Raw genomic sequence first — 144179 nt, 5'->3', positions numbered from 1 at the left:
TATGAGTTCAGAATTTTCTACCACAAGTTGGACACAAATATCCCTATGAACATTTAGCGTGACTTCTCTAACTGCACTTCTTGCATTTCTTCTGAGCTATTTCTTTGTTCATAGAGCACAGTACTTTCTCTAATAAGAGTACACCATGCTGGGCGGTCCTATGCTAGTATCTCCCAGGTCACATAATCAGTTCTAAAATTTTAAGAGAAATTTGCTAGGTCTCTTTTGCTTTACTCCATACCATATACTCCAAGTGCCACTGGCTTCCTATTTGTTCTTTACACAAGATACTCCATCACTAGATTGCTGGTATTTTCAATGACTCTCTTCCATGCCTAGAAGACTCTTCTTCCTCATCTCTGTTTCCTTCAAATCACAGCAAATCCCTACCTTTTACAAGAAGCCTTCCTCTTACATATTAATGATTTCCCTCTGTTGAAGATCTTTTAACTTTTCCAACATATGTTTTCTTAATGCATATTTATTTACAAGTTGTTTCTCCCATAAGTTTGTAGCCTCCTAAAGGATAAAAATTGAATTTAACCTTTTTTAACATCCTCAAAAATTAAAGCATATAAAAATCCTTAATAAATGCTTATGGATATACTTACTGATTGATCATAATACAAACTCATTCTCTTTTTCTGGTCCTTTATTTCCCGAATTAAATATGTATTCATATCATTTCTCTTACACAAAAATATCTATTACATATCAGGCAATGTTTTAAGAGCTTTTGATACAAAGAAAGACCAAAAGGGTCCCTTCCCAAAAGAAGATAACAAACAAATACTGAGCAAGCAACTATGTATGAGCAAGATATATGCAGGGAAAATTAAAAAGACTCTCATAAGTAAGGGCATTAATGGGCACTGAGAATTCTTTCTACACTTTTTCACTTTAAAAATTGTTCATTATTTAAATTTATGGAATGAAGCAAGCATTTCCATAACACAGTATATTATTAGTGACTTTAAAAAATGGTTGCACATGAAAATGAAAATCTATTCTGCACAACTTACTATTTTAAAAAAAATCCAATATAGTTTTCATGTAAGTTTCTTTTCTTTTTCTTTTGTTTTCTCCCATCCCCTTCCCACCCTAGAAATAACTACCATAGTTCTGTTGGTTCATTTTTATATTCCACTTTTTCATTTGTGTACAGGCATGTCTTGTTCCTTGAAGGTAGAAACAATGACTCAGTCTCCTTTTTACCTTCCATGGTGTCATTTTTAGGGGCCTTTAAAATTGTATCTTTAATTTATGAAATAAAAGAACATTTCTATAACATAGTAGAATAAAAATGAGATTGTATGTGAAGCTGCAAATCTACTTTTACAACTTGCTATTGAGAAAGCTTGAAAGATAAAAAGCGATCACATAAAGAATGTCTTGAAAAACAAAATAGAGAGCTTGAAATATGAAGTTTCGTATATATATACAAATATATGTACATATATACACACTATATATATAATTATGTATATATATTATATATATATGTATTCTTTACTTATGAGGACTTGAGCTATATTATACTATACTACACTATACTATACTATACTATGCTATACTCTGCTATATAGAATTTCATTAGTATATGGATTTCTATGTAAGGAAACTTTCTTTACCTATTCACATGGTCGCATTATCTGTAATTTACATTTTTAAAAATGTTGCTTGGGTCACTGAGAAGCTAAGTGGCTTGTACAGTGTCAAATATTCAATGTATTTTAGTAACAGAAGTGCAACCAAGCCTTAATAGGTCTTATCCCAGACCTCTTCTACACTGCTTCAACCATCAAACCATTTTAAAATGAGAAAATGTCAGTGAAAACTCTCATTTCTATTGGAGGTATTAAAAAACTAGTTTTCTGTTTCGTGTCAAAATAATGTGTGCGTGTATTGTTCAGTCATTTTAGTCATCTCCAATTCTCTGAAATACCAATTGGGATTTCTTGGCAAAGATTACCTAGCAGTTTTCTGTTTCCTTCTCCAGCTCATTTTATAGATAAGAGGGTTAAGTGACTTGTCCAAGGTCACATAGGAAGTGTCTGAGGTCAGATTTGAACTTAGGAAAATGAGTCTTTCTGACTTCAGGTCTGGCACTCTCTATATAGTGCTATAACCCCCTGTATATGATCAAACACCCAAAATTAGCTAGTTGTATTTAGAGCAAAATGATAGAATTTCAAATAATTCAGTTGGAAAGGATAATAGAAGAAAACTAAAAAATAATGCTGTTCTATGCAATACCTGCCTAATGCTCACTCTAGCTTCTCCTGAAGACCTCAAATGAGAAATAACCTACCATGACCCGAGGCAAATCGTTGAAGTAGTTCTAATTCAACAATTCTTCAATTTTTTTTTGATATCATGGAGGCCTTGGTCAATCTTGTGTAATCAATGGATCTTTTCTCAAGATAATATTTTTAAATGCCTAAAATAAAATTCATAGTTTTAATGAGGAAAATAAATTATAATGAAGTAAAGTTTTTTTTTCTATCAATGTCATGAACTCCTGAAATCTAATAATGTCCCTCTTTTGAGGTTAGTCAGTCAATAAACATTTATTAAGCATCCATTATGTGCCACAAACTGTACTAAAGGTCAGAGATACAAAGAACAAATAAAAAACAAAAAAAGAAAGAAAGAAAGAAAGAAAGAAAGGAAGAAAAAAGAAAATCTCTGCTCTAAAGTACTTACAAAATATAATTAAATGGACAATATATAAACCAACTTTATAAAGGATAACTGAAAACAATCAATAGACAGATTTATTAATGCCTACTCTGTGTTAAGCAAAGGGGAGTCAAAGACAAGAATAAAATACCAATTGTACATGACCTTGGTAAACATAAGCAATGCAGCTCCTTTCTCTCTTTCCTTCCTTCCCTTCCCTTTCTTCCCTCCCTCCTTCCTTCCCTCTTTTCCTTCCTTCCTTCCTTCTTTCCTTCCTTCCTTCCTTTTTTCCTTCCTTCCTTCCTTCCTTTCTTCCTTCCTTCCTTCCTGCTTTCCTTCCTTCCTGCCTTCCTTCCTTCCTTCCTTCCTTCCTTCCTTCCTTCCTTCCTTCCTTCTTGCCTTTCTTCAATCTCATTTCTAACCTGAGTTACAGAATGTATATTACTTCAATTAAACTGTTAAGGGAAATTATTTTTTAAAAGGCCAGGGTCCTCCATTGTATTCAGACCATCTCCATTCATCCTGATCTACATTTTGCCACTGGATCCAGATGACTCTATAGCAGAACATCATGTCATCAATTCCTTTATGTCATGATCCTCTTTGAGAACAAAGGATAAACACTATATATATATATATATATATATATATATATATATGCACATGCTTGCATATATACATATATCATTTAATACCTGATGTTATATTATATATATATATATATATATATTATACTTTTACATGCATTTCTATATTACTTGTATCATACACACATATATGTATATGAAGATATAATAATGATTATTATACCTGAACTGAATATTTTTACATAATTACCTCTTTCCTTCCTACTCCACTCCCTGTCATTAATACCTTTCATGGTAATATACAAAAATAATTATGTCAAATGGTTTTAGCTCTTAGTGCATAGTGCGGTATTGCTTTACCAAAATATTATTATTTTCACCTTTACCAAATATCGCCAGCAACTTTAATGGTTATCATAATGTCATAACCCTTGGGCTTTTTAAATTATTTCAGCTAATTTTTAAAGAGAAAAAACTTTCATCTATTTTTTTTTATTTTCCCGTGATAAGGAATCATATATATATACATAAACACATGTACATAAACACACATATATGTGTGTATGCACATAATATTGTCCATTATTGGACTCTTTATCAAGAAATGTGCTTTTTTATTTTTATAAACAGGGATTCTATACATGATATTGACTTTGTGTACAAAACATTCAATGTATTCAAAAAAACAAAGTATCCAGGTAATGAAATGTGCATTGTAATCATTGTGATATTTAGCTGTACTCATTACATAAAACAAAATCATTTTTTAAAATGGTGATGACACTCTTTTGAAAGTAAAGAGCAATGAGCTCATTAAAAAGTTGATCAAACATTTCTGTAGTTTCCAGATTTTGATGAGTGAGGAGGCATAAAAAAAGCACTGGACTGAATAGTGCCAGATCTGAGATTATCAGCGGCCATATATTTGGTCAGCTACCTAAGGTCAACTCAATTATTTTATATGAATTTCAGGTTTCTAATGGCAGTTTGATCAAAAGGGCATTGGACCATGTATTAAGATACCTGGATCTGATGCTAAAGTCACCACTAAATAGGTGGGTACTTTATCTTCCCTCTCAGTACATCCATTTCCTCTTTGTACCCATAATGTAACAAGAGGACAGACTTAATGATTTTGAACACTTCTAGTTAGTGATCTCTTTTTGTTTTTAAATTTGAAATAATACATGCCTATCTCCACTCCAGTATCACCTCTCTTATTCCCAACTTCTTCTTCTACTATTCTTCAACAACAGTGTTACAATCCAAGTGTTTCACTCAGAGTATCTTTCACAGTCTTCATTCTCACATTTTCACAGTCACTGCTATTTTGTCTTTGAATTCAGAGTATGACAATCTCCTTTATAAATTCATTCTAATCTTCATTATCCACCTCAGATCTTACACTTTTTTACAAAGTTTTTCTTTATCGCAACAATTTAAGATGAGCCATCTTGTCTCTGAATGAATATTATTTTAAAAATTCATATGGATTATATACTCTATTGTGGGGAAATTGCAGTATGTAAAATCACTCCATTGGTACAGATTGGCAACTCACTCATTATTGAAAACCTGTGAGAATTTCTTTAACCATAGATAGGCTAAATGACTTTTCCAGAGTTCTACAGCTAATATATACTAGAAATATGATTTTAACTTGATTCTTCTTGAAAATGAGGCCTGGATTTGGTCCACTAAACCATATCGTTTCTCATGTATCTTACACTGCAGTGCATTTTTAAAATCTAGATGTTCATATCTAGTCTCCCCAATCAAGAGATAAAATTATTGAAGGAAAAACCTCATCATTTTTTGTTGATTCCTAGAAGCATTTAATGTAGGGACTTTATGTTCAAAAATTATTTTATTGATTGAAATAATGGCTGAGAAATAAGGCAGAAATCCAAGCATTAGTTATTCAAAATACTCTTAAAGATATAACTTTAACCAGAATTGCTCTTTTCATATGCTCTGAAGCAAACTTATCCTCAGTTTTCTCTTCTGTAGAATGTGAATAATCACTCCTATAATATTTTCATCACAGGTTTACTGTGAAAATCATATTGTATGAAGTGGATATATTTAGCCTGGGGAAGAAAAGGCTTTGGAAAGAAGAGAGAGGCTGGTGCATGAGAGGTGTATTCAAATATTAGAAAGCCTGTCATGCTGAAGAGAAATTCAGCATTTGCATGGTTCTTAGGGACAAAACTAGGCACAAGACGTGAGAGTTGGAAACAGCAATTTGGCCTTTGTGATTCCAGGCTTTCCATGAAAGCGAAAAAGCCTACTTTGAAAAGAAATATTTAAACTGAGGTTGCTGTATGACAGTGAGACATGCAATAAACTAGCTTCAAGGAACTCAAAATGAAACAAAGGGCAACAGAGAAGCTGTGATGAGCACGAAAGGGCTGTAACATATAGTCAATAAATAACTCCCCCAAATTGAATGAAAAACAGCATCAAAGAACTGGATATTAGGGAACAAAGGATTCATTTCATGACAAGAAGAAAGGGTCACAGATAGACAGGCAGAGGTTTCCCCTGCTACCTTCACAATAGAAGAAAAAGAAGATGGCCCTTAGTACAGGGTGGAGGGAAGGGGGATTTTCCATGACAAACATGTGGGAATAGAGGAACAAATGTGAAAAAAGTTAGATTGTCTTTGATGTGCTATGATCTGCACCATTAAAATAGATACTCATATATGTACATGTGTGATCTTGCAAATGTGTATATATAGAAATATACATATAGAAATATAATCATTTGCATATAAATGAATCTGTATATCCTTATCTATTGTATCTATCTCTGTATATGTTTAGATGCATGCGTGAATATAGTATTGATTAAGGGAAATTAGGAGGGACTTTATGAAAATCTGATTTTTCTAAAAATGGAATAGGCTAATCTCAAAAGGTAGAAATTTCCCCTTATTAGATTTCTTTAAAAAGATGATTGATGATTATTTTGGGAATCTGATGCAATACTGAATCTTTGGAGAGTATGGGTCAGACTAGATAACCATCATAACCTTCATATTCTGCTGGTGTGTTGTTGTTGATTCGTTTCAGTCATGTTGTTTGGAGTTTTGTTGGCATGATATTGGATTGGTTTCCCATTTTCTTCTCCAGATCATTGCAGATAAAGAAACTGAAGCAAATACATTTAAGTGACTTTTGCAAGGTCATACGGCTGATATCTGAGTCCACTACTGATTCCAAGCCTGGTGCTCTATCTACTGTACCACTTAGTTGACCTGTATTTTATGATAGTCTATAATTCTGTGATTATACAGGCATTAAAATGGGAAATATTTTAGCATCATTATTAAAATAATATTAGATGAATATCTAATAATTTTGTGTGTTTTGAGATATAAAATTATTGATTTTTAAAGTAGGAAGAACAGGTTCAGAGAATCAAATAATTTTAACTTTTCTGAAAATGTTAGTTGATATATTCAAACACAGATGGGAGACAAATCATGATGATTTTGGAGGGGCCCCTTCTAGATAAAAAAGTGTTCTTGTTGAGGTTTATCTTGAAAAAGGAATTATTGGAAAACAGCTTGCATTGAGCTGTTTCCAGCTTTGGCTACAGTTCTGAGTATCCTTCTTTTTCCAATTATTTTTGTTAGTACAGGGAAATGATTCTCAGCTTTTATAGTGAAATCACATGTTGATTAATTGAAGATTGTCCAAATTTACATAAAATTCATTAGGAAAACTTCCAAAAGCAGGCATTCACCCCACAAGAAGAAAAGGATAACAGAAAATAACAATCTGAGATGTAATAAGGCATTTTGAAGCAATGATCTTTCCATATGGAATACCTAAAATTATTAATTTCCAATGAGTCACATTAGAATCCTTAATTGATGCAATGGCAGATCTGATTAAAAGACAGGAATGATTTTTATTATACAACATGGAATTCTCAGAGGAGAGTCAAAACAGTAAAGGGGAAAAAGAATCCATGATCAACCCCCCTTTCCACTTTTGGAAGTGGGGTGGTATATTTTACAGTTGCAGAATGTATGCTACTGTAAAAAAAAAAAGGGAGAGAGAGGGGAGAAAAAGAGAGAGAGAGAGAGAGAGAGAGAGAGAGAGAGAGAGAGAGGAGGGGGGGGGAGAGAGAGAGAGAGAGAGGGAGAGAGAGGGAGGGAAGGGGAGGGGGAGGGAGGGGGGGGAAGGAGAAGGAAAATAGAAGGGAAAGGAGGAAGGGAGGGAGAGAAGGAGCAAATGAAGGAGAGAGGGAGAGAGGAAGGAGGAAGGGAGGGAAGAAGAGAGGGATATAAGAAATCAAGAAGAGAAGAAAGGATTAAGGGAGGAAGGGAAGATGGAGAAAGGAAGAGAAGAATAAAGGGATGAAGAGGAGGAAGGAAGGGAGAAGAAAAGAAAGAAAGGACAGAAGGATGGAGGAAGGAAGGAAAGAAAGAAAGAAGGAACAAAGGAAGGGAGAGAGGGAGAAAGGAAGAAAGGGAGGAAAGGAATGAGGGAGGAGAGAGGAAGGATAATGTAAGTTTTAACTCTAGGGTAATATGGAGAATAGGATATGGAATAGTCTTGTTTTGGCCATTTTGGGGTATTAGGCATATATCATTAAAGTATACCTTGTATCCCAAGCAATCTTTAACGTTTAGTTCTTGTATTTATCTTAACAAGAAGTTTAGATGTCATTAAATCATAGGTGTAGTTGGAGCTGTGGCAAAGTCACATTTACACTTACATCTAGAGGGTTGAGTGGTGTGACTACTCTGATGGCCTGACTACTCCTAAAGTAATATAAATATAACTGATTTTAGCACCTAACAAAAATAAATAAATATATATATATAAAATGGGATTTACTCTCAGGCAACTTTCTTTCCCCCTTCTCACCCTATAGGAGGCCAGGATTTTTCCCTGCTTGTCTTCCACTACTACTGATAGCTTTGGACCTTTGGGATCTTTGTCATCTCAGGTCCTGCAATGGAGGCACAAACATTGCCTCAAAATTAAAATGGAGCTAAAAACATGGGATGGAGAAAGTTGATGTTGAAAGTTTAGATTTCTTCATTTGAAAACTCTTTATATTCACTGACTATAATTGAATGTTTATTGGTCTTATAAATTTAAATCAGAATCTTATCTTCAAACATGGATCAATCCCTGCCTCCTGATATAACCCTCTCAACTCCCCCTCAGAAGCATTTTCATGCCGGCAGTTGACAATATCATTGACCCCTAAGACTTGCTCTCTGATTGGTAACTTTATCTCCCAATCTCTCTATAAGGAGCACCTATACCACTGAATCTCCCTTGAAGCAAAAGTCAGCCTACAACTGTCCAGGTCACTTCTTTACCTTGTCCTTTCCCAACTTTATAGTTCCATTTTATGTATCTTCCCCAAATTAGAATATAAATTAATTGAGAGCATTAACTGGATTTTTTCCCCTTTATTTATATTCTCAGAATTTGCCATGCTGCCTGAACATAGTAAGTTTTATCTATCCATTCAGGATTATGTTGGGTATAGTTTTACTGGCTCTTGAAAGCCCATTATTAAAGTTTCAATATAAACATTTACACATAGGACACTGGCAAATGTTACAAATTGAGAATTATAAATTATTTTGTTGACTGTATAAATTTAAGAAACTGATAGGGAAAGTTTTATTGATGCTGTTTAAACTTAAAAATCAACAGTGATTTTTTTTTTGAACTGGTTATTAAACATTTGTCGTCAGACCACTGATTTATCCATTTTTATCAGATAAACTGATTAAAAAGTTGTTGGTTTTTTGCCCTAAATAAATTATTTTCCTTCTAAAAATCTCACTTGTATTTTTGTGCAAAACATTTTATTGTAATATAATCAAAATTATCATTTTTTTTATTTCCATGATTACTTCTGTCACTTGTTTGATCATGGATTGTCCTCCATTCCCTATATGGGGAAGATAATTTATTCCTTGCTCCTCTAATTTGTTAATCATTTCACTTTTTTCTGTCTAAATTATGTTCCCATTTGGAGTTTATCTTGGGATATTTCCCTACCTCTTCATTTCAATAGAATCTATCCTTTTTGAAATCAGGGAACATTTAATTTTGCATTTTATCCCCCAAATCTAAATACTATAATCCTTGATATCCAGTTTACAATCTAGTGAGACAAAAGGCGTGCACGTAGATTGAAACTACAAGTTTTAAGGTGTTCTAGGAAAATATGAAGAGGCCGTCACCATTTTGAACTGACCATGTATTTCTCTTGTCATTTTATAAAAATCACTTTTGGGGGATGAATTGCTCATATACAAAAGTGGTAATAGAATGGAACAAAAAAAAAAATCCATTTATTTTTGCCTTCCTACTGATCAATGAATATGCATCTATCAGATCTAATTGGAAGTTGTTGAGCTGCTTCCCCTTGAAAGGTTCTGAAGCCAATACCTTTATAATGTTTTTTGACAGGTATTCAATTGAGATAAACAATGTTTCATGTTGGTGCTAATTATAGAAAATAATCATCAGATTGACTATCCTAAGAATTTTTCTATCCTACAAAGGCAGTGGTTCTTTTATTTTTGTGAAGACAATCTGTACTTTGGGAAGCCAAGCAAGTGATGGATGTCTGAATGAATGTCAGAAGAGAATCACCTGAGGAAGAATATTCTTAAGGATTCTAACAGTAGTACATTTCAAAGTGGATTTTTCTGACAATCAGTGCTGTGTTTTGGGCAATATAAGTGAATAAAAACCAGTGGTATGAGTTCAACTAAGAAATACTTTGCTCTCATACCTGGTAACTCATTGTATGTTTCTATGAAAGGAGCATTTCATGGAATATAGGTTTTAGGAAACCCACTCCAGTGAGCAAATGTATATAAAGTGAGTCATCTCCTTACTTAAATGGATTCCTATAATCTTAATTTGGCAGCTACTTTAAGTCACCGATACAATGATTGGTAGAGATAAATTCACTCATTCATTCACCACAAACTTTCACAAATCATATGCAGAATTTTGTCAAATTAATCTTCCTAATATACATATGGCAAATATTCCCTAAACTCAGTGACTCCCTATTACCTACAAAATAAAATATGAACTAATCTAGAATTCCAATCTCTTGATAGCCTCATCTCTTCTTTCTTTCCAGTCTTATACCTTGTTCCAACCCTTCTCTGTATTGTGTGACATGGATCTCCTTATTGTCTTTCACATAATGCACTCCATCTCCAGACTTCAATCATTTTCTATGGTTATCCCCCATTTCTGGAATCCTTTCCATGTTGATCATGGCAACCTGGATTTTTTGGCTTTCTTCAAAACTCAGCTAAAGAATCACTTTTTTGAGGAAACTTTTCTAGTCCTCTTTTTTCTTGAATATCTCAAATTTATCCTTCATGAAATTTGTTTGCAAATATATTTTATATTATCTCCCCTAATGAAGTGAGGATTCTTTGAAAGTATGGACTTTAAATTAATGTGTTTATGTATGTACATGCTCAGTGGTTAGTACATTTCCTTCCTGGTACATAGTAGATACTTAAAATGTTTCTTGAATGATTTGATTTCATCCATCTAGTGCTTTATCTTTAATGTAAATATTCTCCTAGTGATGTTCCAAAGCCTTAGACCTTGAAGTATTAGGAACTCCAAAGAATACATGTTTTCAGTAGGGAATATTTCAAAAGATGCAAAAATATGTCAATATATTTCAGGAAGGAAGAAAGATATTGCCTGAGTAAGTAAAGTCATGATTAATAGGAGTCTTGAATTTTTACTCAGACCATGTTTTACACTGCCACATTATTTCTTTTGTAGCTTTTATGGGAATAAAAGAACTTGAGAATTAAGAAAAGACCTTAAGAGCCTTCCGACCCAATCTCCAAGTCCATTCTGAAATCAATCATATCTTTGGCAGCAGGAATTGACATAAACAATTCCAGTGATATTGATCTTGCTAACTCTTCATGCAGAATAGTCTACTTTTGAATTGATGTAATTATTTATATTTCTATATACTATGAATACAGGATACTGCTAAAATATGTCTGACCATTCCACTAACCTAATTTTCTTTTGGTCTCTAGGATAAAATAAAATAAAGCAATAAAATATAACATTTGTTCATTTATTCACTCATTCGGTCTTTTGTTTGCTCATTATTTTTGGTTATTCATTTAAGAACGTAGGTCTCTCTATCTCACCCTTGTTGGAAGTAAAGTTCCAATTCACCTCTATTGCTGCTGATCAGCATAAATGCTTTCATCCACTTGCTTTCCAATTTGGGCCATGTCAGTCTTTCTTAAGCGCCCTCGTAGCTTCATCCAATTCCCAGAATCTCAACATGTTAATTCTGAACTTGATATGTATACCAAATAATCTCTAGCCCAGTTGTGGTTCAAAATTCCCAGAATCTAGTGATTCAGCAATGTTATTCTCAACTGGTACCTCAGACTAGAGGCATACACAACCACATGCAACTCTGTTGATTTTTAAAACCCTTTACAACTTATCCCACATTGATTTTATGTACATAAAAGGAAGAAAAGGAGGAACAAAGGAAGGATAAAAGGCAAGAGAGAATAGGGAGGGAGAGAAGTAGAAAGGAAAAGTTAAGCATTGATTATGTGCCAGGAATTATCTTATGTACTTTACAAATATGGTCTCATTTGATCCTTACAAGAACCTTTAGATATTGGTGCTCTTTATTAAGGTCTTTATGTATCCCACTTCATAGTTGAGTTGAATAAACTAAGACAGATAGAGATTAAGTGATTAGCTCAAGATCTCAAACTCTTAAGTGACTAAATGTGGACTTGACTCATCTTCCTGATTCTAGGCCTAGTGCTCTATCCACTTTGTCATCTAGTTGCTTTTATAGAATACTTAAATATTATTCTTCTCATTGATCCTCAAACAAATATTCCATGAACTATTTTAGTTCCTTGGAAATTGTGTCTGCATCTTACATTCCATTTATCATTTTTAAAATTATCTAATATGTGCCAGACAGTAGTAGATATATCAGTCCTTGCATTCATAGAAGGATATGCTGTCTAGAATAAATTTCTCCTTCCCCATTCCAATAAAAGCTGATAAACATAAATTTTCAAATTTTACCTTTGCTTCTGTTTCTTTCAGACCATGAAGAATAAGAAAATCTTCATCTTAAAGTACAATTATTCAGGAAATCTAGTCATTTTTTCCCAGTTTAACCACCTTAAATTCCTTCAAGAGTCCCGAGCTCTCCTTATAGCCAGAGCAACCATTTCACATTCTCCTCTAGCTGTCCTTGTCTGCCTTTAAAAAGAGCATGTGGGACTGACTCCCAATGCTTAATTAAGACAGAGTTATCCCCATGATTGTTTGGTATATTTAAAATATATATGTAAACCTTTGGCTTCATTGGTGTAAGGAACTCCTAAGGATATCTCCCTGCCAATATAGATGGGCATAAACTTAGCTCATTTGAGTTTTAGAGAGTTACCTGGAATACTGAGAAACAGAGACAAAGGGTAGAATTTGAAGATCTCAGCTTATGAAGATAAATTTCCTACAAATTAGAGCTATCTCAAACTGAAAAAGTATGCATTGGGATATGGAATTTCCTTTCAATTGATTTTGACTGATACATACCAAATGACCAATTGTCAATTATGGTTAAAAATTCCCCAATACAGCTAAAAGAGTTAGTAATTTGATAAATGAGTCATAAAGTAATGAGGGAGATATACAATTATGAAACATTTCCTGAGTGTTATATATATAAATGTAATCACACATTAAATGTTTTATATCAGTATTCAGTTTTTGTGGTTTTCTTAATAAATGCAAACATTCATAATAGTGTGTACATGTGTATATATGTGTGTATTAATTATTTGATGTTTAACCATGATTCACCCCACAAAAATATATATATATTTTTAAAGCATGTCCTGGAAACATGAATGAACAATGTGAAGGTTTTCTGGAGGTAGCCTTAGTTTCAGTTGAAATAAATAATTACTTCAAAACGCAGCCAGCTGGTAAAAATGCAAACGTTTATTTCTCCTTCCAAATTAGCCCGGTTAGTTGAGACCTATCTCTCTGCCTGAGCTCTTACAGCTTTGTCCTTGGCTTCTGCCTCTGCTTTCTTCAGCCTCCAGCCAGCACCAAGGTAGAAGATACAATGAATCTCTCTTGCCTCAAATATAGGGCTTGTGGGTTCCAAGAGCTCTCTCCGACTCCAAGTAAAACTCTCTCGAGCTCCCAGAGTTTCTAGTAACTCCTTAAGTAACTAACTCAAGTATCTAACTCAAGTAAGTCCCTCAAGTCCCAAGAGCTCCCTCTATATATGTGATCTCCCAAAGGTTAACTCCGCCTTCTGGAGGAAGAGGGATTCTGGGTTATCTCCCAGAGTGCAAAACCCTAATCCTGAACTCTCCCAAAAGTGTGAACTCCATTGAGTACTTAGATACTTATGACCTCTCTAGAAGTGTGAACACAAGCATTGTTCTATCAATTTCACATAGTACCTTGTTTCAAGTTCTGGCCCAAAATATCTCTTTCTAAGATCAAATCAATCACACTGAACCATGCCAAACCAGGTAACTATTGTCTCTATCAACTCCAATGTCTTAACACTTTGTAAAGATTCCAACAGAACAACATGGTGATGATGATGATGGTGATGGTGATGATGGGTGATGATAATGCAAAGGCAAAGGAAAAGAAAGAGAAAATGAAATGTAAAGAAAAAAGAGAAAGAGAAAGAGAATAAGAAAATGGAGGAGCTAAAAAAAAAGGAGGAAGAAGAGAAGAAGATTCCGGGAAAGAGTAATGAACTGTGACCCTTATTATGGTCCAAACATCTGAATTTCCTTGTCCTACTCCTACAATGTCATGCAAATGCACTTTTGCTAAAAACATGAGATTTTGAGGAATTGAGATTTGTAGTCTCTTTTCATTGTTTTCATATATATTTTTGGATTGTTCATTCTCACACTAGTATACTTTAACTCAAATAATTTGATTTAAAGCATAAAGAGATCCATACTTTTGGAATTCAAATAGACTTTAGAAGCCATTTAGTCCAATTTTATTATTTTAGAGATGAGGAAACTGAAACCCAAATAAGTTAACTGATTTGCCAAGGTCACTTACAATTTGTAAGTAGCTGAGCTGTAAGCATTCATTTAAAATCTGTCCCCTATATTTGGTCCCATCCATGGAATACAAACAGCTTTATTTATTATATAGGAGTCTGAGAGTCTATCTAGGGCAAAGGTGAAACTCCAAAGAGAGGGAGAAAAATTGTATAGATTTTAAATGGGATATACTGAGAGAACTTTGTTTTCTACATGTGTTGCCAGTGCTTGTTTGATGAAATAAAGTTTGTCCTATGTTGAAATATACTTTGTTCCTCTGCATGCCTATAAGAGACCTTGAGATTATTTTACCTACATCTAGAGAGACATATATTAAGATTGTTTTCTGATATATCCCAAAAGTATCTAAACATAGGATCAATATAAACCAGCTCTAATTCTCTGAGGTCATCCCTGGAATTAAACCCAGTTTTTTAAAAGCAAAGAACTTGAGACGTTAGTCTATATATTCTGAAAGTATAAGATTGTTTCCCTTTCCTTTGTGTCTGTTTCACTTTAAGGAGTGAGTTAATATTGTGAGAAAATATTAACTTGTCCAGTCCCAGAAAAAGTTATGTTCTCTGGTGTGATTTAAAGTAATAAAATTGTTTGAGACACAAGATATGAAAGCAAATTGCCATCTTTTACAGTACTTTTGGTTTTGTTTCTGATATTTTGAGGTTATACCCCCCAAAATAGTCAGATATATGATTTTTGGCTTCATTTCAATAGCTGAGTTCTTTATATGGAATTACTCATATAAAAAGGAGACTTGGGGCAAGTTACTCCCTGATGTACTATTAAATCAAAAACAAGTCATTTTCAACATCCTTTTGTTCTGGCACTTTGTTTTCTTCTATTAACCTTAAAGCCTTAAGGCTTTTGAACTGAAATGTCCATCATTTCTGTCCCCTATGGAATATAACTGCTATATCCCCAGGCTACTCTCCTCAGGAATGGTCTATTAGTTTGGGAACAGGTCATCATGCAGCATTTGGGGTCTACTTAAAAGAACTTAGTGTAAAGCAAAAAAGAATTCCCTATTATAAAATCTGAGCTCTACTTTGAAAGTTCTGGAAGCAGTACTGATAACTTCTTTGGGTCCATGCTGAATTATTTTTATAGTGATTCATAGGATAACCCAATCAAGACACATATTTAAACCTATAACTAACGAGTATCTTCTTCAGGTTTGAGGTGAAAACTTTCTCTCATAGAATTGAGGGTCTAAGATTTAGAGTGACAGATAACACTGTCAAATGTTACTTTTCTGTGCATATTTTTTCAAAGTTTTGAGTTCCAAATTTTAACCTCTTTTGATAAATCAAAGGGAATGCATAGTTTTGTAGCTCTTTGGACATAGTAACAAATTTCTCTCCAAAATGGTTGGATTATTTCACAATTCCACAAAGGATGAATTAGTATTCCAGTTTCCCCAAATGCTCTCCAACATTAATCATCATCTTTTCCTATGATTTTAGTCAATCTGAGATATGTGAGGTACTACTTCAGAGTTGTTTTAATTTGTATTTTTCTAATCAGTAGTGATTAAAAGCATTTTTTCATATAAGTATGGACACTTTAATTTCATCATCTGAACATTGTCTTTTCCTATTCTTTGACAATCTATCAACTGGGAAATGACTTGTATTCTTTTAAATTTGACACAGTTCTTTATATATTTTAGATATGAGACCTTTATCAGAAATACCTTCTGGAAAGATTTTTCCCCAACATTTCCTTACCTTTTAATCTTGTTTCTGTTGGTTTGGTTTGTGCAAAACCTTTTTAATTTAATGTAATCAAAGTTGTCCATTTTGCCTTTTACAATGTTCTCTACTTCTTCTTTGGTCATATATTCCTCCCTTCTCCAAAGATCTGAGAGATAAGTTATTCCTTGCTCTCCTAAATTATTTGTGGTATCATCCTTTATGTGCAAATCACATATCCATTTTGAACTGATTTTGGAATGGGGCGTGAAATACAGGTCTATGCAAAGTTTCTGACATTTTCCAGTTCTCCCAGTAATTTTTATCTAATGGTGTATTCTTATTCCAGAATCTGGAGTTTAGGTCTTTATGAAATACTAGATTATTATAGGTCTTGATTATTGTGTCATGTGTATCTATCTAATCTATTCCACTAATAAACCATGCTATTTCTCAGCCAATACTAAATAGTTTTGATTACTGCTGCTTTATAATACAGTTTTAGGTTTGGTACTTCTAAGCCATACTTTTAAATTTTTGTTTCATTAATTCCCCTGACATTCTTGACCTTATGTTCTTCCAGATTAATTGTTATTATTTTTTTCTAGTTCTATAAAACAATGCTTTGGCAATTTAATTGGTACAATGAATAAGTAAATCAATTTAAGGAGAATTGTCATTTTTATTATATTAGTTCAGCCTATCTATGAACAACTGATATTTTTCCAATTGTTTATATCTAACTTTATTTGTGTGAAAAATGTTTTGTGATTGTATCCATATAGTTCTTGGGTTTATCTCAGCAGTTAGACTACCAAATATTTTATTTTGTTTACAATAACTTTAAATGGAATTTCTCTTTCTTTCTCTATCTGCTGATATGTGTTGGTTTATTTTATATCCTGCAACTTTGCTAAAGCTATTAATGGTTTCAAGTAGGTTTCTGGATGATTTTTCTAGAATTCTCTACATATACCATCATATTATCTGCAAAGAGTGATATTTTTATCTCCTCATTGCTTATTTTAATTCCTTTCATTTATTTTTCTTCTCTTATTGTTAAAGCCAACATTTCTAGTACGACATTTAATAATAGTGGTGACAATGGGCATCCTTGTTTACCCCTGATTTTATTGGGAATGTGTCCAGATTCTCTCCAATACAAATAATGCTTGCTGTAGATGCTAGATGGATACACTTTATTATTTTTTTAGGAAAGTTCCCTTTGTCTCCATGCTCTCTAGTGTTTTAATAGAAATGGGTGCTGTATTTTGTCAAAATAGTTTTCTGCATCAATCGAGATTATCACATTATTTCTGTTGGTATTGTTATAGATATGATTGATTATGATAATACTTCTGCATTGCTGATATAAATCCCACTTGGTCATAGTGTGGTATCCTATTGATAACTTGCTGTAATCTCTTTGCCAAGATTTTATTTAAAATGTTTACATCAATATTCATTAGGGACATTGGTCTGTAATTTTCTTTCTCTGTTTTGCCTCCAGTGTCATAGCTGTATCATACATGTGTCATAGAAGGAATTTGGCAGTATTTCTTCTTTACCTATTTCCCCAAATAATTTATTTATTGCAATTCATTTTTCTTTAAATGTTTGGTAGAATCCACTTGTGAATCCAACTGGCCCTGGAAAATTTGTTTTCAGGAAGTTCATTAATAGTTTCTATAATTTTTTTTTCTAAAATGGGACTATTTAAGTGAGTTATATCCTTTTCTGTTAATCTCAGTAATTCATATTTTTGTAAATACTCATGCCTTTCCATAGATTGTCAACACTTGCTGCCATACAGTTGGGCCAAATAGCTCCAAATTATTGCTTTAATGTCTTTGTCATTGGTGGTAAGTTCGCTCTATTCATTTTTGATACTGGTGATTTGTATTTTTTCTTTCTTTTTTTCTACTCAAATTAACCAAAATCTTATCCATTTTCTTGTTTGTTTTTTTTCATAAAATCAACTCTTAGTTTTATTTATTAGTTCAATAGGTTTTCTTAGTTTCAATTTTATTAATCTCTTCTTTGAGTTTCATAATTTCTAATTTGGTATGTAATTGGGGTCTTTTATTTGTTCCTTTTCTACCTTTTTTAGTTGCATTCCCAATTCATTTTTTCCTCTTAACTATTTTATTCATGTAGCTATTTAGAGGGAGAGATTTCCCTTTAGAACTGCTTTGCTGCATCCCATAGATATTGGAATGTTGTCTCATTATTTTTATTTTCTTGGATAAAATTATGGATTGTTTCTGTGAGTTCTTGTTTGATCCATTCTTTTTTTAGAATTAATTATTTAATTTCCAATTGGTTTTTACTCTATCTTTCCCTGGCCCTTTAATGAATATAATTTTTACTGCATTGTGGTCCGAAAAGGAAGCATTTACAATTTCTGCCTTTCTGTAACTGTGAAATTTTTATGCCCTAATACATGGTCAGTTTTTGTGAAGGTGCCATGTACTGCCAAGAAAAGGTGTATTCTTTTCTTTCCCTATTCAATTTTCTCCAGAGGTCTTTCATATCTAGGTTTTCTAAGATTCTATTAACTTCCCTAGTTTCTTTCTTTTTATTTTGTGGTTAGATTTGAATGATTCTGAGAAGTGAAGGTTGAGGTCTCCTACTAGAATAGTTTTACTGTCTATTTTTCCTGTAATAGCTTAAAATATTAAGTATGAATTTGTGTGCTCATACACAATTAGGATGGCTATTATTTCATTGTTTACAATAACTTTTATCAAGATGTACTTTACTTCCTTATCTCTTTTAATAATATATATTTTACATTGGCTTTGTTTGAGATCAGAATTGCTACCCCTGATTTTTTTTTTTTTACTTCAGCTGAAGCATAATAAATTTTGTTCCAGCCTTTTAACCTTTTACTCTATATGTGTCTCTCTGTGTCAAATGTGTTTCTTGTAAACAACACATTGTAGGATTTTCTTCTTCAACCCACTCTGCTATTTACTTCCATTTTATGGGAGAGTTCATCCCATTCATATTTAATTATGATTACCAGATCTGCATTTCCCTCCATCCTATTTCTCCCCTGTATATACTTTGAGTTCTCTATTTCCTTAGACTTAGTTCACTCTCCTTAGACTTTTTTTTATCTACCCTACCCACTTTCTTATCTTCTATCACCCTTTCCCTTTCTATTAGTAGTATTTTTTTTTCCTCCACCCCATCCACTAACCCTTTCACCTCTTTCCTGGATTGTTTTGGCCATCCCTTATATCTTCTACCTTCTTTTTTTTTTCTCCTCCTACTTCTTTATAGGGTTAGATAAAAATCTATGTCCAACTGAATGATTACGTGATTCCCTCTTAGAATCCAAACTGATGAGATCAAACATCAGATAATTCTCAACCCCCCATCCTTTCCCTAGATTGTAATTTTTGCATCTCTTCATGTGAAATAATTGTCTAATTGTACCTCTCCTTTTCTCTTTTTCCAGTACAGACCTTTTTTTTCCTCCTTAAGGTTTTTTTTTTTTATGTAATTTATCAGAATCTATTCCCAACCACACCTCTGTTCATGTGATGCCCCACTCTGTCTGCCCCAGTGACGGATACAGTTTTCAAGAATTACACATATATTTTTCCCATGTAGGATGAAAACAGTTTAACCTTTAAATCAGATATATTTTTCCCATTTAATTTTCTCTATGCTTCTCTTGTATCCTGTGTTTACAGATTAAATTGTCTCTTTGGCTCTGTTTTTTTTTTTTTATTAGAAATAATTGAAAGTGTTTTACTTCCTTGAAGCTTCATCACTTTCTCTAAAAACTGATGCTGAGCCTCACTAGGTATTTAATTCTTCTTTGCAACCCTAGATCCTTTGCCTTCTTGGAATAGGGTATTCCAGATGTTTCAGTTCTTTATTATAGAAGCTGTTAGATCCTGAGAAATCTTAACTGTTGCTCCTTGATATTTGAATTATCTTTCTTTGACAGCTTGAATATTTTTTTCCTTTAAGATTGTAGTTCTGGACTTTCATATCATATTGGTTCCTTGAGGTTTTCCTTGTGAAATCTCTTTCCAAACGTAATCAAGGAATTCTTTCAATAAGTATTTGCTCCTGTGATTCCAGACTATCAGGAGAGTTTTCCTTAATGATCTCTTGAAGAGATGCTATTAAGGTTCTTTTTTTTTGGTCATTCTGGTAAACCAATGCTTTTTAAATTGTCTCTTCTAGATTTATTGTCCAGGTTGGCTGTTTTTCCAATGAGGTATTTCACATTTTCTTCCATTTTTTTTCATTGCTTTTAATTTGTTTGACAGATTCTTGCTGTCTCATTCAGTTCCACTTGCTCTCTTCTAATTTTTAATGTGTAATTTTCCTCAATTAACTTTTATAACTCTTTTTTTTCCCTTTTGGTTAATTCAACTTTTTAAAGGAATTGTTTTCTTCATTTTTTTCCTTTCCTTTTCCAAGATATTGACTCTCTGACACATACCTCTCATTTCCTTTCTCATTTTTCCTTTTATCTCTCTTATTTGCCTTTTAATGTCTTTTAAGAGCACTTCCAAGAAGCTTCTTTGGGCTTCAGAGCAATCATATCACTCTTTGAGATTTCTAGATTTCTTCTGTGTACCTCTCTGCTGATCCAAGACTGAAGGTCTAGTTGCTGATCTGTTGTGATTAAGACCCTCTCACCAGCTTTCCCACAATCTATCTGAGTTGGGCTAAACACCTTTTCCCCCCAGTGAGACTGACCTTTTTTGACATTTTTCCAATTTATCTTGAGTTGGAGAGTGGTTTCATTCTGAGACTCCTTTCAGAGGCTTGGTTTCATGGGGTTTTAGAGGAAAACTGGGAGAGCTTGGGCAGCTTCCTGACCTTACTTCGTCATCTTAGCTCCACCCTCAGAAGCCTCCAAATAGTTTATATAATTGTAAGCTTTGTTTCAATTTATATTCAAACAATTCCAGTCTTTCTCTGGAGACAGATAGTTTGTTTCATTCTTAGTCTTTGGGCATTTTCTTGGATCATTGTATTGCAGAGAGTAGCTGAGTCATTTTCATTATATAATATTGTTGCTACTGTGTAAGTATTATTGTTTTTCTGCTCACTTGACTATCAGTTCATGTAAGTATTTCCAGGTTTTGCTATCTATAATCACTCTGCTTGTCATTTCTTATGGCCCAATAATAATCCATCATAATCATAAACCACCACTTGTTTAATCATTCTTTAATTGATGAACATACATTTATTTTCTAATTGTTAACCACCACAAGAAAAAAAAAAAACAGTTATAAATATTTTTGTGTAAATAGGTCATTTCCCTTTTTGTGGTGCCTTGGGGTATATACTTTGTATACACACACCACGCACATATCTATCTATCCATATGTAGATAGATAGATATAGATATAGACATAGATATATAAATATATATATACACACACACAAGCACACATATATATATATATATATATATATACACACAAGTATAGAGATATACATATACACACATATTCTGCATCAACCCAATCAATATAATTTGGCCAACATTTTATGCAGGAATTTCTTTCCTCCAAAATAAAAAATCCATAAGTCTTTTTTCTGTCTTTTGATCATTAATAAACAATACAGTACATGACATTTTAGGCACCCAATACATGCTTGTTTAAATCTGAAATGATTTTTAAATGAAAATAAGCAATGCTTTCAAGTAGCCTATATTCTTCTGACTCATAGAATTTTATTTTGAAATATACTCTAATATCATATGATGTAATGGTTTTTTGCCATATTTGACTTTATGTCCATTATTATGCATATATTCTCCCCTTTTCTACAAATTTTATTAAATAATCCTAGATATCCTTCCTGGAAAAGTCCATCATTATACATAAATATCCTCTTTCCAAGGTTCATCACTGGTTCTCTTGTTCCTTCCTTATTTTTCCAATGTGTTCATTTTTCCTGCCATGGTACTATGGGTTAGGAAGCTGGAGAGCAGCCAGAACAAAAATTGGAGACAATAAGCTTGGGTTTGTAATTTTTAATCGGTGTCACATTTCATGCGACAACCAGGTAGTCTGCAGCTGGGGAGGCAATTACATTACAGAGATGTTCAATAGATTCTGGCTTGGTAGTTTTACACAAATTGTGCCCTTGGTGATCACTTCTCCTGAGGGCACAAATACATAAATAAAAAACATTCATTAAAACAAAGAAATAAAAGCAGTAATTAAAATATCATATTTTGAATAGCAGCCATTTAAAATGTTATCCCATCAGAAAGAGCAATTAAGTAATATCCTTTTGGATAATCACTAACATTTAATGGCTCATAACATCTTTAACCTCTTCATTCCCAGCATACAAATAATGCTGGGATTTAAAAAAAAATCTTATACTTGAAGAAGGGTAGCTCTGAAATCTAAAAACCATCCATTTTAGAGCTTTAAGAGACTGTCATAAGATCTGCTTCCCAGTCTTTCCATTATAATATAGGTAAGGGTTTAATATCTCATTTTACAGATAAGACAAATGAGCCCCACAGAGTTGCATTATATAAGTATATATACAAACCTAGGAAGGAACAGAGTAGGGAACCATGCAAGGAATTACAGATGGATGGGACATTATGGATTAAAGATTTAGAACTGAAAGCAACCTTAGATGCTTTCTTGTTTAATCCACTCATTTTCCAGAAGTGAGATGTAGAGAGCTTAAGTTATACACCCTAGAGAACACAGGTAGCAAGGGTGTAATATTCTCTCTAAAATGTAATCTTCTCTTGTTGGGGTTTTCTTGGGGTCTCTGGAATCAGCCTTCATTTCAGTCCAGTAATCACCACTAGTGCAGCTAGGGATTAAATTCCAAATCCTTTATTGCCTCTTTCTAAGTCTTGTTTCCTTTCCTGCAGCCTGGTTCGCTTTCTTATAGTCTAGATCCTTTATCATCTCCTTCCTGGGGCTGGGCAGCTTTCTGGAGAGTCTTTCAGTCTGGCCTTGGTTCTGAGAGCTTGAGCTCCCACCTGCCTTCTCTGGCTTCTGAATCTCCCCAAATGAATCCTGGCTGAGGCTCCTACCTTATATATGCTCTCTTATCAAAGGTGTGAATCTTGTAGGACTATAGAAAGTATTAAGTACATATACTGAACTAGAGAACTGTTAAGCACCATGTTAAATTAGATAACTATTGTCTCATCAGTCCACTGACTTAGCACCTTGTTTCAAGTTCTGGCCCATAACACAAGGGAGCAGAAATAGGATTTAAACCCAAACCCCCATTCCAAAATCCATTGTACATATTGCCTATTGAGACAATGTGAATAGAGCTCAATCCTGTGCTTCTTCTTCCAATGACAATTCTCCTAGATGGTGCTTTCCCATTCTCTACAAATTAAATAATAAATTGAGAAGATGTCACATTCAAAGCTCTGACTTCCATTTCCAGAAATGTTCCCCTTCACATACTCTACTTTCCAACCAAATGGATCACTCCCCATCTACATACACGTTCTTTACTCTGTAGTCTTCATTTCATTGAGGATGTCATCTGCCAAACTTGAAATGGAGGAATCCTTCTTTTACTTGCACTCAGCATTTTAATCTGGTCATAATTATTTCTTCCTTCAGGACCCAATTCAAATATGGCTTGGCTATACAACTTGCACAACTATTCCATATGATAGTAATCTTCTCTTTTCAAATGTCTCATCTTCAATCTTTTTGTTGATCCTTATACTATTTTACAATTTCCAAAAGTCCAGTTATATGTGTGTGTATATATATATGTGTGTGTGAGTGTGTGTGTGTGTGTATACATATATATGTATATATATATATATATATATATATATATATATATATATATTATGTGTGTATATGTAGGCACATATACATGCACATATATAATTGTTTCCAATTTACCATACATATGTATCATGCATATATACATCTATCTATCTAATTACCTCTCTATCTAAAATACAACTCACACACATACAACAAATTGAAGATATCAAGCATTTAAGAAGGACTGGGTAAATCTTCTTAGTGAAGGTGGAATTTTAATTAGGACCTGAAAAAAGGGGGCAGAGATGAAAAGAGAGAGCATTCCAGACATAAGGAACAACAAGGAAAATGCTCAGACTTGGGAGGAGAATATTAAGGAAGTTGTTGTCAGTAGATCACCAACTATGTGTGGGAATGGGAGGAGGGAAGTAAGGTATTTTCTCAATAAATGAAGACACATATTAATAACTTATTTTAGACTTGTCAGTGACCATATCCAACTACCCCTTCCCAAGGTGGGCATACTGAATTGTTTAGAGCACTTACTGGTCCCAAAACATCATGGTTCATGCAGGGTCTTATTTCTGAACTTATTATCTAGTTAAAATCACTCCCCTCATCAAAATCAACTTGTTGTTTCCCAACAACACAAACATAAATTACATTGTGAGGTGACTGTCTGATTTTACCCTTCTCCTATCTCTTATACAACATGAGGACAGGATAGTGCTGATTCAAGCAGAACACTTGGTTCTCTGGGTTTAGTTTTGAAATAGTATCTCCAGTATGGAAAAGTAGGGCTCTTGTGTCTTATTTCATCTACACTGTAATGCATCTTAATATATAACAAAAAAGAAGGTGATTTTCCAAGTTTTTGAAATAGATATATTTTCAAAATGTTATAGTCTTTAAAATGGGGGACAGAAGGTCCCCTATCTACATTGTACTTCTCTGTGGACAAACTATGCCCCAAGTCATAGCATCATAGGTTGAGAAGTAAAAATGGCAATTAGAGATTGCTGGGTGAAACCAACTCATTTTATAGACAGGGAAACTGAGGCACAGAAAGTTCAAGTGACTTGTTTAAGGGATATATTAAGTCTTCCTAACTATTCAGGTTCAGTGCCTTATCAAGTAGCTTATATGATATTGCTTCTTCTGCTTTTCAAATCTAAAGGACAAAACCTATGAAAAGCCAAATCAAAATTGAGTCAACTTGTAATTTAGCCCCAACTAACATTAAATATCTCTGTAGGCATTGGGCAAATCACTTCTTTCTGGGTCTTTGTTTACTCCTCTATAAAATGAAGGATTGGATTCCCTAATCACAAGTCCTCTATAGGTCAAAACCTATAATCAATAAGAAAACATGAAAATTGTTATTTTAGCACCTTCTGTGTGCAAAAATTATTGTGGCTATGATTATGTGTTAGGCATATGATCAAAGGAAATTACATTTGAGGGCATTTTCCCCTGAGATTGTATTGTTATAAACCTCTATTTATATTGACTATTCAGAAGTAATATATATTATGAGTGAGTTGGTCAATACATTTTATGTGTAAATGAAATGCCAAGAATTACATGTGAACTCATTTTCTTTTTTTTTTCTTTAACTCCAAGGCTGCCACCTTTCAATCAACCAATCAATAAAATTCATTTATTAAGATTCTAACTATGTGCCAAGATCCATGTTATGTACTGGAAATATGAAAGAATAAAAGATGAGAGAAGATAGAGTAGAAGAAGAAAAGGCAAAAAAGAGAGGAGAGGGAAGAATTGTTTTCCCTCAAAGAGCTTATAATCTGTCATGGGTGAAAAAACAATGCATATAAAATTATATGCAAAATATATACAAAAGAAATCTAATAAAATGCAATATAATGGTCGTCTGTTATGTGAAAACAACACTTTCTCCTTACCCAGTAGAATGCTCAATTGATTCTTCTCCCTTGCAAAACAGAATTTTCCTCTTTAAAACAGGCACATAATGAAACAAGCTTATTCTTGGATAATAGGCTCCAAGGACTTGGCAATTCACTCCCTGAAAGTCCTGGAAATGGTTTTGTATTAAAGATAAATAATGGCAGGCTAAAGTTATGTATGTAAATATAGTACAGCAGAAAAAGGAGAGGAAGGCAATTGTTATTTTAACCTGAGTCCTGAGAAAACCCCACTGTGCTTTCCCCTTTTGCTCATGAGTACTCACTTGTTTGGACAGCTCCATTTGAACTTTGCATCCCTGTTTCCTATTGCTGAATCCATCAATACTAATTAGCTTCAGTTCACTATCTTTAGGCTTGGACTAGAACTCATGATGACAAACTGTATTATCAAAAACAATGGAGACGATGGACAATTGAGCCTGATGGGGGAGGGATGGGTTACTCTGTCACAGAAAGCTAGACTGAGGAGTTGGACAGAGGGGCAATTAAGAAGCTATGGCCTTGCCATGATCCATGATAAGGGGTAGAGAGGGAAAAATAGTTATCCAAGTTTTTGAAAAAAAAGTAACTCTTCAAAGTATAATTCATCATCAGAAACCTTTAAGTAGAAATTACCCTTTGCTGCCTTCACGAAAGGTCTCCCTTGATCTCTCTTTCCTACCACTTGGAGAAAATTCAAAACCTTTCATAAATATTATCACTAACAGGAGCATAAATTCTATTAAAGTACTCCCTGCAGAGGCAGAAAAAAGAAAGACAGGGGAAAATAGTGTAGAGGATAAAGGATAGCTTGAATATACATGAATAGCCCTCCCTCTCCAAAACAAACAAATCTACCCCATTTTTCTGACCCTCCATGAGCGCAGGGAGAGGGAGGACATCCATCTATCTATCTATCTATCTATCTAACCAGAAAGTATGTGTGCTTTAGAGCAAAAAAGAGGGATTGATTAGAAAGTTTTTTCATGTAACTGAAATCTATAAAAGAGAAGGGACTTTTTCTGAATCATATTGCTAAGTCACAAAAGTAAGGTTTGTACATAGGTTTTCTGCTTCCAAATGACTGTTGTTTTTCACTATTTCACAGCACAAGTAAATCATCTTTTTTCAATTTTTCTTGGTGATAGATTGGAAAGAACTCTAGCTTCAAAACTAAAAGGCTTGGATTCCAATCCTACTTTTAAATTTTGCTACCTCAGTGACTTTGGGCACCACTATCAACACTCTGGGCCTCAGTTTCAACATTTGTTGAACTAAAACTTTGAAACAGAAGATTGAAGTTTCTGCCTTTTTTTTTAATTAAAGCTTTTTATTTACAAGCTTTACATATGCATGGGTAATTTTTCAATATTGACCTTGCAAAGTCTTCTGTTCCAAATTATCCCCTCCTTTCCCCCATCCCCTTCCCTAGATGGTAGGTAGTTCAATACATGTTAAATGTGTTAAAATATATGTTAAATCCAATATATGCATATATACATATATACAGTTATCTTGCTGCATAAGAAAAATCAAATCAATAAAGAAAAAATGGGGAAGAAAACAAAATGCTAGCAAACAACAACAGAAAGAGTGAGAATGCTATGTTATGGTCCACACTCAGCTCGCATGCTCCTCTCTTAGGGTGTAGATGGCTCTCTTCATCACTGAACAACTGGAATTGGTTTGAAACATCTCACTAGTGAAGAGAGCCATGTCCATTAGAATTGATCATTATATTATCTTCTTGTTGCCGTGTAAAATGATCTCTTGGTTTTGCTTGTTTCACTTACCATCAGTTCATGTAGGTGTCTCCAAGCTTCTCTGAAATCGTCCTGCTGGTCACTTTTTACAGAACAATAATATTCCATGACATTCATATATCATCACTTATTCAGCCAGAGTCTCTAACTGATGGGGATCCACTCAGTTTCCAATTTTTTGCCACTACAAAGGGGGCTGCCACAAACATTTTTGCACATGTGGGTCCCTTTCCCTCCTTTAATATCTCTTTGGGATACAGGTCCAGTGGAAACACTGTGGGTCAAAAGGTATACACAGTCTGATAACTTTTTGAGCATAGTTACAGATTGCTCTCCAGAATGGTTGAATCTGTTCACAATTCCACCAACAATGTATCAGTGTCCCAGTTTTCCCTCATCCTGTGCATCATTGATCATTATCTTTTCCTGTCATCTTAGCCAATCTGAGAGGTGTATAGTGGCATCTCACAGTTGCATTAATTTGTATTTCTCTGATCCATAGTGATTTTTAACACTAGAAATAGTTTCAATTTCTTCATCTGAAAATCGTCTATTCATATCCTTTGACCATTTATCAATTGGAGAATGGCTTGAATTCTTTCTTATAAAGTTGAATCAGTTCTCTACATATTTTAGAAATGAGCCTGCCTGTATATTTATTTATTTATTTTTTTTACTGAACCCTTGATGGAGCGACTTATTCACCACAGAATTCAGGATTTTGAGAGGTTCAAGAAACCTCAGAAATGTAGGTCAATCTATAAATGAAAGAAATCCCAACTATGCCCTACCAAGTGAATGGTCACTCAGCCTCTGCCTAAAGACCTTCTAAGAACAAGATGTTCTTAAAATGATTGCAATAGATAGAGCACTGGACCTGGATTTGAGAACTTCTGAATTTGAATTTACTATCTTTGTGGTCTTGAGTAAGGCGATTACTTTCTGTCTCTTTCAGTTTTGTCAGTTATAAAATGAGACATTTTAAGGCTCTTTGAAAACCTTAAAATGCTATAAAATGCGTCTGGTATTATTACTAGATTCAGAGAAAATGTTTCATATTGAAAATTAATATGATAAAAACACTCAAGGATTGACTTTGAACTTCATTCTAATGTTTATAAAGCCTTTCTGGGATAATCATCATCAGGTTCCTTCCCTACAATCATCATCCTTTTCCCAAACAGAAAAAAGTTGTCCTTAAGTTTTGATTGATCCATGATGGTAAAGAATAAAGCTTACTGTTAAAAATAACATTAGACGGTATTTATTTGGCTTCCTGTTCATTCAAAGGTATTAAAAAGCCTGATCAAATGGATTCAGGAACTTGAAAGGAAGCTGTTCTTTCTTTCTAGGAGAGTTACCACACTCTGAATGCTGACCACAAATTTTTTTGTAATCAAGTTCTATATCATTGTTTTGCTTTCTTTCTGTGTTATGACTGAGTCAATTTCTTTTAGTTAATTGTCATATGGTCTATGTTTCATGCTTTATTTAATCCCAAAGGAAAGAGATAAAGCATGGACCTGTTATTTCCTTGGTATACTGAAATTTCACACCAAAAAAAATGCTAATTACTAATACAGATCAGCACTGGTGGTATTTTTTATTATAATGCTTGATCTTTGAACATTTCCGAGAACAAAGGGAATGCTCAGGATCAAACAGATAGTATTTGTCAGAGATACAATTTAAGCCTAGGTTTTTCTGGTTTTAAAGGCTATCTCTCTATTCACTATGCCATAGTACCTCCCAATTTCCACTCTTATATTAACCTTAAACTATCACAGGACTGGCCTGAGTTACTTGGGGACCATAATACTTTCTAGAAAAAAATTTAGAACTATTTATTGTCACCTACTATTACCATCAATGCTGAAAATCACTGTGACAGTCCAGCAACAAGAGACACAAAGAGAAATTCTATCTAAAATAACTGTCTACAGTATAAAATATTTGGGAGTCTATATGCCAAGGGAAAGTCAGGAACTATATGAGCAAAACTACAAAATACTTTTCATACAAATAAAGTCAGATCTAACCAATTAAAACATATCAAGTGCTCTTGGGTAGGCTGAGTCAATATAAAAATGGCAATACTACTTAAATTAATCTACTTATTCAGTGAAACACCAATCAAACAACCAAGAAATTATTTTACAGAACTAGAAAAAATAATAACAAAGTTTATCTGGAAAAACAAAAGGTCTAGAATTAGACAAAGAATCAATGGAAAAGAAAATACCAATGAAGACACCTTCATAGATGTGCCAGACCTAAAACTATATTATAAAGCAGTGGTCATCAAAACCATTTGGTAGTGGCTATGAAATAGAATATTTGATCAGTGGAATAGTCTAGGTTCACAGGACAAAGTAGTCAATAACTATAGCAATGTAGTGTTTGACAAACCAAAGACCCTGGCTTTTGGAATAAGAACTCACTATCTGTCAAAAACTGGTGGGAAAATTGGAAACTAACATGGCAGAATCTAGGTATCGACTCACAACTAACATCTATATCAAGATAAGATTCAAAATGGGTTCATGAATTAAACATAAAGAGTGATATTATAAGCAAATTAGAAGAACATAGCATAGTTAACCTCTCAGATCTGTGGAGAAGAAAAGAATTTGTGACCAAAGAAGAACTGGAGATCATTATTGAACACAAAATAAATAATGTTGATTATATTGAGTTTAAAAGTCTTTGTACAAACAAAACTAATGCAGACAAGATTAGAAGGGAAGCAATAAACTGGGAAAACATTTTTACATTTAAAGATTCTCATAAAGGCCTCATTTCTAAAATATATGGAAAACTGACTCAAATTTATAATAGTTCAAGCCATTCTCCACTTGATAAATGGTCAAAGAAAATGAACAGACAATTTTCAGATGAAGAAATTGAAACTATTTGTAGTCATATGAAAAGGGGCTCCAAATCGCTATTGATCAAAGAAATGCAAATTAAGACAACTCTGAGATACCTCTACACAGATGTCTGATTGACTAAGATGACAAGAAAAGATAATGACTAATGTTGATGGGGATGTGGGAAAACTGGGACATTGATGCATTGTTGGTGGAACTGTGAACGGAGCCAACCATTCTGGAAAACAATCTGGAACTATGCTCAAAATGTGATCAAACTGTGCATACCCTTTAACCCAGCAGTATTTATACTGGACTTATATCCCAAAGAAATCTTAAAGAAGGGAAAGGTATCCACATGTGCAAAAATGTTTGTGGCAACTCTTTTTGTAGTGCCAAGAAACTGGAAACTGAGTTGATGCTCATCAGTAGAGAATGGCTAAATAAGTTATGATATATTAATGGTATCGGATATTATTATTCTGTAAGGATGATTTCAGAGAGGCCTGCAGAGACTTACATGAACTGATGCTGAATGAAATAAGCAGAACCAGGAGATCATTATACATGGCAACAACAAGACTATACAATGATCTTTTCTGATGACATGGCTCTCTTTAAAAATGAGATTATTCAAACCAGTGCCACTTGTTCAGTGATGAAGAGAGCCATCTATAACCAGAAAGAGGACTGTGGAAACTGTTGTGGGGACCACAACATAGGATTCTCAAACTCTCTGTTGTTCTTTGCTTACATTTTCTTTTCTTTCTCAGATTTTTCTTCCTTCTTTATCTGATTTTTCTTGTGCAGTAAGATAACTGTATAAATTTATACATATATTGGATTTAATATATTTTTCACATATATAACATGCATTGGACTACCTGCCATCTAGGGGACAGGTTGGGGGAAGGAGAACAAAATATGGAATGAAGGGTTTTGGAAGAGTCAAGGTTGAAACATTACCCATAAATATGCTTTGTAAATAAAAAAGCTTTAATTAAAAAAAGAGTTCTGATAAAAGTCCTCATTTCTAAAATATATAGAGAATTGAATCAAATTTATAAGAATTCAAGCAATTCTCCAATTGATAAATGGTCAAAGTATTTGAACAGATAATTTTCAGATGAAGAAATTGAAACCATTTCTAGTCACAGTAAAAGATGCTCTAAATTATTATTTACCAGAGAAATGCAAATTAAGACAACTCTGAGATACCACTACATACCTCTCAGATTGGCTGAGATGATGAATGTTGAGGGGATGTGAGAAAACTAGGACACTTATACATTGTTGGTGGACTTGTGAACAAATCCAACCATTCTGTAGAGCAATTTGTAATTATGTTCAAAAGATTATCAAACTCTGCATACTTTTTGATGCAGCAGTGTTTCTACTGAGCTTATAGCTCAAAGAGATCTTAAAGAAGGGAAAGGGACCCCCATGTGCAAAAACATTTGTGGCAGTCCTTTTCATAGTGGCTCGAAACTGGAAATTGAGTGGATGCCTGAATTGGTGTTTGAAGAATGGCTCAATAAGTTATGAAATATGAATGTTATGGAATGCTATCGTTCCATTAGAAATGACCAGCAGGATGATTTTAGAGAGGCCTGGAGAGACTGACATGAACTGATGCTGAGTGAAATGAGCAGAACCAGGATCTGATTATACACAGCAACAATAAGATTATACGAAGATCAATTATGAAAGATGTCACTCTTTTCAACAATGAGATGATTCAGGGCAGCTTCAACAATCTTGTGATGATGAGAACCATTTACATCCAGAAAGAAGACTGTGGGAACTGAATGTGAATCACAACATAAAATTCTCACTTTTGTTGTTGTTTGATTAAATTTTATTTTCTCTTTTTTTTTCCTTTTTGATCTGATTCTTCTTGTACAGCAAGATTAATGTATAAATATTATGTTTATATTGGATTTACATTTTTAACCATATATAACATATAATGAATTACTTGCCATCTAGAAAAGGAATGGGGGGATTGAAGCACAAGGTTTTTCAAGGGTCAATGGTGGAAAATTATTCTTGCATATGTTTTGAAAATAAAAAAGCTTCAATGAAAAAAAAGAAAATCACTCTCATATTGATATTGATTCCTTGACAGCATGTAGAACGAACTTCCTTGATAATGTTAAGTCCTGTTTGAGAACCTCAAATGTCTTGCTTCTTTCCCTCACCCTGGATTTCTCTGTAGATGAGATATTGAGGACATTTTTTAGATTCCCATACCTATGCTTTAGCTGTAGACTTTAGACTTTTAGCCTTTAAAAGAGAGGTAAAAATACACAGTGCAGAGAACAGAAAATCTTTCTGAAGAAAACATATATTGATAAAATATGCTTAGGTTTGATCCCTAGAATGAAGCCTAAATGCCCAGAGAGTCTAGTTAAAGTAATATACATGACCTTGCTGCTACTATAGAGATTAGGTCAGTGGAGAGATAAAGGTCTGTTGGTTTGGGATAAAGATATTCCCATATTTCATTCTAGTTTGCCCCACCCCTGACTCTATACTAATCTGGAAATTGGGGGGGGGAAGAGAAATGGCATGACTGAAATGTCTCAGAGAATCAGCTTTCCAATCTAAAGGACTATGGGAAAGTGAATCCTTCAATCTCCATATGCCAAGAGAGAAGGAGAGCACCAGAAGTAATAGAGTATTATGAAAAGGTCAAAGGCAAAAATTTCCCCCAATAAGTACAGACCTGAAGACTAGGAGAGCAGATAATCAAAAAGAATCCCTGTCATTGATGAGATCCTTAGAACTAGACTGGGATTAGAGCTACATTATCTATATTACACCAACAACAACAGGTTTAATACAAAAGTGTTCCATCATTCTTTCCATCTCCTGACATCATACAGCCCATTTCATCCCAAGACTTCAGAGCCATAAAGTGGTGATTTTCCCCAATTGTTTTAAAATCTTTCCTTCCCATCTTACTCTCCTGAGGGGAGATGTGTCTATTAAAAAAAAAAAAAAAAACTTATCTGTGTTTTTTTTTTTCTTTCTGCTTACCTTGTTCTATAAGTATGACAACATAGTTAATGATGATCCATAAATATCCTTGATCAAAAGCCGCTGAGTAGGTCCATAACGTAGCACAAGGGAAAAGAGAAAGAGAGAGAGAGAGAGATTTACAGCTGGGTTATTTTGCCAGAGTGATTTTATGACTTGGAACTTGAAGTTGAACAAAAGAAAATTATTGATGCAATTTTTATAACTTGCCAAAAATGATATTGAACACATAGCCAGGGCTCAGTAGGTAATGAGTCTGGCTGTGAGCCTGTGACAAGCAGGAATCATATTAGAAACGAGCAGATCCTTCAGCATTTTGTTTCCCATCATTTCCTTAAGCCCAGCTTGAAAGTAAAAGTATTCTTCCACAGGGGAGAAGCAAAGGGAATAACTGGAGAGAAAATTATTCCTATGGGTTGGGGCTGAGGAAGTGGATTAGAAGAGTAAATCAGCCCACAGTAGGATGGGTTGAAACATATTATATTCCTGAAAAGAAGGCTTAGCAAAAAAGTGACCTTTACCATGAATGCACTAGGAAATCATAAATACTGAGGAATCACATCCATGGATTAAAGTTTGCATTAGATGAAGGGGACATGGATGAATGTTTAGGACCAAAGCATATGATCTTGATGGCCTTTCTGTGTTTGATGATCTTGGTAACCAAAGGATTTTCTTTTATTTCCCTTTATCATGCTTTCTTTTTTCTGGTTATACATGTACTTTTATTTAATATGCATTTCTTTGAGTCATATTGAGAGAAAAAATCAGAACAAAAGGGAAAAACCATGTGAGAAAAAAACAGAAAAAGACAAAAGGGAACATAGCATGTGCTGATTTACATTCAGTCTTCATAGATCTCTTTCTGGCAAAAATAGCATTTTCTATCCAAAGTTTATTAGAGTTGCCTTTGATCAGTGAACCACTTAGAAGAACCAAGTCATTCACATTTGATTATCTCACATTCATGCTGTTATTGTGTACACTTTATTTCTGCTTCTACTTCTTTCATTCAGCATCAGTTCATGTATATCTTTCCAGACCTTTCTTAAATTAGCTTCTTCAATATTTTTGGAAGAAAAATAATATTCTATTACTTCCATATACCATAACTTATTCAGCCATTCCCAAACTGATGGGCATCTATTCACTTTCCAAAAATAACTGCTATTTGTGTGTGTGTATGTGTGTGCAGTGAGTCCTTTCTGCTCCTTTATGATTTCTTTGGAATATAGATGCAGTAGTAGTACTGCCACATCAAAGGTATGCTTGTTTAATAGCCCATTGGGAATAATTCCAAATGGCTCTCCAGAATGGTGGAATCATTTCACAACACCACCAACAATGCATTAGTGTCCCAGTTTTCCCAAATCCCATCCAACAGCTGGGCTATTTTTTCCTGTCATTTTAGCCAATCTGAGAGGTATAAGGTGGTACCTCAGAATTGTTTAATTTTTGTTTCTTTAATCAAAAGTGATTTAGAGAATTTTTTTCATGTGACTCTAGATGGCTTAAATTTCATCATCAGAAAGTTGTCTGTTCATAACTTTTGACCATTTATCAATTGGTAAATGACTTATATTCTTCTAAATTTGACACACTTCTTTATATACTTTAGAAATGAGGCCTTTATCAGAAACATTAGTTGTAAAATTTCCCCCCAGCTTTGTACTTTCCCTTTATGTTGGTTTTGTTCTTGCAAAATCTTTTTTAATTTAATGTAATCAGAGTTGTCATTTTGCATTCAATCATATTATCTAGTTCTTTTTTTGGTAATAAATTGCTCCTTTCTCCAAAAACTGAGAAATGAACTATCCCTCATTCTCCTAATTTGTTTATGGTGTCATGATTTATACCCTATTCATGTACCAGTTTTGACCTTATTTGGATATGGGGTGTGAAATTTAGGTCTAGGCCAAGTTTCTGACATTATTTTCTAGTAATTTTTTGTCAAATAGTGAGTTCTTATTCCAGAAGATAGAGTATGGGGACTTATCAAATACTAGATTTCTATAATCATTCATTATTTTCATGAGTATCTAATCTATTCCATTAATCCACTACTCTCTTTCATAGCCAGTATCAAATGGTTTTGTTGACTGCTGTTTTATAGTATAGTTTTAGGTCTGGTATTGCTAGACCACTATCCTTTATTATTATTTTTTTCTATTAATCACCTTGTTATTCTTGCTCTTTTGTTTTTCTGGGTAGACTTTATTATTATCTTTTCTAGCTCTATAAAATAATTTTTGTCAGTGTGATTGGTATGGCACTGAACAAGTACACCACTTTAGGTAGAATTGTCATTCTTATTATATTAATTCAGCCTATCCATGAGGAATTGATATTTTCCAATTGTTTAGATTAGTCTAAAGCTTTGCACTGTGGGCATTCTGTCCTTGTCTGCATTGTTTTTTTTGGTCTTTCCTGTCATCATGGTAGCTTCAAGGTTAAGGTTAAGGTTCTTTTTGTGTGTCTTGCTTGTTTTCTTTCCTTCTCATTGGTATTTTCTCTTTTGTCACTTTTATAACGAAATTCTGCTCCTGGAATAAAGACATCTCTGCCCCAAGCTTCCTGTGCAGATCTGAGCCTTGGCTTTGAGTATGGAGTCCCTTGTGTGTTTGATGTCTTGCTCATAGCAGAGAGTCTTCCCACCTGCTCTCTTTAGAAAACCACCTTGTTTCCCTACTTGGCAATTTTCCTTCTGAGCTGGGAGTGAAGGTTGCCCTGGTGGTTTGCACTGGTAATGGGTCAGGTTTGAGGGTCTCATTTGCTGCTCTGTTGTGATTAAGGAGCTCTCATTGGCTTTCCCAGATTCTGACAGGGCTGGACTGAACTCCCCTTTTACCCCAGTCACATTGTCCTTTCTTGAAATCCTTCTAATCTCCCTGGAACTGCAGAATGGTTTTATTTTCATGTGATTTTCAAGAAAACTGGGAGAGCTTGAGCAGCTTCCTGGTTTTACTCTATCTTCTTGGGTCTAAACATACAAAAAGTTTTTTTCTATATAAACAAGAGCTGAATCTGGAAAGCATCAAGGGGAAAAAATATGATTTTTATGGAATTGTCCTTTACTGAAACAGTGAGTTGATAACAATTTGTCAATTGATCTTGTGTTTCCTCTTTGTGAATATAGGTCAACCTCTCCAAAGTGATTTGAAATGATTAACTTCAAGGTAAAATATGAAGCTCTCTAGAGGATAGAGTTCTTTTATTTACTAAAAGAAATTAAATCATTTTGAGGTACAGAGACGACTTTAACCAGTACTACAAATCTAGAGGTCTATTCTCCAAATTTAGAGAACACTATGGGACCCAGGGAGTTGAAGGATCACCAGAAATCATCAGAAAGCAACCAAAGATGACTTGATAATTAGTGACTTAGGTAAGAGTAATCTGTTTTGTTTTGTTTACTTGTTTGGTTTTTTCCCTAGAGTAGATTAAATGTTTTTTGTTTGTTTTTGTTTTTGTTTTTGCTGTTTGTTAATCTGAATATTCACAGGGGAGCTAAAAACCATTTTCTTTCTGTATACATACACACCTAGAAAGTCAATTCAATTCAAAAGCCTGATAATAACAAAAAATGGAGCAGGTTATTTCCCATTTTGTGTGAATTAAATAAATACTGTCATATGGTTTGACTCCATTTATAATTGCTCCTGCCCTTTCTAACCTCACTGAACAAATTGCAGAGGGAGCATGAACTTTGAATGTTGAATTTAGACCTAAAAGCTCTGCCTCTTCTATTGCATGTTTAAGGTGTGAGACAGGGAACATTGGTTATCTGAGCCCCAGTGTTCCCATATAAAAATTTTAAAATATCTTCACTAACTACCTCATAATTTTATTGTAAGTATCTGATGTAATAGTTTTCATAAACATTCTGAATCTTAAAGGGTTATATATAAACACCAGGTCTCATTTTCCTTCTTCTCTTCCTCCTCCTCTTCTTTTTCCTCCTCTTCTTAATCCTCCTCCTCTTCTTTCTCTTCCTCCTTTTCTACCTCCTCCTCCTTCTCCTCCTTTTCCTCCTCCTCCTCAATTTTTTGAAAGAAAAACATAAATGTGAATTAGGAGAGTGCAAATGAAATTATCTCTGTCAGAACACAAATATTTCTGTTAAGACTATCCCAATTCTCTGGTGGTTCCTGGCTTTTATAGTTAATAAAGATTTCTGATTATACTTTTCTGACATTAATGATTACAGGGTAACTACTAATACCTTCAGGTTATGTTTTAGGATTATTCCCTCTAAATTCAGGAAATGAACCTCTCAGGTTCTAGACAGTATCATATGATATATTAAGTATATTCTAGATACTATTTTTGTAAGAAGCAGAATTTCTTATTTGCAAACAATTTTAAAGAATGTTTTATAGAGCATTAGATTATCACATTCAATTAAACTGAAGGAAAATCAAATTTGATTAAGCATGTCATGGAAATGCATCTTATGCAGGCACAACTATGAAAACAAACACCATCAGCCAGAGAAGCCCAGCTCAGGTGATTTCCTCAAGCATAGATGCGATCATAGAATTTCAGACTTGAAAGGAAACATCAGAGTCATTAAGTCCTCGTCATACTTGAAATATTCATTCTACCCAAAGATCTCAGCTTTTGGGATAAGAACTTACTGTTTGATAAAAATTGCTGGGAAAATTGGAAACTAATATGGCAGAAACTAGGCATTGATCCATACTTAACGCCGTACACCAAGATAAGGTCAAAATGGGTTCATGACCTAGGTATAAAGAATGAAATTATTAATAAATTAGAGGAACATAGGATAGTTTACCTCTCAGACCTGTGGAAGGGGAAGGTTTTTATGACCAAAGCAGAACTAGAGATCATTACTGATCACAAAATAGAAAATTTCGATTATACCAAACTGAAAAGTTTTTGTACAAACAAAACTAATGCAGACAAGATTAGAAGGGAAGCAATAAACTGGGAAAATATTTTTACAGTCAAAGGTTCTGATAAAGGCCTCATTTCCAAAATATATAGAGAATTAACTCTAATTTATAAAAAATCAAGCCATTCTCCAATTGAAAAATGGTCAAAGGATATGAACAGACAATTCTCAGATGAAGAAATTGAAACTATTTCTAGTCATATGAAAAGATGCTCCAAGTCATTATTAATCAGAGAAATGCAAATTAAGACAACTCTAAGATACCACTACACACCTGTCAGATTGGCTAAGATGACAGGAAAAAATAATGATGATTGTTGGAGGGGATGTGGGAAAACTGGGACATTGATTCATTGTTGGTGGAGTTGTGAACGAATCCAACCATTTTGAGAGAGTTTGAACTATGCTCAAAAAGTTATCAAACTGTATACCCTTTGATCCAGCAGTGTTACTACTGGGATTATATCCCAAAGAGATTATAAAGAAGGGAAAGGGACCTGTATGTCACGAATGTTTGTGGCAGCCCTTTTGTAGTGGTTAGAAACTGAAACTGAATGGATGTCCATCAGTTGGAGAATGGCTGAATAAATTGTGGTATATGAATATTATGGAATATTACTGTTCTGTAAGAAATGACCAACAGGATGATTTCCAGAAAGGCCTGAGAGACTTACACGAACTGATGCTGAGTGAAATGAGCAGGACCAGGAGATCATTATATACTTCAACAATAATACTAGATGATGACCAGTTCTGATGGATCAGGCCATCCCTTAGCAACGAGATCAACCAAATCATTTCTAATGGAGCAGTAATGAACTGAACTAGCTATACCCTAGAAAAGAACTCTGGGAGATGACTAAAACCATTACATTGAATTTCCAATCCCTATATTTATGCACACCTGCATCTTTGATTTCCTTTCACAAGCTAATTGTACAATAATTCAGAGTCTGATTCTTTTGTACAGCAAAATAATGTTTTGGTCATGTATACTTATTGTGTATCTAAGTTATATTTTAATATATTTAACATCTACTGGTCATCCTGCCATTTAGGGGAGGGGGTGGGGGGGTAAGAGGTGAAAAATTGGAACAAGAGGTTTGGCAATTGTTAATGCTGTAAAGTTACCCATGTATATATCCTGTAAATAAAAGGCTATTAAATAAAAAAAAAAGAAAGAAAATCAGAATCAAGCAAATGGAATTGCATGACTCGAGGAGACAAGAAGAATCAGTCAAGCAAAACCAAAAAAACCAAACAATGGAGAAAAATGTGAAATACCTTCTGGGGAAAACAACAGACCTGGAAAACAGGTCTAGGAGAGACAATCTGAGAATCATTGGACTCCCAGAAAAATACGATGAAAAAAAGAGCCTGGACACTATTTTCCAGGAAATTATCAAAGAGAACTGCCCAGAAGTCATAGAAACAGAGGGTAAAATAGACATTGAAAGGATTCATCGATCACCCACTGAAAGGGATCCTAAAATCAAAACACCAAGAAATATAGTGGCCAAATGCCAGAACCCTCAAATGAAGGAAAAAATACTCCAAGTGGCTAGAAAAACCCAATTCAAATATAGAGGAGCCACAATAAGGATCACCCAAGATCTAGCAGCATCCACATTAAAAGATAGAAGGGCCTGCAATATGATATTCTGAAAGGCTAAGGAACTCAGTATGCAACCAAAAATAACTTACCCAGCCAGAATGAGCATCTTTTTTTTCCAGGGAAGAAGATGGTCATTCAACGAAATAAGTGAATTTCACCTATTTTTGATGAAAAAACCAGAACTTAATAAGAAGTTTGATCTACAAATATAGAACTCAAGAAAAACCTAAACAGGTAAAAAGAAATCTTGGGAACTATAATTTTGCTGTAAAGATGTATAAAAATTACATGTATACTTTGTTCTAGAAATTAGAGGTGGAAAGGACATTGTACCAGAAAAAGGGTAAAGGGGGGTACTATATCTCACAAAGAAGCAAAGGAAACCTATTATATCTGAGAGAAAGAATGGAGGGGGATGAACATAGTGGGTATTTTACTGCCATCAGAATTGGCTTTAAGAGAAAAAATTTTAGACATATTCAATGTATGTTGAAACTTCTCCCATCTCATTGAAAAGTGAGAAGGGAAACGTGAAAAGGGATGCAATAAACTAAGCAGAAGGGAATATGGAAACTGTGAGGGAAAGGAGTAAGATAGAGGGAGGAACTCTAAGGTGGGGAGGAGGGATACTAAAAAGGGAGGGCTGTGAGAAGCAAGTGGTGCTCACAATTTTAATACTGGGAAGGGGGGTAAGGGGAAAAGAAGAGAGAAAAGCATAAACAGGGGTTAACAAGATGGCAAGTAATACATAATTGGTCATTTTAACCATAAATATGAACGGGGTAAACTCCCCCATAAAGAGGAAGCGATTAGCAGAATGGATTAAAAGCTAGAATCCTACAATAAGTTGTTTACAGGAAACACACCTGAAGCAGGGAGATACATGCAGAATAAAGGTAAAAGAATGGAGCAAAATCTACTATGCTTCAGATGAAGTCAAAAAAGCAGGGGTAGCCATCCTGATCTCAGATCAAGCAAAAACAAAAATTGATCTAATTAAAAGAGATAAGGAAGGGCACTATATCTTGCTAAAGGGTAGCATAGATAATGAAACAATATCAATATTAAACATATATGCACCAAGTAGTATAGCATCTAAATTCTTAAAAGAGAAATTAAGAGAGCTGCAAGAAGAAATAGATAGCAAAACTATAATAGTGGGAGATCTCAACCTTGCACTCTCAGAATTAGATAAATCAAACCTTGAACTCTCAGAATTAGATAAATCAAACCTTGCACTCTCAGAATTAGATAAATCAAACCACAAAATAAATAAGAAAGAAGTCAAAGAGGTAAATAGAATACTAGAAAAGTTAGATATGATAGATCTCTGGAGAAAACAAAATGGAGACAGAAAGGAGTACACTTTCTTTTCAGCAGTTAATGGAACCTATACAAAAATAGACCATATATTAGGACGTAAAAACCTCAAACTCAAATGCAGTAAGGCAGAAATAGTAAATGCATCCTTTTTGGACCATGATGGAATAAAAATTACACTCAACAAAAAGCTAGGGGAAAGTAGACCAAAAAATAATTGGAAACTAAATAATCTCATACTACAGAATGATTGGATGAAACAGCAAATCATAGACATAATCAATAAACTTCACCCAAGAAAATGACAATAATGAGACATCATACCAAAATGTGTGGGATGCAGCCAAAGCGGTAATAAGGGGAAATTTCATATCTCTAGAGGCCTACTTGCATAAAATAGAGAAAGAGAAGGTCAACGAATTGGACTTGCAACTAAAAATGCTAGAGAAGGAACAAATTAAAAACCCCCAGTCAAACACTAAACTTGAAATTCTAAACATAAAAGGAGAGATCAATAAAATTGAAAGTAAAAAAAAATCTATTGAATTAATTAATAAAACTAAGAGTTGGTTCTATGAAAAAACCAACAAAATAGACAAAACCCTTAGTAAATCTGATTTAAAAAAGGAAAGAGCAAAATCAAATTTTTAGTCTTAAAAATGAAAAGGGAGAACTCCCCACTAATGAAGAGGAAATTAGAGCAATAATTAGGAATTACTTTGCCCAACTTTATGACAATAAATTCGACAATTTAAATGAAATGGAAGAATACCTTAAAAAATATAGCTTGCCCAGATTAACAGAGGAAGAAGTAAATATCCTAAACAGTTCCATCTTAGAAAAAGAAATAGAACACGCTATTAACCAACTCCCTAAGGAAAAATCCCCAGGACCAGATGGATTTACATGTGAATTCTACCAAACATTTAAAGAACAGTGAACCCCAATGCTATATAAACTATTTGAAAAAATAGGAATTGAAGGAGTCCTACCAAACTCCTTTTACAACACAGACATGGTACTGATACCTAAACCAGGTAGGCTGAAAACAGAGAAAGAAAATTATAGACCAATCTCCCTAATGAATATCGATGCTAAAATCTTAAATAAAATATTAGCAAAAAGATTACAGAAAATCATTCCCAGGATAATACACTATGACCAAGTCGGATTTATACCAGGAATGCAGGGCTGGTTCAATATTAGGAAAACTATTAGCATAATTGACTATATCAATAAGCAAACTAACAAAAAACATATGATCATCTCAACAGATGCAGAAAAAGCATTTGATAAAATCCAACATCCATTCCTAATAAAAACACTTGAGAGTATAGGAATAAATGGACTTTTCCTTAAAATAGTCAGGAGCATATATTTAAAACCATCAGTAAGCATCATATGCAATGGGGAAAAACTGGAACCTTTCCCAGTAAGATCTGGAGTGAAGCAAGGTTGCCCACTGTCACCATTATTATTCAATATCGTATTAGAAACACCAGCCTCGGCAATAAGAGTCGAGAAAGAGATTAAAGGAATCAGAATAGGCAATGAGGAAACCAAACTATCACTCTTTGCAAATGATATGGTGGTATACTTAGAGAACACCAGAGATTCTACTAAAAAGCTATTAGAAATAATCCATAACTTTAGCAAATTTGCAGGTTATAAAATAAATCCCCATAAATCCTCAGCATTTTTATACATCACCAACAAAATCCAACAGCAAGAGATACAAAGAGAAATTCCATTCAGAATAACAGTCAACAGCATAAAATATTTGGGAATCTATCTACCAAAGGAAAGTCAGGAATTATATGAGCTAAATTACAAAAAACTTTCCACACAAATAAAGTCAGACTTAAACAATTGGAAAAATAGTAAGTGCTCCTGGATAGGTCGAGCGAATATAATAAAGATGACAATACTCCCTAAACTAATCTATTTATTTAGTGCTATACCAATCAGACTTCCAAGAAAATATTTTAATGACCTAGAAAAATAACAACAAAATTCATATGGAATATTTAAAGGTCAGGAATCTCAAAAGAATTAATGAAAAAAAAATCAAATGAAGGTGGCCTAGCTGTACCTGATCTAAAACTATATTATAAATCAGCAGTCACCAAAGCCATTTGGTATTGGCTAAGAAATACATTAGTTGATCAGTGGAACAGGTTAGGTCCACAAGACAGAATAGTCAACTATAGCAATCTAGTGTTTGACAAACCCAAACATCCTCACTCTTGTGATAAGAATTCATTATTTGACAAAAACTGCTGGGATAACTGGAAATTAGTATGGCAGAAATTAGTCATGGACCCATACTTAACACCATATACAAAGATAAGATCAAAATGGGTCCATGATTTAGATATAAAGAACGAGATCATAAATAAATCGGAGGAACATAGGATAGTTTATCTCTCAGACTTGTGGAGGAGGAAGAAATTTGTGACTAAAGATGAACTAGAGACCATTATTGATCACAAAATAGAAAATTTTGATTACATCAAATTAAAAAGCTTCTGTACAAACAAAACTAATGCAAACAAGATTAGAAGGGAAGCAACAAACTGGGAAAACACCTTCACAGTTAAAGGTGCTGAATAAAGCCTCATTTCCAAAATATATAGAGAACTGACTCTAATTTATAAGAAATCAAGCCATTCTCCAATTGACAAATGGTCAAAGGATATGAACAGACAATTTTCAGATGATGAAATTGAAATTATTACCACTCATATGAGTGTTCCAAATCATTATTAATCAGAGAAATGCAAATTAAGAAAACTCTGAGATACTACTATATACCTGTCAGATTGGCTAAGATGACAGGAAAAAATAATGATGATTGTTGGAGGGGATGCGGGAAAACTGGGACACTGATACATTGTTGGTGGAGTTGTGAACGAATCCAACCATTCTGCAGAGCAATCTGGAATTATGCCCAAAAGTTATCAAACTGTGCATACCCTTGATCCAGCAGTGTTTCTACTGGGCTTATACCCCAAGGAGATACTAAAGAAGGGAAAGGGACCAGTATGTACCAAAATGTTTGTGGCAGCCCTGTTTGTAGTGGCTAGAAGCTGGAAAATGAATGGATGCCCATCAATTGGAGAATGGTTGGGTAAATTGTGGTATATGAATGTAATGGAATATTATTGTTCTGTAAGAAATGACCAGCAGGATGAATACAGAGAGGCTTGGAGAGAATTACATGAATTGATGCTAAGTGAAATGAGCAGAACCAAGAAATCATTATATATGTCAACAACGATACTGTATGAAGATGTAATCTGATGGAAGTGGATTTCTTTGACAAAGAGACCTAATTCAGTTTCAATTGATCAATGATGGCCAGAAGCAGCTACACCCAAAATAAAAATACTGGGAAATGAATGTAAACTGTTTGCATTTTTGTTTTTCTTCCTGGGTTATTTTTACCTTCTGAATCCAATTCTCCCTGTGCAACAAGAAAACTGTTTGGATCTGCATACATACATTGTATCTAGGATATACTATGACAAATTCAAAATATATAGGACTGCTTGACATCTAGGGCAGGAGGTGGAGGGTGGGAGGGAAAAATCGGAACAGAAGTGAGTGCAAGGGACAATGTTGTAAAAAAATTACCCTTGCAGGGGTTCTGTCAACAAAAAGTTACAATAATAATAATAATAATAATAATAATAATAATAAAGTATACTTTAATCAATACTCAGAGTTCATCAGTTTTCTTTCTGAATAACATTTTTTCTTCATGAGTCCTTTGGTTGTCTTATTTTTTGACTCAATCAGAGTAGCAAAGTCTTTCAAAGTTGATCATTTTTACAACATTGCTCTATTGTGGAAAATATTCTGATCCTACTCACTTAACTTTGAATAAGTTCATACAAGTCCTTCCAGATGTTTTTTCTGAGAACATATTGCTTGTCATTTCTTACATGACAACAGAAGTCCATCAAAATTACATGCCACAATTTAATTTTTGTGTATCCCTTCAATTTTCAAAACTTTGCCAGCATAAAAACGTAACATTACACATAAATGTCTTTTCTCCTTTTTGTTGATCTCTTTGAGATACAAACTTAATCAATGCTGATTTAAAGCATTTTTTTCATGGGGCTATTGATAACTTTAATTTCTTATTTCTAAAAATGTCTGATCATTTGTTTTGACAGTTTGTCAATTGAAAATGGGCTTTTTAATAATTTGATTTAATGTCTTATTTATTTAAGAAAAGAAACTCTTTGCAGAGAAGTTGGCTTTAAGTCATCTTTCTCTCCAATTTAAAACTTTCCTTTTAATTTTGGCTATGTTGGTTTTGTTTGTGTCAAACAATATAATTTCATGTAAATGAAATTGTTCAGTATGGGAAGTCCAGAAGAAAAGCACTGTCCTAAGCTGCAGTCTTTTTTTCATTGCTCTTTTAAAAACTTTTTCTGAGTATTTGGATATTTTTGGTGCATCCAAGATCATGTGACCTGAGAGCTGTGATTATACTTCTCCTTGCATGTCTTCTGCTCTTGACTCAGGAATTTCCTCTGATTCCTTGAAATCACAAATATTATTGTTTTGTAAGGCCCCTCCTGCCTTGGGACTGAAAGAACTCTGACTATTTGAAACTATGACCTGACAATGGTAATGGAGTTGGAAAATGGTTACTTATTTTGTACCCAGTGGTAGCACAAGGCTTTCTTGTAATCTTTTTTTAACCAGTTGCCAGATCTACTTACCATCTCTGGACTGATAGATCTTGAATTATTGTTTTCTACTTTGCCAGTTACCAAGACTGATATTACCACTGCATAAATTTCACATGAGCCTTCAATCCAATGTCACAGACCTTTCCTTCTAACCTTCTAAGATATTTTGAGGTGGAAAAAATCTCAATCTGACATTTTGTTGGTTCTATTATTCCTAATGTAATTGAAAATATTTTAAAAATTGTTCAGAGTGGGATTTTGGAGAACCTGTTTTGTACTTCTTTTATTCTGCCAATACGACTCCACTGTTTCTCCATACACACATCTCCCCCAGAAATGAGAATGTGGAATGTTAATTGAGCTAAAGAACAAAACAAAACAAAAACAGACGAACAAAAAACCAAAAACAACCCAGGAGGTAAAGAAATGGAGGGAGAGGATTTCAGGCTTTGGAGAAAGCCAGTAAAAATTCCTGGAGTACAGATATAGAGTATCAAATCCAAAAAATATTAAAGTAGTGAGTATTATTGAATCACAGAACGCATGAAGGGAAGTATAAGAAAGTGTATAGTATAAGAAAACTGGACATGGAAACAGGTGAAAGGATATGGATGGCTTTAAAAGCCAAACAAAATATTTTATATTCAACCCTAATGGCAATAGGGATCCAGTGGAAATGATTAAACAGAGAAATAATATGATCAGACTTGTGCCTTTAAAACCATTCTTCCTTTCCTTTCTGATTATAGTGTCTTTATTCAGTATCTTTTTATCAAGGGCTATGTTATGCAATTGTGTTTCTTAACTATGTTATTTTCCTTCAGAGTATCTCATCTTTTAATTCATTCTGAACACAGAATAATCTTACTCATGCAAAATTACTTGGATCATGCACCCAGACCCAAGTAGTTTACTCCTTTTTCCTTTCAGAAGACTAGAAAGGGCAGAATAAAATAATCCTTTGTTTCCAGAAAAAAAAACAAACTAGTAAGGCATTGGTGAAAATAACCCTGTCTTTTTCTCTTAAAAGAAAAAAGCAAAACATGGCAATCAAACGCATCTAATTCCTTTATTCCTTTCATGTGCAGTATTCTAACAATAATGAAAAGTTCACCAGGGTCGCAGCAATGTCAGTGCAGAACCTCTTTCTCGCATCCTTCATATGCCAGCCAACAGTGTATTACAGAGTCTGAGGAAGAAGGTTAGCCATTTTGCTGATGGTGCTGGTTTTTGTAATAAGTAGAATTATTTTCATGTCAATCAAACCTGATGTCTTGGGTACGGAGGAATCATTGAGTTTGCTCTGGGATTTTTCCTGACTCTCAGGCCAATTTCACAGCAGAAAAAGCAGTTTGTGAGAAAAAGGTATTGAGAAAGGCTGCAAGGACCATTACCTTCTCTAACAGTGGAGCAAAAAGACTAATCATCATTATATTCTGAGTCACTAGCTGTGATCAAAGATAGAACGTGGGGATATTCCTCAATTTTGTTGACTGAAAACCTTTGGTAGATTTAAGTCATGATTTTAAGAACCATTTATTAAGCATTCCCTATTTGTAAGATACTCTTCTGGAAACAGGGAATAAAAAAGGTAAACATAAAATGGTCCCTGCCCAAAGAAGCTCTCATTCTACAGAAATGAAACAATTTAAGCCCCAAAGATTTAAACAGTGACAAAAATGTTTTTAAATATAGTCTGAACATCACCTATCTCTAAACTCTGAATGGCTAGAGCCAAACAAAGCAGGCCAAAGGCGGATGAGTCAGGCATCAAATTGTGCTTTAATTAATTTCAGAGTGAGAAAATTAAAGTCCTCCTAAAAGAAGGGGAGCTTGCAACTTGTGGCAGGAATTGGGTATTTATACAAGAAAACCATGAAAATCTTTCTTAGGTTTTGCATAAACAATTTCCACAGTTGGCAGTTCTTGGGACAATATAGGTGTTCTAAAGTCCTCTGGGAATCATTGGGCCTTTTAATTGTCTCAGAATTTAGGGTTATTGAGCCCTATAATCATTCGGGGGTGGGGGAGGCAGAAGGGAAGCATTATGTGTCTAAGGGAGAATCTCTGCTTAGTAGGCAGAATTAGGAAATACCATTTTGTCTTGAATAGAGGTAAGGATTCCAAAAGTAAGAAATAAGGTAGGGGTGCAAAAGTTTTCTGGAAAGATGGAGATTCGGTATAAAGGTTATGGGAAAGAAGAGGTATCCAAGTTCATCAGCAAACATAAGGGAATAGTTTAAGTATAGAAATGTTGAGCTGGATAACTATGTAAAAAATCTAGAGCTTTTTGTGGGCTCAAAATTCAAAATAAGTAAAGTGTGTGACATGTTAAAAAAGGAAGTCAGCTTATGCTGAATGAATAAAGTGACCTTTCCAAAGTCTTTTGCCCTGGAGAAACCACACGTGGAAGACCAGATCAAGGTTTAATGTCACAGTTTACAAAGGAACCAGACAACCTGAAGTGTGTCTCATAGAGTCTGACCAGTATGAAGAAAGTATGGAGGAAAGAGATCAAAGCTCTTCTTGTCATCTGAGCAATTTTCAAAAACCCTGGAAATGTTTTGCCTGCAGAAGAAAAGGCAGCAGAGAAGGGATAACTGTTTATCAGGGCCTAAGGAGTTTACATATGAGGGAAAAAATAATCTATTTGGATTTTGCATCAAATGACTGATTTGGTAAAAAAAAATGACAAACTTGAAGTTAGAAGATTCCTGGGTTTGAAGTCTACTTATCACACTATTTTGTTGCTGTTTTTGTTTATTGTTCATTTTTAGTCACGTCCAATACTTTGTGTCCCCATTTGACAAAGATAATAAAATAGTTTTCCATTTTGTTCTTTAGGTCCATTTTTACAGATGAAAAAATGGAGGGGAACAGGGGTAAGTAACTTGGCCATGGTTACACAGCTAGTAAGTGCTGAGATTAGATGTATCCTGAGTCTTCCTGATTCCAGATCCAGAACTCTGTCTACTGTTCCATATAACTGCAATATGGACACTTATGACAATAGGCTGGAGCAAATGTTTTACTTAATACATTTAATATCATCCCCTCACCAGAGTGGGCTGCTGTTGTGCTATACCATGAATGCCCCTCAATTATTGGCCTAGTTGGGCAAGGGAGATAGGAAGGAAGGAAGGAAGGAAGGAAGGAAGGAAGGAAGGAAGGAAGGAAGGAAGGAAAGAAGGAAAGGAGGAAGGAAGGAAGGAAGGAAGGAGGGAAGGGAGGAAGGAGAGAAGGAAGGAAGGAAAGGAGAGAGGAAAGAAAGAAGGAGGAAAGGAGGGAAATGGAAGAGGAGAAGGGAGGGAGGAGGGAAGGAAGGGAGAGAGGGAGGAGAGAAGGAAGAAAAGAAGGGAGGGAGAAGGGAAGGAAGGAAGGAAGGGAGGAAGGAGGGAAGGAAGGAAGGGAGAAGAGAAGGGGGGAGGGAAGAGGTAGGAAGGATTCAAGAGCTGACTATATAAGAATTATAGGTGATTTCATAGAACACATTGAAGTTTGCAAAGTGGCATTTAATTCTTATAGTAAACCTATGGGAAAAAATACATTATCCTTTCCATTTTACAGATTAAGATACTGAGGTTCAGAAGCTCTAAACCATTCAAAGACACTAAACTTTTCCTTGCTCATCTTCATCCTAAGTAAGCTCCTTTGATTCATACTTCACCTCTTACAGAACAAGCAATTGAATCCCTGGAAGCCTCTGCTTTTTATCTACAAAACTTTATCAATTGTAACCTGACTCACACTATCTATTTGAAAACAAGATGATTTTTTTTGAAGAAAGGGATTTTCTTTTTCTTTTTTTTCTATTTGCACCCACATAACTTACTTTAATGCCTTGCAAATAGCAAGTACTTAATAGATACTTTTTTCTTCCATGGATTTTTCCCCAGAGAATTTATGTGATTTATTTCAAAGTCACAAAAGTAATGAGCATCTGAGGCAGGATTGGAACATTTTTTCTGAACCAGACAATCGTTCCATCCACTATGCAGCACTGTCTCAGTTGTATGTGCGGAATCTAACAAATCATTATTCTCAGTGCAAACCATAAAGTGTTTTCTTAGTGGCTCCCTAAGATATCCCAGGTGTGCTCATCAGTTATTTACTTAATTGAATATCTTGAAAATAGTCGTTTATAAATTGACTATAAAAAGATATATATACAAATATTATACCCATGTGAGCTATAGTAAACAAATTATATGTATATATAAATGTCCATGAAGGAATATGTTTTAGCTGAATTGATATTATGTCTAATGTTTTCTCATAATTTCTTCTACTACGTGTTGAGAAAATGTAAAAGTTTTCAGCTGAAATGGGCTTCAAGTACTGAGAATTTATAGACATTTTACTTAAATGTTACTTATTCTAAAATTGAGACTCTTCATCCAGTGAAAAGAAGCCTGGATTTGGAAAAATTGAGGGCTTCTGAGATCCTCATCCCTTGCCTCATCTCCCAATAACTGGTACCTTTCTCTATCACGTAACCTTCCATCTGCTCTGAAGTTTCTTTATATATACTAAAATATCTATGTGTAGATGTATATGTATGTGTATACACATTTATGCATATATATTGTTCTATATACATTTCCCTGTACACACATTCATGGATACATGCATATTATCTATGTTTTATTTATTTTCTAAATATTTCTAATTATATCTTAATCTGGTTACTTGGCAGTGTCCACAGGTCAAATGCTTGACACCTCTGGACTAGATGAGTTCTAAGGCTTCTTCTAGCTCTCTATTTTCTTTCTCTATGTCATTATTTCAAAACTTAATGGCTCTGATATTTCTAATGTAAACACTTGATTCAATATTATATTTCTTAATTCATTATTGCCTTTTAAATTCAAATTAAACTAAAGCCAGTTCAACAAACATTTATGAAGTTCTTACCAGTACCAGATATGGTACTGGTTATAGAGAAAATAATGGAATAGTTTTTGTCTTCCAGAGTCTCATGTTTTTCCTGGTGAGGATTGGGAACAAAATGCATGCAAGTACATCAAAATAATTGATATACATTAGTTATGAGAAAGAAAAAGACCAATAGTTGCTGAAAGAAAGAGGATCTTTATGACTTTTATCATTTTCCCCTGAAATTCTCCAAAGGGAGTCAAATTTATGTGCTGAGTATTATTCTGATGGTTTCATACCATTGTGTGCATATCAGTGTAGTATGAGCTTGCCATCTATTATCCTTCACTTTTAGAGTGTGACCAAATTACTGCCCTTTCAAATCCTACATTTTCCAGTGGCTCATTTTATCTAATTTTGAAAACAGGATTAAACCCTGGGTAATATTTTTCAGGCTACTTACATACATCATATAGATTTTTTCAGATCTTTTAAAGGATATCAGTTTGAATTCTTGGAAACTATGGCATTTTGTAATTAATAACCATGGTACATCAGTGGAAGAATATGGGTATTAACATGGCCATTTACTTGCTGAAACTGTTTATATGAAATACTGAAAAGCTTTCTAATTGGTTTCTCTTCTTCCAATCTTCACCCTCACTAGACATTCTCTTCATAGCTGGCAACATAATAACCCTAAAACATAAATCTAATGGTGTAATCTTTGTCCTGCAGACACATAAATGTCTGCTCATTCATGTAAGCAAACTTCTTAGCTTGCAATTTAAAGCATTTGGAAAGTCTATACATCTTTTTGGATGTTACAGAATACCCACCTTTTTATATTTTATATTAAAGCCAAATTTTTCTACTTGTTTTCAGAATATGACATTCAGCATCTCAGCTCTATTGCTTGCATAGACTTTCCCCTTAGACAATGAACTTATTTCTATTTCCTTTAACTTCCTTCCAAGCTTGGTTTAGCTTTTTAGCCTCTTTCTAGCCTTTTTCAGAACCAGTGTCCAATAGGGAATTTCTAATGATCTTAACTGGGAGCGATCTGTTTTATCTATCTGAATGCACAGGCATACTCACATGTGTGTGTCCATCTGTGCATAAACACAGAGAGGTTTCTCATGTATATCTGAAATTTACTTACCTGTTGATATACTATGTCCCCTATAGAATGTAAGTTCCATGAGATTAGGGAGTTTTTAATTTTAATTTTTTTAATTTCTTTCTTTTAAATTTAGGTTGCTATGGCTAAATAATTAGCTAGCAGACAGAAATCAGGTGGTAAGCATTTCTTTGTTTAGTTATATTGCTACAATATTTAGGAAATTAAATATCAATCAGTTAATCCATACATCAACCTTATATAATATGGTAGAACCACTTCCCAAGTGCTCCCAAGGTCAGCTAACTTCTTCCAGTAATAATGAGAATTTAAGTGCACCTTAGATGATGTACTCATACAAAATAAAACATTTATATTTAGTGTTTGGTGCCATAATGTAAAAACATCAGTAATCTGGAGATGTATGGGAGAGGACAGGCAAATTGGTCAAAGACCTGACGTCTATGCCATAGGAAGATTCTCTTAGGACCTGTAGAAGAAAGTTAGAAAAAGAGCCATGCTAGCTGTCTTCAAGTATTTGAAGGGCTAGCATGTAGAATGTGCAAGATGGGAGGGAGTTCACTTTGGCTAGATGTCAGGACTCTCACCTAATACTCCTAAATATTTGACAATCTCTTTTCAGCCTCCTTTTCTACAGGAGATTATTCTCACTAACTGATTATGTCACTAACTCTCCCCCAGACCTTCTTCTCTTCCCTTTTTATATTATGTCATTTCATTATCTCATCTGCTCCAAGAAATGTAATTATTATATCTATGCTGATAATTTTTTTTATTTTTTTAGTAAAGCTTTTTATTTATAAAACATTTGATGGGTAATTTTTTCAACATTAACCCTTGCAAAACCATCTGTTCCATATCCCCCCCCTCCTTCTTCCCCTCTCCCCTATGGCAGATAGTTCAATATATGTTAAATATATTAAAATACAAGTTAAATTCAATATATGCATACATACTTATCCAGTTATCTTGCTGCACAAAAAAAAATCAGATTAAGAAGGAAGAAAACAAAAAGTGAGAAAGAAAACAAAATGCAAATATGCTGATAATTCTTTTTTTTTTTTTTTTTTTATTTAATAGCCTTTAATTTACAGGATATATACATGGGTAACTTTACAGCATTAACAATTGCCAAACCTCTTGTTCCAATTTTTCCCTTTCCCCCCACCCTCCCCTAAAGGCGGATGCCAGTAGATGTTAAAAATATTAAAAATAACAGATACACAATAAGTATACATGACCAAACATTTTTGCGAAAAAGAATCAGCTTGAATTATTGTACAATTGCTTTGGAAAAATAAAGATCAGGTGTGCATAAATATAGGACTGGGAATTCAATGGAATGGTTTTTGTCATTCCCAGGTTTTTTTCTGGGTTAGCTAGTTCAAATATTTGCTCCATTAGAAATGATTTCTGGGATCTCGTTGTGAGGATGGCCGATCCATCAGGACTGGTCATCATCTAGTATTGTTGTTAAGATATAATGATCTCCTGGTCCTGCTCATTTCATTAGCATCATTCGTTAAGTCTCTCCAGGCCTTTCTAAATCATCCTGTTGGTCATTTCTTCCGAACAGTAATATTCCATAATTTCATATACCCAATTTATTACCATTCTCCAACTGATGGACATCCATTCAGTTTCCAGTTTCTACCACTACAAAGGGCGCCCAAACATTGTCCTGGGTCCCTTTCCCTTCTTTATAATCTCTTTGGGATATAATCCCATAGCCTGTGGATCAAAGGGATGCAAGTTTGTCTTTTGAGCATAGTTAAACTACTTCAAAATGGTTGGATTCTTCACAACCCACCAACAATGAATCAATGTCCCAGTTTTCCCATCCCTCCAACAATCATCAATTTTTTCCTGTCATCTTAGCCAATCGCAGGTGTGTAGTGGTATCTTAGAGTTGTCTTAATTTGCATTTCTCTGATTAATAATGACTTGGAGCATCTTTTCATTACTAGAAATAGTTTCAATTTCTTCATCAAATTTCCTATCCTTTGACCATTTTTCAATTGGAGAATGGCTTGATTTTTATAAATTGGGTTAATTTCATATTTTTTAAATGAGGCCTTTATCAGAACCTTTGACTGTAAAAATATTTTCCCAGTTTATTGCTTCCCCTTCTAATCTTGTTCATTAGTTTTGTTTGTCAAAAAACTTTCATTTGGAAATCTTTTCTATTTTGTGATCAGTAATGATCTCTAGTTCCTTTTGGTCATAAAAACCTTCCCCTTCCCAGGTCTGAGGTTATCCTATGTTCCTCTAATTTATTAATAATTTCTTCTTTATACCTGGTCATGAACCATTTTGACCTTATCTTGGTGGCAGCGAAGTATGGATCTCCTGTTTCGCCATATTAGTTTCCAATTTTCCCCACAAATCAAACGTAAAGTTCTTTCCCAAAAGTGGGATCTTTGGGTTTGTCAAAGACTAAAGGTTTATTTGTTGACTGTTTTATCCCTTGAACCTAATCTATTCCACTGATCAACTAATTTCCTTAAATCCAAATAGTTTTGGTAACTGCTGCTCTATAGTATAGTTTTTAGATCTGGGACAGTAAGCCACCATCATTTGATTTTTTTTTTATTAATTCCCTTAAATTCTTGACCTTTTTTTTCCATATAACTTTGTTTTATTTTTCCAGGTCATTAAAATAGTTTTTGGGAGTCATTGGTATAGCGCAAATAAATGATTATTTAAAATTGTCATCTTTATTATTTTGCTCGCACATCCAAGAGCATTTAATATTTTCCAATTGGTTGATCAGACTTAATTTTGTGAAAAGGGTCTGTAATTTTGCTCAAAAGTTTCGTTTTCCCTGGAATAGATTCTAAATTTTATATTATCAGTAGTTACTTTTGGAATTTCTCTTTGTAACCTGACTGTTGGATTTTTTATGATATATAAAATGTGATGACTTATGTGGGTTTATTTTATAACCACAATTTCTAAAGTTGTGGATTATTTCTAATAACTTTTAAGAATCTTGGGGTTCCTGATACCTATGTCATCGGCAAAGAGTGATTTTGGCCCTCTTCCTTTCTTATTCCTTTAATTCTTTCTCAGCTCTTATTGCTATAGCTAGGTTTCTAATACAATATTAAATAGTAACGGTGATAAAAGGCAACCTTGTTTCCTAGACTTATTGGGAATGGTTGCAGTTTGTCTCCATTACATATGATGCTTACTGATGGTTTTAAATAGATTGTGATTATTTTAAGGAAAAAAGTCCATTTATTCCTATACCTCAAGTGTTTTTAATAGGAATGGATGTTGGATTTATCAAAATCTTTTTCGATCCATTGGATATATATGGTTTTTGTTAATTTGGTTATTGACATGGCCAATTATATTGATAGTTTTCCTAATAGAACCAGCCCTGCATTCCTGGTATAAATCCTACTTGATCATAGTGTATTATCTTGGAGATGATTTTCTGTGTCTTTTTGCTAATATCTTTTTAAATTTAGCATCAAATTTCATTAGGGAGATTGGTTTAATTTTCTTTTCTGTTTTAGCCTCCTGGTTTGGTATCGTACCATGTCTTGTCATAGAAGGAATTTGGTGGGACTCCTTCATTCCCTATTTTTATCAAATAATTTATATAGCATTGGGGCCAATTTTCTTTAAATGTTTGGTAAAATTCCATGTAAACCATCTGGTCCTGGGGATTTTTTCTTAGGGGAGGTTTAATTGCCTGTTCTATTTCTTTTTTCTGAAATGGGATTATTCGCTTTACTTTTCCTCTTTAGTCTGGGAAGTCTGTATTTTAAAATACCATTTCATTGGGTTATCAAATTTATTGGCATAAAGTTGGCAAAATAACTCCTTATTATTTCTCTAATTTTCTTCATTGGTGGAAAGTTCTCCCTTTTCATTTTTTAAGACTACTAATTTCATTTTTCCTCCTCCTTTTTCTAATCAGATTTACCAAAGGCTTATCTATTTTATTGGCTTTTCATACAACCAACTCTTAGTTTTATTAATTAGTTAATATTTTTTTACTTTCAATATTTTTAATTTCTCCTTTTAATTTAAATTTCCAATTTAGTATTTGATTGGGGTTTTAATTTGGTCTTTTTAGTTTTTTAGTTGCAACCCAATTCATTAATCTTTTTTTCTCTGTTTTTTCAAGTAAGCCCTAAGGTATAAAATTCCCTTTTACCACTTGGCTGCATCCAAATTTTTGACGATGTCTCACTTGCTTATCTTGGGAAATTATTAATTGTATCATAATTTGCGCTTCACCCAATCATTCTTTAAAAGGGTTTTTGTTTCCAATTCTTTTGGTCTTTTCCCTTTTTTGTTGAATTGTTTTATTATCATGATCGAAAGAAAGATTTACATTTCTGCTTTCTTGCATTTAATTTTGAGGTCTTTATGTCCTAAATATGGTCAATTTTTGAATAGGTTCCATGAACTGCTGAGAAGTAAGTATATTCCCTTCTATCTCCATTCAATTTTCTCCAAAGATCCAACATATCTACTTCCCTTTTTTATGTTATATCAGTACAATCAAATTATACATGTATTCTTTTTGTATATCCACAACAGAAATACAATTCTCAAGAGTTATTTTTACCTTTTCTATCTCTTGAGTTCTATTCTTGGAGATCAAATTTTTGTTTAGTTCTGGTTTTCTTCAGAAACAAATGGAATTCATTTGTTTCATTAAATATCCATCTTCTTCCCTGGAAGAAAATGCTCAGCTTAGCTGGGTAGTTTATTCTTGGCTGCATCCCAAGTTCTTGTGCCTTTCGGAATATCATATTCCAGGCCCTTCTTTCCTTTAATGTAGAGGCAGCCAGATCTTGGGTGATCCTTATTGTGGCACCTCGGTATTTAAATGGTTTTTTTTTGGCTGCTTGTAAAATTTTTTCCTTAATCTGATAGTTCTGAAATTTTGCCACAATATTCCTTGGGGTTTTTATTTTAGGGTTTCTTTCAGAAGGTGTTCGATGAATTCTTTCAATGCCTATTTTACCTTCTGATTCTATTACATCTGGGCAGTTCTCTTTGATGATCTTGTAAAATAGTATCTAGGCTCTTTTTTTCATCATAGTTTTCAGAAAGTCCAATAATCCTCATTATCTCTCCTAGATCTATTTTCCAAGTCTGTCGTTTTTGCAAGTAGAAAATTTGTGGTTTTTTCCAGTTTGTCATATTCTGTATATTCTGTAAATTAAAGGCTATTAAATAAAAAAAAAATCTTAATTTTCTTCCTTTTTCCTATTTGTTTCTTATGACATGGGTGATAAGGAAATATGTTTTAGTTGACTTTACATGTTCAATTGATATATTACTTGCCTTTTCATCAAGTGAGGAAGAAGTAAAAGGGAGGTGTTATATTCTTCTGTAAAATGTAATGTTCTCTCTAAATGTAATATTCTTTGGGAGCAGGTTTCTTGGGGGCGCTTCTGGGAACAGCCTTTGATTCAGTTTGGTAATTGACCCAAATGCAGCCAGGTGTTAAAGTCCAAATCCTTTATTGTCTCTTTCCAAATCTTGTCTCCTTTCCTGTGGCCCAATTATCTTTCTTAGAGGCCTATCACTCTCTTTGATTCTGAGGACTTAAGCTCCTGCCAACTTCTCTGGCTTCTGAATCTCCCTGAATCCAAAGGTTTCTGCTTCAGTCTCCAGTCACAACAAAGGTGGAAGATGGAATGAAACTGTCTCAGCCTCCAAGAGCTTCTATAGTGCTTGTCTTTCTGGCCCTGAGAGCTTCTCACTTATATGCCCCACACTGAATATACATCAATCACTGCATCACTAGGAAACCATTAATTGTTGTAGGATTAAATCAATGCTAAACTAGATTTAACCATTGTCTCCTCAATTCCATTTAGTGATTCCACTTAGTACCTTGTTTCAAGTTCTGCCCCATAACATCTCCCAATTTCTTTTGTTTTAGAACATAAGTGGTCATGACCTTCAGACTCCTCAAAGAGGTGAGAACTCCAAAAAAGGAGGTGATCACAACTTCCCTGACTGCTCAAAAAAGGGTTGAAAACACCATAAAAGGAGTTGATCACACCCTCCCTGACATCTCAGGAAGGGAGATTAAACACCAACGGAAATGGGAAATCAAATCAGATTAGCGAGTTTCTGAAGGGTCTCACTCTTAAAACAGGTATACATAAATCCATCAATATGGGAGGTATTACACATAATTACATAAATTACATAAGCACATAGAAATATAACACAGGCTAGTAGTGATGTAACAAATAATACGAATCAACATGAGGAATTACACATGTCCATAAGTTCTAGAAGTAGTCCAAAAGAAATCTATTGCCCATTAGTTCATGTGCCAGTAATCCAATAATTCCTGCAAGTTTTGAAATCCTGCAATAGTCTCATCAGAGTTTTTTCATCTCAGGAAATCCAATGATTCCTGCAGATTTTGAAGTTCTTCAAAAGTCTCATTATCAGCCATGCTCTTTACGTGTCAGGTGTTTTTTAGGTCTTCTTTGTTTTGAGGTTTCTCTCTTTTCTGATTCCTTCTCTATCTGTAGAGATACAAGCAAACCCTTCCTTTCAAGCTTTTAACCTGTCTAGTCCTTCTTTTAGCTGTGGGAATGCTGGGAAGAGGCTAAATGAATTATCACTTAAATCAGGACTCAAATCATTACTCAATTCATAAACTCTCTTTGAACTAAAGACTGATAAAGATGTTAAATGTCATTATGAGTAAATCATTATTACACCATTTGTCAAAGTTACTGTGAATGGGTAGAGTACTGGGCATTGAGTTAGGTTAGCTGGGGGTGGGAATGCTGAAGAGGCTGTATTCAACGCTTAAATCATGACCTTAAATGATTAGCTTGACCATAAACTTCTCTAGATCTGAAGACTGATACAAGATGTTAATGTCATTATAAGTCAATCATTGTTGTAATTATAGGCCCGTGTTACTTAATGGGTAGAGTACTGGGCATTGAGTTAGGGTTACTAGGGTGGAATGCTAAAGATACCAATGTATCTAACGCCTCAAATCAGGACCTAAATCAGTACCTTGACCATAAACTTCTCTATATCAGAAGACTGATACAAGATGCTAAAGTCATTATAAGTCAATCGTTGTTGCAATTATGGCCTAAGTACTTAATGGGTAGAGTAGTGGGCATTGAATTAGGTTATTGGGTGGGAATGCGAAGAGGCTAAATGGCCCACACTTTTAATCAGCACGTTAAATCATTACCTTGACCATAAACTTCTCTAGATCTTTATTATTACAAGATGCTAATGTCATTAAAAGTCAATCATCGTTGAAATTATAATGTGTTACTGAATGTAGAGAAAGGGCATTGAGCATATTAAAATAGTTAGAGGCTAAAATGAATTCATCACTTAAATCAGGACCTTAAATCATTACCTTGACCATAAACTTCTCTTGAACTAAAGACTGATAAAAGATGTTAAATGTCATTATGAGTAAATCATTGTTGTAATTATCGGCTGTGTTACTTAATGGGTAGAGTACTGGGCATTGAGTTAGGTTTAATAAGAATGCTGGGAAGAGGCTAAATGTATTCAACGCTTAAATCAGGACCTTAAATCATTACCTTGACCATAAACTTCTCTAGATCTGAAGACTGATACAAGATGCTAATGTCATTATAAGTCAATCATTGTTGCAATTATGGGCTGTGTTACTTAATGGTAGAGTACTGGGCATTGAAAGTTAGGTTAGCTGGGAATGCTGGGAAGAGGCTCAATGTATCTAACGCTTAAATCATTAGGACTCAACCGCACTCTTGACCATAAACTTCTAGACGAAGACTGACATGATGCTGTCATTATAAGTCAATCGTTGCTGCAATTACTATTGCATTAGTTAATGGGTGAGTAGTGGCATTGAGTTAGGTTAGCTGGGTGGAACAAGAGGCCAATGAACATCACTTAAATCAGGACCCAATCATTACCTTGACCATAAACTTCTTGGAATCAAAGACTGACAAGATGTTAAACAATATGAGTAACCATTGTTGCAATTATACAAGTACGAATGGGCAGAGCCTGCATTGTTAGGTTAGTGGGAATGCTGGGTAGAGGCTAAATGTATTCAACACTTAAATCAGGACCTTAAATCATTACCTTGACCATAAACTTCTCTAGATCTGAAGACTGATACAAGATGCTAATGTCATTATAAGTCAATCGTTGTTGCAATTATCGGCTGTGTTACTTAATGGGTAGAGTAGTGGGCATTGAGTTAGGTTAGCTGGGGTGGGAATGCTGGGAAGAGGCTAAATGTATTCAACGCTTAAATCAGGACCTTAAATCATTACTCTTGGCCATAAACTTTGATCTGAAGACTGATAAGATGCTACGTTGGCTATAAACAATCGTTGTTGCAATTATCGGCTGTGTTACTTAATGGGTAGAGTAGTGGCATGGAGTTGAAGGCTGGGTGGGAATGCTGGGAAGAGGCTAAATGTGGTTCACCGCTAAATCAGGAATTTTAAACTACTCTACCATAAACTTCTAGATCTGAAAAACTGATAAAGATGCTAAAGTACTATAAGTCAATCATTGCTGCACTATAATGTGTTACTTAATGGGTAAAGTAGGCATTGGAGTTAGTTAGCTGGGTGGGAATACTAGTTAGAGGCTAAATGTATTCAACGCTTAAATCATGACCTTAAATCATTACCTTGACCATAAACTTCTCTAGATCTGAAGACTGATACAAGATGCTAAAGTAATTATAAGTCAATCGTTGTTGCAATTATGGGCTGTGTTACTTAATGGGTAGAGTAGTGGGCATTGAGTTAGGTTAGCTGGGGTGGGAATGTTAGAGGCTAAATGTATTCAACGCTTAAATCATGACCTTAAATCATTACCTTGACCATAAACTTCTCTAGATCTGAAGACTGATACAAGATGCTAAAGTAATTATGTCAACTTGTTGCACTATTTGCCGTGTTACTAGAATGTAAGAGTAGTGGGCATTGAGTTAGGGTTAGCTAGTGGAATGCTAAAGAGGCTAAATGTGGCTCATTAAATCATGACCTAAATCACTTTCACCATAAACTTCTAGATTCAGACTGATACAAGATGCTAAAGTAATTATAAGTCAATCATTGTTGCAATTATGGGCTGTGTTACTTAATGGGTAGAGTAGTGGGCATTGAGTTAGGTTAGCTGGGGTGGGAATACTAGTTAGAGGCTAAATGTATTCAACGCTTAAATCATGACCTTAAATCATTACCTTGACCATAAACTTCTCTAGATCTGAAGACTGGATACGTTAATGTCATTATAAGTCAATCATTGTTGTAATTATAGGCCCGTGTTACTTAATGGGTAGAGTACTGGGCATTGAGTTAGTTGAAGAAAATGCCAGAGGTCATCGTATTCAACGCTTAAATCAGGACCTAAATCAGTACTTTGACCATAACTTCTATATCTGAAGACTTACAAGATGCTAAAGTCATTATAGTCAATCGCTGTTGCAATTATGGCCAGTTACTTAATGGGTAGAGTAGTGTTACTGAGTTAGTTAGCTAGCATGGAATGTTGGAAGAGGCTAAATGTATTCAACGCTTAAATCAGGACCCAAATCATTACCTTGACCATAAACTTCTGAACTGAAGACTGATAAAGATGTTAAATGTCATAGAGTAAATCGTTCTTGTAATTATCGGTTTGTTACTAATGGTAGAGAAAGTAAGTATTGAGTTAGGTTATTGGGTGGGAATGTTGGAAGAGGCCAAACGTATTCAACACTTAAATCAGGGACCAAATCATTACCTTGACCATAAACTTCTCTAGATCTGAAGACTGATACAAGATGTTAATGTCATTATAAGTCAATCATTGTTGTAATTATAGGCCCGTGTTACTTAATGGGTAGAGTACTGGGCATTGAGTTAGGTTAGCTGGGGTGGGAATGCTGGGAAGAGGCTCAATGTATTCAACGCTTAAATCAGGACCTTAAATCAGTACCTTGACCATAAACTTCTCTATATCTGAAGACTGATACAAGATGCTAAAGTCATTATAAGTCAATCGTTGTTGCATCATCGGTCAGTTATTAATGAGTAGTGGGCATTGAGTTAGGTTATTTGGTGAATGTTAAAGAGGTTAAATGTATTCACCGCTTAAACTCAGGACCTTAAATCATTACCTTGACCATAAACTTCTGGATGAAGACTGATAAGTTACAATTATAAGTCAACTGTTGTTGCAATTATCGGCTGTGTTACTTAATGGGGAGTACTGCATTGAGTTAGTTAATAATAAATGTTGAAGAAGAATGCATTAACACTTAACCAGAAACTCTGTAGATCTGAAGACTGATAAAGATGCTAATGTCATTATAAGTAATCGTTGTTGCAATTATCACAAGCATCAATGGGTAGAGTACTGGGCATTGAGTGAAGTTAGTTGGGGGGGTGGGGCTGCTGGGAAGTCTAGGCTCTTCTGCTGTGGCAGGGGAGGAGGCAGGGGGGTGGGGTGAGGCCAGGTGCCGGGTTCAACCACCAGTCTCAGACCTTATTAGCTGAGTATCCTGCTAAAATCAATTCACCTGTCTCCAGTTTTCAATTGTAAAAGGAAGGAAAGAATGTGTTGTAGGCTTAATGAAATAGGTGTAGGCAGAGGCATAGACATTGACTCCCATGTGCATTGATTTATTGGCACAACAAGACTTGAAAACTTGAGGGCCTGCGTTTGACCTCTCTTCAGATTTTAAACTGGCTGTCCTCACTCAGATAGATAGAAAGCTCCAACGAAGGTATACCAGAATGTAGAATAAGCAAAAACAATCCATGCCCACCCATAACCTTACAAAGGAGAAAAAGGGAAAGTTATAAATTGTGGATAAACTGCAAGCTCTTTTGTGCAAGAGACATGGATTTTCTCAAAATAAAAGAAAGAAAGATTTGTGTCAGTATCAAACAATTGGGGAATAATGTTGGTAAAGATAAGAAGGCAGAATTATTTGAAAGTAAAATTGGGCTAATTTAATAGAATAGCCACCAAAGGAAATGGGAAATCAAACCCGAATAGTGGGTTTCTAAAGGGGCTCACTTGCAACAGGTATTCATAAATTCATTGCTATGGGAAGGATTGCACATAATTACATAAATGACATACATAGCAGCAATATAACACGGCTAGTAGTGATGTAACAAATAACATAAATCAATATGAGAATTTATCCTCGTCCATAGTTTCAAGAAATAGTCTAAAACAAATCTATTATCCTTTTTCATGTGCCAGGAACCGCACCCTGCACGTTTGAAGTCCTGCAATAGTCTCATCAACACTTCATCCATGGAACTAATGATTCGTTGTTGTTCAAGCCTGCAACATTCTTATCTTGTGTTAGGAACCAATGTTCCTGCAGATTTTGTTTGTGTTTTCCGTTTCCAGATTTTTTTTTCTTTCTGTCTCTCCAGGTGCTCGTTTCCAGTCATCTGTTTCCTTTTCTATCTGTAGGAATAAAGCAAACCCTCTCTCCCAAGCAGTTAACCTAATTCCCTTCTATTTACCACTTTCTAAATCTCTCTTTCTAAATATATTGAAGGTGTTTGCACCTCTGCCTTTTGGTTTGGACCTGCCCTTTGGTTTGGGCAAAGCCTGCATTCTCGTTGTAATCCCTTCGCCATCTGATTGCTTTTCCGTTAGTTGATCATGGGATCCCTTTCTGCCAGGTGATTACTTTAGCTGATCACCACATCAGAGTCCTGTCAACCCCACAGACCTCCAGTGCAACCTCAGCTGCCATCATGCCCCACGGTCTTTGATTGATATCTGGCAAAATTTCGCTTCATTTGTCTGGGGTCAATGTAAACAAAATCTTTGATCTGAAGATTGATACAAGATGTTATGTCATTGTAAGTCAATCATTGTTGTAATGATCGGCTATGTTACTTGATGGGTAGAGTACTGGGCATTGAGTTAGTTAGCTGTGGTGGGGCTGCTGGAAGTTTCAGTTGGATGCTCTGCTGGGAGGTGGGTGGGTGATTGGGGTAGGCAAGGGTTCAAATCCAGTCCCAGACCTGTTAGCTGTGTCATCCTCACAAATCAATTCACCAAATGAGCAGGACCAGGAGATCATTATATAATTCAACAATATTATATGATGACAGTCTCTGATGGAACTGGTCATCCTCAGCAAGGAGATCAACCAACCATTTCCAATGGAGCAGTAATGAACTGAACTAGCTACTCCCAGAGACTTGGGAGATGACTAAAAACCAATACAGATTGAACCCAATCCTATATTTATGCCCACCTACATTTTTGATTTCTTCACGTTAATTGTACAATATTTCAGAGTCTGACTTTTGTACAGCAAAATACTATTTGGCTCATGCATACTTATTGTGTATCTAATTTATTTCATCGTATTTAACATCTACTGGTCATCCTGCCATCTTGGGGAGGGGGTAGTGAGAAAATTGAACAAGAGGTTTGCAATTGTTAATGCTGTAAGTTACCCATGCATAACCTGTCAATAAAAGGCTATTAACAAATAAATTTAAAAAAAAATAAAAAATAAATCAATTCACCGGTCTTCCATGTTTTCATTAGAAATAGCGAAGGAAACAGGTTGTTGCAGGGATTGTTCGAAATATGTGTAAGGCAGAGTGCAGTGACATTGACCCATGTGCATTGATTTCCATTGGTAAGACTTTGCAACGCAAATTTGCCTGACTCTACTTCAGATTTTTAAACTAGCTGTCCTCACTCTGGAAAAAAGATAGAAAGCTCAAATGAAGGTATGTGAATGTAGAATAAGCAAAACAATTCATACCACCATAAACCACATAAAGCAGAAATCGGTGTTAAGAATTGTGCACAACTGCAAGCTCTTTTGTACAAGGGACATGGACTTTCTCAAAAAATAAAAGAGATACAAAGATTTGTGTCAGTATCGTGTCAATTGGGGAATAATGTTTGGTAAAGATAAGGTTGAAAAAAGTAAAAATTGGGGTCATTTAATAGCATTTGGTGGCTATCTTCTGCCACCAAAGGAAATGGGAAATCAAATCAGATTAGCTGGTTTCTAAAGGGGCTCACTTGTAACAGGTACACATAAGTCCATCAATATGGGAGGTATACAAACATAATTACACAAATTACATAAGCACATAAGAAGAGAACACAGCCTAGTAGTGATGTGACAAATAACATAAATCAACATGAGAATTTAAAATAAGTCCTAGAAATAGTCAAAAGAAATCTATTGTCTATTTGTTCATGTGCCAGGAATCTAATAAATCCTGCAAATTTTGAAGTCCTGCAATAGTCACATCCACAATTTTTCATCCCAAAGAACCCAATGATTCCTGCTGGTTTTCCTGCAAGTCCTGCAACAGTCTTATCTTCTGTTAGGGAACCAACGATCCCTATTTTGTTCCCTTAGATTTTGTTCTGAGGTTTTCTCCTTTGTTTCCCGATTTTTTTTCTTTGTCCTTCTCTCTCCAGGTGCTCGTTGCCACCCATCTTCTCTTTCTGTAGGAATAAAAGCAAACCCTCTCACCCAAGCAGTTAACCTATCTAATTCCCTTCTATTTGCCACTTTCTGAACCCCTCTTTCTAAATATATTGAAGGTGTTTGCACTGGACCTGCCTTTCCATTTAAAAGCCTGTATTCCCAGTTGTAATCCTTTCTACCATGCGTGATTGCTTCTGTTAGTTGATCATGTAACCCTTTCTGCCCTGTGATTACTTTTAGGCTGATTGATCACATCAGGAGTCCTGATAGCTACAGACTCTCTGGCTGTAAATCACGCCACGTACCCCACCTATCTTTCATTGATACCTTGGAGTTGGCCCCGCCTCTCATTTCTCTGTCAATCAACATCCAGAGGCCCAGTGAAAGTTCATACATTTTTGACATGGGGTTTGGGGTTTTATTTCTCACCCTGTCCTCACTCTATCTCTGTATCTACACAGTTCTAAATGTCCAGCTTTTGCGCAATTGAAAACATCGACAAGTTTCTAGAATTCCTTTTCAAGAAGGACCTGTCTTTCCATGTTCATCATAGTCTGGGTATATACATTTGTGCTCATCAGACACGGAGTCTTATGATCTCTAAAGGAGCATCTTTGTCAATTTCTATATCATTCTTTTGCAAAACCTCTATTGGCATTTTCTCAGCCAGATGTTCAGTTGGCATTTCTATGGCAGCATTATCTTAAATTTGTTCTTATTACAGCTGTTTGCAAACGTCCTGAAAAAAATCTGCAAAAAGGTTCATTGGCACTTTGCCTCTATTTTTGTGGAAAGCTATTTGCTGTTTCTGTCCAGGGAGAGAATCTAAGCTTTGATTGCAGCTCAGAAATCTGGGTTCACACTGTTATGACAATAAATCTGTTCTGAATTTCTGCACGACCTTTCTCCAGCTAGTTGGTCAAAGTGATTTGTCCAATAGCTGCTGTTTGTCTATTGTTAATGAATCTCATAATTGTGAAACTCCAAAAGCACAACAAAGTTTGTCCAGGTTTCACATGTTCTTTGCTATGGATTTCCAACCATTCGGGGTTACATTTCCAAGACCAATGATCTGTAACAGTTGTTTAACATAAGAGGATGAAATTTCATGAAGAGTGCAACCTTTTTCAAAATCTTTTAAAATTTTTCCAAATTAAAAGGAGTGTATTTTTCCTTTTTTGACTTGAGGAGTCAAGCTTTTCAATCACAGGCTCTGCATTTATCAACTAGATCTGCATCTTTCCCTTCATTTTTGCCTAATTAATGCCTCTTCTAATCTTGTCATATTCGCTTCAGAGACAGTTGATTGTGTTTTTTGTTTCTCTCTCTCCCCTTCTTCCTCCACCCATGAAGGGTTAATTGGGGATATGAGAGGGATGTGATCTGATTGCTCTCATGAAGTATCAATTTTAGAATTGTCTTACCCATTCTTATCTGATTCTTCTGCTTTCACTCATTTTGTTGGCACTTTCCTCTTGCTCTTTCTTCTTTTTCCTTATTTTAACAATTAGAAATTTCCTAAAGCCAGTTGTGGCTAAATTATATGTACTATATCTTGAAATTGTCAGGTCCATTTTTAGTGTACTGGACAAAGGTCCTTCCTACTAATTTCTAGATCCACCTCTTTTCCATAGAGAAACAGGGACATATGTGCTCATAGTTAAGCAAAAGTTCAGCTATCTGGCAGCATATCAACCTTGGTTTTCATAACTTTGACAATGCTCTCAACATTTTCCTGAACAGAAAACAGAAGGCTGTTTTCTAAACATCTGTCCCATCTTAGCTGAAATTCTACTTTACCAAAATTCCTTTGTTGTGCCCACCCCAATTTCTGGGCCAGGAGACTTTCCTCTGAAAGGGATCAGAGGCCTTCCACTGACCAGGATCCGAGCCCTGAAACTCTGAGGGGCCTGTCAGTCCCACGTTCAGGGCACCAAATGTGGTGTTCTTTGTTTTTATAATATATATAATTTCACGTTATTTTATTAATACCACCATTACATTTTTTTATATTAATGTATAAACACTAGTTAAACAATTAACTCTAATGCTCTGCAAACTATGAAAAAAATAGGGACTGAAGGAGTCCCATCAATTCCTTTAGGACACAGACGTGGCACTGATACCCCAAACCCAGGAAGGTTGAAAACAGCAAAAGAAAATGATAGACCAAAATCTTAAATAAGATATTAGCAAAAAGATAACAGAAAATCATCCCCGGGATAATACACTATGAAAAAGTAGGATGTGGATGCAGGGCTGCTTCAATATTAGGAAAACGATTAGCATCATTGACTAGATCAGTAACCCGATTTGTTATGGGCCAGAACTTGAAACACTGGAATCCATAGAAACAACAAGCAAGCTAGTACTTTGAGTAAACACCTTTAAGAGTTGGCCACCATCAGCCAGAACTTGAAGCAAGGTACTAACCTCCATAGGAATTGACAGTGTAAACAATGCTTAAGTCCTTGAGTTCACAATTCCTCTTCAGGGAGTTCACATCAGGGAGTCACAGGTCAGGAAGGCACAACCCACCGGAGGAGGAGTCAAACTTTGAGTTCACACCTGAAGACTATATAAGGAGCGCCCTTGCCACCCAGGACAATTTTGCAGATTGGAGAAGCCAGGATTGGAGAGAGAGAGAGAGAGAGAGAGAGAGAGAGAAAGGATAGGCTGGAAGCTGGTAGAGGAAAAAGTTAGTAACGAGAGCTTTTGGAATCCTGGGGAGAGAGTTCTGAGAAACCAGAGACAACTTCTTTGAAGAAGATCTTTAACAGCTGCCTACTTCCAGGGATTGTTACTCAGCAGTTGGAACCAAGGAAGCTGCCTCCAGAAGCCCCCAAGAACCTACCTCCAGAGGACAGTATAGTTGAGAGATTAAGGCAGCTCAGGCTTTTGAACCAAATGCTTCCACTAAATCTTTTTGGGAGGGACAGATGTTTCCAAAGAGATGAAAGTCTGAGGAAGATGATCAGACATGAGAGAAATACTTGTTATGAGTGTCATGCTTAGGTGGCTCTAAGCAGATCATTCTTGAATGTGGATACTTTGTAAAAAGAATTGTCTCCAGAACGTTTGGCATCTTCCCAGCTGCACTGTATGCCGGGAATTCTCCCAGCTCCGAATCACCAAGATGAGATGGTCATACCCTGAAGGAGAAGGCGTTTGTGAGATGCACAGGAAGACTCAGAAGTTTTCAGATACAACACCCCACTGTGTGTGACCTGCTCTAAATCAGCGTATCATGAGACCTACATCCATTGGCCCATTGCGGTGGCTGCTCTTTGTAGGAGTATATCTTGAAATATTGCTTTGCAAGAGTGTAGGGAAGACACTGAGGACCTAATAATGGAAGAGGACGAGAAAATGATGGGTGGTCAGTGATATCATGACAAAGGACCCACTGGAGGATGTTTGAGAACGAAAGTCTTGCCATACAAGAACACCTACTGCATACGAGAGAGGAAACGGAGATTGTGCAGCATGAAGAACTTACTGTCCAGCAGATGGATGAGGAGTTCAGGGAGCTCTATCAGAAACTGAAGGAGGAAGCGCCATGGAGTGTGTGAAGAAGTGAAGAAAGTAAGAAGTGAAGCTCTGATAACTGAACAAAGCAGACTTGTAGCAGAGGTCATCCAAAGTGGAAGAGAAGCCCAGAAGCCCAATAATATCGAACCATCTAGGACTTTTGCCCATGGGATTTTCCAGAGGGATTACCGAAGCTGGCTTGTGGACCAACAGATTACAGAACCTGTATTTTCACTTGATTTTTCTTTATCTGTGGCAACTCACCCCTGCAATATTCCAGAATTTAAAGTCCCCAGATCGCTCTTATTTCTACAGCTTGTCTGAGATAAAAGAGATGCACATGGTTCCAGCTTAGTTCTCTGGACAGAGATATGCCATTTATCTATGGGTGTGGAGGGGAATTTGAGACTCGAGAATCTTGAAGAAGAATGATTTGTTAAGCAAAACTGATAACAATGTGGTCACAACCCTGCATGACTGAGAGTTCGACCTTTGAGAGGCTAAAATACCAATGCTTAAATCAGGACCAAATCATCTGACCATAAACTTCTTAGATCTGAAGACTGATACAAGACAAAGCAATGCTCATCATAAGTCAATCGTTGCTGCAATTATCGTCTGTGTTACTTAATGGGTAGAGTAGTAAGTATTGAGTTATAGGGTTAGCTGGAAGGGAATGCTGAAGAGGCTGTATTCAACACTCTAAACTAGACCCAACCGCCACTTTGAATTACAAACTTCTCTAGATCTGAAGACTGATACAAGATGCTAAGTCATTATAAGTCAATCGTTGTTGCAATTATCGCCGTAAGTTACTTTCTAATGGGTGAGTAGTGGCATTGGAGTTAGGTTAGCTGGGGAAATGCTGGAAGAGGCTAATTGCACTAACGCTTAAATTGGCGACCTAAATCAATACCTTCACCATAAACTTCTAGACCAAAGACTGATACAAGATGCTAGCACTATAAGTCAATCATTGTTGCAATTATACAAGCATGCACGGGTAGAGTAGTAAAATATTACAATAAAGGAATACTAGTTAGAGGCTAAATGTATTCAACGTGCTTAAATTCATGACTCTAAATGATTACCTAATAAACTTCTCTAGATCTGAAGACTGATACAAGATGTTAATGTCATTATAAGTCAATCATTGTTGTAATTATAGGCCCGTGTTACTTAATGGCAGAGTACTGCATTGAGTTAGGTTAGCTGGGTGGAATTCTGCAAGAGGCCCACGTTCAACGCTTAAATCAGACCTAAATCAGTACCTGACCATAAACTTCTATATCTGAAGACTGATAAGGGGAAGATGCAAAAAGTCATTATAAGTCAATCATTCTTAATTATTTACGGGCATTTAATGTAGAGGGTATTGAGTTAATATTGGGTGGGAATACTAGTTAGAGGCTAAATGTATTCAATGCTTAAATCATGACCTTAAATCATTACCTTGACCATAAACTTCTCTAGAACTGAAGACTGATAAAAGATGTTAAATGTCATTATGAGTCAATCACGTTATAATTGACACAGTTACTAATGGTAGAGCATTGGCATTGAGTTGAAGAAGGTGGTGGGCTACAAAATTTGAGGGTTGCCCTCTGTTTGGGGGTGATGGAAGGGTAAGGGAATGGGGGGTTGAGGTGGGGCATTTGGGGATGGGGCAGTTTTCTAATTGCATAATGAAGGAAAGGACAGGCTGTTGTATGGTTTAAATGAAATCTGTTTAGGTAGAGTGCAGCAGACATTGATTCCATTTGCATTGATTTATTGGCACAATGTAAGACTCTAAAATCGAGGCCTGGGTTTGACTCCTACTAGATTTTAACCTAGCTTTTCCTCACTATGAAAGCTAGAAAGCTCAATGAAGGTATACCAGAATGAGAATAAATTAAAACAATTCAGGCCCACCTTAAACTTACATAGTGAAAAGGAAAAGTTAAATCAGTATAACGTAGCTCTTTGGACAAGAGACATGACTTCTCAAAATAAAAAAAGATAAAAGATTTGTGTCAGTATCGTGTCAATTGTTGAATAATATCTACAATGATAAGAAGGCAGAAATCATTTGAAAAAGTAAAATTGGTTAATTAGTCAGGCTAGCAACTAAAGGAATGGAAATCAAATGAGATTAGTGCGTTTCCAAAGGGGTTCCCTTGCAAAAGGCGTATATAAATTCATCACAATGGGAGAAATGTAGATACAATATATAAATGACATGCTAATATATTAGTATAGCATAGTTGTAGTGATGTAATAAATAAATATAAATAATATGAATTTAAAAGAAGTCCTAGCAATAATCAAAAAGAAATTTATTATACATTTGTCTAATGGCTTCACATGAAATACTACACTTAAAATTGTATCAACTCCTATTTTTATCGGATTTTATTGTTTTCACCTCTAGTTTATTTGGATACTTCCTCCTGCTCTTTCTTCTTTCCTTATTCTATAAACTTAGGTAATTTCAAACAGTTGTATTCACCCTTTGTATAAGTGTATCTTTTGAAATTGAGTCAGTCCATTTCATTGTAGAATTGAGACATAGTTGCTCCACTAATTTCAACTCTCTAAATCCAATCTTCTTCCGTAGAGAACCAAGGAGATGTGTATGTACAGTTTCTGGTGTTCAGTGATCTGCTCCTAAAGTATAATCAAACTTTGGCTTTTCAAGTCTTGACAATGATCTCATACATTTTCCTTGGAACTGAAAAAGAAGGCTTTTTTTCTAAACATCTGTCCCATTTTAGCCTAAGTACTACTTTAACCCTTTAACAAAGTTTCTTGTCTATTTTTGTAACACACCCTAATTCCTGGGTCAAGGAGACTTTTCCATTGAAATCAGATCAGATACTTTACCCTCTGAACTAGGGATTGTGTTCAATTCTATGTTTTGATCTCAAAGTGTAATATTCTCTCTAAAATGCAATGTTCTCTGTTGAGGATTCCTTGGGGTCCTGGAGTCTTCTGGGGTCTTCATTTCAGTTCAGTAATCACCACGAGTACAGCCAGTCGTTGGAAGTGGAAATCATTTGTCCTCTTAAAGCTTTATCTCCTCTCACTTGGGGTTCAAGTTTTCTGGAGGCCTATTGTTCTCCTTGGTTCCTCAGAACTTGAGCTCCCAATTCTATGGTTTGAATCGACCAACTCCAAAGGTTTGTAGTTCATTTCAGAACACCACAGCATGGAAGATGGAAAGAATCTTGTCTCAGCCTGGAGAGCCTTTAGTGTGCCTGTTTTTCTGGCCCTGAGACATCTTGCTTATATGCCCTCTACATTGTGTATACACTCAATCATTATATCAATAGGAAACCATTTGTTGTAGGATTAAATCAACGCTAAACTAGATTTCAATCCATCGTCTCCTCAATTCCACTTAGTAATTCCACTTAGTACCTCTTGTTTTTTTTTTAATAGCCTTTATTACAGGTTATATATAACTTACAGCATTGATAATTGCCAAACCTCTTGTCTGATTTTCCTCCTTCTACCTCCCCAGATGGCAGGATGACTAGTAAACAGCAAATATAATAAATATAAGTTAGATACACAAAGGTACATGACTAAACCAATATTTTGTTGGTACCTTGTTCTGTTCTACCATAACATCTTTTAAGATTAAATCAATCATACTAAACCATGCTAAACTAGATAACTATTGTCTGTATCAACTCCACTGACTTAGTACCTGTAAGAACCCTTTGTTTCAAGTTCGAGTTCAATAACAGGGAGGGAAAAATTTGAAACAGGTTAAAGAATGCTGTAAAATTAATTGATGATAACAAATTATTGAAGGGATGAATAAACAAGTAAACATACAAATGTGGTGTGCATTGTATTTTATCAGAATCGGTAGTCATTCCCCTAAATTTAATGCCTGATTTCTTTTGATTATGTCCAGCTATTTCTAAATTCTTTGTTTGTTAATTTCACCCATTATTTATTTTATTTCTGCCTATTGTCTACTAACACTCATTACCTCCTTTTATCAAGCTTTTGGGAATACAATCGTCAATACTTCTACCATACTAAAAGGTTTTGATGATCTAGGCTTTTGTGACTTCACTAATTCAAACTTAAATTTCAAACAAAACATTTCCATGGTCACACTCATGTATAAGAACTAATGTGAAAATTTGTTAACTAAACTCTTGTGTTTCTTTTATGTTTTTTCCCTAATTTGCACAGTGTTTCATACATAGCAAGCTCTTAGTATGTATGTTTTTCCTTCCTTCTTTTGGTCTTTATTTAAGGGAAAAATATATTTTAAGTCTGATGTTTCATGAAGGATTAGCTAATGGTCATAATTTAATTTATACTTTAAATATAGTTAATATTGGTCATCCCATATCTGGGAGAGAGTGGGGGAAGAAGGGGAAAATTGGAATGTGGTTTGGCAACTGTCATACAAAATTACCCATGCATATAACTTGTAACAAAATATTAATTTTAAAATCATTCATTCAAGAATTTTTCTTCCCTGCTATTTGAATAGCCAACTTCTAAAATTCAGAACTGAGGAAAAACTCAATCTTCCCCTCACAAAATTTGTAGTCTAATAGGAAACCAAAATATGTGAGGTAAAAGGGCAATGCAATCGGTATAGTCAGAATACCTGAGCCTTACTTCAGACTCTGTCATTTAATACCAATGTTGTGATTGGCAAATTTCTCCATTTTTCTGGGTCTTGGTTAGTAATTAAGAAGTACCAAAGAAGCTTTATGTAATATCTCTATGCCTCATCCCTAAAGAGGAAGCTGAGATTCTTTGGGGAGCCTTCTTATTGAGCATTTCACAATGAAACCTCTCAGCATATTGCTTATAGCTTTAAATTTTAATAAAAATCACATTAGTTTTCAAAGCCTGCATAATAATATAAATGTAGAGGATCAGTGTTGAAAAAAGAAGTTCGGTTGGGAGATACAATTGAAAGATATTGTCTTTTACTTTTACAAAAATTCAGAACAGCATTTCATTTGTCAAACTCTTAGAATTTAGAACCAGTGCCTAGAAGGGCTTTCCCCTTCAATTCTTTTAAGACTGAAGTTTGACCACTTGGGGCTGCTTGAGAAGAGCTCTCTCCTTGGTAAGTTAATTCACTAAAGTGATACCATGTTTGATGCAGGATCAGTAGAGAATAGAAACAACTTCCCTGTTTGTGTTGTTTTTGAATCAACTCTAGTGTTACCTAGGGAAAATGCACAACCTAGTTACCCCCATCATCAAATATATAGAATCTTGTAGGAAAAAAATAAAAGATATACCAAAGAACCCTAGAAGTGAGAAAGTGGTAATCTCTTCTCAACATGTTGAAAGGTACTAGGGTTAGAAGTGGCTATGGGGATATATATGGGTAAGAAAAATAACTTGAAAAACATACCCAGTGTAAGATGGATAAATCATTTGAATAAGGTTGCATTAAAGATGAGCTCCCCTCCCTCTCTCAGAGTTTTGAACTAAAACCAAGCCCAAAATAAAAACAAAACAAAACTAACCAAAGAAAAATAAAACAATAACAAGATCAGCAACAAAATTATCATATTTTCACGTATTTCAGTAATTTATAAACCTAATACTATAATGGGATGTATATGCTAATTTGTCCATGAGTGGTCACACTTGTCCTGTCTCTATAACAAAAATCTTTCCCTCTATTACAATGGTACTGGCAGAGACAGAAATCAATATTATTCCTTTTTTATTAGGTTGGAAATGATGCAGAAAAGATTTAAGTCAAATTAGATATTGGCCTGGAAAATAGGCCATGGAGATCTATTATCATAAGGTAATTTGCCATACTGATTTTCAAGCATTCAAATTGTCTTTGAAATAAAAAAGGCACAAATGTAGAGGTACACATCTGGTTAAAAAATTTAGGTGGATAATTACTCTTCAAAGATGTAAAGTGCTTTCCAATGAAGGAGAGATTAGGTTTGTTCTGTTTTTCCTTGAGAGAAAAGGATAGAAATAGGCAAACATTGTAAGAAGACAACATAAATCCCAGTTAAAGAGTTAGAGGTAGTGATGAGGAATAGTAGTTTGAAATGGCAAAAGAAGGTGGGAAGGGCATGACATGGATGCTGACAACCTCGAATTTTGAAGATTCAGAATATGAGAGTGGGCATTGAGCGTTAGCTGTGGGAATGCTGGGAAGAGGCTAAATGAATTATCACTTAAATCAGGACTCAAATCATTACTCAATTCATAAACTCTCTTTGAACTAAAGACTGATAAAAGATGTTAAATGTCATTATGAGTAAATCATTATTACACCATTTGTCAAAGTTACTGTGAATGGGTAGAGTACTGGGCATTGAGTTAGGTTAGCTGGGGGTGGGAATGCTGAAGAGGCTGTATTCAACGCTTAAATCATGACCTTAAATGATTAGCTTGACCATAAACTTCTCTAGATCTGAAGACTGATACAAGATGTTAATGTCATTATAAGTCAACTGTTGTAATTATAGGCCCAAGCATTAATTTGTAGAGTACTGGGCATTGAGTTAGGGTTACTAGGGTGGAATGCTAAAGATACCAATGTATCTAACGCCTTAAATCAGGACCTTAAATCAGTACCTTGACCATAAACTTCTCTATATCTGAAGACTGATACAAGATGCTAAAGTCATTATAAGTCAATCGTTGTTGCAATTATCGGCTGTATTACTTAATGGGTAGAGTAGTGGGCATTGAATTAGGTTAGCTGGGGTGGGAATGCGAAGAGGCTAAATGGCCCACACTTTTAATCAGCACGTTAAATCATTACCTTGACCATAAACTTCTCTAGATCTTTATTATTACAAGATGCTAATGTCATTAAAAGTCAATCATCGTTGAAATTATAATGTGTTACTGAATGTAGAGAAAGGGCATTGAGCATATTAAAATAGTTAGAGGCTAAAATGTATTCAACGCTTAAATCAGGACCTTAAATCATTACCTTGACCATAAACTTCTCTTGAACTAAAGACTGATAAAAGATGTTAAATGTCATTATGAGTAAATCATTGTTGTAATTATCGGCTGTGTTACTTAATGGGTAGAGTACTGGGCATTGAGTTAGGTTAGCTGGGGTGGGAATGCTGGGAAGAGGCTAAATGTATTCAACACTTAAATCAGGACCTTAAATCATTACCTTGACCATAAACTTCTCTAGATCTGAAGACTGATACAAGATGTTAATGTCATTATAAGTCAATCATTGTTGCAATTATAGGCCCGTGTTACTTAATGGGTAGAGTACTGGGCATTGAGTTAGGTTAGCTGGGAATGCTGGGAAGAGGCTCAATGTATTGAACGCTTAAATCATTAGGACTCAACCGCACTCTTGACCATAAACTTCTAGACGAAGACTGACATGATGCTGTCATTATAAGTCAATCGTTGCTGCAATTACTATTGCATTAGTTAATGGGTGAGTAGTGGCATTGAGTTAGGTTAGCTGGGTGGAACAAGAGGCCAATGAACATCACTTAAATCAGGACCCAATCATTACCTTGACCATAAACTTCTTGGAATCAAAGACTGACAAGATGTTAAACAATATGAGTAACCATTGTTGCAATTATACAAGTACGAATGGGCAGAGCCTGCATTGTTAGGTTATTGGGAATGCTGGGTAGAGTTAAATGTATTCAACACTTAAATCAGGACCTTAAATCATTACCTTGACCATAAACTTCTCTAGATCTGAAGACTGATACAAGATGCTAATGTCATTATAAGTCAATCGTTGTTGCAATTATCGGCTGTGTTACTTAATGGGTAGAGTAGTGGGCATTGAGTTAGGTTAGCTGGGTGGGAATGCTGGGAGGCTAAATGTATTCAACGCTTAAATCAGGACCTTAAATCATTACTCTTGGCCATAAACTTTGATCTGAAGACTGATAAGATGCTACGTTGGCTATAAACAATCGTTGTTGCAATTATCGGCTGTGTTACTTAATGGGTAGAGTAGTGGCATGGAGTTGAAGGCTGGGTGGGAATGCTGGGAAGAGGCTAAATGTGGTTCACCGCTAAATCAGGAATTTTAAACTACTCTACCATAAACTTCTAGATCTGAAAAACTGATAAAGATGCTAAAGTACTATAAGTCAATCATTGCTGCACTATAATGTGTTACTTAATGGGTAAAGTAGGCATTGGAGTTAGTTAGCTGGGTGGGAATACTAGTTAGAGGCTAAATGTATTCAACGCTTAAATCATGACCTTAAATCATTACCTTGACCATAAACTTCTCTAGATCTGAAGACTGATACAAGATGCTAATGTCATTATAAGTCAATCATTGTTGAAATTATGGGCTGTGTTACTTAATGGGTAGAGTAGTGGGCATTGAGTTAGGTTAGCTGGGGTGGGAATGTTAGAGGCTAAATGTATTCAACGCTTAAATCATGACCTTAAATCATTACCTTGACCATAAACTTCTCTAGATCTGAAGACTGATACAAGATGCTAAAGTAATTATAAGTCAACTTGTTGCACTATTTGCCGTGTTACTAGAATGTAAGAGTAGTGGGCATTGAGTTAGGGTTAGCTAGTGGAATGCTAAAGAGGCTAAATGTGGCTCATTAAATCATGACCTAAATCACTTTCACCATAAACTTCTAGATTCAGACTGATACAAGATGCTAAAGTAATTATAAGTCAATCATTGTTGCAATTATGGGCTGTGTTACTTAATGGGTAGAGTAGTGGGCATTGAGTTAGGTTAGCTGGGGTGGGAATACTAGTTAGAGGCTAAATGTATTCAACGCTTAAATCATGACCTTAAATCATTACCTTGACCATAAACTTCTCTAGATCTGAAGACTGATACAAGATGTTAATGTCATTATAAGTCAATCATTGTTGTAATTATAGGCCCGTGTTACTTAATGGGTAGAGTACTGGGCATTGAGTTAGGTGAAGAAAATGCCAGAGGTCATCGTATTCAACGCTTAAATCAGGACCTAAATCAGTACTTTGACCATAACTTCTATATCTGAAGACTTACAAGATGCTAAAGTCATTATAGTCAATCGCTGTTGCAATTATGGCCAGTTACTTAATGGGTAGAGTAGTGTTACTGAGTTAGTTAGCTAGCATGGAATGTTGGAAGAGGCTAAATGTATTCATCGCTTAAATCAGGACCTTAAATCATTACCTTGACCATAAACTTCTCTTGAACTGAAGACTGATAAAAGATGTTAAATGTCATTATGAGTAAATCGTTCTTGTAATTATCGGCTTGTTACTAATGGTAGAGAAAGTAAGTATTGAGTTAGGTTATTGGGTGGGAATGTTGGAAGAGGCCAAACGTATTCAACACTTAAATCAGGGACCAAATCAATACTCCTGACTATAAACTTCTCTAGATCTGAAGACTGATACAAGATGTTAATGTCATTATAAGTCAATCATTGTTGTAATTATAGGCCCGTGTTACTTAATGGGTAGAGTACTGGGCATTGAGTTAGGTTAGCTGGGGAACACAAGAGGCTCAATGTATTCAACGCTTAAATCAGGACCTTAAATCAGTACCTTGACCATAAACTTCTCTATATCTGAAGACTGATACAAGATGCTAAAGTCATTATAAGTCAATCGTTGTTGCAACATCGGTCAGTTATTAATGAGTAGTGGGCATTGAGTTAGGTTATTTGGTGAATGTTAAAGAGGTTAAATGTATTCACCGCTTAAACTCAGGACCTTAAATCATTACCTTGACCATAAACTTCTGGATGAAGACTGATAAGTTACAATTATAAGTCAACCGTTGTTGCAATTATCGGCTGTGTTACTTAATGGGGAGTACTGCATTGAGTTAGTTAATAATAAATGTTGAAGAAGAATGCATTAACACTTAACCAGAAACTCTGTAGATCTGAAGACTGATACAAGATGCTAATGTCATTATAAGTGAATCGTTGTTGCAATTATCAGCTGTGTTAATTAATGGGTAGAGTACTGGGCATTGAGTTAGGTTAGTTGGGGTGGGGCTGCTGGGAAGTTCAGGGGTTGCTCTTCTGCTGTGGCAGGGGGGGAGGGGGAGAGGGCAGGGGGGTGGGGGTGAGGGCCAGGTGCCGGGTTCAAATCCAGTCTCAGACCCTTATTAGCTGAGTAATCCTGCTAAAATCAATTCACCTGTCTTCCATTTTTCTTAATTGTAAAAGGAAGGAAAGAATGTGTTGTAGGCTTAATGAAATAGGTGTAGGCAGAGGCATAGACATTGACTCCCATGTGCATTGATTTATTGGCACAACAAGACTTGAAAACTTGAGGGCCTGCGTTTGACCTCTCTTCAGATTTTAAACTGGCTGTCCTCACTCAGATATATAGAAAGTCTCCAACGAAGGTACCAGAATGTAGAATACAAAACAATCCATGCCTACCTATAACCTTACAAAGGAGAAAAAGGGAAAGTTATAAATTGTGGATAAACTGCAAGCTCTTTTGTGCAAGAGACATGGATTTTCTCAAAATAAAAGAAAGAAAGATTTGTGTCAGTATCAAACAATTGGGGAATAATGTTTGGTAAAGATAAGAAGGCAGAATTATTTGAAAAAAGTAAAAATTGGGCTAATTTAATAGAATAGCCACCAAAGGAAATGGGAAATCAAATCAGAATAATGAGTTTCTAAAGGGGCTCACTTGCAACAGGTATTCATAAATTCATTGCTATGGGAAGGATTGCACATAATTACATAAATGACATAAGCACATAGCAATATAACACGGGCTAGTAGTGATGTAACAAATAACATAAATCAACATGAGAATTTATCCTCGTCCATAGTTTCAAGAAATAGTCTAAAACAAATCTATTATCCTTTTTCATGTGCCAGGAACCGCACCCTGCACGTTTGAAGTCCTGCAATAGTCTCATCAACACTTCATCCATGGAACTAATGATTCGTTGTTGTTCAAGCCTGCAACATTCTTATCTTGTGTTAGGAACCAATGTTCCTGCAGATTTTGTTTGTGTTTTCCGTTTCCAGATTTTTTTTTCTTTCTGTCTCTCTCCAGGTGCTCGTTTCCAGCCATCTGTTTCCTTTCTATCTGTAGGAATAAAGCAAACCCTCTCTCCCAAGCAGTTAACCTAATTCCCTTCTATTTACCACTTTCTAAATCTCTCTTTCTAAATATATTGAAGGTGTTTGCACTCTCTGCCCTTTTGGTTTGGACTCTGCCCTTTGGTTTGGGCAAAGCCTGCATTCTCGTTGTAATCCCTTTCTGCCATCTGATTGCTTTTCTGTTAGTTGATCATGGGATCCCTTTCTGCCAGGTGATTACTTTTAGGCTGATTGCTCACATCAGAGTCCTGTCATTCTACAGACTCTCCTAGTGCAACCTCAGCTGCCATCATGCCCCACGGTCTTTGATTGATATCTGGCAAAATTTCGCTTCATTTGTCTGGGGTCAATGTAAACAAAAATTCCTTAGATCTGAAGATTGATACAAGATGTTAATGTCATTGTAAGTCAATCATTGTTGTAATGATCGGCTATGTTACTTGATGGGTAGAGTACTGGGCATTGAGTTAGGTTAGCTGTGGTGGGGCTGCTGGGAAGTTTGGGGGTTGATGCTCTGCTGGGAGGTGGGGGGGTGATTGGGGTAGGCAAGGGTTCAAATCCAGTCCCAGACCCTTATTAGCTGTGTCATCCTGCTAAAATCAATTCACCAAATGAGCAGGACCAGGAGATCATTATATAATTCAACAACAATACTATATGATGACCAGTTCTGATGGAACTGGCCATCCTCAGCAAGGAGATCAACCAAATCATTTCCAATGGAGCAGTAATGAACTGAACCAGCTACTCCCAGAGACTTGGGAGATGACTAAAAACCAATACAGATTGAACCCAATCCTATATTTATGCCCACCTACATTTTTGATTTCTTCACGTTAATTGTACAATATTTCAGAGTCTGACTTTTGTACAGCAAAATACTATTTGGCTCATGCATACTTATTGTGTATCTAATTTATTTCATCGTATTTAACATCTACTGGTCATCCTGCCATCTTGGGGAGGGGGTAGTGAGAAAATTGAACAAGAGGTTTGCAATTGTTAATGCTGTAAGTTACCCATGCATAACCTGTCAATAAAAGGCTATTAACAAATAAATTTAAAAAAAAATAAAAAATAAATCAATTCACCGGTCTTCCATGTTTTCATTAGAAATAGCGAAGGAAACAGGTTGTTGCAGGGATTGTTCGAAATATGTGTAAGGCAGAGTGCAGTGACATTGACCCATGTGCATTGATTTCCATTGGTAAGACTTTGCAACGCAAATTTGCCTGACTCTACTTCAGATTTTTAAACTAGCTGTCCTCACTCTGGAAAAAAGATAGAAAGCTCAAATGAAGGTATGTGAATGTAGAATAAGCAAAACAATTCATACCACCATAAACCACATAAAGCAGAAATCGGTGTTAAGAATTGTGCACAACTGCAAGCTCTTTGTACAAGGGACATGGACATTCTCAAAAAATAAAAGAGATACAAAGATTTGTGTCAGTATCGTGTCAATTGGGGAATAATGTTTGGTAAAGATAAGGTTGAAAAAAGTAAAAATTGGGGTCATTTAATAGCATTTGGTGGCTATCTTCTGCCACCAAAGGAAATGGGAAATCAAATCAGATTAGCTGGTTTCTAAAGGGGCTCACTTGTAACAGGTACACATAAGTCCATCAATATGGGAGGTATACAAACATAATTACACAAATTACATAAGCACATAAGAAGAGAACACAGCCTAGTAGTGATGTGACAAATAACATAAATCAACATGAGAATTTAAAATAAGTCCTAGAAATAGTCAAAAGAAATCTATTGTCTATTTGTTCATGTGCCAGGAATCTAATAAATCCTGCAAATTTTGAAGTCCTGCAATAGTCACATCCACAATTTTTCATCCCAAAGAATCCAATGATTCCTGCTGGTTTTCCTGCAAGTCCTGCAACAGTCTTATCTTCTGTTAGGGAATCCAATGATCCCTATTTTGTTCCCTAGATTTTGTTCTGAGGTTTTCTCCTTTGTTTCCCGATTTTTTTTTTTGTCCTTCTCTCTCCAGGTGCTCGTTGCCACCCATCTTCTCTTTCTGTAGGAATAAAAGCAAACCCTCTCACCCAAGCAGTTAACCTATCTAATTCCCTTCTATTTGCCACTTTCTGAACCCCTCTTTCTAAATATATTGAAGGTGTTTGCACTGGACTCTGCCCTTTCCATTTAAAAAGCCTGTATTCTCCCCAGTTGTAATCCCTTTCTACCATGCGATTGCTTTTCTGTTAGTTGATCATGTAACCCTTTCTGCCCTGTGATTACTTTTAGGCTGATTGATCACATCAGGAGTCCTGATAGCTACAGACTCTCTGGCTGTAAATCACGCCACGTACCCCACCTATCTTTCATTGATACCTTGGAGTTGGCCCCGCCTCTCATTTCTCTGTCAATCAACATCCAGAGGCCCAGTGAAAGTTCATACATTTTTGACATGGGGTTTGGGGTTTTATTTCTCACCCTGTCCTCACTCTATCTCTGTATCTACACAGTTCTAAATGTCCAGCTTTTGCGCAATTGAAAACATCGACAAGTTTCTAGAATTCCTTTTCAAGAAGGACCTGTCTTTCCATGTTCATCATAGTCTGGGTATATACATTTGTGCTCATCAGACACGGAGTCTTATGATCTCTAAAGGAGCATCTTTGTCAATTTCTATATCATTCTTTTGCAAAACCTCTATTGGCATTTTCTCAGCCAGATGTTCAGTTGGCATTTCTATGGCAGCATTATCTTAAATTTGTTCTTATTACAGCTGTTTGCAAACGTCCTGAAAAAAATCTGCAAAAAGGTTCATTGGCACTTTGCCTCTATTTTTGTGGAAAGCTATTTGCTGTTTCTGTCCAGGGAGAGAATCTAAGCTTTGATTGCAGCTCAGAAATCTGGGTTCACACTGTTATGACAATAAATCTGTTCTGAATTTCTGCACGACCTTTCTCCAGCTAGTTGGTCAAAGTGATTTGTCCAATAGCTGCTGTTTGTCTATTGTTAATGAATCTCATAATTGTGAAACTCCAAAAGCACAACAAAGTTTGTCCAGGTTTCACATGTTCTTTGCTATGGATTTCCAACCATTCGGGGTTACATTTCCAAGACCAATGATCTGTAACAGTTGTTTAACATAAGAGGATGAAATTTCATGAAGAGTGCAACCTTTTTCAAAATCTTTTAAAATTTTTCCAAATTAAAAGGAGTGTATTTTTCCTTTTTTGACTTGAGGAGTCAAGCTTTTCAATCACAGGCTCTGCATTTATCAACTAGATCTGCATCTTTCCCTTCATTTTTGCCTAATTAATGCCTCTTCTAATCTTGTCATATTCGCTTCAGAGACAGTTGATTGTGTTTTTTGTTTCTCTCTCTCCCCTTCTTCCTCCACCCATGAAGGGTTAATTGGGGATATGAGAGGGATGTGATCTGATTGCTCTCATGAAGTATCAATTTTAGAATTGTCTTACCCATTCTTATCTGATTCTTCTGCTTTCACTCATTTTGTTGGCACTTTCCTCTTGCTCTTTCTTCTTTTTCCTTATTTTAACAATTAGAAATTTCCTAAAGCCAGTTGTGGCTAAATTATATGTACTATATCTTGAAATTGTCAGGTCCATTTTTAGTGTACTGGACAAAGGTCCTTCCTACTAATTTCTAGATCCACCTCTTTTCCATAGAGAAACAGGGACATATGTGCTCATAGTTAAGCAAAAGTTCAGCTATCTGGCAGCATATCAACCTTGGTTTTCATAACTTTGACAATGCTCTCAACATTTTCCTGAACAGAAAACAGAAGGCTGTTTTCTAAACATCTGTCCCATCTTAGCTGAAATTCTACTTTACCAAAATTCCTTTGTTGTGCCCACCCCAATTTCTGGGCCAGGAGACTTTCCTCTGAAAGGGATCAGAGGCCTTCCACTGACCAGGATCCGAGCCCTGAAACTCTGAGGGGCCTGTCAGTCCCACGTTCAGGGCACCAAATGTGGTGTTCTTTGTTTTTATAATATATATAATTTCACGTTATTTTATTAATACCACCATTACATTTTTTTATATTAATGTATAAACACTAGTTAAACAATTAACTCTAATGCTCTGTAAACTATGTGAAAAAATAGGGATTGAAGGAGTCCTACCAAATTCCTTTTAGGACACAGACGTGGCACTGATACCTAAACCAGGTAGGTTGAAAACAGCAAAAGAAAATGATAGACTAAAATCTTAAATAAGATATTAGCAAAAAGATAACAGAAAATCATCCCCGGGATAATACACTATGAAAAAGTAGGATGTATAGATGCAGGGCTGCTTCAATATTAGGAAAACGATTAGCATCATTGACTATATCAGTAACCCGATTTGTTATGGGCCAGAACTTGAAACACTGGAATCCATAGAAACAATGCTTGTGTACTTGAGTAAACACCTTTAAGAGTTGACACATCAGCCAGAACTTGAAGCAAGGTACTAACTCACTAGAATTGACAGTGTAAACAATGCTTAAGTCCTTGAGTTCACACCTTCAGGGAGTTCACACATCAGGGAGCTTCACAGGTCAGGAAGGCACAACCCACCGGAGGAGGAGTCAAACTTTGAGTTCACACCTGAAGACTATATAAGGAGCGCCCTTGCCACCCAGGACAATTTTGCAGATTGGAGAAGCCAGGATTGGAGAGAGAGAGAGAGAGAGAGAGAGAGAGAGAAAGGATAGGCTGGAAGCTGGTAGAGGAAAAAGTTAGTAACGAGAGCTTTTGGAATCCTGGGGAGAGAGTTCTGAGAAACCAGAGACAACTTCTTTGAAGAAGATCTTTAACAGCTGCCTACTTCCAGGGATTGTTACTCAGCAGTTGGAACCAAGGAAGCTGCCTCCAGAAGCCCCCAAGAACCTACCTCCAGAGGACAGTATAGTTGAGAGATTAAGGCAGCTCAGGCTTTTGAACCAAAATGCTTCCACTAAATCTTTTTGGGAGGGACAGATGTTTCCAAAGAGATGAAAGTCTGAGGAAGATGATCAGACATGAGAGAAATACTTGTTATGAGTGTCATGCTTAGGTGGCTCTAAGCAGATCATTCTTGAATGTGGATACTTTGTAAAAAGAATTGTCTCCAGAACGTTTGGCATCTTCCCAGCTGCACTGTATGCCGGGAATTCTCCCAGCTCCGAATTCACCAAGATGAGATGGTCATGTACCCTGAAGGAGAAGGCGTTTGTGAGATGCACAGGAAGACTCAGAAGTTTTCAGATACAAGACCCTACTGTGTGTGACCTGCTCTAAATCAGCGTATCATGAGACCCACATCCATTGGCCCATTGCGGTGGCTGCTCTCCTTTGTAGGAGGTATATCTTGAAATATTGGAAGCTTTTGCAAGAGTGTAGGGAAGATACCGAGGACCTAATAATGGAAGAGGACGAGAAAACGATGGGGTGGGCTGTGCAGAGCATTGGCGACAAAGTGACCTACTGGAGGATGTTTGAGAACGAAAGTCTTGCCATACAAGAACACCTACTGCATACGAGAGAGGAAACGGAGATTGTGCAGCATGAAGAACTTACTGTCCAGCAGATGGATGAGGAGTTCAGGGAGCTCTATCAGAAACTGAAGGAGGAAGCGCCATGGAGTGTGTGAAGAAGTGAAGAAAGTAAGAAGTGAAGCTCTGATAACTGAACAAAGCAGACTTGTAGCAGAGGTCATCCAAAGTGGAAGAGAAGCCCAGAAGCCCAATAATATCGAACCATCTAGGACTTTTGCCCATGGGATTTTCCAGAGGGATTACCGAAGCTGGCTTGTGGACCAACAGATTACAGAACCTGTATTTTCACTTGATTTTTCTTTATCTGTGGCAACTCACCCCTGCAATATTCCAGAATTTAAAGTCCCCAGATCGCTCTTATTTCTACAGCTTGTCTGAGATAAAAGAGATGCACATGGTTCCAGCTTAGTTCTCTGGACAGAGATATGCCATTTATCTATGGGTGTGGAGGGGAATTTGAGACTCGAGAATCTTGAAGAAGAATGATTTGTTAAGCAAAACTGATAACAATGTGGTCACAACCCTGCATGACTGAGAGTTCGACCTTTGAGAGGCTAAAATACCAATGCTTAAATCAGGACCAAATCATCTGACCATAAACTTCTTAGATCTGAAGACTGATACAAGACAAAGCAATGCTCATCATAAGTCAATCGTTGCTGCAATTATCGGCTGTGTTACTTAATGGGTAGAGTAGTAAGTATTGAGTTATAGGGTTAGCTGGAAGGGAATGCTGAAGAGGCTGTATTCAACACTCTAAACTAGACCCAACCGCCACTTTGAATTACAAACTTCTCTAGATCTGAAGACTGATACAAGATGCTAAGTCATTATAAGTCAATCGTTGTTGCAATTATCGCCGTAAGTTACTTTCTAATGGGTGAGTAGTGGCATTGGAGTTAGGTTAGCTGGGGAAATGCTGGAAGAGGCTAATTGCACTAACGCTTAAATTGGCGACCTAAATCAATACCTTCACCATAAACTTCTAGACCAAAGACTGATACAAGATGCTAGCACTATAAGTCAATCATTGTTGCAATTATACAAGCATGCACGGGTAGAGTAGTAAAATATTACAATAAAGGAATACTAGTTAGAGGCTAAATGTATTCAACGCTTAAATCATGACCTTAAATGATTACCTTGACCATAAACTTCTCTAGATCTGAAGACTGATACAAGATGTTAATGTCATTATAAGTCAATCATTGTTGTAATTATAGGCCCGTGTTACTTAATGGGTAGAGTACTGGGCATTGAGTTAGGTTAGCTGGGTGGAATTCTGCAAGAGGCCCACGTTCAACGCTTAAATCAGACCTAAATCAGTACCTGACCATAAACTTCTATATCTGAAGACTGATAAGGGGAAGATGCAAAAAGTCATTATAAGTCAATCATTCTTAATTATTTACGGGCATTTAATGTAGAGGGTATTGAGTTAATATTGGGTGGGAATACTGTTAGAGGCTAAATGTATTCAATGCTTAAATCATGACTCAAATCATTACCTTGACCATAAACTTCTAGAACTGAAGACTGATAAAAGATGTTAAATGTCATTATGAGTCAATCACGTTATAATTGACACAGTTACTAATGGTAGAGCATTGGCATTGAGTTGAAGAAGGTGGTGGGCTACAAAATTTGAGGGTTGCCCTCTGTTTGGGGGTGATGGAAGGGTAAGGGAATGGGGGGTTGAGGTGGGGCATTTGGGGATGGGGCAGTTTTCTTAATTGCATAATGAAGGAAAGGACAGGCTGTTGTATGGTTTAAATGAAATCTGTTTAGGGTAGAGTGCAGCAGACATTGATTCCATTTGCATTGATTTATTGGCACAATGTAAGACTTTAAAACTCGAGGGCCTGGGTTTGACTCCTACTTCAGATTTTAACCTAGCTTTCCTCACTATGGGAAAGCTAGAAAGCTCAAATGAAGGTATACCAGAATGGAGAATAACCAAAAACAATTCAGGCCCACCTTAAACTTACATAGTGAAAAGGAAAAGTTAAATCAGTATAACGTAGCTCTTTGGACAAGAGACATGACTTCTCAAAATAAAAAAAGATAAAAGATTTGTGTCAGTATCGTGTCAATTGTTGAATAATATCTACAATGATAAGAAGGCAGAAATCATTTGAAAAAGTAAAATTGGTTAATTAGTCAGGCTAGCAACTAAAGGAATGGAAATCAAATGAGATTAGTGCGTTTCCAAAGGGGTTCCCTTGCAAAAGGCGTATATAAATTCATCACAATGGGAGAAATGTAGATACAATATATAAATGACATGCTAATATATTAGTATAGCATAGGCTAGTAGTGATGTAATAAATAACATAAATTAACATGAGAATTTAAAAGAAGTCCTAGCAATAATCAAAAAGAAATTTATTATACATTTGTTCCAATGGCTTCTGCTGTGAAATACTACACTTAAAATTGTACTTAACTCTATTTTTATCTGATTCTTTATTGTTTTCACCTAGTTTATTTGGATACTTCCCCTCCTGCTCTTTCTTCTTTTTCCTTATTCTATAACTTAGGTAATTTCCTAAAGCCAGTTGTATTCAATTCTTTGTATAAAGTGTATCTTTTGAAATTGAGTCAGGTCCATTTTCATTGTAGAATTGACATAGTTGCTCTCCTACTAATTTCAACTCCTCTAAATCCAATTCTTCTTCCGTAGAGAACCAAGGAGATGTGTACTGTACAGTTTCTAAAAGTTCAGTGATCTGCTCCTAAAGTATAATCAAACCTTGGCTTTTCATAAGTCTTGACAATGATCTCTACACATTTTCCTTGAACTGGAAAAGAAGGCTTTTTTCTAAACATCTGTCCCATTTTAGCTCAAGTACTACTTAACCCTTTAACAAAGTTTTCTTGTCTATTTTTGTACACACCCTAATTCCTGGGTCAAGGAGACTTTTCCATTGAAATCAGGATCAGATACTTTACCCCTGAAATCAGGATTGTGTCTGCCCCATGTTTGGATTCCAAAATGTAATATTCTCTGTAAAATGTAATGTTCTCTGTTGAGGATTCCTTGGGGTCTCTGGAGTCTTCTGGGGTCTTCATTTCAGTTCAGTAATCACCACGAGTACAGCCAGTCGTTAAAGTGGAAATCATTTATTGTCTCCTTCAAAGTCTTATCTCCTTCACTTGGGGTTCGGTTAGTTTTTCTGGAGGCCTATTGCTCTCCTTGGTTCCCAGAACTTGAGCTCCCAATTCTATGGCTTCTGAATCGACCCAACTCCAAAGGTTTGTAGTTCAGCCTGCAGCCACCACAAAGATGGAAGATGGAAAGAATCTGTCTCAGCCTCTGAGAGCTTCTAGTGTGCCTGTTTTTCTGGCCCTGAGAGCATCTTGCTTATATGCCCCACATTGTGTATACACTAATCATTATATCACTAGGAAACCATTATTTGTTGTAGGATTAAATCAATGCTAAACTAGATTTAACCACTGTCTCCTCAATTCCACTTAGTAATTCCACTTAGTACCTTGTTTCTTTTTTTTTTAATAGCCTTTTATTTACAGGTTATATGTATGGGTAACTTTACAGCATTGACAATTGCCAAACCTCTTGTTCCGATTTTTCCCCTCCTTCCCCCCACCTCCTCCCCCAGATGGCAGGATGACCAGTAAATGTTAAATATATTAAAATATAAGTTAGATACACAAAAGGTATACATGACCAAACCGTTATTTTGCTGTAGTACCTTGTTTCAAGTTCTGGCCCATAACATCTTTTAAGATTAAATCAATCATACTAAACCATGCTAAATTAGATAACTATTGTCTGTATCAATTCCACTGACTTAGTACCCTGTAAGAATCCTTTGTTTCAAGTTCAGAGTTCTGGCCTATAACAGGGAGGGAAAAATTTTGAAACAAAAATTTTTTTTAAAGAATGCTAAAATTAATTGATGGATAAATAAATTACTGAAGGGATGAATAAACAAGTAAACATACAAATGTGGTGTATTGCATTTTTATCAGAATTCTGTAGTCATTCCCCTAAATTTTAATGCCTGATTTCTTTTGATTATGTCCAGCTATTTCTAAATTCTTTGTTTGTTAATTTCACCCATTATTTATTTTATTTCTGCCTATTGTCTACTACCTTACTACCTCCTTTATCAAGCTTTGGGAATATAATCAAGTCAATACTTCTATTGCTACCAAAAAGGTTTTGATGATCTAGGCTTTTGTGACTTCACTAACCAAACCTCTAAATTTCCAAAACAAAACATTTCTCCATGGTCATAACTCATGTATAAGAACTGTAATGTGTAGTAAATTTGTCATAATCAAACTCTGTGTTTCTTTATGTTTTTTCCTAATTCTTAGCACAGTGTTTCATACATAGCAAGCTCTTAGTATGTATGTTTTTCCTTCCTTCTTTTGGTCTTTATTTAAGGGAAAAAATATATTTTAAGTCTGATGTTTTACAGAAGGATTATTAACAGTCACATAATTTAATTTATACTTTAATATAGTTAACATATATTGGTCATCCTGCCATCTGGGGGAGAGAGTGGGGGGGAAGAAGGGGAAAAATTGGAACAAAAGGTTTGGCAACTGTCAAGGCTGTAAAAATTACCCATGCATATAACTTGTAAATAAAAAGCTATTAATTTTTTAAAATCATTCATTCATTCAAGAATTATTCTTTTTCTTTCCCTGCTATTTGAATAGCCAACTTCTAAAATTCAGAACTGAGGAAAAACTCAATCTTCCCCTCACAAAATTTGTAGTCTAATAGGAAACCAAAATATGTGAGGTAAAAGGGCAATGCAATCGGTATAGTCAGAATACCTGAGCCTTACTTCAGACTCTGTCATTTAATACCAATGTTGTGATTGGCAAATTTCTCCATTTTTCTGGGTCTTAATAGTAATTAAGAAATACCTTGAAGAAGCCATGTAATATCTCTATGCCTCATCCCTAAAGAGGAAGCTGAGATTCTTTGGGGAGCCTTCTTATTGAGCATTTCACAATGAAACCTCTCAGCATATTGCTTATAGCTTTAAATTTTAATAAAAATCACATTAGTTTTCAAAGCCTGCATAATAATATAAATGTAGAGGATCAGTGTTGAAAAAAGAAGTTCGGTTGGGAGATACAATTGAAAGATATTGTCTTTTACTTTTACAAAAATTCAGAACAGCATTTCATTTGTCAAACTCTTAGAATTTAGAACCAGTGCCTAGAAGGGCTTTCCCCTTCAATTCTTTTAAGACTGAAGTTTGACCACTTGGGGCTGCTTGAGAAGAGCTCTCTCCTTGGTAAGTTAATTCACTAAAGTGATACCATGTTTGATGCAGGATTGCAGAGAATAGGAAATGAACTCTGTTTGTGTTGTTTTTGAATCAACTCTAGTGTTACCTAGGGAAAATGCACAACCTAGTTACCCCCATCATCAAATATATAGAATCTTGTAGGAAAAAAATAAAAGATATACCAAAGAACCCTAGAAGTGAGAAAGTGGTAATCTCTTCTCAACATGTTGAAAGGTACTAGGGTTTAGAAGTGGCTATGGGGATATATATGGGTAAGAAAAAATAACTTGAAAAACATACCCAGTGTAAGATGGATAAATCATTTGAATAAGGTTGCATTAAAGATGAGCTCCCCTCCCTCTCTCAGAGTTTTGAACTAAAACCAAGCCCAAAATAAAAACAAAACAAAACTAACCAAAGAAAAATAAAACAATAACAAGATCAGCAACAAAAATTGATTATATTTTCAATGTATTTCAGTAATTCTCTGGCAAACCTGTCAATTATAATGGGGATGTATATGCTAATTTGTCCATGAGTGGTCACACTTGTCCTGTCTCTATAACAAAAATCTTTCCCTCTATTACAATGGTACTGGCAGAGACAGAAATCAATATTATTCCTTTTTTATTAGGTTGGAAATGATGCAGAAAAGATTTAAGTCAAATTAGATATTGGCTGCGAAAATAGGCCATGGAGATCTATTATCATAAGGTAATTTGCCATACTGATTTTCAAGCATTCAAAATTGGCCCTTGAAACAAAAGGCACAAATGTAGAGGTAATACATCTGGTTAAAAATTCTTAGGTGGGATATAATTACTCTTTTCAAAGATGTAAAGTGCTTTCCAATGAAGGAGAGATTAGGCTTGTTCTGTTTTTCCTTTGAGAGTAGAAAAAGGATAGAAATAGGTAAACATTGTAAGAAGACAACACAAATCCCAGTTAAAGAGTTAGAGGTAGTGATGAGGAATAGTAGTGTTTGGAATGGCAAAGAAGGGGTGGAAGGGCATGAACATGGATGCTGATGTCTTGTTTCGAATTTTGAAGATTCAGAATATGAGCATCTCTGTGTATAATTGTGGAGCGGTGGAAGAATAATAATATCAATGATAACAATAGGAAATACTTACATGGCACTTTAAGATTTGCAAGGCGCTTGATAAATATTACCTCACTTCATTCTCCTCCTTAAGCCTCACATAAAGAAGTTTGTGGTAATTGGGTAACTGTTTGATTGGAAAAGGAACTGAGAGTTTTGCCTGGTGAGGACATGTAAATCCTGTGGACCAAAAGTATAACCAAAATTGTGTGCCTGAAACATTATGGGCTACTATTAAGGTTATTATTTTTGTTTGTTTTGTTTTTGTTTAATTCATGAATGCACAAAAGGGTAGGTGATTTCTTTAGCTTATGGAACCCTAGGTGATAGCTAACAACCTACCTATATGTTAATAGGAATCTTAATTGATTACTAAGGAAATTATCTAAGGTTTACAAAGATTAAGGGTATTGTCCAAGGTCACAGTCAGCAGCAAGAATACAAGACTCTTTGATTATTTTAAGTTTTAAATCCTATGATCTCTTAGTTCAAGAAAAGATATTGTTACAATATTGCTTTTGCAAAAAAAAATCACATTTGCTTTTATCTCATTTAATTGATACTTAATAATATTTTTATTTTTTTTCCAATTACATGTAAAATAGGTTTTGACATTGATATTTGTAAGATTTACAAATATCAATGTCAAAACCTATTTTACATGTAATTGATTTATCAAACAATAGATTACTATAGTCATTTACTACACTATCTTATGTACTACCTATTCCAATGATTCACTATTCAGCCAGTATCAAATAGTTTGACATTTTGTATAGCTAAACCACATTGATTTGTATTTTTGTTTTCATTAATTCCCTTGAAATGCTTGTTTTTCTACCTTTATAAAATATTTTGGTAGTTTGATTGGCCCCTTATCGTCATTAAATATAATGTTTCCTGAAGGTTTTAGATAGATAATGCTCATCATTTTAAGGAAGAATCCATTTATTACTATGATCATTGGTATTTTTAATAGGAATGTGTGCTGTATTTTGCCAAATGCTTTTTCCTGTACCTATCATATGATTTCTGTTAACTTTGTTACTGATATGGTCAATAATATGGATAATTTTCCTAATATTGAAACAACCCTGTATTCCAGGTATAAATCCAATTTGGTCATAGTGTAATATCTATAATCTATATCTACATAGCTAAATAACTATAATCTTTTTGCTAACATTTTACTAAAAATTTTATACCAATATTCATTAGGGAAATTGCTCTGTAATCTCTTTCTTTGTTTTGGTTCTTCCCACTTTAGATATCAGCACCATATTTGTGACATAAAAGATTGGTTACACTCCACCTATTTTTTCCCAAATAGTTTATATAATATTAGAATTAATTGGTCTTTAAATATTTGGTAGAATTCACTTGTCAATCTCTTTGACCTTGGAGATTATTTTCTTAGGGAATTCCTTGATGCCTTGTTAAATTTCTTTTTTATTTTCCCTAAGAGAGGGTTATTTGAATATTTTATTTCTTCTTCTGCAAATCTGGGCATTTTACATTTTTGTAAACATACATCCATTTCATTTAAATTGTCAGACTTATTGTCATGCAGTTTGGCAAAATAGCTCTTAATTATTACTCTAATTTTCCATTCATTAGTGGAGAAGTCACCCTTTTCATATTTGATGCTGGTAATTTTTCCTTTACTCTAATCAGAATTTCAAATCATTTTTTTCTTTTTTTCTATTCAAATTAATCAATGTATGCCAATTTAACCAAATTATTTTCCCCACAATGCAATTTTATCCAAAACACTCTCTTAGTTTTGTTTATTAGTTTTAATAGGTTCATTTAAATTTTGTCTCCTTTTTTTCAAAATTTCTAATTCAGTATTGAATTGGGAAGTGTTAATTTGTTCTTTATTATGTCCTTTTTCTAGTTTTTTTTTTTTGTTTTTTTTTGTTTGTTTGTTTTTGCTGGGTACCCAATTCATTTATTTCTCCTTTTTTTATTTTATTCTTATAAACATTTAAAGTATAACATTTTCTCTAAAACTGCTTTAGTTCCATTCAAAAATTTTGGTGTAATTTTTCATTATTAGTTTTTTAATGAAATATTTATGATTTGTTATTTGGTCCACCTATTCCTTAGGATTAGAATATTTAGTTTCCAATTAGCTTTTAATCTTTCTTTCCATGAGTGTTTTATTACATATGACTTTTATTGGATCATGACCTGAAAAATAATGGATTTAATATGTCTGCCTTTCTGATTTTGGCTGTGATTGTTATGTCCTAATACATGGTAAGTTTCTGTGTAGGTACCAAGTATCACTAAGGAAAATAGGTATATCCCTTCCTTTCCCATAGTATTTTTGCAGATATCTATCACATGTAGCCTTTCTAAAATTTTATTCACCTCCTTAACTTCTTTCTTGTATTTTGTGGTTAGACTTATCTAGTTCTGAGAAGGTGAAAGGAGGTCCCACCCTTTTATAGTTTTGCTGTCTATTTCTTCCTATATCTCAGAACCTTTTAAAGAATTTGGATGTTATATCATTCAATACACATTTGTTTAGTACTGATATTACTTCATTGTCTATGAACCTTTTAGTAAAAGATACCTTTTTACCCTTTTCTCTTTTAACTAGATGTATTTTTTTCTTTTGCTTTGTCTGAAATTAGAATTACTACCCATCTTTTTCTTTTTAACTTCAGCTAAAGTAAAATATATTCTGTTCCAGCCTTCCCCTTTGTCCTGTGTTCATTTTTTTTTTTTTCAGCTGTGCATCTTGTAAACAAAATATTGTGGGATTCTAGTTTTTAGAATCTCTGCTCTCTCCTTCTGTTTTATGGAGTTCATCCCATTCACATTTGCAGTTATGATTACTAACTGTATATTCCCCTCCATTCTATTTCCTCCATTTGTATTTTTCTTTATCCTTTCACCTTGTCATTCCTCACCAGGGTTTTATTTCTGACTCCCACCTCCCACAATCTTCTCTCTTTTCTATCAGCTTCCCTCTTTTCTTCCCCTTTTCTCTTACTACTTCCCTAACTAGCAACATAATTTCCTATATCTGATTATATACATTATTCCCTTTTTGGGCCAAATCTCATAAGAGTAAGTTTAAAACAATATTCACTCTTTCCATTTTCCACTTCTACTATGATACGGTTTGAGCTCTTCTTAGAGGACTTTTTTGATTTGAGATCAATTCATATTCCCCTTTTAGGCTTCACATGTAGGCATTTTGACAATATTTTCCTCTTCTTTTGATCTTTCCTATCTCTATAGTAGCTTTCCATGGTTAGGGCTCTTTTCTGTTTCTAATTCATTTATTAGTCTATTTCATGACTTTGAATATGGTTGGGGCACACGTGACACTGTTCCAAGCTTTTTTTTTTTTTTTTTTTTTTTTTGTTCTGAGGACCAGGAACTTGGTCACTGGTTTTCCATGCTATGGCTTCAGGTGCTTTGTTTGCCTATTGCATGGAGGTGGCTTGGAGTAGTTATTTTTTTTCCCCTGTTGTGCTGAGGTGCTAGAGCTAGTGATTTGCCTTCTGAGCTGGAGCTCTAGATCTCACAACAAAAAGAGCTGTGCCATTGGTTTACTGAGCCAGGAGATAAGGGTATTTGTTGTTGATTTTGTTGTGACTAAGAGATTCCCACTGGCTTTCCCTGACACTGTCCTTGCTGTGCTGTATTTCCCTTTTACCCAAGTTTGACAAACATTTTCTGAAGTCCTTCTAAATTATCTTAAGCTGTAAAATTGTTTCACTCCATCTTTTGGTGAGTTTTGAAACTCCAGAATCCATTTATAGGCTTGATTTAATGTGTGGTTTTTGTTTTGTTTTGTTTTTTTTCTGGGGGAAACTACAGAGAGCTCAAGCAACTTTGTGTTTTTTCTCCACCATCTTGACTACAGTTCTCATTTGATCTTTATTTTAATCTATAGATTGGGAAACTTTTATTATCATTATTTGAAATATGAGGAACCTAGAATTCAGAGAGGTTTCAGCACTTTGTACAAGAATACACAGTTAGTAGAAAACTAAATTAGACCTCAAATTGAAGTCGTCTGACTCCAGATTCAACTTCTTTCTACTCTGTGATACGAAGAGAAGAGAGTCATACAGATTGATTGGAAAAAGTCCAAGAATATTAGTTACTTGATTGTTATGAGGACTGAAATTCTCCCTTTCCTCCTTCTGAGTTAAATATGTTTTTTCCCATTATATTCTCCCCTCCATTTACTATTTCATTTTCCCCAGTTACATGTGAAAACAATTTAATGTTAATTAATTTTAACTTAATTTAAATTTAAATTCCAGATTCTCTCTCTTCTTCCCTTCCCACCTCACTTCACTGAGAAGACAAACAATTCAATATATGCTATACCTATGTAATCATGCAAGATATTTCCTTTATAATCATGCATTATATCCTTTTAAAAAAATACTATTTGAAATAGAAATCCATGAATTCATAGACTTAGTATCAAAGCAAGTAAACCATAAGTTCTGAAGGAATTATTAACATGTTTGTAGAGGACCAGAACTCTGGAGAAGTCTACTTGAAACAAGTTGTTTGTTGACTCAGAGGAATTGATGAGACAATGGTTCTCTAGTTTACATATACTTGGTACTTAGCATGGCGATGTAATAGTTTTCTAGTTCACACATATTCATGCTGTAATGATGTAATTGTAATGGGGTATATAAGAACTGGGGACAGGAAGTCAAAAAGAAGTCAGACTGGCAGACTGCTGAGGAAGACTGGGTAGACTATGACAGACAGACTGTGTAAGAGACAATAAAGACTTTGGACTCTATTCTTGTCCATTCTTGTGGTGTCTATCCTGATGAGACCCAGGTCCTTCCCAAGGACCTCCAGAAAGCTAGCCCAAAAACTACACATGCCAACATGAACTATTTATTGAATAACTTTTATGACAGGAGTGTCATAGCACCAGATGAGTAGATTATTGGTGTATCTCTCTCTGTCTCTGTCTCTCTGTCTCTGTCTTTCTCTTTCTCCCCATCAGTGTGTGTGTGTGTGTGTGTGTGTGTGTGTGTGTTATAGGGGGAAGAAAGGTAGGGAGAAGAAAGTGAGATCTGCAAGAAGATAGAAAAGCACATAAACAGTAAAAGAGGTAGAGGACATTTCCCTTCTGAGAGCTATGGAATTAAGTGGTTGAGAAAATATATAGAAATTAAAAACAAGCAAACTTATTATATATTATTCTCTCATAAATCCTACATTCTAGTCAAACTTTCCTGATTGCCATAACCCAGATAATAATATTCCATTTTTTTTACTTCTATGTCTTTGTAGCAGCTCTCTCTCTCTCAGAAAGTTATTCATTTTCTAACCTCATAAAACTACTTCCTATTAAGATTTAGCTTGAAGCCCCCTTCTGACAAAAAGTCATTTTCTTATTTCATTACTTTAAGTTCTTATTCTCATTAGTTTTTTTTTTTTTTAGAAAAGGAAACAGATTCTAAGACTGGCATGATAGATTGAAGGAGAGAGAGAGAGAGAGAGAGAGAGAAAGGAAGGAAGGAAGGAAGAAAGAAAGAAAGAAAGAGAAAGATGGACAGATGAATATAAAACAAGATTTGGCAACAAATTGGATATGTGCTTTGAGAAAAAAGAAAATTCATGATGTGAAGGAAAGAAAGGTATTTCTCAAGACAGAGAGACATTTATAAGTTAAATGAGTTTTAGGTGGGAAGGAATGTTGGTATTGTTGTTGTAATAAATTGGCCAGTAGTACCCAGAATGTAATAGGTTGTGCAGTTTTGTAATCTCTTCAGACCGCATGTAGGATGTTGTGATGAGTTCTGGTAGGGAATTGGGGTAATAAATTGACAAACTGGGACTTTCTTATTCATAGTAAGTTCAAACTTTTCTTCTTTATACTTCCCTCCAGACTATAGTTTTTTGTTCCCTAAAACCAGAAAGAATCAATTAAATCCTCTTTCAACATTTCAGCCTTTCAAATGTCTCAACAAAGGTATGGTTGCATTTCTCATATAGTCTCTCTTTTCAGATTAACATTTTCAAATCTTTCAAGAAAACACTTTGTAGTGCAAATCCTCAAGCCAAGGGAATCTTCCTCTTCTAGACATATTCTAACTTATTGTATTAGAATTGAAGAAAATTAAAACAAACAAAAAAAAATAAATAAAAAACACTGCAGGTATGATCAGAGAACAATGGACAGAGAACAATGAAACTATCACCTATGACTTTTCTAGAAATTGTTGATTAATGCTAAATAAATTTCAATAATTTATTATGACTTTTCATTAAACACTGTTTTCCAAACAAAGTGGTCTGGCAATTCTTCCTCATACATGGATTTTCATTTTCCAGTTTCATGTTTTTGTACAGCCTTTAGAAGCAACGAGGTGCCATAATGTGTAGATTACTGGATCTGAAGTTAATAACAGTTCAAATCAAGCTACAAAAGCTTGTGAACAGTGTGACCTTGGGCAAGTTACTTTCCCCTTGTTTGCCTCAGTCTCCATCTGTAGAATGGAGATGATAATAGCACCCAACTCCCAGAATTGTTGTGAGGAATACAGACACACACATGCAAATATATACATATATGTATATGTGTATATATATATATATATATATATATATATATATACACACATTCATGTATATATATATGGATGTTGTGTTTCAATATATGTATAAAATCACAATCTCTGTCTTCAAGAAATTTTTGACTATGTATGAACAATTATTGTCACCTGATCTCTCATGTGCTAGGCAAAAAGTATTTTTTTTCAGCATAGATTCTCCTTAAAACCTTGTTGATAAACCAACCCTATCATTTCATCAACAGTAACTGATCAAATGAGGGTTGGTGCTGAAATCCCATGCTCCTGCAAACACCAAATATTTCTGCTCTAGCCTTGTCTCATAATCTACAGATGGCTGGTAGCTGTTTTGTGGGTTCAGACATCTCTCCCTTTCTGCCATCCTTCATGGAGTAGGGAAAAAATGCATGATTCTTATGCTTTATGAAGGTAGCAAAGCCACTCAATAGAATTATAGCCCTTTCCCATCCATTATTATTATATATTATGCCTTATAGTACATAATATATGAATTTTTCTGCTATTGATATTGAAAACATCTCCCCTCCATTGTGTGCTCATACATATTCATGGTACCTTCTATTAATAAATCTATTTTCTTTTAACATTTCTCTTGGAATAGGTTTCATTTCATGCCAAGGAATAATCCAACCACCTTTTCATCTTAGATATCATGTATCATTAAAAATACAATTAAAATAACAAATCTATGGGAGCGCTTGAAGTTCCCAAGAATATAGTGACTGTGTCTACAGGAAAGGGAGGAGGACTAATAATTTTTTTTTCCTGGAGTTACTGTTTGAAAAATATAAAAGTGAACGCATATTCGGTGGTTAAATATATTAGTGTACAAAAAAATGAAAACATTTGTCACTTCCAGTCTTCTCCCATCACCATTGTCATTAAGATTCTGTACCTTTGCCTTTGTTTTCATGGAAAACACCTGAGAAGACAGGACTGTGGCTCAACAAAGTAAACCCAAGTCATTTTCTGATATTGAGATTAGGAATCAAGAGGGCCATCTTTTGGCTTTTATGTGAAGAGAATTTGGGGACAAGGAAAATTTTCTGCTTGACAGTTGATATTCAAAGCCCAGATGTTATACAGAGCTGATGAATACAGAAATGAATCTGACAGTGTTCAGATGGGTGTATGATATATTATGCATGTTGAAGAATGACAGTCAATCTCTAAAAACAAAACATCTTAAGTACACCCAAAGGGTCAAATCGCATCGAAATACAAGTGCCCATGGCTATGTTAGTCTGCCTCCAAGATTCAGGGGATAAAACCCTAAATAATGCTAATATGAAATATTTTTTGTCATGCAGGGATCTTCAGGGTGAAATAAGGAAAATTGGAGAAAATAATTTGAATAGCTTGATATTGGGGGAATTTGAAGGAAATCCCACAAACTTAAAATTAGGAAAAAGAGAAGAAGGGTTTTTACCAATTGTGAAGTCACAGACATTTGTGAGCATATGCACACACACACACACACACACACACATACACACACACACTCTCTTTGATAGAAGTGAGACAAGCTGGGAGACAAAGCTGATTATGTAGATAATTAGAGATATTCCAATTACTCAAGTATAAAGTGGTGAGTTGGAGTTCTGCTGGTCTGTGGTGAGGAACCATAAATGAATTAGATGTTTAGATCATAGAATTAAAGAAGAAAATGTAAGGAAACTGAAAGGTAGGGAAGGGTATGGTTATGAAGGGTTTAAAAACATTAACAGAGAATTTTATATTTTATCCTGGAAGTAACATGGAAACACGAGTTTATTGAATAAGGGAGATGATACACTTGTCAGATTTTTGCTTCATTAAAATCACTTGGAAGTCATAAAATACTAAAAATCTGGGGGCAGAGGAGATGATGAATTCTGGTTTGGGTTCTTTGAGATTGGGATTATCATAGTCTATCAAATTTAAAAATTCAAGAACTTTCAAATGATATATGATGAAATCTAAAATTTCTAAGTTTTGGAGTCCATATCCTCCCCAATTTTATTTTTATACTTATTTATTCATCATTCATCAAACCTTCTTGACCTAAAACAATATAAGTTCTCCATGTTCCTTTAATAAGATTCTAAAAAGTGTGTATGCCTTTTTGTCCACACTCTCTCCTTTTCCACTTCTAATTCTGAGTCACTAATCAAAGCTACAATTCTTGGACAATACCCATCAACATATGAACTTATGGCCCCATTGACCATTCTTGTGACTTCATAGAACAAAACACTTAGCCTTCATCATCATTCATCTGTCCACTTTGAACTCACCCTTTTAAAATATAAGCTCTTGGGGCAGGTAGGTGGCACAATGGATAGAGCCCTGAAGTCAGGAGGATTTGAGTTCAAAACTCTTTAAGGGCAGACATTCTTTTGTTTATTAAACCTTTTTATTTATAAAACATATGCATGGGTAATTTTCTACATTGACCCTTACAAAACTTTCTGTTCCAAATTTTCCCCAACTTCCCCTTACCCCCTTCTCTAGATGGCAGGTAGGCCAATACATGTTAAATATGTTAAAATATATGTTAAATCTAATATATGTATACATATTTATACAGTTATCTTGCTGCACAAGAAAAATCAGATCTAGAAAGAAAAAGAAAAACCTGAGAAGGAAAACAAAATGCAAGCAAACATCAACAAAAAGCATGAAAACGCTATGTTGTGGTCCACACTCAGTTCTCACAGTCCTTTCTCTGGGTGCATATAGCTCTCTTTATCACTGAACAAGGGGGACTGGTTTGAATCATCTTGTTTCTGAAGAGAGTCATGTCCATCAGAACTGATCATCGTATAGTCTTGTTGTTACCATATATAATGATCTCCTGGTCCTGCTCATTTCACTCAGCATCACCTCCTTTAAGTCTCTCCAGGCCTCTCTGAAATTATCCTGCTGGTCTTGTCTTACAGAACAATAATATTCCATGACATTCATATACCATAACTTATTCAGCCATTCTCCAACTGAAGGGAATCCATTCAGTTTCCAGTTTCTTGTCACCACAAAAAGAGCTGCCACAAACATTTTTGCACATGTGGGTCCCTTTCCCTCCTTTAAGATCTCTTTGGGATATAAGTTCATTAGAAACATTTCTGAGTCAAAGAGTATGCACAGTTTGATAACTTTTTGACCAAAGTTCCAAATTGCTTTCCAGAATAGTTAGATTCATTCACAGTTCCACCAACAACGTATCGGTGTCCCAGTTTTCCCACATCCCCTCCAACATTTGTCATTGTCTTTTCCTCTCATCTTAGCCAATCTTATAGGTGTGTAGTGATATTTCAGAGTTGTCTGAATTTGCATTTCTCTGATTAATAGTGATTTGGAACACTTATTCATGTGACTAGAAATCGTTTAAATTTCTTCATCAGAAAATTATCTATTCATATATTTTGACCATTTATCAACTGGGCAATGGCTTTAATTTTTATAAATTTGAGTTAATTCTCTCTATATTTTAGAAATGAGGGCTTTATCAGAAACTTTAAATGTAAAAATATTTCCCCAGTTTATTATTTTCCTTCTAATCTGTGACAGACACTCTTTTTTTCTCTTGATTTATATTCCTAACACATAAAACACTACTTGACATTCGATGACGATTAATATTTATTTTTCCTTTTTACATTTATTAGCTCAGGTAGTTTCTTCATCATTGTCCAAATGCAACATACTTGACCATAGGACTTCTGAGTTGTGGACTCATATTCAGCTTACTTGAATGTCTTTTCATCTCAACTCACCTTATTCCAGTCATAACATTCCTTTAGATTTAAATTAAAATTTAATTCCAAATTCAAGTCCTTCCCCAATAGTCTTATTCCTCATTGATCTCAATTTCTGAATTCCAAAACCAATTAGTGTATCTACTGTATTTGGGTGGATCTTTATTATACACTTTTTTTTGTTATTGTAATTGAAATGTTTCTTTTTTTTTTCTTTTTTTTTTTGCAATTGGATTGTAAATGACTAAAAAGTCAGGGCTTCTGTTTAACACTTTTGCTTGGTCTCCTTTACATTTCTAGAATTTTGAATTGTACTTGAAAAGCATGGATTTATATATTAATATATTTTGAGTATGAAAAGAACTCATTGATCATCTTGTGACTCTCACTCATTTTAAAACATAAACTGAGGACCAGAAAAATGAATCAACTTATGAAAGACTACAAAAGAAGTAAACATTGACCTAAAATTTGAAACTAAGTGCTGAATGCAGATGCAATTTTTTTAAATGCACTCGTCTTTCATGAACCCTTTATTCAAATAATAGGAAGGGGATTTTCCAGTTACTGCCATTTCCAATGTCTCCCATTCCCATAAAAATAAGAACTTAACACAACAGCACAAAGTGACTTATATGGATTGACATTTTTATTTTCTATTTCTCCAAGGTACTCAGCCAAGGGCATTAAATAAGGTTTGAGTGTGTGTGTGTGGGGGTGACTTTGCCTAGGAATAATACACCAGTTAAGCAATCCAAGCTTCAGTCGCATGGGGTAATAGATGAGGGAGGGAGGAGAGAAATTGATTTTAAAGTTGTAATTTACTTGAAGAGTTTTGATGATCTCATAAAGCACAGGAGCAAAATTGAAGTGATTTAGGATTCTGCAGATCTCTTAAAGCTTGAATTACTACTTCTTGGCCAGACATCTTAGGAAAGATGCCCCATTCCAGGATGAATGACAATATTTTTATCACACCCTGAATGTAATACCAGCCTCAAATATCTGTCTTTTTCACCCTCTCTATCTCTCATTCTTGTTTGCTGTCTGGAAGATGACCCATGTACCACATGCCACATTTGGAACTGTACCCCAGGATATAAGTTCCTGGAAGAAAAGCTTTTTAGTGAGGGCATTTGGAATTATATAGTACCTATTAGTTTGTTAGCAATCAGTCACCTCTCTACTAACAAAACAAAGTTCTATTGCCACAGGACATTCTACAAGTCATCATTCTTGTATACACTGAAGTATTATAAAAGTCTCACAAAGGACGATCTGAGGTACTTGAGGCCTTTTTTTATTAAACCACTGGGACATACACACAGGATCAACTGGGTTCCAGAAAATAAGTGAAACATTCCTCTTACAAGAGTAAAGAATGTAAGGAACCTTCTCTTTTCCCAATAATCTCTGACTCAATGTTGCTGTTGCTGTTGTTGTTTGAAATCTAGATCCAGAACTCATTCTTCTCATCATCTATTATCCTTAGGGACACAATGAATCTCTGAAGGTTCTCTTGAAAGGAATTGTGATGAAGTTTCATTTTCTTATTATTGACAGAATGAATGTTTGCAGGTATCATTCAATAAAAATGGCACAGCTGATTTGATAAGGGTTTCAAACCATAGATTGGCTATGGAAAAGATAGTTGGAGAGGAGTGATTGAGAATAGTTAAATTTGTGTGGGAGGGAGAATAGCTATATTTGAGAATATATCATAAGGATCATAAATCTCTCATTACATGTGCTATTTTAGTGAATCAGCTAAACTTCTCTGGGCCTCAGTTTTTTTTTTTTCAGCTGTAAAAACAATGCTATTTACCTTATCGTTTCCTTTATGTTGTAAACCTATGATCATAGATCTTATGTTTCTGCCAGGATCATCATTTCCTGCCTCTTTCTTATAGTTAGTCACCAGATACAGAGGGAACAATCAGGAAACATTCTTATAGAAATGCAGAGAATTTGGATTTAAAATTTGGCTATTGTAAAGGCCTACACAGGGAAGAATTATGAATATATGAATGACATATATATATATATATATATATATATGTTGTATGTATGTATAATATATATGTGGGTGTATGTGTGTATTCACAGATATATCCAAAAACAAAACACAAAAGGTATAATTTGGCATACATTAATTACAGAAATGGATTGATTAAATAAAATTCTCATCTAATTTAGGTAGGGTTGAGTTACTATATGATTCAATCTATTTTTATCCTCATATTTACAATGCATTAGTTGACATTGGGGATTTGTCATATCATGTCTTGACAAAGTTTTGATTTTTTCCTTGGAGATTTCTATTTCAGGTGAGAGAAATGCCCCCAGTTCCTGTTACCATGAAGGTTGTGCTGCAAAGGGAAAAGGAGATTTCACAAAGCCTCCTTTATTTTTCTTGAATTTTTGCTAAGACAAGAGTATCTCCAAATGGATTCTAAGTATGTCTATACCACGGAAAGCTGAAATTAGTTGCTGAATGCCTGGAGATTGTAACAATACATAGGGACCTAGATTTATAAATATATATCTAGAAGGGACATTACAGATCCTCTTCCATTTCTGCATTTTTTTTTGATGAACAAGCTAAAGCCCAAGAAAGTGCAATGAATTGCTGAGTGTTTTTCCCCCATAGATGATATTGATGTTTAATTATTTACATTTCAACATTTTGATGGATCCAGAGCCATGCATGTCATCAGTGAAGGATGTCCTCATTGATATCTATAAAAATAGAGATATTATAGAGATATAGAGATAGAGATAGTCTTACTTTGAGTAACCTGTTTTGTCTCCTTATTACTGATGAAATCACTCTCTAATCACATTAAACATTTATAAGTAACCTCCTAAGTGTTCTTCTTCCCTTTCTCTATTTTAGCTTTCACACAGTGAAATATTTAAGTAGCATAGTCCTGACAATATTATTCAAGAATTTCCCTTGGCTCCCTCCCATTGCTAAGACTAAACTCTCATTTATTTGAAGTCCTTCATATTTTAGTCTTGACTTATCTTTTCAGGCTGATTGATCTCATACAATTTCATTTCACATAGTCTCATTCTAGCCAAGATATCTCTCTTCATCTTCTATGTCCATACCTCCCAGCTAGCCCTTCCTTATTGTACAAGAAGAAATTAAAGTTGGCAGATGCTACCATACTTCTCTGGCTGGCAGTATCTGTCCTCTAATCAAAATAATTAGCTAACTATCCTTATTACTGAACTGTTCACCTTAGTCTTTGGAATCCCCAATTCCCATTGAGATTTAATTCAAACACCACCCTATAAGATATCCTTTCTGCTTTTTCAAGGTCTCCCTTAAAATCCTTAGAATCAATTGTATGACATAAGAGTCACTGGCATAGGACCACCCAGCATAACATGCCCTCATCAGAGAAGAAGTTGTGCTCTATGAGCAAAGCAGAATTGAATTAACCCAAAGGAAAAGTGAAATAAGAAAAACTAGAGAATCCCATTTCAAAATTTTATATGGACTGTTTGTGTCCAACCTGTGGCAAAGTGTTCCTAGCTCATATTGGTATGATCAGCCACAGCTGATCACACCGTAACTCTACTCTAACATAGTGATGTCATTTTGATCCTCTTCCAGAATAAAGGACAACAATGAACAAATTGTTAGTTGTTTGTGCTTGCAAAAATACTTTAGCCACTGTAGAAGTTTTGTAGTTTCTGATTAGATTTGCTTGTGTATATTTGTGTGTATATATATGTATATATGTGTGTTTGTTTGTATGAAAGATGTAGTATAAATTCATATTATTTTCCATGAAACATTCAACATGGATCATACTTATAAAAATCTGTGTCATTTGGGGCCAGTATAATCTACTATAATTCAAACCTCAAAGTGATCTCTCTTGACTCAAATGCCCAAAGTCATCATTGTTATTTTAAAACCATATGTCAAAGAGACATGAGTAGCACCAACTGTTCCCTGCTACAAAGAGTTGGACCAATTACTGCCAGTGCAGTACTACATCATAGAGCTCTAACTTCTGCCATTGTTTCAATAATAAATTCCCCTCTTGGCAGAGGGGAAGGATAAGTCCTCAAAGGTGACTCTATCATTTTTAAATTATTTCCTGTATTCCTTCATCATACAGTTGTCAACATTCCTGGTCATTCAAAGATAACTGAGGCAAAACATGTCAGTTCAATACAAAATGTCCACAAATATTGATGACAAATTATATAAAAAAAGGGGAGGCTCAGTTTTGTATTTGTTCTTTCATGGATAAGGGTGGGGTCTAAACCACTAATCTAACATCTTAACAATGTAAGACTAAGTCACAGTTTTTCAATCAACTAACAGATCTTATGCTATGGAAGACAAAAAGAAAAGCAACGAGAAAAGACATCTGATGAAAAGAAATATTGCCAGGAAAAAAAAAAAAAAGATTTTTCCAACTACCTGTGGGATTCCATTGTGTTTTCAGGGTATTATCTATAAGGTTCTAATCAATTAGAATGGAAGGGTTTTCCACAGTTTGGAAAATGTAATTGATAATTGATTGTAGAGGAGAATTGACTTAAGGACAAGGAATGGGTATGGAGAGAGGCTTTGGATTTCTCCATTCTCCTTCATAGTCCTCCAGCCTTCTCTGTTACCAGAAGAGCTTTCAACCCCAAAGAGTCTGGTAGATACTGGAATTCCTATTTAAAGATTTCTTGGGATATTCCTAGCTGATGAGAATTACTTGCTTCCTTAGATAAATTCTTATTGCAAAATGAGATATGAAGTGACTTGCTTACTTGACAGGATATTTCAAAACTGAATAGCTTACTATATTCAATTCAGCAATATCATTCATCTTTTCTCATGCTTTTATGATGGCTTCCCAAACACCACTGAGTCATCAAGTAAAGCAATCTGAAAGTAGCAGGTTTGGTGACATACAGTAAGAATCATAAAATCTTTCTGGAAACATAGTACTTTATAGTACAGTGTTCCAAAGTTAGAGAAAAATTAATTACTTGTATTGCTTTTCAGTCATTTTCAGGTATATCCAATTCTTCATGACCCCACATGGGATTTTCTTAGCAAAGATACTACCATGTTTTGACATTTCCCTTCCGCAGTTCATTTTATAGATGAGGAAGCTGAGGCAAATTGGCTTGAGTAACTTGCCCAGCGTCACACAGCTAGGAACTCTCTGAGGTCAGATTTGAGCTCTTCTTGATTTTAGGCCTGGCACTTTCACTGAGAACTACTGATTGTCTCACAAATAATGAAGAGCAACATGGGATGCTGTTATATATACTATTATATTATATTATACTATTATATATTATTATTATACTATTATATGTTATATATATTATATATTACTATTATATATAATGGTTATTAACCACTTTCCTAATCAGGTAAACTATAAACATGTATTAGCCACCTAACATATGCTAAACACAGAGCTTAGCAATGTATTTTTCCCAGCTTAGTGCCTGGAATGGATGCTTACTAAATGCTTCCTAACTCACGAACAGTTTTCTTTAATGTGATGAGGAGGCAGGAATGTGTTACAGCAAGAAAGATATTGCTTCTCAATTGAAATAGCCTGGGTAAATATATAAAATAGTATCAAGTGCAATTCAAAGTATTCTTTGTTGTATTTACTTAATGGTTTGTTTTTTACTGAGTGTATTTGAGAAAATAATTTGAGCATGAAGGCATTATAATCTTAATTTGATTAAAAAGCAATGGGAAATACAAAAGGGATGGGGAGGGTGATCACTCCAAATCTCAAAGAAAATATACCATTTTATAAGTACTCTTCACTGTTTCATCCTTTTTTACCTGAAACACCTTTGTTACAGTGCTTGATGCACAATATATGAATAATAAATATTTTTCTTTATTGATTGATTGATTGAATCTAGTCCTTGTTCATCAGAGGGGGGATGATAGTTCTTGGCCCTTCCTTACATCTAGTATTCTTTTGATCTCCCTAGGAGAAAAGTAGATTGCAAAAGACAAAACAAAAAATTGATTCCTCACTGAAGAAGCATTATATAAGCCATAGAAAAACAAAAGAGTTACTTCTTTAAAAAAAAAAAAAAGAAAGAAAGAAAGAAAAAACTTCCATGCTTTCAAAGAATTAGAGAAAGAATTCATTTTGGGACTGGAACAGAAACCTAAACTCAATATGGAGTTTCCTTTTCTTCCTTTAAACTAGACTTAAGATAAATTGATAATGTTCAATAATACATCAAACCAATGAGATAACACCTCTGATCCACCTGTTCACAAAACAAATTGAGGCACAACATTGCTTGGTCAGTTGGCAGTGATAGAAATACCCATATACATGTGCCCACAAAAATCCCTTCTCTGATATGCTTGATTTATTTTTTTTTCCTATACAACATGTTTTCGTAGGTTTTGTTTGTTTGTTTGTTTGTTTTTGTTTTTTGTTTGCTTTTTGTTTGTTTGTTTGAGGGGAATGAACTTTAGGAGTATGATGAGTTCTATGAACCTTTCCTCTGGTTAATCATTGTAAATGAATAAAATAAAATATTTAGAATTACAAAAGAAAGTCACTTGGAGAAGAATTGGGGAAATGTGTAGGTGCCTTTATTAGGGAATGACTGAATAAGTTATAGAATATGAAAGTAATGGAATATTATTATTCTGTAAAAAATAATGCACAAGTTGAATTGAAAAAGGCCTAGAAATATTTACACTGAGCAAAACAAGTAGAATTGGGAATACAATGTACACAATAATAGCATGATTATATGATGATCAACTATGAAAGACTTGGTTTTTCTTAGCAGTTCAGTGATCTAAGACAATCCCAATAAATTTTGAATAGAAAACACCATCTGCATCCAGAGAGAGAACCATAGAAACTGAAAGTAAATCAACACATGTCCACTTTTTTTTCCCCTTCTGTTTTGTTTTTCTCATGAATTTTCCCTTTTGTGCTGATTTTTCTCTCCCAACATGATTCATAAAGAAATGTGTTTAAAAAATTAATATACATGTAAAATCAGAAAAAAAAGAAAACCTCTATATTGAAATAAAGGTAACAAAATAAAAACAAAGAAAAAGAAAACAAGTTCATAGACTCCATTGATTAAGAACCCTTGCTATGAAAGAACCCTTAGAAAAGGTAATATGCTTAGTCCTAACCCTTCCTTATTACCTGGGTTTTTTAGTGATTAGATTGTTGGCTTAGGGACAGAAACATCTGATTTCAAATCTTTACTCTGAAATTAACTAACTACACCTTTGGGGCAAGTCACTAACTTTCTATGAGATTGTGACACCTCTTTAAATTTGGGGGAGTTTCAATCTTAAGTATATTTGGAAATGAGTTTTGTGTATTGACTCAACTGAATTCTCGAGCTCAATTTCTTCATATGTAAAATGAGAATGATAACTAGTCCCTGTTTAGCAGGTTTTATGTCATGAAAATCCTTTTGTTTTTTATCCTTAAAATGCTAGAGAAAAAAGGGGAAGAGATGGGAAATATTATCTTGGAGAGACAAAAATAACACAAAAGGACAGAGAACTACCTATCAATTATAATTCTATTCCCTACAATGTAGTAGGAAACTTGGGTTATGCTGCAAATCTGACCCATCTTTCTGCATTTTAATGATTAAATAGACTCATTAGTGATTCTAACTTTGCCATTCTTTAAAAACAAAAATGCTAATTGGTTTACTTGAAGCTTAATTGAAAATTAATCGAATTTCAGGAAAGAGTGTTTGAAGATGACTTGTATATTCAGGAAAGCACAATGACATTTGATTATAGAAACATGAAGACCTGAGCAAGGACATGAATATGTGGGCAATAAATCACAATCACAAATCTCAGAAAAGGAAGGTCCTCAAAGGCCATCCAGCTGGTGACTGGAAAAAAAATTATGTCTAATGTATATCTAACAAGTAGTCATTGGGTGTTTTCCTGAAGTTCTTTACTTAGAGAGCAACCATTGTCTTCCAAGGCATCATATTCCATTTTGGAGTAGGTACCATTATCAGGAAGCAACCCCCATCCATTTTATTGTGCAAAATAGACCTTTCTGCATCACTAAAGCATTACTCTTATTTGTTTGTTTGTTTTTGCTTCTTTCTTGGGACAAGAAAGACAAATATAAGTCATCTAGTATATGAACATTAAAGTATTTGACCTTTAAATATTACTAAGTAAGGATCTCACTATATATTATTTCTTCAGGCCAAACATTCAGAATTTCTTTAACCGGTGTTTGAATGGCTTGAACTCAAGACCATTTATTTGTATATATCCTTTCATCCAGATATTATCAAACTTAAAGTTAAGAAAGACAGACAGATACAGAGAGATCATTGATAGAAAAATAGCATTTATTAAGCATTCACTATGTCCCTAGCACTGTATAAACCAATGAAGATGCAAATTCAAACAAACTAGATAATCCCTAATCTCAAATATATTTGATTCAAGTAGAAGAAGGAAACATAGTAGAATTATAAAGTAATAGAGGATTGGGGTGGAAGAGGAGAATAGTTTATTGTTCCACTAGAGTCATGATTTGGATTAAGTACTAGATAAGTGAGACCTTATGCATTATTAATGAATGTAAGTCCATAGCTTAGGTCTGACTAAGGCAGGCTACAACAGAATCACTACTTCCCTAATTTAGGACAATATTCTTTGGTTTATGTAGTTAGCTACATTGCATTAGTTTTTTAGTGGATGCTGAATTATATAGTTGACTCTTGTTGAGCATGAAGATGAATCCTTTGGGACATTGATTTTGAAATGTCTAATAGGGAATTGGTGGTGTGGGACAAGAGTTCAGAAGAGAAATAATGACTGCATACAAATCTGAGACTCACCCACATTGAGATGATAATTAAACTTAAGGGAGCTGATAAAGTTACTAAGTAATAGAATGGGCAGAGAAAAGAGAGGCAAGAACATCTAAACTTGAGGAGTGTGATATGGCCAAACCAAGAAGGAATTCTGAGTAAAAGTATTCAACAAGTCAGAAGAGAAGGAAATGTCCCATTTCCCCAGAGAGGTGAGAATTAATCACACGATGTAAGCAGGTCATAAACTGGATCAAATGCTGCAGAAATGTTGAGAACGAGGACTGATAAAGAACTGATAAATTGACAGTTTTGTCAATTAAGAGAAAATTGGTCTGAAATACTTCTTACCTATTAGATTGGCTAATAGACCAGAATGGGGGGAATGACAAATGTTGGAGGGAATGCGAGGGAGATGGGGCATTAATACATTATTGATGAAATTGTGAACTGATCCAATCTGTACAGCAAAGGTGAATGTCTTTTTAAAATGTCAATGAACAGGTATTTGGAACTCATTGTATGATGACCCCTTAATCAACAGGCTGTGATAGAAAGAAGTAGTTAAACCAGAAGTCAAGGTAGATCCAATGCTTGATCGCCTCACTGAAGACTAAATGGCTACTACAGGCTTTGCCTCTTTCACTTAACAAATATTTACCAAGATCATCCTGAATATAAGACACGATGTCAATTTATCCCCTTTCTTCTTCAACTCTTTTACAAGAACTTTTATATAGTATTTAATTCTTTAAAATCACTTTATAAATATTATTTTCTTTGATACTCACAATAACCCTGGAGATAAAGGCTGCCATCCTTATTTTATAGATGAGGAAAGGCAGATTAAGTGACTTGCCCAGGATCACACACCTAGTAAATATCTTGGGCAAGAGATGAACTAAGTTCTTCCTGTCTCTGAGCCCAGTACTCTATGCACTACACCACCTTTATGTTGGTGTACACCACTCCACTCAAAAAAGCATCACAGAAGTAAAAATCAATAATTTGTACAAAATCCTTCTTTTCAAATGCATGGCTGAATTAGGTTGTTTACACTATATTCTGTCATTTTAGCCTTTCAACAGTCTCCAAGTAGCACAGGTAGAATGTGATTTCTATCCTATTATAATTCAAGGAAGTTTCCCTTTTGGTGACTGAGCTGCTAAAGTTTCTAATATAATACAAACCATATCAACAGCTACAGAGGGAAAAACAAAAACAAACAAACAAGACAAAATAAAAACAACATATAAAAAGGTAAAGCAAAGAAATAGGTCACATCTTAGAGCTGAAAAGATAGCCCAATACTACATACCTTTTTCAATATTGAAAACAACTACTAAGTGTCTGAGATCAGATTTGAATGGACAAAGATGAATCTTCTTGAATACAGGTCAGGTATTGTGTCGACTGCACCACCTAACTATGTTGCACAATTTGGGGTATAACATACAATCTCTTAAGTATTTCCAAACGACGCTGCCTAGATTCTAGCTTCTTCATTCTCCTATTCCCAAAAGAACTTATGGTGGTAAGATTTCAACCAATATTTTTAGCCCTAGATTTCTAATTCTAGGATAAGGACCTCAATGTAACCCATACTGGATTGAGAATTCTTTCAACAATGTTCCTAATAATTAATCATTAAACTCACTGAATTTCCCCAGTGAAAGAAAACCATTTGAAAATAGTGATAGATAGAATTTATATAGTGCTTTAAGATTAACAAAACAGAAGAGGCAGTTAGTGGAGGTGTGAATTGATCCAACAGTTTTGGAGAGCAATTTGGAAAATCCAAAAGCTTAAAAAACTGTGCATAGCCTTTGATCTAGCAATGTCCCTAGTAGGTCTGCTTCCCAAAGAGATCATAGTGGGGGGAAGGAAGCCACATATGCAAAAATATTTATAGCAACTCTTCATTTGTGGTAGCAAAGAATTGGAAATTGAGAGGATGCCCATCAATTGGGAAATGGCTGAACAAGTTGTGATGTATAAATGTAATAATTCAAAGCAATTGATGTGCTATTAAAATGATGAAATGGAAGATTTCAAAAAAAAAAAAAAAAACTTGGACAGATTTCCATGAATTGATGCTAAATGAAGTGAGCAGAAGCTTCTTAATCTGGTGCAGAATTCAGGACTGGTCTGCAATACCTCATTCTATTTCTTCAAAAAGTCTTTAGAAAAAGGCTCAAATATTGTACCAAGAAACAGCAACATTAGGTGATGGCCAACTATGACAGACATAACTTTTCTCAGCAATACAATAGTCCATGACAAGTTCAAAAGATTCATGATGTAATATGCTCTCCACTTCTAGAGAGAGAACTATGGAATCCAAATACAAATTCAGGTTTATTATTTTCACATTATTTTTCTTTCTTGTGGTTTTTCTTTTATTCTTTTTTTTCCTTTATAATATAGCTGATATGGAAATATGTTTAATATGATTTTACATGCATAACCTATATCAGATGGCTTTCTAAGAGAGAGGAAAGAAAAAAATGGAATTCAAATTTTTGGCAAAATTGCATTTGAAAACTACCTTTACATGCAATTTGGAAAAAATATAATACTAGTAAATGAGATTAAAAGGTTATCATTAAATTAAGTTAAATATTTTATGTTATACCTTTTTTTGGGAGAAAGGATTCACAAAACAGTATATATTTTCTCTCTCAATTTTAAAATAACATTATGAAAAATATTTGGTTATTATAGCCATTCTATAGATTAATAAACTGAGACTGAGATTTTAAATGACTAGGCTAGAAATAAAGAATAAGTAAATTTCAAAGTCAATACGCAAAAATGAGTCTTTCAGTTCACTACAGCACCAAATTGTCCTTATCCCCACAAAATCAGAACATTCTATTTTGTGAAAGCTCTAAGCATTCATCAATTGCTTTTTCTTTTCTTTTGACAGTAAGCATATGTTTACCTCTTTGCAACATCCACTTCAGTACTCCTTGTTATTCTTTCTACCAAGCTTATATTTCTCTCTTTAACAAAGACAATATAGGGACAGTTAGATGGTACAGTAGATAAGAATAACAGCCCTAATGTCAGGAGGATCTGAATTCACATCTAGCCTCAGACACTTAACACTTCCTAGTTGTGTCACCCTAGGCAAGTCACTCAACTCCAATTGTCTTTGCAAAAAAAAAAACAAAAAAACAAAAAAAACAAAAAACAATAACAACAACAACAACAACAAACAACAAAAATATATCAACTTTTCCCCTCATTATACCCAAACTTCTAATAAACAATGTGTCCAACAAAGGCTTTGTCTGTCAATATAAAATGTCTTTTGTATCTATGCATAGTCAATATTTCTCTATTAAAAAAAAAAACAAAGAGAGAGAGAGAGAGAGAGAGAGAGAGAGAGAGAATAAGAAAAATTGAACATGTTGTGTTATCTGGCATAGTTTAAGTGTGTTTCCTAACTGGAATTACAGAATAGTAATAGCTAGTATTTTTATTGTGCATAAAGGTTGGAAGAGTGCTTTTAAAGGATAATTTTTTTGGATTTTCCCAATAACTATGGGAGGTAAGTGCCATTATTATCTCCATCTTAGAGCTGAGGAAATTGAGGCAAACATATTAAGTGATTTTCCCTGTATCACAGAACTAAGCAATATCCAAGGAACAAAAGCTGGAAATTCAGGCTTCCACAGAACCCTGTGATAGAATATCAGCTTGGTGGCTGAGTCCAAAATATTTCTTCTTGCGGGATTAGCATATTTGAATGTAAAACATTATTCTTCTGTGCATAGGAAAAGAGGCCATAAGTCAATGAAGCAATCAACAAGAGCATTTGAAGTGATTATTATGTATTAGGCACCATGCTAAGTGTTGGAGATACAAAGGAAGAAAAACAAAACAAAACAAAAAAGCTCAAAAAATCATCTTTGGTTTCAAGCCATTCATATTTTAAAATTTAATTTATTAAACTAAATACAAAATAAGAAAAAAACAGGATAGGAAAAAGAAAGACAGAAAAGGAAAATTTAAAAATGAACCATTTAGGCATGTGCCCAGCAGAACATCAGGGAAGATTCAAAATACATAAAAATAAATTTCTATTTCAAAAAAGCATATATAATAACAGAAGAAATTATATTCATGAGTGTCCATCTTTTCTTTGCTTCCTTGTGGGTTGTTCTTTTTTTCTCTGCTGCACACTTTTTACTATATTCTTTTTTCCTCTTTTATGACCCCACCTTCTCCAAGAAGACTATAGTTAAGAACAGATATATTTATGTGCATATATATACAATGTACATATATATGTACATATAAATGTAAATAAGCATACATACATTATGTGTGTATATGCATGAAAAATAAGCTTACTACTATGGCCAAAAAAAAAAAATGAACCACCCTGAGAAATAATATAAATAATCTTCTAAGTATATATACTATGATTCAACATTGTCTTGGTTGAATCAACCAAGACATTGTTGAATCATAGTATATATATATATATATAAAACCTATCTATCTATCTATATATAGATAACCTATCTATCGATCCATTTGTGATATTATTTTGATATTAAATAGCTATATATTTTTAGATAAGTTACTTAAAATTTCAGTCTCGGTTTATACTTCTATACAATGGGGATAATCATTGCACTTTTTTACAAGGTTATTGTAAAGATCATGGTAGAAAACACACATTAAGTGTTTTGTGAATCTTTAAAAAAAAAAAAAAAGGTTTAACACAAATGACTGTATTCATTCTTTTCCCTCAGTAAATAGCATTATACTTTCCCCAATTATCTATGTAGTTTCAACATTCACTTTTATAAGAATTTGAGTTCCATTTTTTTCTACTTTCCTTCCCTAAGACAGTAAGCCATCTGATAGAAATTATTTATGTACAATCATGTTAAACATATTTCCCCATTAATCATATTATGACAGAGGAATCAGAACAAAAGAAAAAAAAAAACACAAGGCATATATTGTGTATGTGTGTGTGTTTGTTTGTGTGTGTGTGTATTCAATTAAAAACATATTCAATAAGATAGTTCAGTAAAAGAACTGTTTCTCTTATTTGTCTTATTACTGGTGTTGCCCAAAAATGGAGGGACTTTGTCATGAAACAAGGCATTTTCCTTTACCAGAAACACTCAAACAGAAGCCTGAGGATTACCTATTACTGGTACCTATGATAGAGAATAGCATTGCCATATAGGGGACAATATGATTCTGTATTCCTCTCAGGATAGTTTTTAAAATTTTATTTTACAAACCAGTGAGCGTACAAAAGAACAAGCCAAAGCTATTCTGGTCATCTAAAGCCAAGAGTTGTGTAGAAGCCCAAATTCAGAACAGAGTCCTTTGGCGAAATCACCGACTGAAAAAAAAAATAGAAGTTGAAAGCCAAGGTTTGGGAATTAGTAGCAGACAAACTAGCCAGAAGCCAAGAAGAATTAATCCCTGCCTTGATTCAATTGCATTCAAAGAATTAAACATTTATTAATTACATACTAAAAATGATCACTGTGCCAGGTAATAAAAAAAACAGCCTCTATCCTTAATGAACTTTGATTCAATAGGATAGTAATGAGGCATAGCAGCAAGAAGTCCATTCTGTTCAATATGATTTGATTCATTTACACACACACACACACACACACACACACACACATCTGTCTATCTATTTTTCTGTCTAAATCTATTTGTTTATCTTTATCAATATCAGTATCTACATATGTGCATATATCTATATGATTTACCTAACTATATCTAATATCTACCCTATCTATCCTATCTATCTATCTATCTATCTATCTATTTGTGTGTCCATCTATCTATTTCTGTCTATCTATCCATCTGTATCTATATATATATATTTATATTATCTATCTATGTATATATATATGTATCTGTTTATCTATATCTATCCATCCATCTAGCTGTAATCTATATCTATTCACCTATGTTTCTATATGTATACATGTGTATATATCATCTATCTATATATCTGTATATCTGTATCTACCTATCCATATCTATCTATATATCTATTTTATATCTGTAACTATTTCTTTATATATGTATACACATACATATCATCTATATTAATATCTATATAGCTATACATCTATTTGTATATCTATATCTATCTATCTATCTCTATATATATATATATATCATCTGTCTATCTGTCTACTATTTATCTGTCCATATTGTTGTCTCCATGTAAAATATCCTGAGCTAAGAAATAAAATGTGAAACAAAACATATTTTCTGTCACAAGGAGAGTATCATAGTAGGCAGAACAGTAACATTTTAGTCAGGATAAATTGACTTCACATCACATTTTTGGCTTTCACTTTCAATATTACCTTAGTCATTTAATCTTTCTGAGACTCAGTCTCTTGAGCTAAAAATTAAGGGATTGTACTTGAGGGCCTATATGGTACCTTCTAATTCTAATTCTATCATCCTTTGAAGGAGTAAATAATAGACCAGATGAATAAAACGGGCATACATAACTTTGAAAGTCAGTAATAAGAAATATAAAAAGGAAGATATAAATAATTTCTAAATTCTTCATTTGCCTGGGGGCTGGGAGAGAATCTATTCCTCTGTCCTTTGCAACCCATTCACTTCCTCTGTTTTATGAAGAAATTGGAACCTAGAACTAGAGTTTGAAGGAAGAAAATAATTTTTACACGTGAAGATTCTATTTATAGGCATGGGCTGTAGGATAAATGAAGTTTAGGACCCAGACAGATAGTTTAGAATTTAGAGTCTGTTAGAGGAGGGCTATGCAATAAGGATTAAAAAAAATAAAATTTGAGCTTAATTATGAAATGCCCTAGATATATATCTAATGAAAGTATATTTCAGTAAATATGTACTCTTTGAAAGCAGGGATTTATTTTCCCTTATCTTGCAACATATATTGCAAATAGAAGATATAATAAATATTATTTCAGCTTAATTCAGTATATTATGAAGGCAAAATTTAGTTTTAGCAGGGAAAGAGAAAAATTATGCATAGCAGATTTTAACCAATCAAGATTTGGCATAGAAGTTTTGAGTTCAAATCTTAGTTCTACTAATTAATGGTTAGGTAACATTTATCTGGGCTTCAGTTTCCTCTTGAGAGTAGTAACTGACAACCTTTAATATCCTATCAAGATCTAAACTTATTTTTAATTTTTCAGGACCTTCCAAAACCTAAAGGATGTCCCTGAAAAGTGATTAAGAAAATGCATTTTGTTCTCTGACAAAAAAAAAAAAAGGACTGATCCTAAGTATGTCTCTCTAGAACTATTCACAATATTCTGCCATGAAAGCAGGTCAGGTGCCCTGGCCTGAGTCACAACCTCTAACAATGGGAAGGAATCTGCCAACTGGTTAAAAGACCATCATAAAGCATAGCTCACGTCCAGCTTTAACAAGAATATCTACAATCCAATTATCTCTAACTCTCCTTGTATTCTTTGAATGGCCTTTCACCACCATCACACACACTGTGCAGTGGAGAGTTACTGCCAGGAAGAGAATATACTTCATCAAAGAAGCATGTACTCAGAGGCTTTCATTTGCTTCTCTCCTCATAGGGGGAAGAGTTCAACTACAACTCTGAGCTCCCATAGGGAGAAAAGAATGGACTGTCCAGAACTTCCACTGCCAAGGGCTGCAAGAACAGCAGCCAACTCAAGAAATTGTACATAATAAAGCTAATGGTATCTCTTCATAACAAACTCCATAAATTTTGTGGCCTTGTTCTTTAATTAATACAATGGGAAAATATTCGGGTAATATTGATTCAAATACACACATTTTTTCTTTAGTATTTTACATTTTTTCCAATTATATGCAAACCAATAATTTTTTTTTCAAATTTTGAGTTCCACATTTTCTCCCTCCTTCCCATTCCCCTTACTGAGAAGTCAAGCAATTTGATACGTTATACATACATAATCATACAATGAATATTTCCATGTAAGTTACTCTGTGAAGGAAAATACAAACAAAAATAATAAAATAATGTAAAGAATATTACTTTTGATCTATATTCAAGTTTTATTATTTCTTTCTCTGGAGATGGATAACACTTTTCACTATAAGTCCTAGGAAACTGTCTTTGACTGCTGTATTGCTGACAATAGTTAAGTTTTTCATAGTACATTATCATATATTATTTCTCTTATTGTGTACAGTATTCTCCTGGTTCTTCTTATTTTACTTTGCATCAATTCTTCTATGTCTTCCTGTTGGAATCCTTACAAAGTGTTAAGTCTTTAGAATTGATAGAGACAATAATTATCTAGTTTAGCATGGTTCAGCATGGTTTAGTATGATTGACCTGATCCTACAAGGAGATTTTATGGGTCAGAACTTGAAACAAGGTACTAAGTGGAACTGATGGAAGCAATGCTTGTGTGCTTGGGTTTGCACCTTTAAGAGTTTACACATTAGAAGTCACACATTAGAGCTCACACATAGGAGTTCACACATATGGGAGATGCACAAAGTTAATTTTGTAACTTTATGAATTCACACCTCCCATAATCCCACTCTCGGAGGAGGAGTCAACCTTTTACACGGAGTATAAAAAGAGCTTCAGTGAGTCAGTCAGAGTCAGTTCAGAAGATTGCCAGGATTCGGAGTTGAGCTGGAGGTGACAAAGGACAAGCTGCAAGAGCTCTTGGAACCAAAAAGCGAGAGAGGCCTCTAAGAAAGCTACCTGGGCCCAAGGAAAGAGATAAGACTTGGAAGGAGAAAATAAACATTTGGATTTTATCAGCTGGCTGCAGTGATTATTACTTTGAACTGAAACTAAGGCTGCCTCCAGAAAACCTCCTCCAAGAAACCTGCTCTCAGAGAATGATCACACATTTTATAAAAGAAGAAAACACCACATCTTCCCATGATTTTTCCCCCCAAGAGCATCCTTCTCACAATAAACAATCATGTTCCTTTGATCCAACTTGTTAAGCTATCTCCCAATTGATGATCATTCCCTCAGTATCCAACTCTTTACCACCAGAAAAAGAATTATTATAAATTTTATCATGAACATAATTTTTTTTCTTTGTCAATAGAAAGAGAAGATTGTGGTGGAGGTGAGGGAATCTTGTTTAATGTCTATTTATTCCAAACCCTTCCCCACAATTCTATGGGAAACAAATTTTATTTTCAATTGGAATATTTAATTGCTGTCCTTTAAAAGAGAAAGATTATCCTAAACTTTACATTCAAGACTTGAATCCCTTTCCACCGATTTACATTCTATAATGGGCATACAGAGCAATAGCAAATAGACCCATTTGTCTAAGCCAATAGCTAATAGAAATCAGAGGTTTCCAGATTTGAGTATAATAGGCAATACACAGAATGATCTCTTTCATTGCAAGTGAGATAAATTAATTCATCCAAGAGAAATAATACTAGATCTTGCCCAAAGGGCTAGTTCTTTAGTGTAATAAAGTAGGAACAATGATACAAATTGCTGACCCTTCTACATCCTGACTGCTTCCCAGAATTTTTCTCTCTCTTCAGAGATCTGGAATAAATTTGGTTCTGAGTGTGTTCTATGAGAATTTTAGGATCTCTTTTCTATCAAGCTTATCCCTCATACTTGAATGTGGAGTATTGAATAATCAATTTTCTCCATTTGCAAAGTTTTAAGCTATGAGCTATATAGTTGAGCAAAGCATCTTGAAGAGATAAAGTGATTTGTGAAAGAAAATACATCTATAAAATATAAGAGAAAGGGTTTGGAGTCTCGACTCCTTCCAAATTCATCGAGCTATTCACTACAAGCACATTGTCTCTCCTTTAGCAAAGTCATGTTCAGAAGTCAAAGATTAAACAGCCAAGGTCCTGAGGAAGTAGTTTTGTCATCAAAATAGATCGGTTCTAATGTTGAAATCAACAGAGGACATGCTAGTAGAAAAATTACCACTCAAGAGATTTAGGTCCAAATTCTAACCTTGCCACTCAGTCATTATAAGACCACGGTTTCGTCTGGTGTACATTTGCTCCTTGTACTCATTATATATAATGTTGTGGGAACAGAATAGATGTGGAGGATAGAAAAAAGGAGGTTGCGTATGAATCTTCCTTTAAGCATAAATTGAAGGGGTGAAAAACAACTAAACCCCCTCACCCTATCATACTTACAGCCCTAAAATGGATACCAAGGAAAGTATGTATTATTTTTGTCCTACCTCAAAAAGGGTTAGGTAAGCTTTTGTCTCTCTAGTAAGCACTGGGGAAACTTTTGAGCTACTACAGAGGACCCTTTGAGATAACACATTTAAATAATATCACCATAAACAGCCTCTCAGACAAAGCAAAGCCTGGAAAAAAATAAAAGGTCGTGTTTAAATAGACTGATTGAATATCACCAGTTAAATGTTGCTAAACCTAATGATGCAATAAATATCACCAGCAAGTCACCAAGCTCTTCCAGACTCCATGATCAATGAATTCCATTTTCCCTGAAAAAATTGAACCTCATTTTCACACAATTGCTAGTAGCTTATGGGACCATTGAAAAAGCTCTTAACTTTTACAGAGCTCAGTAAGTTCTGATGATTCCCCTCTCCATAGTCATCAAGAAACTCCCAAATGACCAAGGAAGTACTTTGTGTCCCCTTGAATCCCTCTGAAAGTCAAATATTTGACACAATGCATTCATTTCTCTAGACTGCTTCCTCATAGTATCAGTCCCCTGAGACTAAGGAGTATAAATGTCATCATCCCTATTTTGCAGAAGAGAAAATTAAGGTTCAGGGATACGGACCAAATTTCCCAGAAGCATATCACTAATAACCAATGGAGGAATTTGAAATCACCTTCTTCCCAAGGGAGGATTGTTCTGGCCAAATTGTTTGATTTAGTGGAAAAAAGGTCTCTGAAGGCAGTACACAACATAGGGTCATTTTATAAACATATCAAGGCCGTTGCTGATCTTGCAATGTCTCTACTGTACTGAAAACATGCTCTTTTTTATTTAATAAAACAAAATTCTGATCTTTAGCACAACTGCCTTTTCTCCCCCAAGACCTTTTTATTCTTTCTCATTACCTGAAGTCAGTTACCAGAATTATGGAGTCTATGTAATCCTATTCACTGACTTGGATCTTGAAACATAAAGTAATAGTTATTTTGTTGTTGTTTAATAGATATTCTGGCATGCTCGATTTCCTTTTTATTTAGTATTTTTCATTGTTTTTATTATAGTAAAATTTTATAATGTAACTAAGAATGTCTCCTAGAATAGAGTTGACTTGACTGATCCAAATTTACATGGCTAGGGCCTATGGAAATATAGCCATTTCAAAGAGGAATTGGAGTTGTTCAGTTTATGGAGTCTCAGAGAAGATTTATAATTAGGTAAATGCACAAACCCAACCTACATGCAACAGGTAACAAGTCAACACTGTCTCACAATGACATGGGGCGGGGGGGAGTAGAAGGCTTTCCCTTCTCTGAGAAAAATCATGAGTTTGGGACTTCCTCAGACCTTCATTTCAGTGAACTTCATGTGCATTTCTAAAAATGAGTATGATGTATGAGATTGCCCAAACTTTAATTTATAGATTTGAAAATCATCTAAAGAGTAGCTACCAACACTATATAAAGATTATTAAGAAGGAAATTTTTATTTAAAAAAATAATCAAATTGTCATTTAATTGTCTTTTTTCTCTTCTTTGTCTTTTCCCTGTACAATAAAACATAATTAAAAAATAAAAAAAATAAAAAAGCAATAAAATATTATTTCAGAACAAAACAATACAGGTGTGTAAAAGAAACCAATGTGGTGTCTGATACCATAATTGTCACATAAAGCAAATCATGTTTCCAAGGGGATATTTACTTCATTGGAAGTTTCTGAAGTCATGGTGGTTCATTCATTGTATTGACAAGAATTTGCATAGTTTGAATTTCTTATATGTTTCTATTTAAAATATATGTATACATATACATACATGTATGTGTCTATATGTACATGTATAAATATGTATGGAATTATATCCATGTATGTGTACACACCTCCTACATTTTCATATATAGTATGTGTATCTGTGTGTATAATGTGCATATGAGTGTATATGAATATATATAAATGCATACACACACAAACAAATACATATATGTACACTGCGCACACACAAATATTAGATACTCTTCTTAGTAGCAATATGGAATAATGTCCAATGAGCAATCAAGTTGTGTAATCTTTAATCGAACAATCTTACCCCTTCCAGACCTGTATCACAAAGGGGAAAGAGTGTGTGTGTGTGTATGTGTGTGTGTGTGTGTCTGTGTGTCTGTGTGTGTGTACATTTATAGCAGTTCTTTTTGTGGTGGCAAAGAATTGGAGATTGGAGGGAATTCCATCATTTGAGGAATGGCTGAACAAGTTGTATATGATTGAAATGAAATGCTTTTCTACTATATAAAATAACAAGCAGGATAATTAAAAAATCTAAAAAGAATTATATGAATTGGTATAAAATAAAGTGAACAGAATGAGGAGAATATTGTACATAGTAATAGCAATATTGTATGATGATCTGTGAAGGATTTAATTATTCTTAGCCACACGATGGTGAAAAATTCTATCGTCCGTCAAAGAAAGAAATGATGGAGTCTGAATACAGAACAATGCATACTAATTTTCATATTACATTTTTTTCATCTTTTTGTTCTTCTATTTTTTCCTTTTATTACATGATTAATATGGGAATATGTTGTATATGATTGCACATATTTAACCTATATCAAAATGATTAATATCTTAGGAAAAGGAACAATGAAGGAGGAGTGAAAAAAATTTGGAACTTAATTTTTAAAAATGTATATTAAAATGTTATTTACATGTAATTAGGAAAAATATAACACTTTACATGTAATTAGGAAAAATAAAACATTTCCTTTTGATTCTGCTCACTTCTGTTTTATCAGTTCAAAGAAGTCTCCTGGTTTCCTTGGAACTGTCTACAATAAATACATGGTAATAACACATAAATGTACACAAACATATGTATATATACAATAAATGCATCGCCTACACATATATTTGAATATGTGAATTATGTCTATTAATATATTTATACAAGTCTTTATATGCATGAAAATATATGCATGCACATATGCACATACATATTTATAAGCCCCACAATGACAATCATTGTTTCATCTTTTTTATAACCTCTTGGCACTTAAGTAAGCTAGCACCTAATACACAAAATGCTTGATAAATGCTAGCTGTATGAAATAAAGGATGAGCTAATATTCTAATACATTTATACTCCACAAATTATTCAATTCTTTCCCCAGTCAGGAGGAATCAAACTGGGTTTTCATTATTTTATTTCTGCAAAATATGCTGCCAAAAACATTTTGTTGAATATGGGAACTTTCCTCTATCCTTGACCTCCTACGGGTAGATGATAAGGCCCTTATCCCATGAGCATAAATGTATGACCAGTTTAGTTTTCTAACATAATTTCAATTGTTTTTCCAAAGAATTAGACTATTTAACAGATCTGCCAATACTGTAATACTAAAATCAGCTCTTATTTAGTTAAAACAACTCCACTGAACAAGCTTTTGGCCAGTTTCTGATTTTAATGTGTCAAAGTTGGCACAAACCTTCCGAGCTTACTTTCAAAAATTAATTTTATGACCTTCTGCTGATCTACTTCACCAGTGACTTTTTTTTTAGTAGATTCTATGAATTCCCATTACTTGCCTTAATACCATCTCCAGTAAGGGGAAGACCTTCTTGGTTAGAATAGTAGTAATTGATACATGAGAATCACTCAGGATTTGAAAATATATATATACACTTAGAGATACCAAGGGGAAAAAATAAAGTTGATGAAAAACAAATCAAAATGTATTTTTACAGTTACATTCAAGTTAAGGAAAATGGAAACTTCAATTCAATTGAACAAATATTTAGTAGATGCTCCCTATGTCCCAAACCCTACGCTAAAAGTTGGGCAGTAAAGACACAAAATAAAGGGCTAGAACCAGAAGGCAAAATAGTCATTAAAAGAATTCAGGACCTCCTATAAAGAGACCCCGCAATGAAAACTCCAAGGAATATCATACCTAAATTTCAGAATTATAGGATCAAAGAAAAAATATTGCAAGCAGCTAGAAGGAAACAATGTAAATATCAAGGAGCCACAATCCAGGATCTAGCAACTTCCCCCTTAAAAGATCAAAGGGCCTGGAATCCTATATTCCAAAAGGCAAAGGAACTTTCAGCAAAGAATCAATTATCCAGCTAAATTGATGATTATTTTTCAACAAAGAAGATCAATAATCAAGATACAGGTGAACTTAATTTATTTTTGATGAAAAGATCATAGCTGAATATAAAAAAAAACTTGATCTTCAAATATAGAATGTAAGAGAAACAAAGAAAGGTCAAAAGGAAAGAATTCTTCAGAACTATATCTCTATTATGGATATACTTGAAAAGTACATTTATAATTCAATTTTATTGTGATAATATGAAAAGAAACTAGAGATGAAAATGAGATTATATCATAAAAAGAGGGAATTGAAGCTAAAATGGGGAAAATTAAATCTCATGAAGAGGCAAAGAAGACCTTTTATAATTGAGGGAAAGAAGGAAGGGGAATGAAAATTGTGAGTCTTAGTCTCATCAGATTTGGCTCAAAGAGAGAACATCAGACATATTTGGTTTCACAGAGAAACTTTTCTCACCTTATAAGTGAGAGAAAGTAGGAGGGAATTTATGTATAGTTATAAGAAAGTAGGAGAGGAAAGAAGAAAGGAAAGAGAAAGGCTAATAGAAAGGCAAACAGGAGTAATAGAAGAAAGGCATAAGAAAGGGGGAGGGATAGTAAAGGAGGCAGTCTGTTTGAGGGAAATTGTGGACAGATGCAAAATACTGGGTCAAAGAAAAACTGGAAAATGAAAGAGAAAAGCATAACTTGGAGTAAATGATATGGCAGGAAATATAGAATTAGTTATTTTAACTGCGAATGTGAATGGGATGAACTCTCCCATAAAATGGAAGCAGATGGCAGACTGGATTAAAGGCCAGAATCTTACAATCTTACAAGAAAAACATTTGAAGCAGAGTGATGCACATAGAATAAAGGAAAAAGGCTGGAGCAAAATTTGTTATGCTTCAGGTGAAGTTAAAAAAAAAATCAGGGGTAGTGATCCTGATCACAGATCAAGCAAAAGTAAAAATAGATCTAATTAAAAGAAATAAAGAAGGAAACTACATCTTGCTAAAGAGTACTATAGATAATGAAACAATATCAATATTAAATATATATGCACCAAGTGGTATAGCATCCAAATTCCTAGAGGAGTTAAGAATGCTGCAAGGAGAAATAAATAGCAAAACTATACTAGTGGGGGATTTCAACCTTGCACTCTCAGAACTAGATAAATCAAACCACAAAATAAATAAGAAAGAAGTTAAGGAGGTAAAAAAAAAAAATAGAAAAGTTAGCTACAATAGATCTTTGGAGAAAATTGAATGGAGACAAAAAAGAGTATACTTTTTCTCACCAGTTCATGGAACCTACCCAAAAATTGATCATATATTAAGATCAAATACAGAAAGGCAGAAATAGTAAATGCCCTTTTTTTTCAGATCATAATGCAATAAGAAGCCAGGGGAAAAAAGACCAAAAATTAATTGGAAAGTAAATAATCTAATCCTAAAGAATGAATGGGTGAAACAACAAATCTTAGACGCAATCAATAATTTCATTCAAGAGAATGACAATAATGAGACAACATCCCAAAATTCATGGGGTGCAGCCAGAGCAGTTATTAGGGGAATTTTTATATCTCTAGATTCTTATTTGTATGAAATAGGAAAGAGAAGATAAATTGGGCTTGCAACTAAAAAAAAACTAGAAAAAGAACAAATTTAAAATCCCCAATTAAATACTAAATTTGATATTCTGAAAATAAAGAGGGAGATTAATAAAATTGAAAGTAAGAAAATACTGAATTAATAAATAAAACTGAGTTGGTTTTATGAAAAAATGAATAGAATAGATAAATCTTTAGTTAAATTGATTAGAAAAGGGGAAGAAAATCTAATTGTTAGTCTCAAAAATGAAAAGGGAGAATTTTCTACCAATGAGGAGAAATTAAGAGCAATAATAAAGAATTATTTTGGCCAACTTTATGTCGATACATTTGACAATCTAAGTAAAATGGAGCAATACCTACAAAAATATAGATTACCCAGGTTAACGGAAGAGGAAATAAATTACTTAAATAGTCCCATTTGAGAAAATGAAATACAACAAGGTAGTAATCAACTTTGTTTGGTACTAAGAATTAAAGTAGTGAGTCAGTGGAATAGGCTAGATTCTAAGGACAAAATAGTCATTGACCATAGTAATTTAGTGTTTGAAAAACTCCAAAACCCTTTTGTAATAAGCACCCAGTGTTTGTCAAAATCTGCTAGAAAAAATGGATCCAACCATTCTGGAGAGCAACTTAGAACTATGCCCAAAGGGTTATCAAACTGTACTTATCTGCCAAAGGGACCTTAAAGGAGGAAAAAGAACCCACATGTGCAAAATGTTTGTGGCAGCCCTTTTTGTAGTGGCAAGAAAGTGGAAACTGAATGGATGCCTGTCAGAGAATGGCTGAATAAGAAACTGGATATGGGAATAAGGAAGAGTAAATTTTTTAGGGTGATTTTGAATTTCTGAGGCTGCAGAAATAGAAAGACTATACTGCCATCAACAGAAATGATGGAGTTTAGAGTAGTGGATATTAAGAAAATATAATGGGTGTGTTTTGAACATACTGAGTTTGATATATCTAGACATATGTGTTAAACCAGCAGTTGTCATTTCAGAACTAAAAAACATGAATCCCTGATATATATAGCTTTGTCATTCATCTCAGGAAAACTGAGGGTTGAACCTGAAGGAGCTGACAAGATCATGATAATAAGTGTAGATACAACAAGAATCAGGACAGGTGATTGGAGAAAACCCACATTTAGAGCTGAAACAAATGTGAAGTTCCAATAAAGGAAACTGAGAAATATTCATCAAAAAGGCAAAAGATGAAAGATCATCAGCATGGAAGTCAAGAAACAGAAACCTTCAGAAAAATATGGTGATCAACAGTGTGCAAAAGCTTCCAAACAATCAATCAGTTACTTTTAGTAATTTAGCCATTTGGGGAATCTTGCAGAAAATAGTTGGCATTCAGTGTTATAGCTGAAAAGAGGATTAATGAGTAAGTAAAAAAACAACCTGTGATCTCAGACAAGTCATTCAACATTTTAAGGTGCCTGGATCTTGGTTTCTTCAAGAGTAAGATTAGCAAGGGAGAGTTGGACTAGATGATTTCTGAGGTTTCTTCCAGCTCTAAAGCTTTTTGTAAAATCTATAATAAAAAGTAATGAGGGTAGTTACATTTTTCCTGAATATTAGTTTGTGAAATCAATCAGTAGAAATTTATTAAGTGCTAATTAAGTGCTAAGTCCTGGGGAAAAAAGAAAAGCAAAATAAAAATCATCAAAACTATCTCTGCTCTTGAGTTTACATTTTAATGAGGGGCAACAACTTGTAGATAAGCTAATAGATAAAAAAAAATACAGAGCAAAAACAAAGTAATCCTCATGGTTCAAAGGAAAGTTATATATTATAGATAACTTGAGGGGATGGCAGAGCCCAGTGAATAATGTTTGTTTGCATGCTTTAAGGATGATAAGGGGAGGAATGGATGATGAAGACCAAATGATATTTTCCAATTTTATCTTTGTCAAAGTAGATTAAAAATTGGAGGTGAGAGAAAAAGGATTATGCTAGGTAAGAGGGTGTATTATAAAGGACAAGGACATGAATTGGGGATAAAGAAGAGATATCTTGTCTTCAGAGATGGAAGCACACCCTTACTCAAGGGAATACAAAATGATATAGAGGGGATTTGTAAGTTATAAAAAGAGAGCCAAGTGGTAACTAAAAGAACATTAGTTTTCTGTGTGAAATGGAAAATGAATTATTCCTGTGAGAAGTAGAATAGGGAGTTCTGCATTATTGATAGCCTAATGAGAGGAGAGAAGTTTTAGAAGTACCATCCCAAAAGTGTGATAGAAGCTTAATCTCTTCCAACATAATGCCCTGGAAAGTAAGTCAGAAAAACAAGACCTGAAGTCCTAAGCCTTAAGCCTCTGAGTAGTTTTGTGACCCTCACCAAGTGACTAAAGCTTTCTCTTCCTCAGTTTCTTCTTCTGAAAATTGAGGGGGCTTCTTTGTTTTACCTATGGATCCCTTCCAACTTCTGATCCATGATCATCCCTGCCCCAAATGATGATCTTCCAGGATATATATTACCTGAGAAGCAGTCCTTTATTTCCCAGACAACCCTGGGCTTCAGTGGCCTTCAAACTAGAATGAAACTAGCAGTAAAAATATGGACACTCACTAATTGCAACTAATTAAATTATGGCTGCTCCTGTTGTTTTTATTTTTCCCCAGATCATTTGGTGGAGCAGAATGGAGTTATAAGGATAGCTCCACAAGAGATATCAAGTTTTGGAAATACACATCCTTTCAATTCACATTCTAAAAAGCTGAGGAAAGAGAGAATCAATAACATTAATTAAGCATCTGCTATGTGTCAGGTACTATACTAAACCCTAGGGATACAAATACAGAAGGCAGTGCCTTCCCTCAAGGAGTTTTCAGTTTAATGGGAAAAATGAAAACAATAAAAGAATTTGAAAATAGTGAATGGGGAAGATCAGGGAAGGTATCTGACTGTAAGCCATGATGGAAAAATTAGAGACATTCCAAATTAGAGCATCCAGGTATGAAATGAATAAATGTCCTGGCTTGCGTAAATGGAGATTGGAAATTCATGACCTCTACCTTCCAAACTGAGGGAGAAGAAAGTATTGATGACGTAGAATCCAAGGCTGATGAGATCTTACAAACTAATAAAGTTTTATCAATAATAAGCTTCGTAGGGCATGGTAGGAAAGACAGACAACTCTGTCTCTGATAATTGCAGCTTATCAGATAGTGCAGCTGGATAAGAAACATAGAGCTTTCTCCTCCCAGGTCTGGGGAACACGAAGAAGAATATGATGGTCCTAGAGGTACTATAGACTTTTTGCATTCAAATTCAGTGGTATTTTATTTTAAATATAGACAAGTTTTTTTTTTTTTATTAACACAAAAAACCCCACATCATTAATAAAACTTGAATAAATAATAAAAATGAAAATTCTTATTAAAGTTTCAACAGTCATAATCTGTTCAGTTGACATTCACTTTAAAATCAGAGTAAGGCTCTTGAACCACTATGGTACAATAATGACACATATTTGCAATAGCAAGTACAGTCTCCCCACCAGACACACACTAAAACACAGAGGAACAGGTTTTTATGTTAGAAGTAATGGCTATAAACCAGTTTTAGTGTTCTTCAAATAGCTAACTTTTTTTCTGCAATTGATAAAAAGACTAGTTTTTCTCTAGAATTTTATGGGAAAATGTGATGGAAAACTCTCCATTGTGAATTACTAGAACGAAGTTTATTTATATTCATACTTAGATTTTGCTAATACCCAATAACTAGTACACACATAAAGTAATTTTTACCTCTTTCTTCAAAGGCTTTTAGAAGGATTTTAGAGATATTTTTACCTCTTTCTTCAAAGGCTTTTAGAAGGATTTTAGAGATATCTACAATGCAATGGTCACAATATCTGAATATGTTCAAATTTATTTAAATCATTGAGCGTTTAATCCTCACAGTCTCTGCATACACACACACACACATATACACATATAGGCAGTAACATGTACTCTCTGAGTAGATAATAAGGTTAAAGGGCACATTGTTTCTGACTACAATACTCCAAATTATCTCTTTTATAAGGATGTACATGTTTAAACAACCAATAAAACAAATGTAATCTTTTTTTTTGTAATCTCAATGATTATTTTTTTACATTCAACTCAATTTTTAAAAATATATTTACAATTCTCTTAATTAACCAATATATTGATTATTTTACAGTACCTAATTAAAAAATGGGAGTACAGGTACTTGGTCCCCCCCCAAAAAATAGCTGTTAACTGTAGATGTTCCATAGTCTTGGAGGGTTGGAACGAGTTACTTTCTTTGTTTTTCAGATAATAATGGAAGTCAGTGGGGATAAGAAAAAGTTCTTTCTGCACTTGACAGTAACAATATATATTTTTCTCTCTTTCTTTCTACATTCACTAATACATGTTTGTTCATTGATTGAGAATTGTTTTCTGTTCCAATACTTTGATTATATTCTCATTCAGGAAGAGTAACAGCCTTATTCATAATATTACTTTTATTGTTTAAAGATGAATAGATTTTCCTTCTTACATATTGGTTAAAAGCACCAATCTCCTATAAGCTTTCTTGTACAACAATCTTATGGACAAAATCTTCTAATCTTTGAGATGAAGATGATTCATGTCATCTTGAATTCCAGATTCTTTTCTTTGCAAACAGGTTTCTCTCATGAAACTGATGTGAAAGATATAAGGTTTTTAGGAATCCATGTTCTTCCTTATCTTCTTGTTTAAGGCTCATCACCAACTAAGAAAATAAATTGCTTGAATCTTTTAAAAAGTCCTTATTAGGGTAATGAGCTGAAATCTCCAATACCTGAATTACATGGGATTAATTTCACACTTTTATCTCATTCTCCAGGCCTCCCTTGCTAATGCTTGTTGGCTTTTTTTTTTAAATTAAAAATTACTTGCCCAATTCTGTCTCTTTAGAAACTCTTGAATTAAGATTTATCTTGGAACCCATTTTCTTCCCAGATCCAACCTCATTAGTTTGACTCATTATACCCACCTTAAATGTTTTTTTTTTTTTTCTTGCCTTCTTTTCTGCCTTTGTAAATTTTATCCACTCTTCAAGGATCAGCTGAAGGCATGCAGCACTCAGGAAACCTTCCACTTCTTCCGAGGGTACTATTTAGTTTCACTAATCACATTCCAATTCTAGCAAGATTATCTCTATATATTTAGATATACTCACTTATCCTTAGAGGAACTTGAAAAGTAAGATGGTATAATATAATAATTATGATAATTCGAATTTGTATGAAATTCTTTAAAGCTTCCAAGATTCTTTATGTATTTTAGCTCCACAATAACCCTATGCCTATTTCTTCCATTTTATAGAAGAGGAAACTGGTGCTATTAGTGGTAATAACTTTCCTTTTGTAATATAACTAATAATTATCAGAGATTGAATTTGAACTCAAGTTGTCATAACTAAATAGAGAGATTTTATTCAGTCTAGTACCTAAATAGCTCAAAAATCATGGCCTTCAAGTCATGCAGATCTGGATTCCATTCTCACTTTAAATGCTTATTAGCTAATACTTACTAAAAAATTGCTTTATCTCTCAGGATCTCAGTATCCTCATCTGTAAAATGAGGGTGTTGGTCATAATGTCCCTGAAGGCACTTTCAGTGTTAAACTATGATATTAACCATTAAGTAGATCGTAACATAAATTAAAGAAAAGGAAATCCAATGAAAGGACTTATGATTATTAGAATAATTAAATTATAAATCTTCCTTATTCCTTAAACATCTCTGAACTTAACCTTATATATTTTGCGTAAGAAATTGATTTCCAGAAAAAGGAAGGATGTAGTCCAAGGTCAAACAGCTCTTTAGTAAGAGACTCCATTTTTCAAAACCTAGTTCAATAAATGAGTTGTCTAAATATAAACAGAAAACTTTTGAAGTCAGATGTGACCTCAGGACTTCCTAATCACAAATGTGTATCTCTTATGTCATTTAGCAGATATACTACTTGAGGACCAGATAAATCCTGATGCTTCAATCTATGATGATCAATTTTATTAAACAAAAATTAGCTGTCTAGTGTTTACAGTGAGCTATGTTGTACAATGAAGGAGATTTTTAAAAATGATATGATACAAATGCTCAAAAATATGTTTTATCAGATGTAGAGAAGAAAGAGAATCAAGAAAATTGTGATTGGTTGTCCTCCATCCTTGCAGTGTTTTCCCTCCTGACTTCCCTGATATATTTCAAGCCCCACACAAAGTATGTTTTCAACTATGAGATCCTTGAGGGAAATGATTTCTTTTTTGTAATTTTGTTTTTAAAACCTTTTTTTTTTTAATTTCTTTGTGTGACCAACATATATCACTATGTCTGAAACAAAGTAGGTGAAAGGGGAAGAAATAAACCATTCATATAGTTCCTACTATGTGCTAAGCATTGTGACAAGGGCTGTCAAAATTATTACTCACTTTCACCTCACACATAGCTATAGGGTAGATGCTATCATTCTCATCTTATATTTGAATAAATTGAGTCAAACAGTAATTGAGTGACTTGTCCAGAGTTACACAGCTATTAAGTCTCTTAGGTCAGATTTAGAAATAAATCTTATTAACTCAATGCTTAAATCATTGTATAGTCAGCTATCTCTTATCAAGTGTTTAATAAATGTTTGGTACTTAACAAACTAAAAAAAAATGAAGAAAAATAAAATATCTCACGGGCAAAAAACTGACCTGAAAAATTGATCCAGGAGAGATGTTTTTTAAAAATTATTGGACATCCTGAAAGTCATGCTGAAAATAAGAGTCTTTCTCTAAAATGCATTATTTTTCTTTTCTTTTTTTCTTTCTCTATTTTTTGTTTGAAGCTGCTTCTTTTCAAAATATAAGGACAGGTAATTTTCAACATTTACCTTTGCAAAACTCTGCAATCCAAGTTTTTTCCCCTCCCTTACCCTAACTCCGTACCCTAGATGGAAAGTAATTCAATATGTTATACATGCAATTCTTCTGTACACATTTCCACAATTATTATGATGCACAAGAAAAATCAGATCAAAAAAGAAACACATGAGAAAGAAAAAAGGCAAGCAAACTACAACAACAAAAAAGTGAAAATTCTATGTTGTGATCCACATTCACTCCCCAGAGTTGTCTCCCTGGGTGCAGATGGCTCTCTCCAACACAAAACCATTGGAACTGGCCTGAATCACTTTGCTGTTGAAAAGAGCCAGATACATCTGTCAGAACTAATCATTATATAATCTTGTTGTTACTATGCATAATGTTCTCCTGGTTCTACTCACTTAGAGTTCATGTAAGTCTCTCCAGGCTAAAGTCATCCTGCTGATCATTTTTTATTGAACAATAATATTCCATAACATACATATCCTATAGCTTATTCAGCCATTCTTTAAGTGATGGGCATCCACTCAGTTTCTAGTTCCTTGCAGCAAAAAGGGCTACTATAAACAATGTTATACATATAAGTTCTTTCCCCATTTTTATGATATCTTTGGGAATAAAGGCCCAGTAGAGACACTGCAAGATCAAAGAGTATTCACTGTCTGATAGTCCTTTGGGTATAGTTCCAAATTGTCCTCCAGTATGTTGGAGCAGTTCACAACTCCACCAAAAATGTATTAGTGTCCCAGTTTTTCCATAACCCCTCCAACATTCTCCATTATCTTCTGTCATTTTACCCAATCTGAGAGATGTATAGTGGTTCCTCAGAGCTAAAAGACATTATTTTTCAGGAAATTATTGAAAAAATAATATTCTAGATTTGGGAGGTAAAATAGAAATTGAATGAATCCACCAATAAACTCCTGTAAAGGATCTCAATAACAATTCCCAAGTATTGGATAGCCAAATTCCAGAGCTCTGACTTCATAAAGAAAATATTGCCAGAACCTAGAAAGCTATAATTAAATAAGAACAATTTAAGGTCTGTAGAGTCACAGTCAGGATAACACAAGATTTAGCAGCTTTTATATCAAAGGATCAAAGCATTTAGAATTTAATATTTCAAAGGATAAAGGAGCTAGGGTTACAATAAAAAATAATATCCAGAAAAACTGAGGATAATCCTTTAGGGAGGAAATGTATATTCAATAAAATAGGGGACTTTTGAGCATTCTTAATGAAAGGGCTAGGACTGAATAGAATACTTGACTTTCAAATGCAAGACTAAAGAGAAGAATAAAAAGCTAAACCAGAAAGGAAACTCATAGGGACTTAATAAGGTTAAACTGTTTACATTCCTAGATAAGAATATGATGCTTGCAACTCACAAGAACTTTAGGGCATTTAGAAGGGGTATGTCTATGGACAGAGGGCATAAGTATGGGTTGGATATTATGGGATGATACTTTTTTTTTAAATAAAATTAAAGGATGAGAGAAGGAAAGGGAAATGTCAAAGTAGAATGAAGTATATAAAAGAGGTGAAAGGGTGCTTTTACAATTGAAGGGAAGATAAGGGAGGGGATAGAGAATGTTTTAACCTTACTCTCGTCATAAAAAGGATCAAAGAGGGAATACTCAATTTGGGTATTGAAATCTATCTTACCCTATAAGAAAGCAGGAAGGTAAGGGGAAAAGAAAAGGGGCGGGGTGGGTGCTCATAGAAAGAAGAGTGGATTATAAGGCTCATAGAAAGAAGAGTGGATTATAAGAGTTAATAAAAGAAAAACATTTTTAGGAGGGACAAGGTGAAATGAGAGAAAGAAAATGGAATAAATTGTGGAAAATAGGATTGAGGGAAATATATTTAGCAATCGTAACTGAAAAAAACTGAATAAAGTTTCTCTGATGAAGACATCATCTTTCAAATATATAAAGAAATGAGTCAAATTTATAAAAATAAAAGCTATTCCCTAATTGCTAAATGATTTAAAAAATACATATAAGCAGATGGTTTGCAGATGAAGTAATCAAATCTATATATAGTCATTTTTTTCCCAAAAATGTCCTATATCATTGCTGATTGAAGAAATGCACATTTAAAAAATTCTGAAGTTTTACCTCAAACTTATTAGATTGACTGATAGGATAGAAAAGGAAAACTATTGGAGGGAATGTGGGAAGATTGGGAACTGACTCATTATTGATAGAGTTATTAACTGATTCAACTATTATGTAGAGCAATCTGGAACTATTCCCCAAAACTTATAAAATGATATATACTCTTTGACCTAACAATACTACTACTAGTCCTGTATCTCAAAGGAGTTTTTTTTTAAAGGAAAAGGATTAATATGTACAAACGTATTCATGATATCTATTATCTGGTGGCAAAGAAGTTGAGTGGATGTCTATAAATTGGGAATGACTGAACAAGTTGTGCTTCAATTAGTTATCCTTTGTTCATGAAGAGTACCAAAATCATATCATTATTTTAGAGTCAAGTTATAGTGTGACTTAATTGTGCCTGAACAGATCAGTATGAGCTTAGAATGATCTAGCACAGAGCACAAGTTGTCCATGTGAATATTTGGGGTATGTTCTTAAATTTGCACACATCTTGCATTTCTTCCGAGGTACTTCAAGTTTGATTTGCTCCCAGAATATATAATTTTGTTTGATAAAGGGGACAGTCCTATACCAGTATCTCCCATGCCATGCAGTCAATTTGAAAGTTCTTTAGGGAGACCTTGAGAGTGTCATTGCATGTGAGTACCATGTGAGTAGTTGTCATGTGAGAATTCTCCATAGGCTTTTAGCCATGTATACCATCATCAATCAGTGCTAAAAGGCATTAGCCATTTTCCTCAGCTATTCTTACCAATACGGTGATTATACATAAATGAAGAACTGATGAAAAATATTATTCATCCATAGAGAAAGAATTGAGAGAGTTTTAATTTAGATCAAAATATAATATTTTTTCCCTTAATTTTTCTTGAGTATTTTGTTTTCTCTTACAGCATTACTTCTGTGGAAATATGTTTTGTATAACTACACACATAATACATACATCAAATTGTTTACCTTCTCAAGGAAGCAAGTGGGGAGGGTAGAAATGAATTTTGAACTCATTTTTTTTAAAAAAAAAGTTAAAAATTATTCTCCCATTTAATTGGGGAAAATAAAATAATTAACTTGACATAATAGTTAATAGCTCACATTAATAAAGTGTTTATTTTATCAAGTTCTTTACCAATATGGATGTTGGATAATAGAAGGGAAGTCTCAGAGGTAGTGAAGACTTTCAAATTTTTTTTGTTTTTACATGAAAGCTGGAACATTACAGAATCTAAAAGTAGGATCAGAATCAATCAAATGAATTCATCCTGGCTTCCCAGGAACAATGAACCATGGCAGGTTTATTTTTTTTTTTAACTTAGCAATTGTATTTTATGTAATTCAATATTGGCATTCATTATAAGTCCTTGAATTTTTCACTAGAACATACTTATTTTAAATTTTAACAAAATATTCAAGTTAATTCAATAGCATTTATTGGGCACCTACTGTGGACAAGAAACCACTCTAGGCAACAGGAACGTCAAGCCCAAAACAAAAGGAATAACAACCTACCCTACAGCAGCTTACATTCTCTATGTATCTGGCAACATACAGGGAAAAGTAAATATACTTTATTGGGAGAAGGAAGGGGATATTAGTAACTAAGATAAACAAAGAAGATTCTTGGAGAAGAGATCATCAAGTCTGAGAACTGGAGAAAAGTAAGGATTCTGAGAGATGAAGACAAAGAATTCCTTAGGGATAAGTGAAATGAATGTCTAGAAGAGGTAGATAAGATGTGACATTCAGGGAATAGTTTGGCTAGAATGGCATATATATGAAGAGGAGCAATGGGCAGTCAGGCTATAGCAATAAGTTGGAACAAGATTGTGTAAGATTCTGTAAAATGACATAATTCCAGAATATGGGATTATCAGTTGTTTTTTTTTCCAATAGACAACAGAAGATGAGTGATATTGTTAATCTAGTATATTCATTAAATGTCCAGTGCTGGATTTGATGAATTAATGTTGAATGTTACCCAAAGGGCAATAGAGATCAAGTTACAACATCTGAATAGTGATGAATTGTGAAAAAAAAGAAGCATGCGCGTAAAATCAGTCACTAATACAAAGTCATTCTGAATTCACTCCATGTTTTAATCTTGCTCAAATTTGGCTACATGCAACCAATCTTTAAGCGAAAGGGGATCCAATCTCATTAATCCTATCTCTTTAGTACTAATCCTATTTCCTCATAATGAATACCAGGCAGTTAGCAGGTGCTACACAGGTTCACTTATTGCATCTCCTCATTGGAAAAAAACAGGTGGATCAATCAATACTTAGAGAACAACTGAGGCAACATTAACCCCACCTCTTCGTGATTGCATTATCCAATCAAAATTTCTTTGCTCTTCAATGGAAAACAGTTCTGTTCATAAAACTAATGTTTAGATCGAATCCTATGTTGTCTCAGTCAGTTAGCTCACCAACAATTTTCTGCCTTGGTGTTTTCATAAACTTTAACTTTTTCTTGTGAGTTTTGCTTCTTAATCAGGGCTTTTTTCCCCTTGAATTTTCCATTTAGCACATGTATAAAATATTGTACAGAGGAAAATGAAGTACTTGTGTCATGTGGCTAAAACAGATGAATAGCCCACATGCTCTATTAAAATCCACATAATTCTAAAATATCTAAAAGAAGGATCCTCATTTATTGAGTGAATTTTCTGCAGATGATTTATGGGAAGGCAAAGACAACCATGCGTCATAGCACATAATGCTCAAAACATAGAAAACACTGAATCATATGGATGGATAGGTGGATGGATGGATTGGGGATGGCATTGGAGAGACTATACAACTATATGCAATCATAGACCCACAAAGTCTGTTATGTACTAGATGATGAGAATACAAAGATGCAAGAAGTCCCTGTCCTAAAGGATCTTACAATCTGAGAGGATACAAAATATATAAACATACAAATGAACATCATCAAGGACAGAGGTAAAGGAATATCCATCTACACAAACCAGGCCAATACAATTAATAACCTTGCTTTATAAGTAAAAAGTGCAGGTTTTAGAATAATGAGAAGAACATTGAATCTATGTTCAAATCCTGTCTTTATCACTGTTTGTCATTCAGCACATAAATTAAGTTCTCTGAAAAAAAATTAAACAAAGAAGTTGGACTAGATAGACCATAGAGGACCTTAGAGGTCCCTTCTTTTTCTAAGTCTATGAAACTAATTCAAATCTTCCTTTAAGTTCCAATTAAGGAGAAAGGTCTCAGGAAGCATGTGGAAGAGGGGGAAATCAGTGGCTCACATATTTTAGAAATAAGTAAGTCCCTTAAAAATAATGAGGTTTTTTTCCCCCCATTTTTCAATCCTCTAGCTCATCAAAGGAGTTAAAGACAAGGGACAGAGACTAGTTCTTGAATCTTTTTTATTTGACAACCAATTGATACCTTATTTAGATGCACAAATTCTAATGAACCTTAGGAATATTTCCAGAAAGGGTGACAGCTCTTCCCCTAGATTCATAATCTAACCAGACATGATGAGACTTCCAGCAATGTAGTCAAAAATTCCAGATGTTGCAGCAATCACTCTTTACAGACACTAACAATCTACCCTTCTCCCCAGTCTCTTCCAAATGCAGTATGCAAAATCTATCTCATCCCACTGAGTTCTTAATAGGGTCGGCCTCACATGTCCCTGAAGGCAGCTGCTGATGAGCAGCTTGTGAAGTAGGATAACCTCCTTATGGCCTTAGACTCTTTGATCAAATAAGATGAGCTGATGTCAAACATCCAGAGAGAAGGCACCAATTAACAGTGGATCAATCCTTCCTATTTATAGGTGTGTTTTTTTAAGCTGTGTCCAGTGAAATCATGTTCAGACTGCTTAATTGAAGACCAAGTAATGAATTGAAAGGTGCTGAAGGAGTGATATGGTTATATTCTCCTTTTATAAGTCATGATTCAGGGAAAGTGAAGATTGAAGTCAACTAGCATCTGTTAACTAAAGACTGTTCATGGTATCCATGGCTAGGGAAAAAAAGGATTTCACTTCCTCTAACTCTAAGTCTGATTGGATTAATTAAACATTAATTATTCAATAATCAGAATACATTATTCATTAAGAAATAAAAGATCTCATGAAACATTATCTCAGCTGTTTAAGTAATACAACCAACTAGTTCAACCCAGATTTGAAAAAGCACCCCTGATCTTTTTTTTCCTTCTCTCCAAATATCGTGTGTTCTTATGAGTTCCATCTCCTTCCAGTTTCCCCATTGTATGCTATCTTCCACTGTTAGAATTTGAGTTTTTAAGTATATGTTCCCCCTTGTTTGTATATATTTATATCCTTCCCATACTGAAGAAACCTAATCCCACCCAGACTTGAAAAAGCATCCCTGATCCAGCAAGTAACAGACATATATTAAGTTCCTATTATGAATCCAGACACTGTGGAAGGCCTAGGGAATATAAGGCTAAGCACAAAACACTATATTTATTACCTTAAAAATCTTAATGCTACTTTTTGACTTTGGTTGAAAACATGTCAGTATGCTTGAACATTTTCTCAGACTTCACCTGAAGACAGATAAATGATAGACTTCTTATTAAATACTGTATAAAAGGGACTGTGCTAAGAAATTTTCATATAAATATATGCAAACAAAAGAGGACAGATACTTAAGGAACTTAAATTCTAATACTGGAACATAGCACATAATGGGGGAACTGGGAGGAGGTGGAACTCATAAAGACGCAAGATATCTGGAGAGAAGGAAAAAAAGAGTAATATAAGTGATGAGTTAAGATTGAAATGAACATTTCTGGGCCTGCTCATGAAATATAGTCCAGTTCAATGAGGACATGAAGCCAAAGAGGTTTTCACCAATATAGAAAGGAAAGACATGAACAATCTGGAGAGTAATTTGAGGTATCCCTTTAGAAACTACCATTCCAGAAGGACATTGATAAGCTTAAGCCGATGTGATAGTGAATAGTAGTGGAATGTCTTGTGTCTCCATCATATTAGGATCATTTGGAGGAATGGAAAATATTTAACATTTTAGAAAAGAAGATTTAATTAGGATGGGTTCATTATCTTCAAATATTTTGGATGATGTCATATGGATTCTTTTTTTTTTCCTTTTTGGGAATAAAGGACAGAGCCAGAAACAATGGGTATTAATTATAGATGGGCCAAATTAGATTGAATGGAGAGGAGGAGTTTCTAGCAATTAAAGCTCTAAGAGGGTGTAATGAGTGGGTTCAAGAAACTGAGAATTCCCTATTGTAACATTTTTCAGACAGAAGTTGGAAGACTATGCTTGAGATATGGTGCAATGAAGGTTCCTTTTGTATATTGTTTAGGGGGTCACTGAGGTCTCATCTTGTTCTCAAAATCTGTGAATTTATGAAGTGCATATATAAGTAAATACAGAATAATTATAAAGAGAATAAGAAAATTTAATATAGCTTATTAGCATTAGAAAGAGAAGGGGAAAGAGTACAATGGATAGAAAATCAGGCCTGAAGTCAGGAAGACTTATCTTCCTGAACTCAAATAGAGTTTCAAATACTTACTAGCTATGTGTCCCTGGCCAAACCACTTAACTATGTTTGCCTTAGTTAGCTTGTCTATAAATGAACTTGAGAAGGAAATGGCAAACACTCTAGTATCTCTATCAGGAAAAGCCTAAATAGGGTCATGGGTTAGACACGACTGAAATGATTGAAAAACAACAATGAAAGAAAAAGATTGTCCTAGCTATTTGGAAGACCAGAAAAGACTAAATAAAAGATTTGATCTTTTACTTCCAGGAGGCAAAAGATGAAGGGTGAAGTAAAATACAAAAATACAAAGATGAATGATAGAGATCCTAGAATGAGGATGACTGAGAAACGGTTTGTTTGGACTGCCCAAGGCAAGAAGAATGTCCAGTGAAGCTGAGCAGATATATTAAGGACAAGTTATGAAAAGATTTAGAAGCTAAACCAATTTTACATAAAAAAAACAAAATAAATAAGCAAGAACAATAACAACTCCTTCATACGCATTAAAGATTTTCTAAATGGGAATGAGTTTGCTAATTACTGCAGATATTCAAAAGGAGGCTTGCTAGTTCACTAATTATTTGGATTATAGAAAAAAGTAATAATAATTCTATTTTGGATTGGAACTGAACAGTACAGCATCAAAAGATCTTTGATTAATATAGTTTATGATTTTATGTTTCAGGTAAATACTAAAATTCCTTCACTATCAAATTTATAGGCCTAGGCAATGTTCAATTGTTGAGTCTTATTCAAGAGTTAAGTGACTTGGCCAGGGTCACTGTCTGAAACTATATTAGAGTTCAGGAATGTGAATCTTCCTGATTTCAGGCCCAATATTCTATCTACTATCCTAGCTTCCCTCCCTATTCTTGGCTTATTGCTACTATCGGATACCCTAATTAGCCTTTTTTAAATATCTTGAAAATTAGTGTAGCTCAACTAATTGCAAAAAAAAAAAAAAAAAAGGTTTCAAACTTCATCTTATTTTTCCTACTCTAATGATCTTTAACACTCCACTGATTATTATTTCTATGAACTTAGGCACTTCATCTTTACTATTATGAAATTCATCAAGTAAAGCTACAAACTTTATTATTTCAAAATTACTTGATATAATGAAGACTAAAATGTAGTCAAAATGACAAATCTAATGTACAATGAGAAGAAGACATACTATCATACACAGTATTACTTAGTTGCCAATTGCATAAATTTGTGCTTGTATATTAATACATATGAATATACTCATAGTTATTTATTTATTTATTTTGCTCAGCTGATTCTGGAGTAGAAAAAATAAAGATATGTAATAATTAATATAATGAAATATGTAATGTAATGATAAATAATGAAATTTAAATCTAACTCCACAAAAAAAAAAAAAATGACAGCATTAACTGAAAAAGAGACAGAGAGATAACAGAAAGACAGAGGGGTTAGAGAGAGAGAGACAGAAAGAGAGAGACAGACAGACAGAGGAAAAGATGATGAAGAATTAGTAGTGGTAGTAGTAGTAGTAGTCGAAGAAGAAGAAGAAGTCTAACACTTCTCACTGAGTCTCACTTCCTCTTTCTCCTATAAATTACTTTGCAAACCTTAAGCTCTGTCTAAATCAAGGTAAGTGCAGACTTTTTTTCAGCTCATATTATGTGTCACACAACAAGCTGAGATCTGCAGCATAGTTATTATGATGATCACACTTTTCACCACCATGACCACCATTACAAAGAGAAGTTATAGAAGATACGGAAACGTTAGGAAGAGCCATTGTGTTGAATATGCTAGAAAATTGGTCAGGGAGATGTAGAAATATTACCTTGTTACAGAGAAGGAATAATTAAGGTTATGTAACAGAAAATTGTAATGCAGTTAGTGAAAAGATTTTCATGATTACTTTTTAGCTTCATTCATCAGCACAAAAATTGGAGTAAAAGTTGTTGATATTGGAAAAAAAAAACTTAAGGTTGTTGGTTGTCACAACAATCCTTATTAAATCATAAAAAAGTCCCCAAACCTATATCAAAGGAAATCACAATTGGTATTGATAACACCACTTATTGGTGTTTGTGAGTCTTCCAATATGGGAAAGTGGAGATCATTGTTAATGATCAAGGAAACACAACTCATGCCAAGCTATAGCACCTTTATCAATACAGTTAGTAAGTCCAGATGTGGACTTATTACATATTCTTAACACCAATATTCCAACCTAGATGTCAGGAAGACACCTGCATAAATAACCACAATGCAAGCCAAAATGTGCCAAGTACTTTAGTGGGCCAATCAGTTAGTATATCAACTTTCTACTATGTGCCAGGAATGATGCTAAATTCAGGGAATATAAAAGATAATGTCTACTCTAAAAGAGCTTAAGCTCAGGAGGGAAATTATATCTCAGCAATTATTATAACAAGTTATAGACAGGACAAATTAAAGGAGGGGAGTTCTGAGGCAAAGTACTAAGATTAAGAAGGAGTTTAAAAAAAAAAACAGCTTCTTGCAGGATATTAAACTTGATCTAAGACTTACCAAAATAAAAATCAAAAAATCTTTCTAGTAATCAGGAATGTTTTAGGGTCAAGGTGTAAAACAAAA

Source organism: Sarcophilus harrisii, chromosome 2 (genome assembly GCF_902635505.1).
Source record: "Sarcophilus harrisii chromosome 2, mSarHar1.11, whole genome shotgun sequence".
Classification (NCBI taxonomy): domain Eukaryota; kingdom Metazoa; phylum Chordata; class Mammalia; order Dasyuromorphia; family Dasyuridae; genus Sarcophilus; species Sarcophilus harrisii.
Note: the sequence above shows the minus strand (reverse complement) of the source record.